Below are 144,179 nucleotides of genomic sequence, written 5' to 3' on the forward strand. Positions count from 1 at the left end.
ATCACTCAAAAACTTCTGCTTAGCCTTATTTTGTCCTCAGGCATTTGGGATGGTGCCCTGACCCTGATCCCTCTAATAGGTCATCTAGTTGTTACATCAAGATTTCCGTCTGCTTGGGTCAGCTTGGAGTTGGACCTTTTTATCTGAATGCCTGTAGCATCTTCCTTTCCTTTCCTTTCTAGCAGCAAGCTGTTATTTGTCTTACTCTGACCCATCTCACTTTAAATGTATTCACATTTTGAAAGGTAGTTACCTTGAAAGGTGTCACCTTATACAAATACCTGTGTGGTAGTGATGAAATTTCAGCCTGTGTCTTATTCTCTCTCTTCTAAAATAAGTCCAATAATTTTTCTTCACTCCCATCTTAATAGGCCTATAATTTTATTTTGAGGCCATAATAAGATACTCAGTATTTTCAAGATTCATTCACTCAATGAATGTTTATTGAGTATATATTATGTGCCAGTCATTGTTCTAGGTGCTGGGATACATGGAAGAGCAAAGTGACTAAATCACTGACTTTATGGAGAGTAGAGGAACTAGACAGAAAACAGTATAAGTAAGCTATGTGGTACACTAGTTTAAGGACTAGTGTCCTTAAAGAGAAGAATAAAGTAGGCAAGGGGGACAGGAAGGGCAGGGACAGAGTTACACTTTCAGATTCGATAGCTAGGGAAGGTCTCACTAAGAGGTGACATTTGGAAAAAAAAGATGAAGAAACTGTAAGGGGAAGGGGAAGGGCATATGAAGGCCCAGAGGTAGAAGCAGCCTGAAATGCTGAACCATGAGGAGGCCGGTGTGGCTGGAATGCAGTTCAGGCTTAGTAGCCATTACTAAGTGGGAATGGGGTGATAGATTCAGAGCATATAATCCATATAGGTTATTATCAGGACATCAGTTTTTAACTTAAACAAGATGCCATTGGAGGGTTTGAGCAGTGGGGTGATGTAATTCAGTTTACTGTCACTGTGTTGAGAATGACCACAATGAAAAAGGAAAGATTAGCCAGGAGGCTGGTGCAACAAACCAGCAAAGAGCACATAGTGGTCTGTTCCAGGGTGGGGACCTGTAACAGGGTGGCAGTAACTGGGATTGAGTCTGGCTATATTTTAAAGTAGAGTTGAGAGGATTTGTTGTTGACTCAGATGTGGGGTCTAAGAGAAAGGGGAGTCAAAGACACCCTAAGTCTTTGGGTCAGGTCATCTGGAAGAGTTGAGTTACTGCTTTCTGAGATGGGGAAGGCTGTGTGAGGAACAGATGTGGGGGCCATATCAGGAGCTTGACTGTGGACACATGAAGGTTGAGATGCTAAAGGCATCCTGTTAGATATTGAACACAAGAAATGCCAAGGCAGGTGAATATTCATACCTATGGTTCCGAGGCAAGGACCAAGCTAGAGATGCAGGTAAAGTCATTAGCATTTCCACGATGTCAAATGTCATGAGATTAGATGAGATCCCTGAGGGGGTGAGAGTTGAGAGTACAGAGAGGAGGCCCAGAGACTGAGCCCCGGGGCTCTCTGAGTATAGAGGCTGGAAAGGAGACACCCTTGGGGGACTGTGGAAACTGAACACCGACAGCATGAACCGCTTGAGCTTTCGGAACCATCAGGCGGCAGAGCTGGCTCTGGAGCCCGAGTCTTCAGGGTCAGGGTCCAGGGCTCTTCCCATGCGTCCAAAGTGCCTTCTCTCCCAATGGCACCAACTGACTCCTCGGATTGGAATCCTGCCCATGTCCTCTGCATGGGGTGTGTTGTTTTAGCAGGTCTGAGCTGGATGTGGATTTGTGTCCCTGTTTTTTTTCTTTCTTTCTTTCTTTCTTTTTAAAAAGCATTTCTTAATGTTGAAATGCACTGAAATAAAAAGACATAATGGGAGGCCTAGACTGCCAACATGGATTTGGGCCTTGGGCATACAAACTCAGACCAAAGGGAGTTGTTGTTGGAAAGATTCCACTGTCTGGGATCTTGTCAGCAGGTCTGGGCCACATGTGAGTGTTTCGTGGGCCTGGGTTAAATAAACCAGATAGTCCCAGAAGATGGGCAAGATGGAATAGTGGCATAGGATGAACAGCTCAGGAGGAGGTGAGAATCTTCACTGTTAAAGTAGGTTAGCATTTCTGAGACCCCAGGCCTGCAGTGCATCTATCCTGTACCTTTCGAATCCCTGGGGCTTGTTCTGCTTGGTGCTGGCCGGTTGGCATGTTACTTTGCAGAGTCTTCCCCTGGGACTGGAGGATATTAGAGGAAGAGTTCTGTTCCCACCCACACTAATCCGTTCATCATTCTGCACGCTCGTCCTGGGCACCGGCCCAGCTTGACACATCTTCCCCTTGTCATAACACTGTTTTGTCCTAACGCCCCTTCCTCACAGGGGCCTCCCATGGAGCCTTTGCCTAAATATTGGCAGGGTCCTGGCTCTTTTTCCTGTGATCAGAGGCTCTTTGCTGGGAACTGAGCCTGTGTTTTTGCATACAAAAAAACATTTTCCTTATCTTCTTGAAAAAAAAAACGTCAGCACATACCAGACACAGGAGGTGGTCACAAAGGCTGTTTGTCTCTCTTTCCCAAGTTCAGAGACTGCCCTGGCTTTCTTTCTGGAGACTGCACTGATGCCGGAGGGTCACAGAAAGTCCGGGGACCTGAAATCAATGACTGCCTTTGGGTTTTGGCCTCTGCTCTTTACCCTCTGTGCTCTCTACTTATTCACTCTCACATGTGAACAGAAGTTTGAGTCTCTTTAAAGAGGCTTCTCAGGGCCCAGCCCTAGGTCCTCAGAGCCCCTGGAAGCAGGTTCCTCTCCTCCCTCTCCTCCGTCTGCCCTTGTTCAGGACCAGGGGGTCCCTCGCCTGTTGTTCGGAAGCCACATTGAGTCTCCTTATTTTTAGGCTCTTCTCCCTCAGTTAACTCTCTGCAGTAAAGCTTGATTTAGAAAGATCACGTCTCTCCTTGGTCCAAAATCCTCAAATTCCCAAAACCAAGCTAAGCATCCCAGTCAGGACTTCCTGAAGGTGTTCTTCTTTCTCCTGATTTCTTTGGCTTTCCAGGGACAATGAGCTACTCAGTTTTCCCCAAATATTCACTACCCTTTCATCTCCCTGCTTTTTCACATACTATTGTCTGGGGCTGGGATGCTTTTTTCTTCAGTTTGCAAAGTAAAAGAACAGAGTTCTTTCCAGGAAAACACTAATGCAGGATGTCTTAGTGATGGTGCTACTGCTGAGTCAGAGAAGTTCTGGATCTAGGGCCAGAGCAGGAGGGTGTCTGCCTCACCCCTGCCTCCCACCAGATGTGTGACCTGAATTGAACACCCAAGCTTGAGAAATACTCCACAGTGTTATTGATTATTTCCCTTAAAACTATTCATATTGATCTAATTTAGTTTCCAAATTTTCCCCTGTATATTAATTCATCTGATTGCACAACCCTCAGACAAGGGTAGGGCAAAGATTTTTCTTCCAGTTTGTAGATAGGAAAATTAAGTGAATAAGGAAGTCAACCAATGCTTGGATTACAACCTAAGTCTCTTAATTTCAAGACTCACTCTAGACCCAGATTGGCTACTCTTTCTTCTGCAAGAGGGGTATAGATTTTCCTTCCCTGATTCTTGCTTACCTTTACTTGAAGGACCTCATGGTGGTGCTGATTCTTTGATTCTGGCACCAGGTAATAAGTTTAATTCATGGCAGAAGGAAAGTACATACTCCAATTCAGAATAGGCTATACTCATCAACCTGCTGCCATAGTCTCTGAACCAAACAATTGAACACATGATCCAAAAAAAAAAAAAAAAGTTTTTCTATTCTAGATATGGATGACAATCAAGAAATGTAACTTGGATATTGAAAGATTGTCTTCCTGGAATATTTTGATAACTTATAGGAACAACAGAACAAGGTATTTCATCAGAACTGACCTGAGAAGCCTAAGAAGTGCTTTGGTATCAATGATTTGATTTTCCCATTATAATCTCTCTCTCTCTCTTCATGGTACAGGGATCCTAATTGGATACAGAGAACTGTTGATAAATGACAATGCAACTCACCAGAACCATCAGTCCATGAAAAACATACAAGCCAAACAGGATGCTTTGATGCAATACAGATGTTTATTGGAATAAACGTGCAGTTACAGCTACACATGTTGCAGAGCAACAGTTTCTGTTTCCAGTGAAAGTGGGCATGATCATTATTGCTAATAACAACATTCACAGTACAGAATCATAGCTTCAGATATACTAACTATTCTCTGGGAGGTGAATTGTGGTTGCATAGAAGAGAGACCTTTCTAAGAGATAAAACTGCATTTTGAAGTTGAAATTGGCTATATTTGGAGGTAGCTAGTGTCACATCTTTAGATATGCTCAAGAATGAGGTCATAGGGTTAGACAATATGATCCTAACAGACCCTCCAACCCTCTGCTTCTACAACCCTGTGAGACATTTGGGTTTCTTGGACCTTAGCAGCAGTGCAGGGGCTGGTGTATCTAGTAAATGCTCATAGATCAAGGGTAAGGTAAAGTCCAGCAACACATCTAGACATCCCTTAGATAAAGATGAAGTTGCAATTAGAATAAACAAGATAAACTGGTCCAGCCAGAAATTGGCATTTGTACACAAATTTTGAGGCTGCTTCAAGTCCCAGAATTGCTTGAATTTAAGGGAGAAGGTTCTTCTAGATATTGACTCTGATTCGAGAGTCAGAGCACTGGTCTGTGGGACACGTCATTTTTATGAGAGAAGAATGGATATGTGCTTTTGTTGTTGTGTCTAGAAGCCCTCCTTTTGTCTTAGCTGTAGAAATGTGCACCTTCTTCAAGGTGTAGCTCCAACACCGTCTCCTCTGAGCTGCTTTCCCGATGTCCCCTCCTCCAATGCCTGCATACAGGAATGGCCTTTCTTTCCCCCTGTGCTGTTCTGACACACAGCACTTGGTCGGGTTCATTCTGTCATGGTGGATACTTGTGGAGGTGTCAGTTCTTCCTGCAGGAGCTCTTGGAAAGCATGAATCATGTTCCCTTCATCATGCTGGTACCCATAGTAGTCATGACAGCCTGGCACAGGGGGGGGCACTCAGGCAGTGCTGTGAAATGAGCAGGCATGATGTTTGGAATGCTTTAGGGTCATTCCAAAACTTTGCATTGTGATTCTTCTTTGGTGTCTAAAATAGAGCTCCAGTTTGCTTGACAAATGTCTGGTGGGATTGAGTATGAAGGCCACCGTCTATGTACAGAACAACCAGCAGGGCGCAGAGAGGTAGAATGACCTGCTCAGAGATCAAAAGCAGGCTGTAAGTTGCTGTCCCTGAGTGATCAGCCTTGGGCTTAGTGTTCATAAGTTCTTATTCCTCGGTATCTTCTTTCGGCAAGAGGCCTTGAATGACTCCGGCAGCTGCAGTGCCGGTCAAGAACTGAAATCTCCCATGAAGACCAATTTTGGAACAGAATTGATGACAGAATAGAAGACAGGACTTGGGGCTTCTGATCCCTTGAAGGGCTCACCTCTCAGAGTTCTGGAGGAGACGAAGACCCTGGAATCTTCCTGAGAGAGAAGGTGGCTCCTGAAGGGAGGAGGCCTTCTGCTCGGGAAGATTTTATGACCCTGCAGGGCTGGTGTGTTCTGGCTGAGGAACAGGGATCAGGAATCAGGGGAACGGTGCTTGGGGTCAGCTGTGGACACAGGGAGGGAGAGTAAGAGGCCTGAGTCTGGCCTCCCAGGGCCTACCTCATGCCAGGTTCCCAGGAAGAAAAGGAGGTGGGTACCTAGAACAGAGACTTTGCTTAGGAATAAGAAAAGGCCCCTAGTCTTGCACTTTGCCTGGGCTACATCCTGGGGAGCTAAGGTGTGGTACACGGGGTGGGCGTTGCAGTAGCAGCAGGATTTGGTCTGCATCAAAGCTCTACTGGGTTCTGGTGGCTCAAGTGGTAAAGAATCTGCCTGCAATGCAGGAGACCTGGGTTCAATTCCCAGGTCAGGAAGATCCCCTGGAGAAGGGAATGGCTACCCACTCCAGTATTCTTGCCTGGAGCATCCCATAATCAGAGGAGCCTGGTGGCTACAGCCCATGGGGTCATGATGAGTTGGACATGACTGAGCAACTAACACTTTCACTTCAAAGCTCTTATTGAGCCTTTTTGATCTTTTGGTAATTTTGGCTTTAACTCATCTCATCAGGGAGAAATGGCTTTGTTGGATCCTTGACTATCAGAGCTGCGAGGGTCTTTGCTGGGATGAGGGGAAGGGACTTGCATAGAGTCACAGGGAGCTGGGGGCAGAGGTGGTTCCCAGTCTCCCCTTCCCTGTCTCTACTTCTCTCAGGCACTATCACAGTTCGGTATCCAGCTCAGTCGTAAGTGCATCACTATGGGACCTGCAGAGACTAAGACTGTCTCTTTCATCTTTTCATGGAGAGGGGTGGGAACTGGGGTTGGGAAATGCGTGGAAGCATAGAGCATTTGGGGGCAGGCGAAGGCAATGGTCAAGGTTGAGGGGACAGGTACACACTTGATCAACCCTAAGGCCCAGCCAGGATTTATAAGCGAACGCAGTGTGCCTGGTAGACACACTGGCCTTCCACTAAGTCACATTTATTGAGCACTTAGTTTATACCTGCACTGTGCTAAGTGCTATGAAATAAATTTGGTCTTCATCATACTTTTCTGAGGAGGTAAGGCAGGCCGTGTCCATCATAGGGATGAAGAAACTGAGGCTCAAAGAGGTGAAGTCACCTGCCCAGTGTTACAAAGTTAGTAGGTGATATAATCTGGGTTCTGATCATTTTGCTACTCTGCTTCTTTAAGGAGAGTGAGAAGATGGCTGAGATATCCCCTTAATTGGCCAGTAATAGGTGGGCTGAATGAGATGGGTGTAGGGTGAGGGACGTCTGGCATCAGATAATTGTCCTCTGCTGCTGACTGACCATGGGCAGGTGAGGCGGAGGGTGAGGAACTGAACTCAATTGCTCACGCCGGTGACTGTCTGGATCCAGGCCTTGTTGTGGAAGATGTACGAATACACTCCGTAGCGGTCCTTCTTTCCGCAGTCCACGCCCCAGGACACTGTGCCCACCAGGTACCACTGGCCTCTCTTTCTATCCAGTGTCACCATGGGCCCTCCAGAGTCACCGGCACAGGCATCCCTGCCGCCTAGAGGAAGAAGTGACTCGGGTTTAAGTGTCTCCTTCCCTAGACCAAGTCCAGAGGACCCTCCCTCTCCCTACAACTGACGTGTGGTTCAGAGAATTGGACACCAGGGGGCGCAGTAGACCGTTGGACTCAAACTTGGGCTCTGAGCTGTTCTATGTCAGGCCTGCTCCTGCCTCGGTGATTTTAGCAAGCGTAGGTTCAGGACTCTCAGATACATAGTGGGAAAGCTGGGCTGGGAGAAGGGCAGTATGGAAATTCCTTACTTAGCACACTTTCCGCTGATGTAACTTTCCTCTCATGATCTTCCTCCCCGTCCCCTGCCTCGTTCCTCCCCTTCCTCCGCTGTTCAACCTGCCAGTTCCAAGGTCTGCAGGGCTGCCATTGCTGGGCCCAGTGCCCCACCCTGGCTGGTGGCGCCCTGCTGTAGGCAGGCCTCTTGACTCACCTTCCTTCTCCCCGGCACAGATCATGTCTCTGGTCACTTTTTTCTTCAGCGGAGCATAGGCCTCCCGACAGATGTGGTAGTCAACAATTGGGATTTCGATCTGGAACACAAGGCCATTGTCAGTCCCCAACTTCTGACACCCCATCCCCCTCTCTGTCCCCTTCCTGGACAAACCTGGGTCTGCCTTAGACCTCGCCTCAGAAATTGCCCTGTAGTACAGGTGAAGGGACACTGACTGCAGAACCAGGAGATCTGTGTTCTGGTACAGTCTTAGGTCAGGGACTTGCTGTGTGACCTTGCACATGTCATCTGCCCTCTCTGGACCTTGGTTTTCTCATCTGTCAAATGGAGATAATATTGCTTAGCATATGCATTATTTCAAACACGTCAGCATATGCAAAACCTTCTTATGCAAACATGTCAGCATATGCAAAACCTTCTTTTCCCCACCCTTATCATTACTGGCTGTGGGACGTGGGACATGTAGCCTTCATCAGTGTTTTTTCAGATTTCTGAGACTCTGTTTCCTCATCTGAAAAATGGGAATCATAATATTTGACATACTAATCACATAGAGTTGTTATAAAAAGAGGAGATGAATGAGCAGATGCTCTGTAAACTACAAACACTGCATACACAGCAGGTGGTGTAGGCTTCCCAGGTGGTGCAGTAGTAAGGAATTTGTCTGCCAGTGCGGGAGGCGCAAGAGATGCAGTTTCAATCTCTGGGTTGGGAAGATTCCCTGGAGTAGGAACCAACTCCAGGGTTCTTGCCTAGAAAATTCCATGGACAGTGGAGTCCATAGGGATCACAAAAAGTCAGACATGACTGAGCATGCACGCACTCACATAGAGGTTAGCGAGGCTCACCTTGCTGCAAGCTTCACTTATGCTCTCCCTCACCATGGTTTGAATTTCCATACGCTCAGTCTGTATGTTGCCCGTTTCTATCTTATAAAGCTTGGAACATGGTCAGTACTCAGGAAATGTTATGTTGAATTGAGGTGATACATGGATACATAAAGGTAAGGTATTGTGTTTATTATTGGCCTTGATTCAGCTTGAGGGTATATGTTGGAGTGGGTGTCTAGAATAAAAAGAGGAATCATATGAGTCTCATTCAGCCAAACCAAGAACGGAATGAGTCAAATCTCCCACAAAGCACAAGTCCTACTGGCCCTTACTGGGAGGGGACCAGAGGTACCCACATCCTTTTGGGGCATGGTCTTCCGGAGAGGTGGGGGAGGCAGGGTGGATTCAGGCAGGGTGGTATGAGCACCTGTCCTCAGCAAACCATCGAGTGTCTGACTAACCTCTATCCATCACTCACACATCGCTTAATTGTCACTTCCTCTGGCCTTCTGCACTCCTAAGACAAGGTCAGAATCCCAGTTATACATTCTGAAGCATCCTGTACCTCTTCCTCATTCCGATGATCACATTGATGAATACTTTCTGTCTGTCCCACTTGACCATAAGCCAAGAAGACAAGGGGCCAGATCTGTCCTCTTAGCCCCCTGCATACTTAGTAGTTAATACAATACAAAGTAGTTAATACAATGTCAGTTGTGTCCAACTCTTTGTGACCCCTTGGACTGTAGCCTGCCAGGCTCTTCTGTCCATGGAATTCTACAGGCAAGAATACTGGAGTGGGTTACCATTTCCTTCTTCAGGGGATCTTCCCAACCCAGGGATTGAACCCATGTCTGCTATGTCTCCCGCATTGGCAGGTGAGCTCTTTACCACTAGTGTCCCCTGGGAAGAGGCACTGAATAAACACTCAAGAGTGAATGATTGAAGGGGTAAATGGTTGTTGCAAACCCCAAATTTTAAAGTGTGTTAAAATAATGTACATTGAACGGTTTAGAAACTAGCTGTGGCTCTAGTAGAACCTGGTAATGTCCAAGCCAGACAGCTCTTGGAGGACATCTAGTGTTGCTGGTGACTTTGCAGCTTGAGACACTACATTGCAGTCTAGAGAGGCAAGATGACTTGTTTAAGATCACCCAGTAGGTTACTAGGAGCTGGGACTTGGAGGTGTGTCTCCTTACTCCTGGTTCAATGTTCTTTTCTGAAATGACAAGAAATGTAAACTCACACATGCCATAGTCAGGTTCATTGCTGCAAGGACTGTGGCCCTCAGGGCCCATCCCTTGACCCATTCTTGGTTACTGCTATGTGAGTCTTCCTGATGTTTACAGGTGGATCACCTTTTAGGGTATCCCAGCCTGCTGTTTTCTGGAAGAATTTCCATAAATTGAGCCTTTAATAAGCTACAGAAATACTGAACAATGTTTACAGACTAGAGTCCTATGACATATAGAACAAATAGATCAAACTAGTTGGGATTCAATCTCACTTAACTTTGAAGGTGAGTCTGGTCCCTTTATACCTGTTTCACTCATCACTCACTCATCGTCCAAACCTCCAAACCCCTGAGAGACACTGGGGCTCAGAAAGGTCCAATGTGGGGCACAAATGCCACCCTCTGAAGGGTATATGTTGAACTTCACCTCCATCAGGGTCTCTGGGAACCTTTGCAAGAACTGCTTCCCCCAACCACTGACGATGACCATGGCTCCTGGAGGAGAGAAGACACAGTGAGAGCGGAGAGGCTGTCTGCGGGTTTTTGGAGGGTGGCACCTTGCTGCCCCCTCATCCCCTGCATATGGAGGAAGCACTGAGTTTTCCCCCTGAGAAAATGGTAGCATGGTGGGGAGGAAGACTTGGGCTGGAGCTTACCTGAGACAGTGGGTTTGGAAATTTGTTTCTATGAGATGTTAGCTGGTTTATGTGTTTAGTTGACTGTTCTCTCCCACTCCCAACTAGTTTGGAACCTTGGCTCTGTGAGATCAGTAATCTCATCTGCCTTATTCAGGGCTGTATCCTTATGCCTACAGCGGGGCTGACACATGGTAGATGCTCAGTCATTAACTGAATAAATACAAAGTCCAGCCTAGCCCACAATACACTGTGCTCCCTCCCCTTCTGAGCCTTAGTTTTCTCATCCATAAAATGAAGAGGTCAGACTTGGTACCTCTAAAACCCCTCCCGGCTCTGATATTCTAGAAGTCTGTAAGGTTGGCAAATCTTGAGGCAATGTGGAAATGGGCTGGGCACTGGTAGAGCACTTTCTTGTTTCATCATTTGGAAAGAGCCTGGATACTGAAAACAGCTCTGGGCCTTAAGTTGGAAGATCTGAATTCCAGCCCCAGATCTACTTCTTACAAGCTGAACGTTGGGTAAATCACTTCCCTTCACCAAGCCTCAGTTTTCTCATCTGGAAAATGGGACTACAATACTACTTCACAAGGCTTTTATAAGTAGCACATAAATTAATTAATGTAAATCAAATGGTACATGGCAGGCACATGGATCTGATGCATCAGAGCCATACCTGGGCCTTTCCTGGGGGCTCGCTTCCCCTCAATACTTCTCATATTCCATTCAGCCATTTAAAAAAACTAACCTCGTTGAATTAAAGAAGGTTAGCTGTGACACAGCACCACTGAATTTAGAACAGGATGAAACAAAAACCAACTTCCCCAAGTTGGACTCTCACTCTATGCTGAATATGTTTGATTATTATTTCACTTAAGTATCACAGCCACCCATGGGGCATTATTCCTCTTGTAAAGGGAAGGGGCTTGAAGTTAGGCAACTTCTTCAAGGTTGTCCAACTAGGAGGTGGCAGCATGGAGAGTTGAGCCTGTGCTCGCGATTAAGCTATTGTCTCTCAGCTCCAGACGTACCCTTTTATACTCTGCTTTGTGATGCTGTGAATGAGACTCTGAAATGGCAGATCCATTTTGCCAGGAACATTACTGAAAACAGGGGGCACTTCCAGGAAGGCTTGCTGTTCCTGATGGCATCACCCTAGTGATGGTTCCTCACCCCACCAGTGGTGGTTGTTTCCCTAGCACCATCAGCACAGGGCCTCTTCTGCAGAGTCTGAGCTCCTCCTTCACAGAGCCCCTGTCTCAGCTTCCAGGTTCTCTAAGTCCAACCTCTTCCCTTTGTTCCTCCAGCCCCAGGAGTGGTATAGTTCCTCCCTGCAAGTGCTATCTATCTGATCTCAGCATCCGGCTTTACTTCTCCAGCCCTCCAATACCCTATATTAAATTCTTTTTGTTACAGTAACTAGTCTGGTTTCTGTTTTCCTATCTGGACCCTGACGGATACATGCTTGCAATACTGACCAAGCCTGCCTGCTTTTGTGTACCACCTTGAAACCTGCTTTGACTTAGCTGTTTTAGGGAAGGCGGCTGAGGAATCAGGCAGACACAGTCAGCTGACTCAGCTGGCACTGAAGCCTGACCAGCGCTGGAGTAAAAGCCTCCATGGAGGCTCTGCCAAGGTGGAATCACAGATGGGTGCGGTACCTTCCTCCGGTGGCCCCTGGGGTAGACAGATGGGCATCACAAAGTCATTGAGCACCGGGCCCCTCGACAGCTCCACCAGAGCGACGTCATTCTCGTATGTGTTGGGGTTATACAGGGGATGGAGGAAGACTTGTTTGACGCTGAGACTCTGTTCATTCTCATCTGACTGGGTCCTCCGAAGCTTGCCTGGACAAGAAGAAGTCATGTGAGGCATGAGGGCAGTGGAAGCTTGGAGGATAAAGTCACACCTTTCCCTCTGTCAGCCCCTGTCCCATACAGCCCATGTTTCCAGCCTTAACCCTTACACTGCCTTTCACTTACCTGTTCTAAGCCATCCCTCCCCATTTGCCTTTCCCCACATTTTCTCCTGGGCTCGAACCTCTGTCTTTCTTCATAATCTGATCTGATCCCATCGCCTTGTAATACTCATTCCAGTGCCCATTGCCATATGTCCAAACCATAATCACCCTTCCGTGCCCGGGTCATGTGTTGCCTCCTCCATGAAACCTCGGAGATCCTTGAGTTAGATGCTTCGGTTAGGAGTCTATTCCCTATGAACTTCCCCTGTTCCTCTCCTAAAGAATTTACTGCTTCCTGCGTTTTATTAGAGGGCTTTGTGCTCATATTTTATTCCTTTTTTAGACTGTAAGTCCTTGTAAACAGGAACTTGTGTCTTTAGATCTGACGTAGTGTCAGGACATAAATATGCAGTGAACTGAACTCCATAAGCCAGTTTACAAAGGAGAGGGGAAGCTTGGATTGTTTGTGTATGAATCACTTGAAACCACGAATTCATAGAAGCCTGAGGCATCTTTGGAAGTTATCCAGATGAGAGTCTTTATTATAAAATCTAAGGCCTCACCTTCAAAGATCTGCTCATGGTCCTACCACCTGAGAATCACTGCCTTAGGCTTAGACTGTGATCCAGGACTTCGGCAGGTCCCTGGACTCCAGTCCTAGCTTGTCCTTCATTCCTAGGCTCCCTCCCTAATGACTGAGTGAGTAGATACACCCCATCCCCAGAACCACAGCTGGCTTCAGGAATCAGCTAGGCTCACACTCACCCACGATGATTTTGAAGGCAGAGGGGCTGAGCAACTCCAAATGATGAAGAGTTACATCCTCTGAATCCAGCACTTCATGGAGGCAGTGAGCCGCAGTCACAATCCATTTGGAGCCTGAGAACAAAATTGTGAACACACACTGTCCTCTTGGCCACATCTTGTGTCCCACTATCTCAAGCTCCTCTCCAGGGTACCCTTCTCCCTTGCATTTTACAGCCCCAAGTCAGAAACTCATTGATCTTAATCTGAAGATGAGGAATTGAATCTGTGATTTCATCTGCTTCCCCAACCTAGGTCAACTGAACATTTTAAAAATGATTTCAGGTCTCCCTTAAACACATGGGGTTGGCAAGCTCCAGACAGCCCAAGGTGTTAACAGTCTTGCTCACGGGTTGCCCCTTAGACCTTGTTCCTCAAGGTGTGGTCCCTGGACTAGTGGCATCAACCTCATCTGGGAGTTTCTTGGAAATGCAGACTCTCAGGCCCCCACACAGGTCTACTGAATCAGAATCTGTATTCAGTATTAAAATCTGAGAATCTTAAAAAGAACTTCAAGTAGTTTCTAGGCATATTAAAACCACTACAATATTGTAAAGTAATTAGCCTCCAACTAATAAAAAACATTTCTAGGCATATTAAAGTTTGCAAAGTATTATTGTACATGGTTCTTCTCAAATGTGAGTGCACATTTATAATAGAATCATGTGGGGAATTAAAAAAAAGAAATTCTCCCAAAACAATGTCTGGGCTTGAGCCAAACCATCTAAGTCGTGGAGTGAGGCCCAGGTACAAACACACTTGAAAACTGCCCCCAAAGTTCTGCTGTCACCAAGGTCGGGAACCACTGCTCTGATCCCAAACTCTCATTTTATAAATTTGGATTCTGAGGCCTGAGGGGAGCGGGGCTGCCTAGGGCAGCTCTGCAGGTGGGTGGCAGGACCAGGGCTGACCGTGGGTCTCCTGATGATCAGCCTGGCACATCTCTTGTATCTTGGTTCTTTTTCCCTTGGCGGACACTTTCCTGCTCTTTGTTTAATATAGGATCAGGCCTTGATTCTTCCCTAAGGTGAATCAGGTGACAAACCCATAAACACCTGAGCCCAGAGACACACTGGGATGAGCCGAACAGAAAGAAAGGTACCAGGGCTTTGGAGTGTGGGTATCATAGCCGAGTTCAGAGTTGAGGGCAGAGGTCCCTTTCTCTGCAGGTCCCTGGCCCTTTCAGGGGCAGCCATGTGCTCCGGCTACTGGCTTCTGGATAGTACCCTACACAGACTATCCTCTTTCCCGTGGTGGTATTTTTGATCCCTGTCTGCAGCCAGGGGCTCCTGGCTAATTTTCCAAGTGGATAAAATGGAATGAGGTACCCAGATTAGGAAGCCTGCCATGGAGTGGGGCTGGGGAGAGCAATGATGAGCCCAAAGACATAGCTTCATCTCCCAGCTCTGCAGACAGTAAGTCCCTGAGTCAGGGCCCCTCTGCACAGGCTTCATGGTGGGCACTGAATGCGCAGGTTCCCTCTGTCTGTCCCTCAGCTCCTTCTCTGCTTCTTCTGCCCTCTCCTCCCTTTCCTTCCCTCTACAGAACTAGACAACAGGAGGAGGAGAGAGATTCTAGATGAGAAGGGCTATGGGCAAGGCCGAGGATATCTTGTAGAGCTCTTGTAGCTTGGCTGAGGGTAGAGAACTGGGAACAAACATGCAGTAGACACAGAGAGCACTGAACATCATTGAACTGAAACACCCAAGGCTTCAGAAAACTAATCTGACCCTTAAACCATGGGCACTTACTCCATCTCTTTTACATACAATACACTCTAACAAAATTGGAAGTGCCTTTGCTCTCTTCCACTCTCCCTGTCTGCTCCTCCCCTCTTTCTGCTTCTCTTCTGATGATGTCTTCTCCTCTGGGTCGCCCCTGCTTGTCTGTGCCTTTCATGATTCTCTCTCTCTTTCTCATTTCCTGCCCTACCAGTTTCTCTTTCTCTGTTTGGACTTGTTTTCTTTCATTTTGCCCTTCATCTCCCTTGGCTCCTCTCTCTAGGTCTCTCACATGCCCTCTTTCTCTATTTTTGTCTCTGTCCTTCTAACCCCTCTCATTCTTGGTTCTGCCCCCTGCCTGCTCCCCACTGGGCTCCCCTTTAACCTGTGCTCACTCACTGTGACCCTTTGGGAGGCTCCATAGCATGAGCGCTCCTGTCTTTGTGTTTGTGGGAATATAAGGATCAGCCCCTCTGCCGGGTTACTGTTTCACGTATCTCAGATGTCCAGGCTGCAGCCTCACCAGTGTCTGCACCTTCCCTTGGGGGTCCTTTGTTGGGGAGCTGTCCTCCCCCGAGTGCACCGTGGAGGAGGAGGGTGGGTCAGGGCGAGGCGAGGCGAGGCGAGGCTAGCAACCCTAGAGCTGCCCAAGCAGAGGTGGACCCGTCCATGCCTTCCTCCTCTGTGATGGGGTCAGAGGGACTCTAGATTGCTATTAATTTTTATTATGATGTCAGAGATGGGATGGACCTTAGATCATGTGGGCTGAACTGTGGTAGGAAGAGCCATAAATCATTTCTTTCCTGCCTTTGCTGCCACTCCCAGCCATGTTCAGTCCATTACACAAGTCTGACAGTTCTCTTTTCCAATCGCTTTGAATCTGAATCTGCCTTGTTTCCACCCGTCGTCCCTATTCTTATTCTGAGACTAATGACTTCCCTCCTCACTACTGCACTCTAGCCGCCTCACTGGGCTCTTGGCTTCCAGATTAACCCTTCTTTCAATCCATGTTGTCTCGGGAGAGGACTTTAAAGAACAAGATTATAAACCTGGAGTAGCATTCAAGACACATCTTGATCACCAAACATTGCATTCAAAGCTTTGTAAATCCCTTCCTTGACTCCTCTAGGGTGGGTTTCCTGGTTCTCCCTCGGCCCAGGGCCCGAGGCCCACCCTGACTTTGAGCTGCATGGAAGTGCCTTGTGTTGTGGTCCATGTTTAAGGGCCTGACCCCCTGACCCTTCTCAGTGCCAGAGCGTGGCCAGGGCTCAGGAGGCGTTGCCTGAAGGAGCCAGCTGGAGCAGAACAAGTGTCTCCCCGCTCCAGCTAAGGGCTCTTTCTACCACGTTGTGCTTCTGGGCCCTGCTGCTGGAGTGGAAGCTTCAAGGGTCAGGTCCCTTTCCTCCAGCCCACCCTCATCCTGGGTCCCCCACCCCTTCCACCTCTCCTTACCTAGCAGGGAGCCCCCGCAGAAGGGCTGCCCGTCCGGGTGTGACAACATAGCAGCCCAGGGGGTGGTGCCCTTCTGGACGGGGCGTCCGTTGATGATCCTGGCCAACAGATTCCGGGAGAACGTGGGGGTCCCACACACTGCAGCCAGGGGGAGGAGGGCAGGTCACACTCTGGGTTCCAGCTTGCCCTTTGCGAGAGTGGCTAGCTTATCACCCTCTGTTAGGAATATCTGTTAGTTTTCATTTCCCGGCATCCACTGCCCCTTTCAGTAATTGCACCCCAAGTTTCCTCTGGGGTCCTCTCTTCCCCCATTTCTTGTCCCTTTAGCCTGAGTTGCAATGATCTTACCTCTGGTTCTAGGGGTGTGACCCTGACCTGACTAATGAAAGCCTCTTATACTCTGGTCACAGTGATTGCTCAGAGATGGGAATGTAACCCTGGACAGGCCAGTAAGAGCCTGCCTTGGGAGTTTTGCTAGAAGGTCCTTCTCAGTTAGGGTTGCTAGACTATAAGCCCAGACCTGCCAACCATCACTTTATGGAAAGTTTGTAGAAAAAGTTTCAACAAACACACACAAAGCCCACAAGAAAGCATTCTCCTCTCTATCTACTCCCTCTCTAAACATCTCTTCAGAACTGATTCTGGGCTCTGGATCCCCTCACTTCCAAACTCTTGGGGATCTGGTTTTGAGGATTTGTGCCTTTCTCATCTATCTCGCATTTCACCTTTGTCTATGCCTACAAAACATGATCAAGACTTTTCATGCTAAAAATTGAATTTTCCACTTTCTCAGCTTCTCATTCATTCCATAGTCTCTCCCTGTCCTTTCTTTCATAGTCAAGCTTCTGGAAAGAAAATTGACACTCAGTATCCACATCCTTCCCTGTCCTTCTGAGGTGGACTCAAAAGAGCAAAGAACCATAGTTCACACAAACTTGGACATAAAGTGGCCATTTGACAAGCTAAGAGATTTGTAATCACACATGGAGACAGAATGTCTCCGGACCCATAACTGGAACTTCAGTGGTGATATTTACATGTATAGGAGGACACTGTTTCTGAAATTTTCTCTCATGTATTCTTCATCTCTAAGAATTCTCCTCACCTTGCAGCTGCCCATTGTTAAAGCTGGAGCATCTGCTGTTTTAGGCGAGGCTAGATACAGCTTTGACTCATGAAAGAGCAAAACAGAAACCCAAGTCTGAAAATACAAACTCATTTGAAGAGTCAGACAAGAACAAGAGGTTTGTACTAATTGGTTTCAAAGAAGCAAAACCTGGAGAACTGGGCAAAGAAGTCCCAGAGAGGCTGCCTCAGGAAAGAGATAAAAAACCTAGGAGAAGCTGGAGAGAGAAAGAGAGAAGGAGGGAGACAATGGGAGGGAGAGGTAGGGAGAGAGCAAGGAAGAGAAAAGTGGGAAAGAAGGAAGAGGCTATGGAGGAGGAAGAGGAGGGGGATTAGGGACATGGAGCATAAAGGAAAGGGGAGGAAGGGTTACGGACTTGAACGTGAGCATAGGTCTGTTCCCTGGATCCTCTTTCAGAGTTGATGGTAGTTGATGGTCCTGGTGCCTAGGAACATCCAGCCTGGAAGTGTCCTCTGGACTGTCCAAGCTCATTTGCATTGTTGATCACTTTTTTCTTCTTGACACTTTCTCTCCTTGGCTTCTGAAAGCTCTTTTCTTCCTGTGTTTCTGATTTCCCTTTTCTATCTCTTTCTTGGGGTTTTTCTTCTTCTCTCCATGCAATCCATGCTGGTGTTTCCCTTCTTTAGTCCTCGGCCCCCTCGTCTTTTCTTTTCCTTTCCAGTGGATGATGCCACTTCTTCCCATGCCAACATACCACTTAGAGCCTGATGAATTTCAGATCAGTGTCTCTAATCTGCCTTCTCCTCTGGACTCCTCCTTTCTATATCTCCAGCTGGATTGCTCATAAGCTCCTCAAACACAGCAAAACCAAGTCCTGGTCTCCATCCTTCACCACCCATCTCCCCTTTGTTATTCCAGATGTCTGTTAATGTCTGCACAGACAGTATCCTTGTTGCCTCCCTTTTCTTCAGCCACCATCTTTAATCAGCCACTGGTAAAAAAAATCAACAGGAGAAGCAGAGAGTAATGTTGCAGTGTGCCCTTCATGCAACCCCATGGCACCTCAGTGTCTCAATACATCAACAATATAAGGTCCAACAGTCTAGAGGATGTGATGGAACACAAGACTGATAATCTCTGAAACCAGCTACACATAAAGTGTAAAGTATAATGTAGGATTCTTTTAGTTCTCAATAGTGTAAAAAGCATGACATTTCAATATGATACAAACCCCAAACACAAACTATGAGCGTATGACATGGGAGCCCTCACTAACATATTAGCTTGTGTTACACCACATCTCCTGTCTGCACTATTTCACACAATGCCTCTGCACCAAGTCCTACCCACTACACTACTTGAATGCTTACAGACTCCACCCCCACATCTGCAGTGTCATGCCCTTGGTCTGGTGGTTTTCACCACCTCTCTCCAGAATGGTTGCAGTGATTTCCCAATCACTCTCTCTAGGTTGGTCCCTCCCTCCATCCCCTCCACTTTCCACAGCCTGCTGCCCACACTCAGCCTACTGATTCAGAACTTCCCATGGGTGAGACCTAGGAACCTGCGTTCCTAATAAACACAAGTGATTCTGATATGCCCCAAATTAGGCAGTCACTGGCTACAGGACCGGGTACTAACACAGGATGACCTTCAAGAATGTCCACTATCCCCTACGCCTTCTGTTCCCATCTACTCGGGGCACACTTTCCTACTTGACCTTTGTCCCCTTTGCCCTGCCCTCCCATCTCCCAGCGTATTCTTTGTAACCTCTTTGAAAAGTTACCCAGACCCCCTTCAGCTGTGTGAACCTCCCCCTCCTTAAATTCTCGTAACACTACGATCACTCCTCTCATGACATTGAACTCCCCTTGCCTGCATGAGACTTGGGTGCACACGATCTTGCTTCCTGTGCTTATCTGGGCACTTTGAACTCAAGGACTTAAATGGCAGGCACTTCTATGATGGAATAGGTAGCCTTTGAGAGGACACATGTCCATGCTGCTGCTGCTGCTGCCGCTAAGTCTCTTCGGTCGTGTCTGACTCTGTGTGACCCCATAGACGGCAGCCCACCAGGCTCCGCCGTCCCTGGGATTCTCCAGGCAAGAACACTGGAGTGGGTTGCCATTTCCTTCTCCAATGCACGAAAGTGAAAAGTGAAAGTGAAGTCGCTGAGTTGTGCTCTTAGCGACCCCATGGACTGCAGCCTACCAGGCTCCTCTGTCCATGGGATTTTCCAGGCGAGAGTACTGGAGTGGGGAGCCATTGCCTTCTCCTCACATGTCCACAACCAACTCCATTTCTCATCACCCTTTCTTGGATAATGTCCAGGTGACAAAAACTGTGCCCTTTCCACAGTGAGACAGATTGTGGCTTAATGAAGGGTCAGATTTTCTTCAAAAGGTCAAAACAAACAAACATCAACAATAACTAAACCCCAAAACAGAGGCTGTTGGTTATCCACAGAGGATTTATTTCCATTTTGTCCCCTGATGGAGGAAACAGTGCAGAGGCACCTTACAGAGGAGTGAAGCTTGTGATATAAATATACAAAGTATAGCATCTTCTATATGCACCGTTCATAGACACAGGAGTGTGCTGTCAGGACCCAACTGGAAGAGCGGATGCTTCCCAATTGCTCTCTTGGAATCCTTCTCAAGGCTTCTGTCTCTGATGGGGAGTCCCCAGGAGAGCAAAACCCGGGGAGAAGGAGGACGGTCAGGCTGGGGAGAGCCAGGGTGAGGTTGCTGGCTTTGGAAGCAGTGAACGCTGGAGCTGGAAGGACCCTGAGGGGGATCCGGTGCCTTCCTTTTATAAATGGCGAAACTGAGGCCCAGGGAGGGAAAGCAATTTGTCAAAAGTTACAAGCCAGTTTGGGGGCAGAGCTGCGGCTTGAACCCAGGACTCTGGGCTCTCCGTCTCCTCTTACGGCCTTTCTTGGGCAAGTCCCTGCTTCTCTTGACTAGGCTCCTGGAAGCTGGAGGAGTGGGTCCCTCAGAACATTCATGCCAGCTGGGTTCTCTGTAGAGCTCAGACTGTAGGCACGCCGTGGGGGGAAGGGGGTCTGGTGGGAGGAGGTCACTCATATGTCCTGAGTCCCCCCTTCTTCCATTTCCCTGCCCAGAGGCACAGCAGGTATGGTGTGAGCCTTCTCTTTCTCCAAGCAATCGGGTTGCGTCTCCACATCTAGGGCTGGGGCTTGGGTAGCCCTTTCAGGTGACACATTTCAAGACTGGAAGGTTGCTTCCTGCTTGTGTGGAGAGTCAGGTGTGGATGTACCCAGATAAGCGTTCTGCGTTGATGACAGGAATTTAATGGGGTTGGAAAGTTTCCCACTGCTCTTCTCCTCCCCCCAGTCATCACAGAGTTTCCTAGCTTTCTCTTTGTCCTTTGAGATTCCTTTAACAGGGAACATAAGGGATAAGGCTTGGACTGCAAGGAGCTTTGGGGAGAGAAAACCCAGGGATGAAAGTACTACAAGGCCTTATATTTAGAGAGAGGGGCCTCTGGGGTGTCATCCCTGTCTCCTCAAATCTAAGGGCTTTTCTGCTAGAAAAGGGTCTAGACCCAGAGGGCAGAGTGGGGAAAATATATGGACTCAGCTCGAGGCAAGGAAACATTTTCTAAGAGTCAGGTCCAAGCTCAGGTACACCAAGGGTGGGGCCACTGGATTTGGTGAACAACTAGGAGTGAATGAGGCCCCTGGGGTGGGCATTCCAGGAGAGGAGTTCGGGCACTGGCCCGAGTCTAGCTTCCTCTGCGTCCTGCGGGAGAGTGAGGCCCAGAGAGGGCAAGGGACTTGCGCCAGGGCCAGGGACCCAGGTTTCCTATGTAGGGCCTTTTCCCATACCACACTGCTGCCTCTCAGGGACCCAGGAGCCATCTTGAGAGGGTGGGAACCGCGTGTCCATCCCTTAGGCTTGCGTGTAACAGTGGAGTGTGTTGTCATTAGGAGGGTGGGGTGCAGTCTTGCTGGAGCTGGGCAGGGCGGTTGGCTGGCCGGAGTCCGGCAGCTCACCGCTCCACCTGCAGCTCCCCCAGGCCCTGCGGGGAACCCATCTGCTCCCATACCCAGTCCACATAATTGGAGACCTTGGTGTAGACCCCATACACCTGCTTGCTGCCACATTCTTCAGGGCCTCCCCAGGACACCAGGCCTTGGGCCACCCAGCGCTGGCTGGCGTCGTCGAGGATGACAAAGGCGCCACCGCTGTCTCCTAGGCACGTGTCCTTGCCGCCCTCGTAGTAGCCGGCGCAGAACATGTTCTCGGTGACGCTGTAGTTGCCCGACCGGGACTCGTAGCTGGTCTTGCACTCGGCGTGGGGCACCACGGGTAGCTTGACATACTGCAGGACGTCTGACAAGGTCCGAGTCCCGCTGCCGATGATCTCGTCCACCGTCACGTTCGGGTTGGAGATGCCCCAGCCGGCTACCAGCCCCAGCACGTGAGGCGCCGGGCCGGCGGGCTCGGGCGGCGGCAGGCAGACGGGGAGGATGCGGGGCCCCAGGGGCACGGGCTCCCGCAGCTGCACCAGGGCGATGTCATGGTTGTAACTCTGGATGTTGAAGTCCGGGTGCAGCACCACTCGGGCGGCCGAGCTGTTGACAGCCCCGGATTTGTCCCGCACGTCGTGCAGGCCCAGGTGGACGGTGACGTGCTCCTTGGAGACCGGTGTCACCGTGTTGTCTCTGCGCTGGGAGCGCAGCACGTGGGCGGCCGTGAGGATCCAGGAGTCGGAGAGCAGGGCCCCGCTCCCAAACCACTTGTCATTGGGCACCCTCGAGGTGTCCTCCACCACAATCAGGGCCTGCCACGGGAAGAGGCCGGGCTCGGCGTTGCGGCCCCCGATGATCCGCTTGACCAGGTTTGGCAGCGAGCGCGAGGGCTGACCGCACACTGTAAGGAGAAGGAGGGGACGGGACGAGAGGAGGAGACTGGTCAGGTCAGCCAGGTGAAAAGAGCCTCTTAAAGAAACGCACATCTCACCCACTGTAGATTATGCCACCGTGGGCCCTGGCCTACGTCCGGAGGCCATGCTGGCCTGGGAAAGCTCTGAATGGGGTTGTTTTTGGCCTAAGTCTTTCTAGCCTGACTCCTCTGGAGTCTGACCTGTCTGTAGCCAGGACCCTCTATGGACCAGACCAGGTTACTTTGTGTGCCTTCACCATCCTGAACCCTTCCAGCCAAGACCACCTGTGGTCTGGATCATCTTTAACCAGGGCTATCTCCAGCAGCAGTCCCCTTGTCCCTTTCTTCTCTAGAAAAGGCATCTCGGAACCCAGATGTGGTCCATGCTGTGGGCACTTGGAAAACTTCTGAAAACCACAGGTCAATGGCTTTGAGAGACAGGAGATTAAAAGACTGTCTAGCAGGTCACAGCTAACACTGGAGTGGAAGACAAGGCACTTGGGGTCTTGATCTTGCTTTTCTCCCTTCTGTCCTGTGTGACTCTGGTAAGGAAATTTCCTTCTCTGGATTTTACTTTTTGATCTGCTAGATGAGACTGTTGGTCAAAATGATCTTCAGGGATCCTTTAAATTACAAATTCCTTTGATTTTTATTTCATTTGCCCTGGCCACTCTCACTTTATAGGTGAATAAAACTCTCCAGAGGGTAAGTGACTGACCCAAGTTCACACTGCAGTTAAGCTGGGTAGCAGGGGCTTAACTAGATTCTAAGAAGAATGTCTTATCCTGTATTCCACAATGCCTCATTACATATGAAGAGCACGGTCTCATGCCCTGTAACCTTTTCTTCTCTGGTCTACGAGACACATGCTGTGAAGGGATGGCCAGGGTATCCAAGCTTAGAGAAAGGTGGCATAATCTACAAGCAATGATGCATGGGCTCTGCTCTGAGCCATCCATCATTGCACCCGGGAACCCAGTAGTACCTGCAGGGGAAGAAGAAAAGTCTGATCAAACTTCGTTCCACCGAGTTGTACCCCGAGCATGCACATGCACCACCAGTCTCCTGCAGCCAAACGCCTTTGGCCCATGAGCAGAGGGTCTTCAGTACCAGCCCCCTGCTGGCTAAGAACAAGCTCACAAGGGCCCCTCCCAGCAGAGTACTTAGGTCTGGTGGTAAGCCTGGTGTGAGTATGGACCTCCTCTTGGTTGCAAATTGTCAGGGCTACACCCCTTGGCCCCAGATACTTTCAGTAATCCTTTAAAGACCATGGAGCATTTGAGTTGTCTTGGTAACTTTGAGAGGTCAGGCTTCCAGCAACCTAATGCTTTTCAGATGCTTTTCTTCCTGATGTTTTATGTGCTCCTGAGGCACCCTGCTGTTCACCCCAGGCCAGATGTGAGACGGGTTTTGCTAATTGGCTGTGGCCGAACCTTTCAGAGTTGAAGGCCAGACTCCCAATTATAAGCAGCAGCGTACAGGGTGACTTCTCAAGGCCGGTCTGTGACTAGCCCTGTGCAGCAACTTGAGTGCTGAAAGACCCGCATCTGATGAGGGATATGCCTGTGGCTAAATCCATGGTCAGAACAAAGCTAGCACTGAATGGTGCCTTTTGCCAACCAAGGTGCCAGTGGCATGCCTCAGGTCACAGAATGTCTCCAAGCTGGGGAAGCTTGGAGAATGGCTAATTTACTGATGGCGAAATTGAGGTTCAGGGAATGCAAGAGGCATATTTAAAGTCATTAGTGACAGAGCCAGGAGTGGAGCCTGTTTCTTTGGATTCTAGCTTCATTTTTTCCACTAAAGTCTGTTTTTCTTCTTTATCTGCTCTTGTCCTTTCAAAAGGTTGAATGATGCCACAAGCCTTCGAGAGTGCTCATTGAAATGGGGCCATTCTTTTTATCTGCTACCATTCTCCATCCAGTCTTTCCTGGGACAGAAGACTTGACTTGAAATACTAGAGCTTCAGCTGTGCTGAAATCAGGTTTGGGCTCTAGAAGACTGGAGGTACTGAGAGAGGGCTCTAAAAACAAAATTGTGATATTCTGGAATCCTGGGTACCTGAGGATGGCAGAGTCAAGAATGGCTCAGCATTGCTTGTGTTGACATCAAAAGTCTTGAGTCCGCCTTCCAGTTTTGCCTGTAACTTTTTCTAGGTAACCTTGGTCAAATCATTATACCTTCGTGGTCCTTAGTTTTCTCAGTGTAAAATAAGGGGAAAATAATATTTGTTTAACAGTTTCCTTGGAAAGGTGGATATTATGATGCCAGATGAAATGGCTTTCTCTATTCTGGCTTGCCTCTGCATTCAATCTCAGTGTTTTAGAAAAGAATTTAGAATTCTCTGGTCTGGTCCGATGATACACCATGTTCTGCTCAAGACTAGGTGTTACCAGAATTTCAAGACTCATTATATCCAATATGCTTTGTATGAATCTAGAGGATGATGACCATCAAGAGTCATAGAATGTCATGGATCACCTGATTCTGCTCCCCAACTTCTGAGGTATGAAATCCTAGCCCCAAAGAGGTCAGATGGCTTACCAAAGATGGAGATCAGGAAAAGGCAACACCAGGGCTAGGAGCTGGGCCCTTGACTCCCAGCACAGTGCCTCATCCCCCTCTAGACATCATGACAGGACTGCCCAGGATGGAACCCACCTACACTGCCATTTTCTTTGGCCCACATAGTATTAGCAAAAGGGGGCTCTGATCTCCAGTTTGCCACAGCTATACCATTCCCCATCTTCTCCAAGGCTTCCCCAGCTGTGGCCCTTAGGTGTGCTCCTGGCTAAGCCTAACTGAGATGATGGGGGCCAGCAGAGTGTGGATGGCTTGACCTTTCCCTTCTTCCAGATCCTCACAAATTCTTTGAATTCTTGCTTAGATTGAAAGCACTCTTAAGTGAAGTCTTCCTGACCCGTCCTCATTTCTCTGCTCCCAGACAACCACGTGTCTTCCTTCTCTGAGATTTTATAGCAGCTGTGATGGCCAAAACTGATGCCCAAATGCTAAAACTTTCTTCAGGTCTCAAGGATAATGGTAGATGGCTCCATAGCCTTCCCATTTTAATGCCTAAATCTAGAAGTCTACTAGGTGAGTACTGAAGGTTACTAAAGTGCACCATTCAAATAATACACTATCTCAGTTTACCCAACACTCTAATTCAGTAAAAATATGAATGCCACACAACCCTGAACCATATGGCAAAGCTACTGCTGTTGCAGCAAATGACGAAATCAACACTGCTTCTCTTGAATGATTATATCTTTCAATCACTATGGATTGAATCACTATTCTTATTTCTTTTTGAAGTGTAAATTTCTGTGTTGTGAATATTTAACTTTTGGTGGGTTATTTATTTAACCCTAGAGTGTGCATTTAGGGCTATAACATTCTAAGTCAGTTTGAATATGTGCATACATCATGATTACCATGTAAATCATTCATATGTTTAGTACTAATGCAAATATCCATAAAATATCCCCCCAATCTATATGCACAGGGACACTTCCTGTTACCACAAAACTCTTTGCTCATTTTAAAGTAGGGTCAATAAGTAAGCTCAGGGGAGACAGCAGTCACTAAGACTTGAGCATACTGCTTTTTGGAAGAACTTGTTGCTCTGTCCTGTGGTTATTTGATGCTTGTCTGATTTCCACCTCCTCTACCACACAGTGAGTGCTTGAGGAGCAGGTGCCCACTTTCCCACTTTTCCTGGTACACAGCCGATACAAATACCAACTGTGTGAGATGAGAAGCCTGGCAGGAAGAGAGCAGAATGGCAGAGAGAGGAGGCAGGAAGTGTCCTGTTGTGATAGAACAGGTTGAACATAGAGGCTGGTTTGTTCGAGAAGATGTGAGGCTAGGCTTTTCTGACCTTTGACCATCTTCAAAAGCAATCAGAGTATCATGCCCCCTACCCCTTACTCCATTAACAGCCAGAGCACCCGTGGACCCAGTGCCTTGCATGGGACCTTGAGGCAGAGAACTTAAGAGCGAAGTACCTGGCAAGCAGGTGGGCTGGCTTCTCCCCAGGACTTCATTCATCCAGACTCCTTGGGCAGAACAGGTATATACACCTGGGTGAGGAAAAAAAGGTTGAAGAAAAAGGAGAACGTGGTTGATTCATACCACGTGGAAAATAGATCTGAGCTCTTAACTCTTCCACTGTGAATCACTGCAAGTCTTCCAAAGAGTCTTTCTGATGCTGTTCTCTCTGAGCCAGTCTGGTCTGCAGCTTGAAGCATCTTTCTAAAATGGGAATCTGATCTCAGTCCTGTCTCTGCTCAAAATCACAATAGCTCCCCATTGGCCTCCAAAATAAATGGCATGCTCTTCAGTACCGTGTCTGAGCCTCTGAGCAATCTGACCCCTGCCTGTGGGGGCCCCGCCTAGACCCTGGAGGGCACTTCTCATCATTAGTCACACAGCTCTGGGTGGCGCACTTGCCCTGCCCCTGCTTTCCCACTTAACAAACCCTTTCATAAACCACACTTGTGCCCACCATCTCACGAGGCTTACACTAGCTCTGTGAGCTCTGCCACTATTCCTCTTTGAAAGAGAGGACTTGGAGGCTCTGAGAAATTCAGAGCATTTTCTTGGTGCTCGTCTGTGGTGCAGGCAGAACTGATTGGCCTTCACATCTTTTTGAGGGTTCCTTCTCTGCGGGGTGCTGTGAGTGTGTCTGTGTGGGTATGTCATATAGGTCCCAGCAGTATGTCATGCTGCTGAGGTGTCATGAAGCTTAACTCTCGGGGTGCAGGCCTGAGGCAGGGAGAGGTAAGTCCCATCTCCAAGGGTTTCTCCTCCTAATTCCTCTCAGCCAGCGGACTGGCTGAATTAGCCCCCAGCCTAACCCTGAGCCACAAGTGTGAGGAGGGAGTGGGCTGGGTAAGCATGCAAGGCTCACCTGTGATATTGTGCAGCATCTCGTAGTAGGGCCTCTGGCAGGAGTATCTGATCTCAGACTTGTATGTGGTGAGGTTGTTCCTGGTGGAGAAGGTGACCACTCCGTTTTCCAGCTCTGCCGGGGTGCCACAGTCCGCAACTGAGAGGGAAGAGAGCAGACCCCTCAGTTGGCCTTGCCTCTTCTTCTTGGGGCCACTGGGTGGGTCTGTCTCATACGATGTGCAAGTTGTCCACTGCACACAGCTCCAGAGAGCAATGTTAGAGCCTTGCATTTGGGGGTCTCTCCCATCTGTGATAGTCCTGCTGGGCGGTCAGCTCACCCGGCCTGGTGTCAATTCCAGGGCAGGGGCTGGTCTGCAGAGATTCAAGCAGATCCTAGACTTTTCCCCGCCAGGGCCCTCTCTTTGACTTCCAGTTCTATTGTGCAATCCTCTTATCCTCTTTTGTCCAAGTATGAAACCCATGGCTCAGTGAGAAAATTCTGGCTCATATAAACTAAAGAACCTTCACTTCTTCCAGCCTCAACCACATGCTGAGTAAGAGCAGTTACTGTGTTCACTTTGAAGCTTGGCATTTAAGAAAAAACAAAAACAAACAAAAACTCAGCTCCCGCACGCCTGCACAGCCCCACCCTGCTGGCTCCCCACAGGCACAGATGGTAGGATGGGGGTGGTTAGGGTGAACCAAACTTTCATCTTCACCTGCATATTTTCTCTGGTTGTGGGTGGTTGCTCCTGGGGGCTGGCTGAAGGACAAGACCAAAGATACCTGCTCCTCAGAGGTGGTCTTAGGAGAGCTTGCCAGTCCAGGCAAGTCTTGGGAGTTGCCAGCACGAGTCTGCCAGGAGCCAGGATGGGGGCTGAGGAGCCAATTTGTCAATGTCTCCGCAAGGGCCTTGTTAGGGAGTGATGCTCATTTCTAAGGAAATCATAATCTTAGGTCAAACAGCCTTTGTCCGAACTGAAGAATCCCAGGGGGCTCAGAACTTCCCAGGGGGAATGGAATCTGAAGTTAGGCAATCTAGAACATCAATTTTACTTACAGATGAGCCAGAGAGGAGACTTAACTGGTCTAAGATCACACAGTGAATTAGTCAGAGAACTAGACCTGATCTTAAACTCAGTGCTTTTTTTTTAAAGTAAACCAGACTGACAGTTAATAGAATCTGTTTTCTAGTGAAAATGGCCTATAATCAATATTCTGGGTAAGGCTGGACATTAGCTGTCTGTTGTCAGAGGATCACATTCTAAAGCCAGTTTCCTTCCTCCTGAATTTTACCTGCTCACCTTGGAAAACAGAAACAGGGGCGATTTACCCATGAGATGCTACTCAGAAATTGTGATTTTTAACTTTACAATTCCAAATTTATCTTTTTTATTGAATAGAGTGTTATCTAGCTTAAAACATAGGTGATCTTAAGAGCCTCCACCATGGAGGAGAGGGATGAAGGATGGGAGTAAATGCAGGTAGGTACTTCCTATCCGCAAGAAAGGTAAACACACCCAGAGAACTGGTTAGTGGTGTTTCCTGGCCTCCAGTCCCCCTGGATGAATCACTCCCATCTGTTTTGATCGCCCAAAAGTAGACACCCTTCTACTCTGGGGGGGGGGGGGGGGGGCGGGGGTGGGGGAAGTATGTAAGGGTCAGCACTACGACAGCAAGAAGCAATAATATTTACAATCTAAAACTGTAAACAATTTTACATGTATTTTCCTGATGAGTCTCAAAGCAGCTTTTTCTTCCTTTTTTTTTTTTTTTTTAGGAAATATCACTGATTAGTGTCTGGATCTTTGTATGAGCCTTGTCTCCCTTAACTTAGGTCTAGCAGTTTATTTTGCCAAATTATCCTCAAGACCTAGTATCTAGTATTCAGTTCAGTTCAGTTCAGTTCAGTCACTCAGTCGTGTCTGACTCTTTGCGACCCCATGAATCGCAGCACACCAGGCCTCCCTGTCCATCACCAACTCCTGGAGTTTACTCAAACTCATGCGCATCGAGTTGGTGATGCCATCCAGCCATCTCATCCTCTGTCGTCCCCTTCTCCTCCTGCCCCCAATCCCTCCCAGCATCAGGGTCTTTTCCAATGAGTCAACTCTTCACATGAGGTGGCCAAAGTATTGGAGTTTCAGCTTCAGCATCAGTCCTTCCAGTCACTGCGGATGGTGACTGCTGCCATGAAATTAAAAGATGCTTACTCCTTGGAAGGAAAGTCATGACCAACCTAGACAGTCTATTAAAAAGCAGAGACATTACTTTGCCAACAAAGGTCCATCTGGTCAAAGCTATGGTTTTTCCAGTGGTCATGTATGGATGTGATAGTTGGACTGTGAAGAAAGCTGAGTGCCGAAAAATTGATGCTTTTGAACTGTGGTGTTGGAGAAGACTCTTGAGAGTCCCTTGGACTGCAAGGAGATCCAACCTGTCCATCCTAAAGGAGATCATTCCTGGGTATCTAGTATTAGGTGGAGCAATTCCAGGGCTGGTCTTAGACAGGGCTAGGTGTTCAAGCCCCTGAAAGCCTGTACATTTCCAGCACTAGTGGAGACTGTCTAGACTGAGGGCCTGCTTTCACTTCACTCCAGAGAAGTCACTTGGCCCACTGATGAAGCTGCTCTTAAAGCCACACAGAGGGTGTGACAAATAGTTGGAAAACAGAGGATCACTTCAGCTTGTATATAGTGAGTGGGGAAGAGGTGCACCTTCTCTCTAGGTCAACAGTGGTAGGCAAATTACTGTATCTCCATGGGACCTGGAGACAACTTCCCTTAGCCAGACCCTTTGAGCTCTGCCTGACACAATCCAAGATGCTAGATCAGGCCCTGTCTCCTCAGTCTATCTTCTTTGCTTGAGGAATGGTCTTGACATCTTCTCTAAAGTGCACCTGGTCATTTCCACACTCTGGGATAAAAATACTCTTCCTTCCTCCATTCCCTTGGCCTCCCTTTCTCGTTAGTTTCTGGGTTGGGCTCTGCTACCCACACCCTGTCTTTACTCTCACTCTGCTGTCATTTGTTTTCCTTCAGACATGCCTTTCTTGATCTGCCATCCTGAAGATGCTTTGACACAGTCTAGGGGCATCCTATGGTGTGATCACTCACCTAGGGCCAGACATCCTGGAATGTGAAGTCAAGTGGGCCTTAGGAAGCATCACTACGAACAAAGTTAGTGGATATGATGGAATTCCAGTTGAGCTATTTCAAATCCTGAAAGATGATGCTGTAAAAGTGCTGCACTCAATATGCCAGCAAATTTGGAAAACTCAGCAGTGGCCACAGGACTGGAAAAGGTCAGTTTTCATTCCAATCCCTACGAAAGGCAATCCCAAAGAATGCTCAAACTACCGCACAATTGCACTCATCTCACACACTAGTAAGTAATGCTCAAAATTCTCCAAGCCAGGCTTCAGCAATACGTGAACTGAGAACTTCCAGATGTTCAAGCTGGTTTTAGAAAAGGCAGAGGAACCAGAGATCAAATTGCGAATATCCGCTGGATCATCAAAAAAGCAAGAAGTGTTCCAGAAAAACATCTATTTTTGCTTTATTGACTACGCCCAAACCTTCGTTTGGATCAAAACCTTGTGTGGATCACAATAAACTGTGGAAAATTCTGAAAGAGATGGGAATACCAGACCACCCAACCTGCCTCTTGAGAAACCTGTATGCAGGTCAGGAAGCAACAGTTAGAACTGGACATGGAACAACAGACTGGTTCCCAATAGGAAAAGGAGTAGGTCAAGGCTGTATATTGTCACCCTGCTTATTTAACTTCTATGCAGAGTACATTATGAGAAACGCTGGGCTGGAAGAAGCACAAGCTGGAATCAAGATTGCTGGGAGAAATATCAATAACCTCAGATATGCAGATGACACCACCCTTATGGCAGAGAGTGAAGAGGAACTGAAAAGCCTCTTGATGAAAGTGAAAGAGGAGAGTGAAAAAGTTGGCTCAACATTTAGAAAACTAAGGTCATGGCATCTGGTCCCATCACCTCATGGGAAATAGATTGGGAAACAGTGGAAACAGTGTCAGACTTTATTTTGGGGGGCTCCAAAATCACTGCAGATGGTGATTGCAGCCGTGAAATTAAAAGGTGTTTACTCCTTGGAAGGAAAGTGATGACCAACCTAGATAGCATATTAAAAAGCAGAGACATTACTTTGCCAACAAAGGTCCATCTAGTCAAGGCTATGGTTTTTCCAGTGGTCATGTATGGATGGGATAAAGCTGTGAAGAAAGCTGAGTGCCGAAAAATTGATGCTTTTGAACTGTGGTGTTGGAAAAGACTCTTGAGAGTCCCTTGGACTGCAAGGAGATCCAACCAGTCCATCCTAAAGATCAGTCCTGGGTGTTCATTGGGAGGACTGATGCTGAAGCTGAAACTCCAATACTTTGGCCACCTCATGCGACGAGTTGACTCATTGGAAAAGACCCTGATGCTTGGAGGGATTGGGGGCAGGAGGAGAAGGGGACGACAGAGGATGAGATGGCTGGATGCATCACCGACTCGATGGGCCTGAGTTTGAGTAAACTCCGGGAGTTTGTGATGGACAGGGAGGCCTGGCGTGCTGCGATTCATGGGTCGCAAAGAGTCGGACATGACTGAGTGACTGAACTGAACGGAACTGAGGGGCATCCTAGGTAACCACACACCATTGGTTCACCTGGCCCTCAAGATCCAGAAATGCCCAGCCCACCCCACCCTGACCCCAGCCCCACCTTCATCCCTCCCGTGGTGCCTTGTACTCCAGCGTCAAGGACCCCTTCCCTGTGCGGCTGCTTCCCACACAGGGAAACCCTGTGGTTCATGCTCTGCCTACCCTTTGGCCTTGATCAAACATTGCTCCTTCTTGAAAGAGTTGTCTCATTCTTTTAATTGGATACAGCTGCTTCCTCATTTTTCTTTGCATGGCCCTTTATTCTTCACTCTCTAACGCATGTATCTTTTGTTTCCTGGTATTGTAATTATTTGGGTTCATATCCTGTCTTCTGCCTACATGATGATCCCCTCTATCACACTGAGTGCAAGATCTGTTATCTTTGTGCTGTTAAAAATATTGATTCAACTGATGATTATTTTTAGTGCTTGCCCAGCTCCTCTCTCAGGGGCACCCTTGACCTAGGATGGCACTTCAGTCTCTGCATCTTTCTTTGGCCAACTTTGCAGGATTCTGCTCTCATCAAGAGGCCATTCAATCAGCGAATAAACTAATAAGCAGTCACGGTGTAATGCAGGGATTCTCTGATATGCCTACCCAGATTTTCAGGCTGAAGCAGAGATTCCCAACCTCTGCAGCCCCTTCTTCATCATTATTTATAACCCAGTGATGTCCTATGACTCCAAAGCTGAACACTGCTGTTTTCAAGTCTGATGCCTATCTTTTGAAAAACTTTAATTAGGAAATTTTCAGAAATGCAAACTTTGTAAACCCCAGAGGAAAGATCTTCTGATGATATTTTAGCCCCATTTTAGGTACAGGTGGGAGAGAAACTTTTGGGCATGAGACTAGATCTAGGTTTCCTAAAAACCCACACTATATGAGTTATTGTTAACTTCACCTCCTCAGGGTTGTTAAGAAAGTAGCAACAGGTACAAATATTAAAGTCACAAAGTGACTCCGGCCCATTTAACCTTGAAGTGTGGAATATAAATCAGGGCTCACTTTGACCTGGTCCTCCTAAGCGTTTGAATATAAATTAAATCAAGTGTCTCTAGAATCAAAGCCATTTTTCCTTTGAGAAGAGTATAGTCCACACAGAAGTGCTAAAAAAGAAATCCCCCATTGTCTTTTCATTATTTTCCAGCATAATGTTTAAATGATGGGTGAACCCTCAAAAGGAGAGTTGTTCTCATACACGAGGCAGTTTCAACTGCTTGGGCCTGTGTTGCCTTGTTCAGCGTCCATTCTAGTCCGCACTGAAATGGGAAATGGAGTGTTGGCAGGATGGGGAGGGATGGAGAAGCCCTGGGACCCGGGGTCTTGTGAGTGTTCCATTCCTGGATGTCTGCACAGTGTGGGGTCCCAGCATTCACTCTGCCACTTGCTCTGACTCAGGTTCGCTTTCCACATCCTTTTCCGTTTCTGCCACCATGATGAAGATCAAAGAGGGGTTAGGAGTTGCAGAGAAAGGAAGCAGAGAGAAGGGAGAGAAAGAAGAGAAAGAAAAATTAGCAAGCAAAGCAGAAACAGTTTATGCAGGAAATACAGAAATCGCTCCACCAGAATTGATTAAGAATGCACAGTGCAGGTACAGTCAGTGTGAAGGACAGCTTGGGATTGTGGGATGTGTACCATTCTGAGAATTCGCACAGTCATAAGTCCTGGCTTGCGGCAATGATAACATTCTGCTCCCTAAGCAAGCTTTGCATTCATCTGTTCCAAACCCTCATTTGACAGATGGCATCGGAGCAGAGCAAGACTTGTTTGGAGTCATCACAGCAGGTGGAGGCAGGGCCAGGACCACAACCCATAATTCCCACTTCCTGTTCCCATGCAAGTTTCTTCCTGTCTGCTCTCAACCCCTTTCCCTGGGGACTCTCAACTTCTCAGTTTTTTTTGCCTTTGCATCTCTCCTAGGACGCGGCACATGCCTGGAACAAAAGTGCTCAATAAATACCAACTCAGTGAACAAGCAGAGATGCCGGTGTGTCTGAGAGCGGAGTCTACTAGTCCTGATCTAGGCTATGGTGGGAGAACCAGGCCATATTAGGAAGGAAAAAATTCCTCTTTTCCTGATACTTTTGTATATTAACATGTCACATAAGAGTACCATCAAACACATGAGTTGCCCTACTCTATCAACACTTCTGTTACAATAAAAAGTGTGTGTCTCACTAGGGAAAAAAATTATTACCAAAATTTCCAAAAGTGTGAAAGAGAGACCAAAACCTCGTCTTACAGAGGCGGTTGGATGGGGATAAACAAGCTTTTATTGAGTTTTTACTTACTCCTGGTGCACCTTAGGTGTGATGTGTACATTAATTCAGTTGTTGCGCTCAGTCGCTCAGTCATGTCCGACTCCTTTTGACCCCGTGGACTGTTGCCTGCCAGGCTCCCCTTGTCCATGGGATCATCCAGGCAAGAATACTGGAGTGGGTTGCCATTTCCTCCTCCAGGGGAACTTCCCGACCCAGGGATTGAACCTGAATCTCAGTTAGTCCTCAGAACCATCAACAATGCGGGAAACTGAGGCCAAATGAGGATGAGCCAGTGGTTCAGGGATGCTGAACTGGTGGAGTCTGGATTGGAATCTAGAACTTGTCTCCAAAGCGAGATCCTGTCCTTTCTACCCCTCATCCTCCGTCTCCTTCAGAACGCTCCCTTGCCTTGTCCTGCAGAGTGCTTCACAAAGGCCTCAGTCGCAGCACCACACGGGAGCCACCTGCTGGAGGCGGCGGCCAAGTGTCTGCTGGCATTTGAGTTCTTTATCGTCTGGACCTTGTCTTTTCCGACTTCTGCATAGGCAGCCAGTGAACATCTGATGAAACTTTTTGTTGGAGTCATAAAATGCCCCTCTTTCCTACACTGGGCTCTGACTCCAGCCACAATGTCACATTAAAAAGAAAATTTAAAATAAGCACTTTCCGCTCCAAAATTATGCCTGGGATTTGCCTCAAGGGAGACCCCTGAGAGTGTCCCCTTGAGAGTGCATCCATCTGCTTACTGGACCCGAGTCGTTTAGGACAAGGGAAGGGAATAGCACTTCAAAGTTTATATAGGGTCATGAAATGGGGCTGGGGCTGGGTGGGGACCCACTCTAGTTCTTGACGTCTCTCCTTTCCATTCAAAAATAAATCCTCCTCCCCTCCTTCCCTTCTGCTCTTTCATTTTCTGTCACTATGCCTCCTCCCATCACTGTTACCACAGATGTCCTTTAAAACTGTGGTCCTTATAAGTCTTGAGTTGAAATCACCTGGGTAGCGGGAGAAGGTGTGGTGGCTGGCAATTTGTATTTTTACAAAACTTACTGGAGGATTTATGTGGATCGCATTATTTCAGAACCACCGGGATATATTCTGGAATATTAAGGCTAGTCCAAACCTTTTTATAGCTGAGGTGAAGGATCTTGTCCATGATCACAGCATGGGTTAGGAACAGAGCCAAGGCAAGAACTCTGGGTTCCAAGAACCCATGCAGAGCTGAGTCCCCTGCTTCACGCAGGTCCATTGGGCTGACCTCACCACACCCTCCCTTCACAGCCGTCCCAGGAGACAGTGTACACGGCTGATCGCCACATAAAGATTGTCAAGGTCACCAGCGCCAAAATAGTGTCCTATATAAGCAAATGCCAGAGCTAGTTTCAAATGTGGAGACAAGCTATTCCTCTAGCAACTTTGGCAACCTGCCTGCAGGCAGAGGTAAAATTCATATTTAGAAAGCAAACTGGCACTCACAAGCAGTGTCTTTTGAAATCCTAACACCTTACTGCTGAAAGGAACATTTGAGAGCTTTTCATCGAACCGCACTGTGTCTGTAAAATTCCTGCCCCATCCCTCTCAGGGTGTGCTTGCCAGGCTCCCCCGACCCCGTGTGGGCTCTGCTCACATCCTCCCAGTGCTGGGGGCTCATGACCCTTATAACCAGCCAATAGTGTTTTCTTACTTTTACAGGTGGGAATCCTGTTACTCCACGTGCCGTCCTTCAGACACTCCATCTGGAATGTGTCCATCTCCACGTTATCCTAGGAAGAAACATGAAGAAGGTGAGGGAAGGAGGAGGGGGTGGGTTGGTGGCTGTTTCCCAGTGTAACCAGCTCACCCTCCAGAGCTGGCTGTTCTCCACTGGGCTTTCCCAACGGGGGCCTCCCGGGGCTTGAAGTCAAGGGGAGGACAGACCCTGAGTTCATGGCCCCCGTTCCTACTCTGGAGAGACACCTACTGCCAGGGCGGGGTGGAGGGGGGTGTTGGTTGGGGGCTGGGCAGCTGCCTGCAAAGGGACACCTATACTGGTGACTCCTTCTTCAGAGCCGTGGCTCTCAAACCTCACTCAGTGAGCATCAGTGTCCCAGGCCCCCCTCCCAGAGTTTCTGAATCAGCGGCTCTGGCCTGGGGACAAAGACCTTGCATTTCTAACTAGTGACGTGCTGGTGTGGGGGGGACCCCACTTGGATTATCATTCCATGAGAACAGCAGTCCACTAACTTGGCTTACATTGGACTCACCCGGGCAACTTAACAGACAAAATGCTCACGGGCTCAGCCCCAGAGATCTGTTTTAACTGACCTCGGGTGGGGCCTGGGAGGTGGTTTTGTTAAGCTAACCAGAGGATTCCTAGGAGAACCACTGTTTCAGAGAATGAGCAATGCTTACCTGCCCACCTTTTAAAGCTCAGCTTCTGTCCCAGGGCTACCCGGTAAGCCTGATGAACTTTGTTAAGGCTGTTTGTACTGACTGTCGGGCTGAATGGATATTTTGCTTGGACTTTTGTGCCACTTTCAGAAGGGAGAGTCTGGGACACATGCTTTGAATTTTCAGAAGGCTGGAATTTTTGGTGCACTGTGGGAAAGCTCGGAAATACTGTGGTGGGACCAGGACAAGCTCTGGAAGCCCATCTGCCCTGGGAGGCTCTGGGGAATTTCTCCAGCCTGGAGACCCACCCCTCCTCTGGCAGGACCCTGTACCTTCAGCACTTTGTAGCCTGTGTCACAGCTGATGAGCACCTGGTCTTTGAAGGAATACGTGGTTTGCAAGGGTTCGATTTTCCCATGGATAGGAGGCTGCAACTTGGGGCACTCATTCCCTGGTGGGGAGCAATGAAAGGAGTAGGTAAGAAAACAAAGGAAAGTGTGGTCATAAGAAGCCATTCCCTAGAATTGAAGGTCTGATGGAGGTGGAAAAAAACACATGAAAACCACACCCCCAGGGTATGGGGGCCTAGACCTACCAGGCCCTGAAGAAGGCTTACTTTGGACGCTTGAGCAGGTCATTTTCCAACGTGGACCTTTATTTCCTCATCTGTAAAATGAGGTGGTTTGCCAGATGATCTCATCAAAACTCAGGGTAGGAAAAGGTATTAAATGTCTGGGTATAACTCTTGTCTAATGTTTCCTTTCCCACAGTAGACCTGTGGGACATTCCTTCAGGGACAAGGAGCTCAGTACCTACCACTGTGTACCTAAACTCCTCCAATGAGAGGAACAGAATTTTCATATTCAGCTGAAATTTACACCCCTGAAATTTTTACTCAGTGGGAGTAGTTGGCTCTTTTGGGCCACTCATGATGACCCCACTCTTTCTTCCCAAGATCATTCTTCACAGTGCTAGAGAGACTGTGATTTACACTTCAAAAGGCTAAATTGGATAGAATTCCTATGCCTGATGTATTTCCTGGATAAACTCTCCTTCATTAATATCCTCTTGCTGCCTCTCCCCACGAGCAGGCACTGAAGCTGGTGATGAGCCAAGGCCAGGATATAGCGTCTTTGCACTGTATTAGTCACACCCAGCTGTGGTCCTTGCACTGCCCCTCTTCCTCCAGTTACTGCAGGTCCCTTGGGTCAAGTAACTCCAGCAGGGTTTGGACCAGGACTGGGTGCCTCAAGGTATTGGGCAATGAGGCCTATGGGCTTTGTCACTCTGGGTGCACAAGGAGGCAAGTCACTATGATGAAACATTTTGTGCTAGAGGCTCACACCCAAATTTCTGCCCCAGACTTTGGAAGGCCTGGGGCTGGAAGGATCCTCTCCAGGCCTAGTCAATCACAGTGTGAAGTTCTGGAAACTGTTTTTTGTTTTTTTTTAAATTATAGTTTTTTTTTTTCTTTTTTAATTAATTTATTTATTATTTTACTTTACAATATTGTATTGGTTTTGCCATACATTGACATGAATCAGCCATGGGTGTACATGTGTTCCCCATCCTGAACCCCCCTCCCACTTCCCTCCCCATCCCATCCCTCTGGGTCATCCCAGTGCACCAGCCCTGAGCACCCTGTCTCATACATTGAACCTGGACTGGTGATTCGTTTCACTTATGATAATTTACATGTTTCAATGCCATTCTCCCATGTCATCCCACCCTTGCCCTCTCCCACAGAGTCCAAAAGACTGTTCAATACATCTGTGTCTCTTTTGCTGTCTCGAATACAGGGTTATCGTTACCATTTTCTAAATTCCATATATATGTGTTAGTATACTATATTGGTGTTTTTCTTTCTGGCTTACTTCACTCTGTATAATAGGCTCCAGTTTCATCCACCTCATTAGAACTGATTCAAATGTATTCTTTCTAATGGCTGAGTAATACTTCATTGCATATATGTACCACAGCTTTCTTATCCATTCATCTGCTGATGGACATCTAGGTTGCTTCCATGTCCTGGCTTTTTTTTAATAGTTTTAAAAAAATTATTTATTTTATTAGAGCCTAATTGCTTTACAATGTGGTATTGATTCCTGTTGTACAACAAAGTGAATCAGCTATATGTATACATTTATCCCCTCCCTCTCGGACCTACCTCCACCCCTCTCCCCCATGCTATCTATCTAGGCCACCACAGAGCACCGAGTTGAGTTTCCTGTGCTTTATAGCAGGTTCCCATGAACTATCTATTTTAGATATGGTAGTACATATATGTCAATCCTAATCCCCCAATTTGTTCCACCCTCCCCTTCCCCCGACCCCATGTCTGCAGGTCTATCCTCTTATGTCAACATCTCTATTCCTGCCCTGGAAATAGGTTCATCTGTACCATTTTCCCTGGGGCATATACTCTGAGAAAACCATAATTCAAAATGACATGTGCGCCCCAATGTTCACTGCGGCACTATTTATAATAGCAGGACATGGAAACACCCTAAATGTGCATCAACAGATGAATGGAGAAATGAGATGTGATACATGCATACAACAGAATATTACTCAGACATAAAAAGGAACAAAACTTGGTCATTTGTAGAGATGTGGATGGACCTAAAATCTGTCATACAGAGTGAAGTAAGTCAGAAAGAGAAAAACAAGTGTCATATACTAATGCATATATGCTTTTTGTTTTTAAAAATGTCCCCACATGATTCTGAAGTGCAGCCAGTTTTGAAAATACCTTATCCAAAACCACCATCATTGCTGCCCTTTACCCCATTTATAGATGAGAAACTAGTCAGCAGAGGGAATCTGCCTTGGTCCCAAGCTGCTCAGTGGCAGGGTTGGGCGTCCTGCCACATCCCTGGAGGAGCCCCAGGCCAGCACCCCCTCACACTCCCTGGCTGCTATGCCCTGAGGGCTGAGCATAGAAGGCAGGTTGACCCAGGAGGGGAGAGGCTGTGTTACCTGTTGCCCTGTACGACAGCCTCCAGCCCCGGTTCTCCCCTGAGTTGTCGCTGTGGAATAGGATCTGTACGCTGTGGCTCTGGGTATTGATGGGTTCTGGGGCTTTCTCTCCACAGTAGGGCCCCAGAACTTTTGGACCAGCTTTAATCTGTGAGGGGTGAGATAGAAAAAAAGCAGGGTCACACCTGAGTGGCAGTGACTGCTTCTGGGATCATCTCTACTTTGCACCCTGGGTTTTCTGGAAGCTTCCATGTGAGTCCATGGTGTTCACTCACATTCTTAGTGGGCATTACCATTCACCAAAGGGTTCCATCTCCACACTCCCATTCACAAATTACAATCACCTTGGAAGTGGACAAGGCAGGTTGAGTATCCTTGTCTCAGAGATGAACATATTATGGTTCAGAGAGGGGCAGAGCCCTGTCCAGATGCACAGGACAGAAAAGGCCCTGCTCGCAAGGACCCTGCAGTCTAGTCGGGGCAGACTAATAGATAATAATAATAAAAAAAATTACCAGCTGTGGTAAGTATCGCAAAAATAATCAGGGTGATATACATATACATATATAACATAAATGTATGCTCTGTTTATAATTTAAGTAGTAAAATCTATGTAGTCTATGTAATTCATCATTAATATAATAGGTGTTGTTTAGTTGCTAAGTCATGTTCAACTCTTTTGTGAGCCCATGCACTGCCGCCCACCAGTCTCCTCTGTCCATGGAATTTTCCAGGCAAGAATACTGGAGTGGGTTGCCATTTCCTTCTCTAGGGGATTTTCCCTACCCAGGGATCAAACCCCTGTCTCCTGCACATGTCTCCTGAATTGTAGGTGGATTCTTTACCACTGTACGACCAGGGAAGCTTCAGTATAACAGATAATAATTTTAAATAGGTATTTAGAAAAGGCCTCTTCATGGAAGTAATGTTGGATTTGAAACATGTAGGATGAGTAGGAGCTTGTCATTTGGAGAGGAGGGGAGGATAGTTTCCAGGCAGGGAAAGCAATGTATATAAAGGTTGAGGCCAAAAGTAGGAAAGAGCCTGGTAAGAATCAAGAGCAGGAAGGAAGCCAGTGAGGCTGGAGGAGAGGGAATGCTTTGGCTTGAGGATGGGACGGCAGCCATGGGCCATACTGTGTTGAGGAATTCGTGTTTATTCCAAGTACAATCTTGATATAGCCTGGCTTTTATAAAATTTACCCTGGATGCTAGAAAAGAACATATCATGCACAGCAAGAGTGGATGGCAGAAAACCCTCCAGGTAGCTTTGCAGCTGACCAGAAAGAGCAGGGTTTGGACTCAGGTAGAAGCAGCGGAGATGGAGAGAAGGAAGAGGCACTCTGGGCTGGTCCAGATTTCCAGCCCCCAGACCTGGGTCTTGCCTCTGCTTTAACTCTTTCTCCTTCCTCCTCTGAGGACCAGTACATCTTAACTCTCATTTGATGACTTCTATAATCCTGGGTGCATTTTCATCTTGTCACCCTTACTGTGGTGAGGGGGGACAGTGAATACCCTAGAGGTTACCTGCCTAAGGATAAGCTCATAACATAGCTCCTGGGATATAATGTATGGTAGACAGAGTTCTGGGTCTTCCTTGTGGCTCAGATGGTAAAGACTCTGCCTGTAATGTGGAAGACCCAGGTTCCATCCCTGGGTTGGAAAGATCTCCTGGAGGAGGAAACCCACTCCAGTATTCTTGCCTGGAAAAATTCCATGGATAGAGGAGCCTGGTGGATTACAGTCCACTAGAGTTGGACACAACTAAGTGACTAACACACACGGACAGATTTCTAAGATGGTCCCCATGATCTTCACCCTGGTGTCACTTCATGATGATGTTATGTTACCTGGCAGAAGGGATTTTGCAGGTGGGGCAAAGGGCTGGTTTGGGATGAGGGAAGTTCCCTAGACAGGGTCCAATTAAGGTGGTAGATGTTATTTTAAATAATTACTTTTTAGGAAACCACCTGCTTGGCCCCCGATCCTGGAAGAAGGTAGAGAATGTCAATTTTCCCAATTTAGCCAAGATTTGTCAGCATCCCCGGGGCCTGTGGCCACTGTTGTCTTACCTTGATGTAGTCATAGGGGCAGGACACCTCAGGATGGTCCTCAATGTCGAAAATGTCCTCAAACTGCAGGCTGATCATGAAACCCTCCTCTAGCTCAATGGTGTAGAGGCATTCAGAGCTCTTGGGGTAAGGGTTGGGGAAGTCAGGGCTGGTGATCACGCCGGTCCGCTGGGTGAAGAGGTTGTCACTGCACTCCACTGCGGGAAACACATGGGAGAAAAGTGGTACACCACGCTCATGGCCACAGCCTCCCCTTTCTTATCTGCTATGGTACAATTTTCACAGTGGTTCTGAGAGGCAAGTGGGGGAAGGAGTCACTATCTCCATTTTACAGATGGGGAAACTGAAGTTCAGTAAGGGGAAGAGATTTACTCAAGGTCACACAACCAAGTAATTTGCAGGGTTAAGACTCAAAGGCAGTGAGTGTGATATGCCTTTTTGTCCAATTCTCCGATCTTGGTGTGGGGCATGACGGGTCTCAGATGAAAGGTATTGAGATGTGTGGTCAGGGGGAGGATCTTCTCTTTTGTGCTGCTCTCAGGACTCCATGAGCTCTCTGCTCAAAGCCACTCTTGACCCCTCATTAACACAAGACCGTCACACATACCCTCGCTCTCTGGCCCCTGGCCTTGCTTTGTTTCTCTTCATGCTACTCACCACTGCTTACCATTGTGAAATGTATTTCTCAGTGGATTTTCCTGCCCCCACAAAACTCCTAAGTTCCCTGAGTTCAGGGAGTCCACTCTATTCCCCATCACAGCTGCAACCCAGCAACCAGTGTCTTGGATCCTGGCCATGGCTTAACCCTGCAAAGGCCCTGTTACATGCCACTGAACCATTGTCCTTGGATCTGGCATGTCAGTTTTTTCTGGTCATTTGTAAATGAGAAAACTGTGGCCCAGAAAGGGGGCATAGCTAACCCTAACGTCTCTCAGTTACAAGCTACAGAACAAGATTTAGAGTGGTCTCTGAATCCTTGTGCTTTAATATTCTACCCCAAGCATTTTCATGGGGATGACATTGCTCCCAGAGGGGCCAAAATTGGTTCTTAGAGAGGGGAAGTTGTTACTCTTTTTATGCATAACACACAGGCAGACATATAGTACATAAACATACATACAGCGTGTTTGTGGTATTAAATTTCCTGGGTGAGACAATTAGGAAGAGAATGTTTAAAAAGGCTCTTGGCGGGGGCAGAAGCAAAAATGAAAAACAGGATTCAGAAACATTGCTCAGTCTTAGCCCCTCTGTGCTCAGCACATGGTAGATACTCAATAAATACTTACTGAATGAAAACCATGGAAAATATAACCCTCTTCAAGAAAACTCCTGTATGTGCCTGCTTCATACTGATGGGTTTTATTTGGAAGTAGAAGATTTTGAAGGAGGAAGGAAAAGAAATCCTGTTTCTAGCATGCCCTCCCCCAACGCTCCCTCACTCAGCTTCCGGGTGGTCTTTCTAGGACCCACACCCTTACCCCGCAGTCATACTGATCTACTGGCAGTTCCCCAAACATTCCGAATCCTGTCACGCTTCTGAAGGTTTGCAGAAGCTGTGCTCTCTGCCTGTCGTGCCCTCCTTTTCCTTGTCCTTTTTCCTTTATCAAGGGCATCATCTCTGGGAAGTGCTTGCTCACTTGGTACAGACTCAGGTCTGACTGGTGCCACACCCACACTTCGTTTACAACACTTTTATTACATTTCATCATTTGCCTATGTGGGTATTACCCGCTAGACAGGAGGTCCTGGTGGAAATGTCTGAGTCCTCCTATTTCTCCCTCCCCTCCTCAGCCTGGATACTATGGCAGAGAAGGCATGTGGATGAGAGGGGAAAGCATAGGGAGCAAAAAGGAAAGGGATGTTTTCTTGCTGTCTTATCTTTGCCCCTCTCCCCTTCTCTCACTTTCACTGGGTTCTCTCTATCACAATATAAAAGTGAGAGGCCAGGGAAGAGCAGAAAAAAAGGAGCTGATGGGTAAAATCTAGTTCAGGGTTCAGGACTGGGAAACCTGGGTTTTCCCTTGACTCGGCCTGTTACTTACAGGAGGAGAGGAAATAGGGACTAAAGAGCAGAAAGCCCTGCTCCCCGGGAAGAAAGATGGTCCAGAGGCCAGGGCTTCTCAAATGCAGTTCTCTGAGAATCTGACCCTGACTTCCAGGCTGGTGGGCATTTCAGCATCTTTATCCTTGTGATCTGGTTTCATTTTTAATTGTTCCTACTGCCTGCCGGTCCTGCCTCTGAGCCTCCCCTCATCTTACTGGGAAGTCTGACTGCTCACGGTGATGCACAGCAGCGGTGCTGGGCCCCACCTCGGCACGTCCTGTTGTCCGTGTGGAGGATGTATCCGAAGCGACAGGAGCAGTAGTAGCCGCCGATGTAGTTGTGGCAGTAGTGGTCACAGGACAGCTCCTCGTCCTCCCGCTCCGTGCACTCGTCCACGTCTGCAGGGCGGGTAGAGCCTCTCACAACCCGTTCAAGCGCGATGGTGAGGAGAACAGCCAACATTCACAGGGCACTCGCTGGGGCCACTCACTGTGTTGGGAGATACCTGCCTTCTCTCATGGAAGCCTCCCCTGAGCCTCCAGTGACAAATGAGGAAACTTGCCCAAGGTCACAGACAGCCTGGTCAGACCTGGGCAACCTGACTCGGGGTGGTGCCACTGTTCTCTGACAGTTGTGATGACAGCAAGCAGGACGGTTATGACCCCCTTTTTATAGATGAGGCAACTGAGACTTGGAGCCGTTAAAGAACTTACTCCACGTCACACAGATAGTAAGTGGAGTCCTCTTTCAAATCAAGGTGGGCTGCTCTAAAATCTGGGTTTTTAACCTCTTGTCCATGTTGCTTCTCTCTCTCTAAGTCTCTAAGGTGGGTCAAGCCCTATCTTAGGCATTGGAAATATAAAGAGATGTATGTTCTCAACCCAATTTGAACACACATTTCTTCCCAAAAGATACAGGAATGGCCAAGAAGCTTACACATGAAAAGATATTCAGCATCACTAGGGGCCAGGAAAATGCAAATTAAAACCACAATGAAGTACCACTACGTGCCCTCTGGAATGGTTAAATTTTTTTTTTTTTTTAATTGATGACATCAAATGTTGGTGAGGATATAGAGCAGCCAGAACTCTCATACATTGGTGGAGGGATACAAAATGATGCAAACACTGTGGAAAAAGTCTGACAATTTCTTATAGAACTAAATGTACACCTACACTATAATTAAGCAATTTTGCTCCTAGATATTAATATATACCCCACAGAAGTGAAACATATGAAAACATATGTTTACAAAATGGCTTGTACAAAAAGGTTTGTGGAAATTTTATTAATGGGAGCCAAAAAATGGATAGAACCCAGGTGTCTGTCAATAGGAGAATGGATAAATAGATTGTAGTATATTTATATAATGGAAAATTACTCTGCCAGGAAAAGAAACAGTTACTAATGAATTGGAACAACATAAATAAATATCAAAGACTTTATGCTGAGTAAAATATTTCTCATCTCCAAAATATAATCTGTATGTGTTCATTTATGTGAGGTTTTGCAAGAGGCAAAACTAATCTATGGTGGTGGAAAAAAATCAGGACTGCTGTGGTGACCTCTAGGGAGATAGGAGTGTGGTGTAATTGGAAACGAGCATAAAGGAACTTTGGGGGTTAAGGGTAAAGCTCAACATCTTGTTAGGGATTTAGTTACAAATATAAATTTTTCAAAGCTTAACAATTGTACTTAAGATTTATGTATTTCATTGAATATATAGATTTTACATGAAAAGAAAAAACTGTGAATAGCTGTTGGACCCTAGATAAACAATATGCATGCTAAAGTATTTAGGAAGAAGAGTACTGATGTCTGCAATTTATTTTGAAATGTGTCAAAAAAGATGAATTGATGGATAGAGGATAGAAAGATGGACAGATGTGCGATAGACCAAATGCAGCAAGACATTAGTGGTAGAATTTATGTAGTAGGTGTTCATTTTAAAGAAGAGAGCACAAGGCACTTTTATTTTGAGAGAGAAAGGGAGACGTGGGGATGAGTCACCCACGTCTCCAACTTACCCACAGCCATGTAGTGGGCATCAAATCCTGTGAATCGCTCTTCATCAGAGAAATCTGACCGGAAAGTGATGGACATAAAGGAGCCGGGGGAGAGGACCACTTCCTGGCCAGGGGTTTGTTCTGTGTCCGTGGTCTCCCTGCCACAGAAGGTTGCCAACACCTGCTCTTCAGTTTCTACCTTTAGGGTCAAAAAGAAAGGGAATAAGATGTGCAGCTTCCCAAATTAGCTTCTCTGCTGGTCTCAAGGAGAAAAGACAGAGGGGCTTCCCACAAGTGGACCAGGCAGCCTGGGAAGCCCAAAGAAAGAGGCTTAGGAATTCTGGAATTTGAGGAAAGACACCTTATAGGTTAAGCCAATGTGTCTGTCCTCTTCCCGTTTCATTCATTTTGTTTAGGTCCTTAAGCCAATGTGTCTGTCCAGTCCCTGTTTCATTCATTTTGTTTAGGTCCCTAAGCCAATGTGTCTGTCCAGTCCCTGTTTCATTCATTTTGTTTAGGTCCCTAAGCCAGTGTGTCTGTCCAGTCCCCATTTCATTCATTTTGTTTAGGTCCATTAGAAGTAGCTTCACGTTAGTCCTGTTGGCAACAAAAATGGCTTATTTGTTTAAAAAAAAATTCAATGTTAAAATAAATTTTCATATATAATAAAACAGCAGGGTTAGATTTAACATATGGATTCTAGATACAACAGGAACTTACATTTCCAGGAAAAGAAACTTCATACACAATGTAAGTCATTCATGGAGAATTCAGTGTGTGCCAACCACAGAGCAAAGCGTGGGGTGGGGACGATGGGAGATGAGTAAGCCATTGAGCTGCGCATGCCGAAGGGCTTCCCAGGTCTCTCAGTAGTAAAGAACCCACCTGGCAATGCAGGAGACACAGGACACTTGGGTTCGATCCCTGGGTCAGGAGGATCCCCTGGAGTGGGAAATGGCAACCCACTCCAGTATTCTTTGTCTGGAAAATGCCATGGACAGAGGAGCCTGGCAGGCTACAGTTCATGGGGTCGGAAAAAGTCGGACACAACTAAGTGACTGAGCACGCACATGCCCATGGGGAAGCAGTGTTCAGATGGCAGAAAACAGACAGAGCCATCATACAGTGTGACAGGTGTCTTGGGAAGAATGTACTCAGAAGGAGGCAAAGGATCCCCATTGGAATATAAGCTAAGGGAAGGTGAGACTTTTAGTTAATTAATTATTTTTTATTGGTATATTTGAGCTTTATTTTAAAAATGATACATTATCTATATTAGAATTGGAATTTAAAAAAATGTAAATATGCTTTTTATTATTATTATTTTTTAATTGAAGTATGGTTTATTTACAATGTGTTAGTTTCAGGTGTAAAGTGATTCAGTTACACACACACACATATTCTTTTTCAGATTCTTTTCTTTACAGTTATATCTTCAGTGCATGGAATAGGACCTAGAATATAGCAGTTATCCAATAAATATTTGTCATCCAGAACTAAAACTGAAAGACCTATTCTGAGAACAATGAGAAGCCTGAAATTCTGTGGGGATTGTAGGAAAATATATATTTGGAGGGATAGGTTGAAACTAGATTATTATTGACCTTGAATCACATAACAAGTGATTTGAAATCCCATGGACAGAGGAGCCTAGTGGGTTACAGTCCATGGGGTTGCAAAAGAGTCAGGCACAGCTGAGCGACTAAACAACAAAAAAGGGAAGTCACGTAATCAGAACTGTATTTAATAGGTAGTCTTACTAATACAGAAAACTACGGGAATCATCCCAAAATCGTTGCAGTTTTTTAAGACTCAGCTGCAAAAATTGCCTATTTGCTAAAGAATTCCCTATTTTGCAAGAGCCAGGGGCCCTGGGTAGACTCAGAGACCCAAGGAGAGAGTCTAAACTGGTTGTCTAAAGCAGATTTTGTGTGCTTGGTTTGGGAAACAGTGTTGTAGCTGGCTGGTATATTTACATGACTACCATACTTTGCTTACCTACCACTCTATCATTTATCCCTATCTCGATCCTTTTAAAGAAGCATTTTTATCTGCATCCTCCAGATTGATGTTTTAGCCAAGATGCATGAGAAAAATCTGACCAAGAATGATGTCTGCTGCCTTTCACTCTTTAAAGGAAAGTTCTCAAAGGCTGCCTATCTCTAGTAGCTTCTAATGAATTCATTGTTTTGTTCATTAGCTTAGTATGTCAAAAGTATCTTGACATTTGACACTTCTGTTTTGAAACTAATGGTTTATTTATTTAAAATAAGTGGGAGCTTTAAAGGAAAATAATTTGCCCTGGCAACAAAACACGAGGACAATTAATCACTAGCTTTGGGAACTGAAGTGTAAACAGAAGATGAGATCATGGCTTTGCTATGGTTTCCCCTTCCCTGCAGATACTAGCCAAACTCACACCAGCCTTATTGCTGTAGAGAGTTCCAGTCTGCACACAGCTGAAATGTCTCTTTCTCGAACATCTCAGCTGCTTTGTTGTTTTGATGATCTGAGTTTTCCAGGTAGCTGGAGTTTTACCTACGATTTTTTAAAAAATTGGGGTGTTTGTCAAAGTGCTTTATCCAAATCCTTGCTTTCTCAGGTAAAATATACTAATCCTTCTTGGTGATCCAAGGACAGTGTTATGAATATCAAGTTTCTTGGGGATACCGAGTTTTTTAATGTTGCTTGCCCTGCATTGAAAGCCCCCAGACTATAAAGCCTTTGCAATTCTTATGTCTTCTTTATGTAGATTGGGTTTTATTTACTGTTTTAAAATCAGGTAGAAACTCATTAAGCTGCTGTCATTCGAATTTAATGAGAATAAGACTAAATACATAAAGAGTGAGGGTCTGGGAGAAGGATTCTTCTATGAGTAACCATATGAGCTGGAATGCACTATCTCGGTGACCTCTGCGTTAGAGGTCCTGTTAGAGGTCCTGACCCCTATTTCTGACTCCACCAAAAAGTGGTATATAGCTGACTCCGTAGCGCTCAATTATCCACCTAGTAAACTAGGGGTTTGAACCAGCTGAGCTCTACGTTCTCTTCCAGTCCTGACATACTAGTATTCTAATAAGGCATTATATCCATACATTAAATAAACCAACTAGAGCAGGGGTCCCCAACCTCTGGGATCTTATTGCCTGATGATCTGAGGTGGAGATGATGTAATAATAATAGAAACAAAGTGCACTGTTAATGTAATGCACTTGAATCATCCTGAAACCATCTCCCACCCTTGGTCTGTGGAAAAATTATCTTCCACAAAACCAGTCCCTGGTGTCATAAAACTTGGGATTCATTGAACTAGAGAATGGTGAGGAGGAGTTTCAACATAGAGATTGCTTCGTACTTAAGAACTTGTTTGTGGTCTATACCATATGCTCTAGAAGTAATTACTAATGAAGAGTCAAGCCTTGAGCATCACTGCTTCTAGAAACAGCAGCCTCATTCCTTCTTTGTTATCCCCGAGGTCTCCAGGGTTCTATAGTACCTGTAGCATGAGACTTTCAAGTGAAACCAACCAGAGATCTTTTGGATCAGGGAGAGACCTAATGAAGGTCTATGATAAACAGCCTCCCTTCTTGTAATTTCCAGGCTTAAGGATACCTAAGTTTATGATGGCAGATAAACAATCCTCACCTGTAGACCCTCACTATTTCAGAGGACAGGTAAGCATGCCCCAGCTGAGACCCATGGGAAAATCTGAGTCTGATAGACCTTTAGAAGCAGGGAAGAGAAGGCCCCAGGGCCCTGGGAATTCAGCCTGCAGCTCCAAATAGAGCCTGGAGGGAGGGACTTTTAAGAGCTGTTTCAATCCCCTCCTTCTAGAGGAAACTGAAGTCCAGAGAAGGGCAGTGACTTACTCAAGAGTAGAGAGATAACCACAAGCATTTCCTGATACCAGATTTGCTTTTGGAACAGTTGTGACCCTGGAGAAAGTAGCCCACCAATCCAGAGAGTGCAAGGCAAACAACACAAGGCACTTTGCCAAACAACTTTTCTGGCTCAAGGGCCTCTTGAAACTTTATCTGGGGTGCATGGACTATCTCCCGGAGAGGATGTGGCTCAGTGACAGCTCTGGTCGTAACCTAAACAGAGGGGTCACTGGCCCTACTTAATATTTGCAGCCCTTGCTATGACTAAAATTCTACAAAACCCATTGACTTCTGAGTACAGATGGAGGATTGAGCCCTGGCTTCTGTTTGGACTGTCCCTGTACTAGGGTCATTGTATTAATATGATGGGGGGAAATACCTTATCAAAGGAAAACAAAAAATGCATAATAGTAGAAAACCATCTGGCTGGGGATCACAGAATCTTTTATTTTTCTACTTATTATAGGCAGCCGTGTCCTTTCAGCCGTGTCCTATTGTGATTTTCGGCACTAACATATGGATGCATGTCCTCAATTTACTTTCTTTCATCTCAACAAATATTTAAATACCAAGTTCTGTCCCCATTATAATATGAAGGATGCCAAAAACTACTAATTTGTTGCATGTGCTTAATAAGCAAGCCCCCTGCCTCTGGGAATATAAAATATAGTAGGAGAATAAGTACTCACATGTGTCTGTGTTAAGGAATTACCAGATTATAGTTATTGCAATGAAAGCTAGGAAGTTCCTGGGGTTATAAGATGGGAAAATATTGCATCCAGCTGAGAGGAGTCAGAAAACAGGAAGAAGAGAATGGCCTCTGAGCTGGGACCAAAAGTTTAGCAGGATGTAGGCAGGTAGAAATCGTAGGTGGAGGGCTGGGAAGGGGGCAGTAAGGAGGACATCCAGGTAAGTAGCAAAGTTCTGAGGGCATTTGGAGTCTCAACCGCCCCTCCCTACCCACCACCACCTGATATAGGAAAGGGGTTCTGTTGAGGACAGGGAGCAGAGAAGAAAGCTGGAAGGAGGAGAAAGCAGAGTCTACTTTCTGTAAGTTGTCTACCTTAGTAGAAACAGCACAAACCTCCTAGGCAAAGCTAAGGCAGGGCAGCAGAAAACTTGGTGAACTTTCTGCAAGAGGACAGCTATGGCTTCTTTCCACATGTCCATAAAATTATCTCATCAGAGACTATCAATACATTGACGTCCACCCAGTGACAAACTTGAAGCTGAGATGATTTCAGTGAATCAATCAAAACCATTATCTAGTGAGCGGTGGCTTCAGGTTCACTACAGCTTTCTGATTCCCCAGTTAGTGATGTCTTACGCTCCTTTAAGACACAAGGTGAACAAAAATGGCTGTCCACTACTATGTGATATCCCTTATATGTGGAATCTAAAAAATAATATGAATTGATGAATATAACAAAAAGGAAACAGACTCACAGATACACAGAACTAACCAGTGGGTACCTGTAGGGAGAGGGGAGGGTGGGGACAAGATAGGAGTAGGGGATTAAGAGGAAGGAGCTATTATGCATAAATAAGTAAGCTACAAGGATACATTGTATGACACAGGGAATATAGTTAATATTTAATGATAACTATAAGTGGAATTTAACTTTTAAAAATTGTGAATCACTATGTTGTACCCCTGTAACTTACATAATAATGTATAAACAAGGTTGAAGGCCAAAGAATTGATGCTTTTGAACCGTGGTATTGGAGAAGACTCTTGAGAGGCCCTTGGACTGCAAGATATCAAACAAGTTAATCCTAAAGGAAATCAACTCTGAATATTCATTGGAAGGACTGATGCTGAAGCTGAAGCTGAAGCCCCAATACTTTGGCCACCTGATGTGAACAGCCAACTCATTGGAAAAGACCCTGATTCTGGGAAAGATTGAAAGAAGGAGGAGAACAGGGTGACAGAGGATGAGGTGGTTGGATGGCATCACCGATGCAATGGACATGAATTTGAGCAAGCTCCAGGAGATGGTGAATGACAGGGAAGCCTGAAGAGCTGCAGTTCTTGGGGTTGCAAAGAGTTGGACACAACTGAGTGACTGAACTACAACTGTATATCAATTCTACCTCAATTTTTTTTTTTCCAAAAAGGCTGTCCTATAAGTCCAAATACTTTAGAGATTTGCTTGTCAGTGTTCCCAAGCTATATCCTTGAGCCCCTTTGACATCTTCTCTGGGCCCTTGAAGAACTGTTCAGGCTTAATTTAGGCAGATATTCAGAGAGTGTGCTGATTACCTTCAGAGGTCACATGGCTCCACTGACACTTTAATTTCAGACTTCTGGCCTCCAGAAATGTGACAGAAGAGATAGCTATATATTTATTTATTTATAAGTAAATGAATAAGCCACTAGGTTAGTGGTAATTTATTATGACAGTCCTACAAATTGAAACTGCTCTGTAGATAGGTTTTCCTCATTTGTAAAATAGTGAAAACAATAGTATTTATAAATCATAGGACTTGGTGAACATATATGTAAACTATGTAGAGAGTCACCTGAAATATAGTCAGCACTCAGTAAATCAGAGAGAAAAACAGGAGCACTAAGATTGAGCCAACTGAGGTGACATCTTTCTGGACTCCCAGCTAAGTGGAGTGTGGGTAATTTCACACATTTGAAGAAGAATTAAGAGATTGAAACCATTCCTGGATGCCTTGTTTTCTGATTCCACTCCTTCATTCCTAACCTCACTGGAGCCAGCAACACAGACCTCTCTTTTTATGAGGCCCCCAGATCACAGGTTAATGGGGTGTGAAGGGAACCGAGGGAGTCCTTGACGCACGGCCTCCTCATCTGACAGCTGGCACCTTAGGTCTCTTTGACTCTCTGTACTTTACAAGCTTCCTAATGGTCCTGGGAGGTGGGTGACATGGTGAAGATATTTTCCTAATTTTATAAGAGTGGACCAGAGTAATTTAAAGGATCTCTGACAGCTTTCATCCACAAGAGAATAATATTAAGTCCAGGAAGCTCCCCCTTACTTTCCTGGGTTTCAAAATATTTCTCTAGGTGTGTGAATTTAGGCCAGTGTTTCAGTGACAGCCCTGGACCCAGAACTCCTGATTCCAGGGACTGGGCCAGGGGCAACAGCCTAATGATACTACTTTACTCAGCTGCCCAAACTGCAGTTAAAGATTGTGAAAGTGAAAGTCGCTCAGTTATGTCCAACTCTTTGTGACCCCATGAACTATACAGTTCATGGAATTCTCCAGGCTGGAATACTGGAGTGGATAAGCTTTCCCTTCTCCAGGGGATCTTCCCAACCCAGGGATCGAACCCAGGTCTCCCATACTACCAGCAGATTCTTTATAAGCTGAGCCATCAGGGAAGTCCAAAGACTATGAGAAGGAGCAAATTAAAAGTACCATATGCTAGACAAGAACCTGGGACTGAAAAAAAAAAAAAAAAGGAGATGTGTGTATGTGTTGCATTTCAGAAGTTCTTGTAAGTCACGTAAGTAAAAATAGCACAGCTGGTGTGGTTAAGACTCAAGTTGGCCATATTTGAAAGGGACTGTAGGTTGTTGCTTCAGTCCTGACCAAGTCATCTGGCTATAAAGTAATAATGATAATAATAATTAGAGTACTACTAGTAGTGAGTGCTTAGTCCGTTACTTGTGTCCAACTGTTCGCGACTCTGTAGCCCAACAGTTTCCTCTGTCTATGGGATTATCCCAGCAAGAATACTGAAGTGGGTTACCATTTCCTCCTCCAGGGGATTTTCCTGACTCAGGGATCAAACCCACATCTTCTATGTCTCCTGCATTTCTAGGCAGATTCTTTACCTGCTGAGCTATTGGGGAAGCCCACTAGCAGTAATAGTAGTAGTAGGAATAGAAATAATCCATCCCCACTTTCCATATGGAATTTCCAGTTGACAGGGTATTTTCAGCCATCTTTAGGTAGTCTTGTAGTGAATGCATTTCAGGTAGATAGTAGTTTCTGGACCAGACTGGCGATATGAATCTCCAAATTCATATAGCCTAGGAGTAGTGGAGAAGCTCTATACAGTCAGTGAAAACAAGACCGGGAGCTGACTGTGGCTCAGATCATGAACTCCTTATTGCCAAATTCAGACTTAAACTGAAGAAAACCACTAGACCATTCAGGTATGACCTAAATTAAATCCCTTATGACTATATAGTGGAAGCGAGAAATAGATTTAAGGGACTAGATCTGATAGACAGAGAGCCTGATGAACTATAGACAGGGGTTCGTGATGTTGCACAGGAGACAGGGATCAAGACCATCCCCATGGAAAAGATATGCAAAAAGGCAAGATGGTTGTCTGAGGAGGCCTTACAAATAGCTGTGAAAAGAAGAGAAGTGAAAAGCAAAGGAGAAAAGGAAAGATATTCCCATTTGAATGCAGAGTTCCAAAGAATAGCCAGGAGAGATAAGAAAGCCTTCCTCAGCAATCAATGCAAAGAAATAGAGGAAAACAATAGAATGGGAAAGACTAGAGATCTCTTCAAGAAAATTAGAGATACGAAGGGAACATTTCATGCAAAGATGGGATCGATAAAGAATAGAAATGGTATGGACCTAACAGAAGCAGAAGATATTAAGAAGAGGTGGCAAGAATACACAGAAGAACTGTACAAAACAGATCTTCATGACCCAGATAATCACGATGGTGTGATCACTCACCTAGAGCCAGACATCCTGGAATGTGAAGTCAAGTGGGCCTTAGAAAACATCACTACGAACAAAGCTAGTGGAGGTGATGGAATTCCAGCTGAGCTATTTCAAATCCTGAAAGATGATGCTGTGAAAGTGCTGCACTCAATATGCCAGCAAATTTGGAAAACTCAGCAGTGGCCGCAGGACTGGAAAAGGTCAGTTTTCATTCCAATCCCTAAGAAAGACAATCCCAAAGAATGCTCAAACTATTGCACAGTTGCATTCATCTCACATGCTAGTAAAGTAATGCTCAAAATTCTCCAAGCCAGGCTTCAGCTATACGTGAACTGAGAACTTCCAGATGTGCAAGCGGGATTTAGAAAAGGCAGAGGAACCAGAGATCAAATTGCCAATATCCGCTGGATCATCGAAAAAGCAAGAGAGTTCCAGAAAAACATCTATTTCTGCTTTATTGACTACACCAAAGCCTTCGACTGTGTGGATCACGATGAACTGTGGAAAATTCTGAAAGAGATGGGAATACCAGACCACCTGACTTGCCTCTTGAGAAACCTGTATGCAGGTCAGAAAGCAACAGTTAGAACTGGACATTGAACAACAGACTGGTTCCAAATAGGAAAAGGAGTAGGTCAAGGCTGTATTTTGTCACCCTGCTTATTGAACTTATATGCAGAGTACATCATGAGAAATGCTGAGCTGGATGAAGCACAAGCTGGAATCAAGATTGCTGGGAGAAATATCAATAACCTCAGATATGCAGATGACACCACCTTTATGGCAGAAAGTGAAGATGAACTAGAAAGCCTCTTGATGAAAGTGAAAAAGGAGAGTGAAAAAGTTGGCTTAAAGCTTAACATTCAGAAAACTAAGATCATGGCATCTGGTCCCATCACTTCATGGGAAATAGATGGGGAGACAGTGGAAACAGTGTTAGACTTTAATTTTTTGGACTCCAAGATCACTGCAGATGGTGATTGCAGCCATGAAATTAAAAGATGCTTACTCCTTGGAAGGAAAGTCATGACCAACCTAGACAGTCTATTAAAAAGCAGAGACATTACTTTGCCAACAAAGGTCCATCTGGTCAAGGCTATGGTTTTTCCAGTGGTCATGTATGGATGTGAGAATTGGACTGTGAAGAAAGCTGAGCGCCAAAGAGTTGATGCTTTTGAACTGTGGTGTTGGAGAAGACTCTTGAGAGTCCCTTGGACTGCAAGGAGATCCAACCAGTCCATCCTAAAGGAGATCAGTCCTGGGTGTTTATTGGAAGGACTGATGCTGAAGCTGAAACTCCAGTACTTTGGCCACCTCATGCAACGAGTTGACTCATTGGAAAAGACCCTGATGCTGGGAAAGATTGAGGGCAGGAGGAGAAGGGGACGACAGAGGATGAGATGGCTGGATGGCGTCACCAACTCGATGGACATGGATTTGAGTAAACTCTGGGAGTTGGTGATGGACAGGGAGGCCTGGCGTGCTGCGATTCATGGGTCGCAAAGAGTCGGACACGACTGAGTGACTGAACTGAACTGAACTGAACTGCAGGAGTAGCGGCAGACCTAAGACAAAACCTAAATGTCCTGACATGAGTCAGCTCTGCTTCAATAACTGGAATTACAAGACCATAACAGGTCAGAGATAGAAAGGATATTAAAGACTATCTTTTTCCTCTCTTAGATGGGGAAACTGAGCTCAAAGAAGTGAAGTAACTGGTTGAAAGTCACATGACCACATAATGGTGAAGCCACTGTCAAGGCCCAGCTCTATTGAGAGTCCCAGTAAAGTGTTCTTACATATTTGCTAGTTCAAGTAAGAATCTCTTAACGGAACTGGGGGAAACTCCAAACCCTAGCAAGGTATGTATTGTGCACATACAAATACTGGACATCAATACTGGATGCCACTAATAGTGAGAGGGCCTAGACCCGCTGCCAGGTCCTTAGAATCCAGGAATCCCACTGCTACCAAGAAGGATTGCCCATTTGCCAGGAGGACCCTGGGCAGAAAAGGAGATGGTCTCCGGGCAGCAGAGCCTGGGGAGAAGAAAGAGCTGTCTGGGGAGGGGTAACCTCCAGCGTGGGAAGCAGGCATCCCGCAGGTGAGAAACTGGCGATGCCGGGCATCTCAGTGTGGCGGGGCTGGGGGTGTGGGCTGAAGTGTCTGGGAGTCATGGCTGGGAAGAGGAGCCAGGACGGACTTTACTCTCATTGGCCTGGGAATGGCTTAGACTCTCCACACACCCCTTCTGTGACTTCAGAGACAGGCCTATTCACATGCAAATCTCCTCTGGGACTGGGAGACTGAGCCCCAAATGGTTCAGGGGCAGGAAAATAGCCTGGGGACAGGCAAAAACAAAGCCTTGTTGTGTTCTTCTGTGGCAGAGGCAGCCTGGCTCCAAGTCAGTCGCAGTCAGCACTGGGGTGAAAGCAGTGATTAAATAAGTGCCTAGCAGAGAGAAGCGACCCGCCGCGGGCCAGCGTCGCCAGGCACTTTCCAGGAATGTGTGAGCTGGTGTGTCCCTCCAACATCTCCCAGAACTCTGCCCTGCACCTGTCTGAAAGCACATCTTCAAATCTTCGTGGGGAAATTTTTAAGGTCCCTGGAATAGGGACCTAAAGACCTGGGTTCTGGCCACCACCCTACCACTCATATGTGGTATTATTTTAACCTCTCCCTAGCAAGTGCCCTGGAGCTGGCTCGTATCAACCTATACGAAGCTGTCACTTCTCAGGGATTTTTGCTATGCTTTTGTTAGACACAGCCATTATGAAAGATTCGGTTTCATAAACTTATAGTTAAATAAATTATATTTAAAAGAAATAAATTATGTAAAAACTCATCACCTCCTAACAATTCTAAAATTTTATCATTGTCTCTGCCCTTGAGTTTACTAACTTCTAGAATATTGGAGTGGTAAAGAGCGGGCTCCTGTATATCCTCCCAATACACCCCCCAGTTGCTGATTATGATAAGTACACTGCTGGGTTTTGCCTCAGTTTTCACAAACATACTAGGTGGAACTTCCTTCTATCCTCTAAGAGTCAGGAGGTCAAATGACACATGGGCAGAAAAGCAGCTAGTAAAGTCTGCCATTGCCTGTGAGCATTCAGCAGGGACCCTATATCCCAGGCCCCATGGTGATCCAGCTCCCATCTGTACCTCTGCCTTCATTTTCTACCCCTCTCCCTTGTGCTCCAGCCACACAACCTTCCTTGAAAGTGAAAGTGAAAGTCGCTCAGTCATGTCTAACTCTTTGCAACCCCAAGGACTATATAGTCCATGGAATTCTCCAGGCCAGAATACTAGAGTGGGTAGCCTTTCCCTTCTCCAGGGGATCTTCCCAACCCAGGGATCAAACCCAGGTCTCCCACATTGAAGGCGGATTCTTTACCAGTTGAGCCACCGGGGAAGCCCAAGAATACTGGAGTGGGTAGCCTATCCCTTCTCCAGCAGATCTTCCCGACCCAGGAATCGAACTGGGGTCTCCTGCATTGCAGGCGGATTCTTTACCAACTGAGATATCAGGGAAGCCAGGCTTCCTTGCTGTTCTTCAAATACACCAGGCATTTTCCCTCTAAAGTCTTGTCTGTTCTCTGGTTGAGAGCTTTTCCCCGAAAGTCACATGGCTGACTTCCTCAGCTTCTTCAAGTCTTTGCTCAAATGTCACGCTTTCATCTAGGACTGCCTTGACCAATATATTTCAATGGTAACATGCACCCTTCTTTACCCTGTTCTATTTCATTTCTTTGCCTATTACCTTACTGGTGGTGGTGGTGGTTTAATTGCTAATTAAGGTCCAACTCTTTGCGACCTCATGGACTATAACCTGCCAGGCTCCTCTGTCCATGGAATTTCCCAGGCAAGAATATTAGAGTGGGTTGCCATTTCCTTTTCCATATCTTACTACTCACTATACAATTAACTTTGGATTGTGTTTAGTGTTTATTGCCTGTTCCCCCCAGTGTAATGTAAGCAATGCCAATAAACATTTCTGTCTTAATTACTGCTATACTCCAAGTGCTAGTAAATGGTAGGCATTCAATGAAGATTTATTGAATAAATGAATACTTCCCTTTCCCTTTTCCTTGTATGAGCACACCAAAGTAAATTCACGCTCTGCTTTTTACTAAGGTGTGTCTGAGAGCAGCCTATGTACACTTAGCCCACAGATTTGCACACCAGGAGTACCTATTCTCCAGAGCATTCCACCTCAGTCTTGCCAACATTTTCTACCTCAGAGCTGGGACCGTCCTTCTGTTTTCCATCACTACCAAGGCTGTGCTGCTTGCACCTTCTACATAAAATAAGCCTTTGTCAGACTGTTTCTGAAGCTCATTTTCACTTCTGGATTCTTCTGAATCAATTAGAATGGATTTGGGAACTGGGTATCTCTGGAGTGGAGGAATTCCACTAGGGAATACAATCGAAATTCATGAGAAACACTTGCTTATTCTTCTTTTCCTTCAGGGGCAAGGCCTCCTGTCTACTCCCAGAGAATGAGCAGAGCTGCATCAGTAGTTGAAGGTCGAGGGCATGTTCAGAGTAAACACAGAGGCTGCACAGAAATTAGGAGCCGGGGGCTCAGAGGAGTCAGTCTTGGAGTAGGGCCATGGGAGGGACTTATCTCTCAATTATACAGCAGGATGTAGACTGACCCAGCGAGGCTTGGGAAAGGAGAATCGGTACTGGAAGGACTGGGAGAGGCCAGCCAGTCCAATTTCCTCATTGAGCAGATGGAGTAACTGAGGCTGAGAACAGACAGGTGACTTGCCAATGTCTCGGCAGGAGTCAGTGACTCACCTCTAAACCAGAGCCCTTTCCTTTATGCTCAGCACCAGGAGACCCATGCTTTTTCCTGTTCTGCCCCCCAGGACTGTGTTCACTACGAGAAACAAACACAGACATAGGCCCTAAGCTCATGAGGCTGACAGTCCATACAATGACCTTGAGTTTACTATTAGAACTTGTATGCCACAAACAGATAAATCAAACACTTCCCTCGTGGCTCAGATGGTAAAAGCATCTGCTTGCAATGTGGGGGACCTGGGTTCGATCCCTGGGTGGGGAAGATCCTCTGGAGAAGGAAATGGCAACCCACTCCAGTACTCTTGCCTGGAAAACTCCATGGATGGAGAAGCCTGGTGGGCTACAGTCCATGGGGTGGCAAAGAGTCGGACACGACCGAGCGACTTCACTTTCACTTTCTCCATCCTTCATAGCACGGATTCCATTTCCTCTTATTTTTATAAAATATTTTTTTCCTCGCAAAGTCAGGATAAGAGAGAAAGTTCTTTAACAAAACCTAGACAACACAGGGGCCCTCAAGGTCCCACAGTTTTACAAAATTTTACTAAATTTCTCTTGTAACCAGGAAGCATATAAAAATCCTGATACTCCGCTCAGGATAAAACCTGTTCTGAGAAGGGCCAAACAGAGAGACCCAATCTTAACTTGGGAATAAGAAGACCAGGGATTGAGACCTGGCTTTGCTATAAAGTCCTAGATGAATGCACTTAAGCAAGCTCTTGATGCTCAGTGTCCTTTCCTGTAAATTAGGTGTAATAATTCTGGCTCTCCCTAGTCCATGAGCATCAAAGAAGGTAATAGATTAGAAAGTGCTATAAAATGAAAATATCTCCTGCCATATCAATAAATAGGAAATATCATAGCCGTTGCTGATTTCTGGCCTCCGAATGTGAATGAGGGCTCCCCAAACTGGCATTCAACAGATGCTGTCACCCCTCTAACCGTGATTGCTAAGGAGCTGGGGGAATGCAAGAAGCAGCCATCTGCCACTCCTTAAGGTGAACAAGGAAACAGGATTTGGCACCAGAGAGCGGAGGTGCATATGAAAGGAATGAATTCACTGAGCCCAGAAGCTTGTATCTTCCCATACATAGAACACTAAATTCCTTAACTTGAAATCTGATCTTTGATGTTCAGATTGCCTCCTCCCTTTGTTGCAAACCATTATATAGTTGGACTCCCCCTCTGGCCTCCTTGGAACAGTTTTCTCAGAGCTACTGAGATGCTGCCTTCCGGGCTTGGAGTCCTAAACATTCCCACCAAAGAAAATAGCGCTCTACTTTCAGGTTGTGACTATATTTTTTAGTTGACATTGCCATAAACTTGTGTTACTACAAGGTGAACACACAGCAGAAATAAACAGCCTCTTGGATTTGATCAGTCTGTTCAAAGTACTTTCCCATAAATTGAGAAACTCAGTGACTTGAGCAAGGTCATAGGCAACCAGTTAGTGTTAGAGGAGATGAGGAAACTCACACTGCCTGAGCATCCAGTAATACCAGCTGGCGCTTCAGTACTCACACCCTTGCCATCATCACCACTGAAATAATACTTCCTGAGCTCATTACATAGGCATTGGACACATGCAAATACAGCATTTACCTCACTTGGCATTCACAGTAATAAGCCCAGGAGACAGGCATTATTGTTATCCCTATTTTACCGCAAGTAGTGGAGATAGGACCTGACTCTAGGTCTGACTGGCTCTGGACCCTGATCGCCAAACCATTGAAAGTGTTTGCCTTTTCACTATTGATTCCACTCACAGCCATCATTTCACTTAAATCCTCACATAACCTTCGAGGAAGGTACAGTAGTCTTTTCTTTCTTTTTTTTTTTTTGGTATAATCAAAAAACCAATGCTTAGGGAGATCAAGACATTTAGGGAATTGTTAAATAGAAATTGTTAAATTCCTATTTATCCTTCAAGACTTATTTCAAACATCAACCATTTCCAAAGCCTTTTTTGAACTTCCAGAAATGACCATTATATAGCATATATACTGCGTCATGCTCTTGTGTTCCTCTTCTCAGTTTTAGCTTATTAATTATATACTTGTCTCATGATATACTATGAAATTGTGAGTTCCTGTAGGGCAGGTACTGTTTTATTCATCTTCATGGGCCCCGTCTTTGGTGCAGTGTCCAACTTACGATAGGATATCAATAGAATTCTTAGAATTCAATAGAATTCTTCATTCCACAGGCAGTGGGAAACTGTTGAAAGGTTTTGAGGGTGGCACAACCAAAGCAGTGTTTAAGGACATCTCTCTGGACATATGTAGAGGAAGGATTGGATGGGGAGAGACTGACCGTTGGTAGACATTTAGGAGGCTATTATAATAAACTAGGTGAGAAGAATAAGAACTGGAACTAAGGGGCTAAAGTGAAGAGAATGGGAAAAAAATGTTGAATATATCAAGAATATAGGGTTAAGAGGAGAAAAATAGTGTTACATCATAAGAGCATTTAACAGTTGCCAGTTGAGTTGTGTGCATTCAACAAGAGAAGGAAAAAGAGAGAAAGAGAATGAAAGCCAAATGCAGGTTTTTATTATCTCCTTTTCCAATGAACAGATGCCATGAAGTTAGCTTGAAAATAGGATGTGTGAATCTGCTGTTCCCTTGGTGGTTCTGATTTCTGAGTACCTTTCTCCAAAACTTTGGCCACCTCATGCGAAGAGTTGACTCATTGGAAAAGACCCTGATGCTGGGAGGGATTGGGGGTAGGAGGAGAAGGGGACGACAGAGGATGAGATGGCTGGATGGCATCACCAACTCTATGGGCATGCGTTTGAGTAAACTCTGGGAGTTTGTGATGGACAGGGAGGCCTGGAGTGCTGCGATTCATGGGGTCTCAGAGTCGGACACGACTGAGTGACTGAACTAAACTGAACTTTGCAGTAAGTATAGCTCCAGGGCTCCTTTCTCAGCACAAATCAGTTACTTCACCTGATGCTCAATTAAAGGAATCATAATTGGTTGCATTTCTGAAAAAAAAAAAGTCTCTTCTGGACATTCTAAAAGACAGTGCCCTACTATATTTAAGAGATTAAGTTTGATTATAGACAACACTTGCCTTCAGTTCAGTTCAGTCGCTCAGTCATGTCAGACTCTTTGTGACCCCATGAACTGCAGCACGTCAGGCCTCCCTGTCCATCACCAACTCCCAGAGCCTACCCAAACTCATGTCCATTGAGTCAGTGATGCCATTCAACCATCTCATCCTCTATCGTCCCCTTCTCCTCCTGCCCTCAATCTTTCCCAGCATCAGGGTCTTTTCAAACAAGTCAGCTCTTCACATCAGGTGGCCAAAGTATTGGAGTTTCAGCTTCAGCATCAGTCCTTCCAATGAATATTCAGGACTGATTTCCTTTAGGATGGACCGGTTGGATCTCCATCCAGTCCAAGGGACTCTCAAGAGTCTTCTTCAACACCACAGTTCAAAAGCATCAATTCTTCGGTGCTCAGCTTTCTTTATAGTCCAACTCTCACATCCATACAACACTTGCCTTACATTATACTTAAAAGCCTAAGCATCCATATGATGGGGGATTTCACTGTGACTTAATATTTTTAAAGGAAAAACAGAATGAATGTTTTAAGATATAAATTCTGGTCTCAGTGTGACCTTGGCCCAAGAATTGCCCTCCCCTGTGCTTCAGCGTGATGATCATGAAGTTGAACCATGATTCCTGGGGTCTTTGATACATAGAATATCAGAGCTAGATGAGCCTTAGAGACCATCTGGCTCAACTCCCTGTATGTGAGAGAGGAATCCCTTGCCCAGGGTCTTTTAGTTATAGAGAATGGCCCCAAGAATCCAGGCCTCCTGTTCCCTGGCCCGTGTCAGTGCTCCGCCCTTCGCCTGCAGCATTAACCAGAAGTGACTCCTACGCCTGTCTGTACACTGCAGGAGTCCATACATTCCAAGGAGGCAGACACATTCCAAGGAGGCAAATGCTGTTGTGCAGATGCTCATGAGCCTTGAAGACCAAGGACTGCAGGAGATCAGGCTAGAGAGGAATTTTCATAAAGTGAGAGTATCTGGACCACAGCCCTAGGGTCCTGCTCTTCTTCAAACTGCTGATGTGCAGTGTCAGCAATTCTGTCATCATGACCCTGATGGGCCAGGATGGGAAGGGCAGTCTGTGGGACTGTGGCTGGGCAGAAAGGATTCCTGTGAACTGGAGGTTCTTTGGTGGTCCTTTAAACACTCCCAGGCCTGCCAGGGGAATTCAGTCACAGAGTGAAAGATCCTCAGGACAGGAGTATTATCTCACCGGAAGGAAATGTGTGATATTCAAAGTTCCTTGGAAAAAGAACAGCACTAGAATGATATATTTACAAGTTCTCTTTAAATGACGTGTCACGAAGGCAACTCCAGCAGACTATGGTCTCTTAACAGAGTGCTTATGGCCAAGGAACTTAGAGAAGTGGCTGTTGTACCATATTATTATTATTTTCTGGCATTATCCTACCTAAGATAATGAGGATTTAGTGAGGTCATCTGGAAAGCTCTGGAAAGGAGAATTAAGATTAAAATTCTGGAGTTTTAGGGACCTTAGGGATCATCTCATCTTACTGCTCACGTAACAAATGAAAACACAGAATTTTGTAAAGGGGCATTGACTTGTCTGAGGGTGATATGGCCAGCACGCTCATACTTCATTCAGATGAGAAGGAAGAGCCTCTTTCTCATTCATAGCCAGAAAAGCCACATATCCTGGGGGTAGAGGGTTAGGGAGAGAATGCAATTTTAAAAACTCAGTGGTTTTCAACTATATGTGGAAGGCTTCTGGGTTTGAAAGCTTCTGAGTTCTCAGATGGAAATACTAGTCTTGTACCTGAATTGAACACTTAGGGAGTATTTAAGCTGTAGCTGGGGCTTCCCAGTTGGGCTTCCCTGATAGCTCAGTTGGTAAAGAATCCATCTGCAATGCAGGAGACCCTGGTTCAGTTCCTGAGTCAGGAAGATACACTGGAGAAGGGATAAGCTACCCACTCCAGTATTCTTGGGCTTCTCTTGTGGCTCAGCTGGTAAAGAATCTACCCACAATACGGAAGACCTGGATCTGATCCCTGGGTTGGGAAGACCCCCCAGAGAAGGGAAAGGCTACCCACTCCAGAACTGGCCTGGAGAATTCCATGGACTGTATAGTTCACGAGGCCTCAAAGAGTCAGACTAAGCGACCTTCACTTTCACTTTTCAGGTAGTGCTAGTCACAGAGAACCTGCCTGCCAGTGTAGGAGATGTGAGACGGGAGTTCGATCCCTGAATTGGGAAGATCCCCTAGAGAAGGGCAGGGCAACCCACTCCAGTATTCTTGCCTGGGAAATCCCATGGACAGAAGAGCCTGGAGGGCTACAATCCATAGAGTTGCAAAGAGTCTGACACAACCGAAGCAATCTAGCGTGTGCCCATGCATGCACACAAACTGTAATTCCTACAAGCTGTGACCTTCAGGGGGACCAAGGAGGCTAAGTAAGTAGAGTGAGCTTCTGAGCCACCTTCAGCCCCAACAGCCCCACTTCTGTCTCCTGAATCAGGACTACTAGAAGATTTCTAAGAAGAAAAACGTCCACTGGGGAGAAAGTATTTGAAAAACAATAACAACAATGTGTGTCTAGGTGGGTCTCCAGCATCCCTCTGCAGCTTGACATTCCATAAGTTCTTGAGTCTAGGAGGGGAACTCTGCCAGGCGTGTGTGAGCAAGGGCACTGGGGCTGTCTCCACGTGAGCACCAGTTGACAGCTGATCAGGTTGCAGTGTCCTGTGAAGGAAGGCCTACTCAGGCCCCATGGCTGCTAAAATCTCTGCAGAGGGGCCAGTGATGGTGCTGGACAGCATTCTGGAAGGCAATGAGCTGCGCAAGCCCGAGGAAAGACATACATCTGTCCAATATGTTAATCCCTCCTAAAGGAATGGGGAAAACTGTCGGGCACTTCAGATAGGTGGCTCAAACTTTGTCTTGTCTCACCCAGACTGATTCTTTGCTATGCTCAGAGGTCACAAGTCTAATTTTGGAGCAGAGAATGCTAAAAGACTGTCTTGTCCACTCCAGATCATTCGGGAGTTAGTGGCAGATCTGGGACCAGAACAGAAAGTTCCCAAACTCCAAGCAAGGACCCAGAACATGCTGCCCTTCCAGAGGGCCTAGTCCCATCTCCTTGAATTTTCAGGAAGGTGTCATTGATATGACACCTGGATAGAAATCATCAATTAACCTGCAAAATATTCTCCAGCCAGAAAAGCTAAGCTTTGGGTAAAAATGTATTCCAGTGCCCCTAATTCAGGGTCAGAAGAGGTCTTCATGTTCTATTGTGGCCCTTGAAAAGTACAGTGTTTTTTTTTTTTTCCATTACAAAATAGCCAATGTCAACTCCTTAATCTATCTTGTCAGGAGAATCCACTTATTTGGGAGCAAAGGACGGGGTTACATCCTCTATTGTGTATTTATCATCTTGGTAATGGAGTTCTGTGCTGTGCTGTGCTTAGTCACTCAGTTGTGTCCTACTCTTTGCAACCCCGTGGACTGGAGCCCACCAGGCTCCCCTGTCCATGGGGACTCTCCAGACAAGAATACTGGAGTGCGTTGCCATGCCCTCCTCGAGGGGATTTTCCCAATCCAGAGATTGAACCCAGGTCTCCTGCATTGAAGGCAGATTCTTTACCAGCTGAGCCAGCAGGGAAGCCCCAAAGGTGTCCTAACAAGGTCAGACTTGACCTCTGTCTCAAAAAGAGGAAAACTTGTTAGAAAAAAAAAATTTCAAATGAATTGAGAGTGAATTCTTGCAGTGGAGGGATGGGAAATAATGAAAATAAGTCATTGTCATAGCTAAAGAAAAAAAAATTGCTATTTCTGTGGTCTTGAGGCCTCAACTACTAATAAAGGCAAATGTTTCCACTGGCAAAATTTCTAGATGTTTGACATGTTTGAAAGTAGATAAAAAGCAGTTAGGAAGTTCACTTTTAGCCTTGTCTAAATCAATGGAATTTACTCTTGTATTAAGCCAATGTTTGGTCATTTTCCTTCTGCTAAGTTCACTCTCCAACCTAAATATTTGAGAATACAATAGTGGTACAGCCAGCATTAGCTAGGGGAATGGGCTGGGGGATTCTGCTAACCAAATGCCCCTTACCCATAATACATCTGAGATCTGGAGTTCGGTTCTTCCAGAGGCTAGATTATATCCTCGAAGACATAACTAACCTGTTTGTTAGAAATTTCAGTTTACGATGATGAACACTTAGGGCCTTGGTGAATACTCCCTGTTTGATCTTTGTGACTCTGAGAAGTTGGCTCCATTTGTAATGAATTTATAGAAACTGTATTTGATCTAGATTACCAAGCCACATCATCTCTGAGAGCAGATAGTTACAATATTTCTCATTCTTTCTTTGTCAATCTTTTATCATCATTATTCTTTTCCACCTTGTGCAATGGCTCTTTTTCTAGGCTCATCTCTTTTGGTAACGGACTAGATTTCTGGGTCCTTAAATTCTCACAGTTCCTAGCACAGGACATTCAAAGATGGGCATCGGCACAGAGAGAGCAGTGGTTCTCACATGTGGAGCTTTTGCTCCTCTGGGGCTATTGATAACTGCTGGGGGCATTTTTGGTTGTCACAACTGGAATGTGAGTGCTATTGACATCCAGTAAGTGAAGCCAGGGATGCTGCTAGAAATCCTATAATTTGCAGAATAGCTTTCTTCGGCAAATAATTATCTGGTTCAAAATGTCAATAGTGCTAACATTGAAAAACTGTGCCATGGAGGACCACTTTTAGAAAGTTTTTAGTCACAGAAAACTTGCTTTAAATGGGATACTTGATGCATATCCAACATATGTAATCAGCAACACTCACCATTCAAAATGAGTTAATCAGGGTAGGAGTTCACAGCCCCACTTACCAGGATTCCCTGGCCCCTGCCCCAGTACCCTTGTCAGCCTCTGCGGTATCCTAGGGCTCAGTGGAGTACAGCTTGTGAGCAGTTTGGCGGAGCCAAAAGAATGCAGTATTGAAAGTCATAAGACATGAATTTGGAATCTTGACCCATCATTTACTAGCTGTACAACCTTGGGTGAGTTGCTTCACCTTCTTGGGGTTGTGTCTTTGCCTATAAATGGGAGAGCAATACCTATTTCATAGGATTGTTTTAAAGGTTGAATGAGATTATAAGTGTAAAAACATCTTGTCAACTCACTTCTTTGCTGATGATCAAACATTCTGGTTAATACCAGGTTAATTCTCACTGAATTACAGCTGTAGAAAAATGAAACTATACTAATACCAAAAGTATAGGAAGTCTGTGCTAGAGTGGTTTGATAAGAGCTTCTTCCAGGAAGCCAGAGAGAGGTTATAAGTAGGTTCTTAGGTCTTCATCTCTTTTTGAACCAGATACAACTGTGATGTGTGTCATCTCTCAGAAGTACTTTGACCTTTCTTAGCTCCACTTTCAGAAGAGAACAGCTTCTATGGCATTGCTTGTGAGTACTTTCTACATCCTGAGAAATTGTTGTTTGATGCTGCAATCATTTCCTGCTCCTCTTCCCTTTGTTTTTTACATCCATCATCACATCCATCTCCTGTGGTGACCCCTTACTGTTGCCCATACTCTTTGCTGATAAAATGCAAACTCTTTAGCATTACATTCAAAGCCCTTCAGAATCTCACTCCAGTCCAACCTTCCAACCTCACCTTTTATTTCCCTTGCAGCATACTCGACACTTCTCATTACCGTGATCATTACCTAGGGAATTGGACAATATTTTCTAATGCCTCAGCTTTGGCTATAACGATAGCTTTTACTCTGCAGTCTCTTTTGCTTGTTGGACTAAAGGTGACATTGGGGCAGAGGTTAGCAGAAACGGTAGACTTTGAGAACAGAAAGGAAAAGGGAAGGCTGTGTTTGAGCAACACTTTGCCAATCTCATCTTCCCTTAAGATCTTTTCCAGGTCTTTCTACTCAACCTGCACCTAGCGTACCATCCGCGACCTTCATTTGTCGTGTTATGATATTGTATGTCTCCCCCACTGGATTGCCAGCCTGGGGGGCAAACACAGCATCTAATTCATCTAGGTTCCTCTAACTCCCAGCAGATCCTCTGGTAGAGAACCTGCCACGGTAAGGGAACACCAGGATCTCACCTTCACATAGTCGTATTCACAAAGGTAGGAGGATTCCAAGTTGAAGTGCATGAAGTAAAGCTTGATTCGAAATCCCTCTGGGACAGTGATATTCCAAGTCACCTCTGAATCACTTGGGTAGGCGTCCGGATAGCCAGGAGACTGGATCTGGCCAAACATGTTGTTAAGCTCCACAAGGTGGGCTGAGGCCTTCAGCAAGGAGAAGCACAGAGCGTGAGAAAGAAGGAGCCACCTGAAAGACATGAACGGATTCACTCACACTCAGATAACGGTCCTTGTCATTTAACTAAATCAACAGCCAGGAGACCAAGTTCCCAGCCTGTCACTGACTTGCTGTAATTATTTTTCCCTTATGGGCCTTGCTTAGCCACTGTATAATACTGGAGGATAGCAACTTGATTTCTAAGGTTTCTCCCAGTTGTGCTCTTTTAAAGATTCCATAATAGTATTAAACTTTCCCAGAAAATATCATATTTGGGACTCTGAGACATATTGTTTTTTGGTTTAGGATATAAATTTCATAGGTAAAAAGTGATACAATTTCTTTAGCTCAGCTTAATTTTTTTTTTTTTATTATTATCTTATTTTTTTTTTTTTATTAGTTGGAGGCTAATTACTTCACAACATTTCAGTGGGTTTTGTCATACATTGATATGAATCAGCCATAGATTTACACGTATTCCCCATCCCGATCCCCCCTCCCACCTCCCTCTCCACCCGATTCCTCTGGGTCTTCCCAGTGCACCAGGCCCGAGCACTTGTCTCATGCATCCCACCTGGGCTGGTGATCTGTTTCACCATAGATAGTATACATGCTGTTCTTTTGAAACATCCCACCCTCACCTTCTCCCACAGAGTTCAAAAGTCTGTTCTGTATTTCTGTGTCTCTTTTTCTGTTTTGCATATAGGGTTATCGTTACCATCTTTCTAAATTCCATATATATGTGTTAGTATGCTGTAATGTTCTTTATCTTTCTGGCTTACTTCACTCTGTATAAGGGGCTCCAGTTTCATCCATCTCATTAGGACTGGTTCAAATGAATTCTTTTTAATGGCTGAGTAATATTCCATGGTGTATATGTACCACAGCTTCCTTATCCATTCATCTGCTGATGGGCATCTAGGTTGCTTCCATGTCCTGGCTATTATAAACAGTGCTGCGATGAACATTGGAGAAAAGGGAACCCTCTTACACTGTTGGTGGGAATGCAAACTAGTACAGCCGCTATGGAAAACAGTGTGGAGATTTCTTAAAAAACTGGAAATAGAACTGCCATATGACCCAGCAATCCCACTTCTGGGCATACACACTGAGGAAACCAGATCTCAGCTTAATTTAAGAATCATAAACTCTTGATTCAGTTTTCTAAAAAGTAATAGTAACATGGAAATATTGAGATAAGGCTTGTACTCGATGATGGGATCTGCAGTACCTTAAACAAATTTAACAAAATTAATTAAGAAATATAAAATTTTGGATTAAGAAGAAATGACCAAAGCAAGTTTTTTTCCTTCCCCTTTGACAAGTGTTCTTATAAAAGGATCAAAAACTTACAATCTATTACCAGTTGTAGGACTCCAAGATAATAGACTGTTAAGAGTTGTATAAGGGGCATGGGAAATTCAACTAAAACTTACAGAACACACCCAAGTAGCTGATGCAATAATGAGGCAGAATATCTAAGGCTTGTCAAAAACCTAATGGTCAATGTACAGTACAACCAAGGCATCCAATAGATTGTTCCTCTGCAAGACTCAAGGACCTTGAACTCAAACATCCCCAACCTGGCTCATCAATTTCTCCCCTAAATCTTACTTATTCTGATTCCTATGTTTTGGAAACCCCTCTGTTTCTCCTCAGTCAATTAATTTAAATGTTCATATCTGAACTACTGCTACTGAATCCTAACTGATTTCCTTGGGCCCCATTTCATGCCATTTAGCAATCTTCTGCCAAATTTGATTTTCTAAAACACAGACGTGTCCATGTGGCTTTGCTGTGCCTGCAGGGCAAAGCATCTGCGACTGGGGTGGCTGATGAGCCCCTTTTGATCTAGTGCTGATTTGCCTGCCCGGCTTCATCTCATACCAGCTGGAGGCAGATCATTCTGGAAGCATGCCACACCCATCAGGGCCTCGACTCTATCACACATGCCCCACTCATTCCTCACCTGGTCATCTCATTTATCCTCCACCATCCAGCTCAAAGCTTCCCAGGATACCACGAAATATCCTTCACTCCAGATTGCAGCTCCCTGTACATGCTTCCAATTAGAGCAATGCTTTAGGCACAGCCCTGAAGTTGGGTGTATTTGGGTTCAAATCCCAGCTCACTTCCTTATTGGATGTGAAATCTTGGGGAATTAGTCTCTGAGTTCAGGTCTCCTCGAATGTAAAGTGAAGATTATAGTTTCTAATTTACAGAGCTCACATGAATATTAAGGATGATGTATGTAAAGGACCCAATATAAAGCCTAGTATATAATAGATGATGAATGAATGAATGAGCTAAAGCATGAATGTGGGGCCAGAGTCTTATTAATATATAGTCTAAAAAGTAAGTTCTGGGGAATTATACCAGCATTTTAACATTAATAGTTAGAATCTGACTAATCAGAAAGTTGTTTCTCCCAACCTACCCCGCCCTGCTCAGTAAAAAGATGCATATATGTGTCTATATGCATTTATATGACTTTTTGAGTGTATAAACACAATGAGATAACTGCAATGAAATTATCTAGCTGTCTTACATAATATTTACATAAAAGGTAAATACATAAGTGCAAAAGGGCCTAGAAGGGTATCACTGGGGTATTAACAGTAGTTATCTCTGAAGTGGTAACATAATATTACACTCAATAAAAATGAGTGCTTTCAATTTTACTTTTGTGTATGTAAAATGTTCAAATGTGTCTGGAAGGACCTTGTGCTATTTATTCAATTAAGAAAAATAGAGGTAAATTTTTTCCAAGGCCCCTACAATAGCAACACGTGAGATGCAACTAAGGAAACAAAATGTTTTCATCCAATTGCCAGGGTCAATATTTTTACAAACCAATCTGTGGAGGAAGGGCCTCCAAGGCAGAGAGAAAGGCAGGCATGGGTCCAAGCTCTCTGATGAAGTAGTAGGAGAGGTAAGTCTGAAAACTCTGGCTTGCAGGGGTCAGGCAGCCCCACTTTGAAATGAGGAAATATACTGATATCTCCAACCTGCACTGGAAATTCTGGTTAAGTGCCTCTTGAGAAGGGGAGGGCACTGGTCTTGGGTTGAAAGAGCTGGATTCCAGTCCATACTTTGACTTCATTCATCTAACCCATCTCGGGGAAGTCATGTAAGGTCTCCCTCTCAACTTCTTCATTCATTAAGTGTCGATAGTAATGACACCCCCCAAGGCTGCTGTCACAGTAAAGGAGAATTGGAGAGTAAGTACTTTGTCAGATGTCCAGCCCTAGTCAAACATTAGCTACTATTACCCCGTCAGGCTGCTTCCCGAAAAGCAGGGGTTAGGAATGAGCTTTGGCTCCCAAACTGGACTTCCCTGCAATAGCAACACCCGGATTATGCAAGGCTGAAAGGTCAGCTTTCTCCACTTCTGCTTTTTTCACACCACATGGAGGAGACCCTGAGCTTCCTGCTGCTGGTTCTGTCATGGGCTGGCCCAGGAGGATGGCTCCATCTATCCTCAGAGGCCTCAGACCACGTGTAGTAGGCAACTGGTCAGCGTAGGAGGAAGGCCTGTGAAGCACTCTGTTCTATTTTGTTTGCATTTCAAAACAGTTTCAAACATATGAAACAAATCTCTCTTTTCACATAATAAGCCTGAGCATATGCTCGCTTGCTTGCTTGCGGGGCTGCAAATCAAAGAATGCAAGTGGCGGCTTCCATTTCCCATCACGTTCTCTGAGTGTTTTTGGCTTCTTATCCACCAGGCACCGGCTGTACAAATTCTGACACCTGCTATCTATTCTCCGACTAATCAAAAAGTTTAGTTACATTTGTTTGAAATGTCACAAGTAATATATAAAGCCGGGATTTCATAAGCCCTACTGTAGGAGCAGCCTCTGAGGAATGCATAAAAAACGCCGGCATATAGCCATGGTTGTGGAACAAGTAGCACTTTCTATCCTTTCCATTCACTCCTCACTTCAGCCTACGCAACACCAAGACTGTTTTGGGATAGAAGAGTTGAAAAGGCCTGTGTAGATCTCTTTGACACTCTTACTTGACAGAGGACAAAAAGGATACCCCAAGAGGTGACATGTCATGCCCAATGCCATATGGTGAGTTAGCTTCTACAGAAAGCAGCAATAACAAAGGCTCACAGAGGAAACTGGGTTCATGCCCATATCATGCCTAGGCATCTGGCCAAAGCAATTAATCCTGTGAAAAATAATTCAAAAAACCCATAGCTTCATGTGAAAAAGAAAATACTAATACAAAAGTCCCTCCCCAACAGATTTTACTTTAATTGGTCTGAAGTGAGGCCTGGTCATCGGCATTTTTTAAAATGTACTATAGATTGTTCTAATGTGCAGCTAGGGTTGAGAGCTGCTTATATAGAATAATATACTTGGTTGAGAGTCTGGCACAGTATTATAGAAAGAAATCCTAAACTTGGAGCCCAAAGATCCAGATTTGGGTCTGGGCTTTTTCAAGATCATCAGTGTGGCTTTGGGCAAGTTGCTTAACTCTTTTATCCTCCTGTCTCCATAAACCCTTACCTCATCCAAAATCTGAAGCCCAGATGCGACAGAGACTTTACAAGTGCTTTGCAAACTCTGAAGTGTTGTGTCTGTATGAGGCAAGACCTTTTAGAGACTTCTAGTGGAGCACTTTTCCAGGAGAAGTTTTGCTATTGAATAACTGAATTCAATTCAGTCAGTATTGATTGTATGCAATGAAATGATTGTATGTATGAAACAGACATTATGCTAGGTATGAGGCATACAAAGGTGAACAAGCCACAGATCCTATTCCTTAAGGAACATTCAGGCTTGGAGGAGGAGGTGGACATTTCAACTTGATAATACTAAGAGAGGTAACTTCCAAGGACAGAAAAAGCACAAAAGATAAGATGTTGACTCTGGGGAAACTGAGCAGGGAAGAGGCGGTGATGTTTGAGCAAGCTTGAATGATCGAATCTTGTGGAACAGCGGTCCCCAACCCCTGGGCTGGCCGAGGACTGGTACCAGTCTGCCGCCTGTTAGGAACCGGGCTGGACAGCTGGAGGTGAGCAGCGGACCAGTGAGCAAAGCTTCATCTGTCGCTCCCCGTAGCTTGCATTACTGCCTGAAGCCTGAATCCCTCCCTCCTTGCCCCCATCCCTGGAAAATTTTCTTACATGAAACTGGTCCCTGGTGCCAAAAAGACTGGGGACCACTGCTCTAGAAATGGGGGAAATAAGAGAGCTAAGGGATGAGGAAATGCCAAGACAGAACTGATCATTGGCCCTATAGTTTGGTATGGCTGGGACCCTGGGTGGTAGGGTGAAGACTTGAATGGTGGACAGATGAGTCAAATTGTCATTCCATGTAGAGGGGCATAAATCTCATCTCTTTCAGGAGAAAGGAAAATGAAGTTAGACAGCAGGGTTAACATTACAATGGATTTAAAAAGAACGGAGTGATTGGATTAACCTTAAAGACCTGATTATCTCTCTAAACCACAGGTAATCTGAGTTCAAAGAGTTAACACAGCCTGAAGCCCCTCATTGGCCCCAGACCCTGAAAAGTTGCTAGGTGACTGCAGAAGAGAAACAAATAGAAACCCTTTTTCAACTGAGAGTAAAATTAATGGGAAATAGAGGTGTTCAGAGACTTAACATGTCTCTGGAGTGTTCGTTTTTTCTTTTTTGTATTTTTAACAGTATAAGCACTTGTAAGTAGTAAAAATAATTATGGTGGCTGGATTTTGACACTTGGAGAGGAAAACTTACAAGCAATGTCTAGTAACAAGCAGCTAGTAACTAAGTATATGCTGAGACATTGGAAATATTGAAGAGCTTGGAAACAATTGCAATTTAAAATCCTAGGTTCAGAATCGGGAAGACTTTTTTTTTTTTTTAATTTGAGATATCCCTTTAAGAGTCATCTGGTGCAATTCATAGCCTGATTCATGCTGCTGGCGGCCTCTGATTTCAGTAATAAATGCAGAAATTTATAGGGGACTGTAAAATGTGGACAGGTTTTTGCTTTTCTAAACTGAGGTTTAAACTAGCAAACTTCTGAAGGTTTAAGAAGCCACAGAGCTGAGCAATGGGGATCTGGTTTCTTTTCCGGTCAGAGCAAATAAACACACAAACACATATTTAACTCACAGAGTGTTGGAAGAGAGAAACCAGTGTTCTTTTTAAAGAAGGAAAACAAAAACTCAACCTTGTGGGCAACAGGAGGAAAGTCACACTGGCCGGCAGGCAGCACCCTGCGTTGGCAGAGGAGAAATCTGAGCTCCAGCGGCACCGGCGGCATTTGCACAGAGCCACAGCCTCCCGTTTCAAGTTGCAAGTCTCTGGAGTCCCAGGCAAGGCCCCAGCCTGGCTCCCTTCTCAGAGCCCCGAGAACTGATGAGGAGCCCCTGCACCAACCACAGGACACGCAGGTGAGTCTGCCCAGAGACAAGGTCAGACCTTCCAGGGCTACTTAGCATCTGGTCCCTGAAAGCCACCCCCCCCAACCACCCCATGCCCACTTTTGCCCTGGCACTCACCTCATTTTCCTGCCTTGAGTGCTCCTGGCTGCCTGGTCCCCTTGGCCTGACTGTCCGCGAGCTCGTCCCCAGTGTGGTATCAGCCTTATCTTTGTTCTGAGGTCCCTGTGTGACTCTGGAATTGGCTGGCATTCTCCATTCAGGTCACGCCTTCCCCTGCCTGCAACAGATCCCCTCTCCCCCTCTCTCCCTCTGCCTTCTCCTCTCTCTCTCTCCTCTGACTTGCTCTTACACACACTCAGAGGGACCTGACAGAACAGAATCTGTCTTCTTCCTTACAAGATCTCCTCCTCCAGTTCCCTCCTTCATCCTGTACGGCTGCTTCCAGTTCCCGGGAGAGAATCACTGAGGAGCTCGAATAGGTATTTGTATCACCGCGTGTGTGCGCGTGTGTGTGTGTGTGTGTGTGTGTGTGTGTGTGTGTGTGTGTGTGTGTGTATAGACAGTGGAGAGGGACAACGTCAGCTCTCCCCAGTCTCCCTTGCCAGATGGCTATAATTCTCTGCTCGTCTTCAGGACACTGGCAAAAGGACATCAGTTAACCAAGGACAATACTAAGAAGGCAGTTCTAATACCTACACTAGGCAAATCCCAAAGCTTGTCTGTCTGCAAACAACCACAGGCTTCCTGGGGAACCAAGCAGCTGGCCGGGCTTGTGAGCTAGCGGCCAGTCCTTCAGTTGGCTAGTTGTTCCTCACCAGCTGAAAGTGAGGCTTGAGCTTTTTACCGACTTGGACTGTGCCGGGGCCTGATACCACCCGGGGAGGACCCACCGCAGCCAGAGAGCCTCACACCCCATGGCTGTGAAGAGACCTGGGCCTGTGTACGTGGCTAGACCCAGGGATTGTGGAGAAAACAGCAACAGATCTCAGCCAAGCTGAATAAGGAAATCCCTTTCTCCACAACAATGACCACCAGTCCTGAACAAGGCGAGGGATGTCTGGTTATAAAAAGTACAGTTCACTGAGATCACCTTTTCTGTGCTAGGCACAGGATTAGGTGCAGACATCATCTCAGTTACTTCCACAAACTTGAGAGGGTCACACTATCGTACCCATTTTACAGACAAGAAAACTGAGGCGAGAGAGTCCATAACTTGCCTAGATTATCCAGCCTTTTATTACTCCTACTGCTGTCACAGCTAGCAGTTAATATTTACGGAGCACTATGTGTCAGGTACTGTTCTAATAATGGGTTAACTGCTTTTGATTCTCTTTACATTTTGCAAAGCTGAGTAGTAATATTATTCCTGCTTCCAGATGAAGAAACTGCTCAGAGAGTTTAAGTAAGATACCCAAGATCACACAGCTAGAAAGTGATGGGGAAAAATCTGAGCTGGTATCCACTATGTTGTGCTGCTTCTCACTAACATATTATATAGTGCATATGGCATTACAAATACATAACACAGTCACAGAGAAACTCAATTTGAGGCATTTTTTGAAAAGAGCAATTAGAGTCAGAGTTAGCTATAATCTTTCTTTTCTATTTAAGCGAACTGTATAGTTTGGACTCAATAGTTAACATCTCTGATCCTATTTCCTCATCTGGAAAATAGGAGTTACTATGAGACTTAAAGGAAATTATCCTTATTCTTTTTTAGTTGTTCAGTGTACTCAAGAGACGACTCCCCCCCGCTTCCAAGCAAGGAGGCAAACACATGCATTCTCCACACTCTGATAACACTGCTTTGGCACATTTTGGGGAACAGTGCCTTGAATCTTGCTGAAGTTCTCCTTGTTCCATTTTTTCCTCCAGTTTCTCTATTTTATCACCTTTAAAAGTCAACTTCGCTAAGCTGGGCGTTATTAAGAAGGTGTGTTTGATATTGTGGGTGCAAGTATATGCGATGAGGAAATGTTTGAACCTAGGTACTGTTTTAGCAAAATACTACCTTCTGGTTTAGGCAAGATTAAAAAAAACCAAAAACCAAAAAACAAAACCTTTAAAAGTCCCATTAAGACCCAGAGGGATCGGGTAGAGAGGGAGGTGGGAGGGGGGATCGGGATGGGGAATACATGTAAATCCATGGCTGATTCATGTCAATGTATGACAAAACCCACTACAATATTGTAAAGTAATTAGCCTCCAACTAATAAAAATAAATGAAAAAAAATAAAGTGATGGCTATTAGACTTTAAAAAAATAAAAATAAAATAAAAGTCCCATTAAGAAGACTCACAGGCTCCTCAGACATCAAATAACTCTCACACAACATTTTAATGATTTAAGTGTAAATGAATCAGAAACACATGGACTGCATTTCTCTTGGAATATACAAGCATTTTGAAACCAAGAGAGGAAGAACTTGGCACGAAGCACCCTGCACCATGCAGAGGGCCCTGCCCACTAAAGACATTCCCTCCATTAGTGCTGCAGATGAGCTGGCCCTCTCCTAATTTAGGGCACATCCAGGGAAATGCAGTCATTTGTTCTGGGCAGAGAGGGGAGAGTTTGGGAGGGAAAGCCATCAGCTTCTCCTTGTAAAGTGTCACAGAGCCACTGAGCCTCCCAGAATAATTTCCTATGTTTTTTTTAAGGCTGCCAATGCTCAATGGGAGGCATTTGAAATATGTTCTGAGCCAAAGTTCTGCCAATATACAGCAGAGCTGATATGTGCTTCCTTGGGAGTTAGCCAAGGCTCAGATGGAATCTGCATGAAAACTGTGGCTTGGGACTGATCTGGCCTGGATTCAGGGCAATTTCCCATTGTGTGGGGCTGCACTGGTGATACAGTCCTGATCTTTTGATAAGAACGTCCTGGAGCAACATGAATAAATCATGAAGAGTGGGAGCAATGGGAAAGACAGTGGTCTAGGAATAGACTCAAACATGGGTAACTCATATGTGACCTTGGGCAAGTCACCTACTTTCTCTGTTGCAGGAGGGGAAGGAGGGACATCAGTTTCCTCCACTATAAACTCAGGGGATAGGAGTCCATTGGGAGCATGGAGCACATATAAATGTGAGTGTGAGGACTATGGAATGAAATTGCAGTGGGGGTGGTGAGGTGAATTGCCAGTAATCTGTTAAAAGTCAAAGAGCTCAGAGTGGCCTTCTAGTCTTGATACTTGCTTTTATCTGTGGTCATAATATCATTACATCACTCAGGATTCAATCATAGGTATTCAGAAAGATAATTTCTAAGAAGATTCAACTTGTTTTAAAAAATGGTGATGAAAAGGTTAACATACTTACATTTAGGAAACTAACAGTATGTCAGTCAGAATCATAAAAGTGTAGAATGATGGATATTGGCTCAAGATCCCGTTTATAGTAAGGGAAATGGATCAGAAACCTACTACTAAGAGAGTAAATACTACAGCATTCCTGCAACTAGAACAGGGCTTCGTTTACATGTTCTATCAAAGTGTTTATTATATACAACTCTTGAGCACAGACTTTCTGGAATTCCATGAATGCGTTGGAAAATGTAAAATATTTGGGCAAAGAGTTTTTATTGGCCAACTGTGAATCCAGGCTTCCTATAGAATATCTAAAAACTGATAAATGGCCCCAAAGATTATACCTGAGAATTAAATTTTGGGTTATTCAATACACTGACTGACAGAATGCTGGAAACCCTGACTTCAGAACCTATCAGGTCATCAGAATAACATGGGAAATTAAAAAAATAACAATGCCTGAGCTTCGTCTCAGAAGATTCAAATTCAGTGAATCTTGGGAGGGGCTCTTGAATCTATAATTTTAAAAGCTCCCATGCACAAGTGTCCCATTTTGGGAGGATGATCAGCATCTAGAGCCTTGGACTCCTAACCCTAAATCCAGCTCTCTTTACCCTCATCTGTAGGCCCCTGATCCTGCCTGTGGACTCTGAGCATTCCTGAGTCATGCTGTCATGTGACTGCAAGAATTTAGGGGACGGAAAAATAATTTATATGCAAAAAATAAACCAGGCTCTATTATGGGCTGAAATGTGCTCCTCCAAAATCCATATGCTGAGGCCCTAACCCCCAGTATCTCAGAATGTGTTTGGAGACAGGATCTTTAAAGAGGTGATTAAACTGGAGGTTGTAGGGTGGGCTCTAATCCAGTATGACTGGTATGCTTATAAGAGGAGAAGATTAAGATACAGACCACACAGAGGAAAGATGGGGTGAAGAGACAGCCATCTGTGAGCCGAGGAGAGAGGTCTCAGAAGAACAACCTTGATCTTGAACTTCCTGAAAATACCAGCCAATACCTTGAGCTTGAACTTCTAGTCACCCAAACTGTGAGAAAATATATTTTTGCTGTTTAAGCTACTTAGTCTCTGATCCTTGGTCATGGCAGCTCTGGCAAACTAATACAGACTGTCTAATAGAAGTTCTCCCAAAGCGTAAGCCCATACCACCGCAGTGTCAGGCTAATTTCAAGCACCACATACATGGAATTAACAAATACTGGGCCAGTTTAGGTTTTGTTTGGTAGGTGATAAGAGAAACCTTGATTAGTGCTAAAACAGAGCTTATTTTCCTTGTGTAGCAAGAAGTGAGGCAGAAGGTGGGCCTGGGGACATTTTCTGTTTTTTTCTGTTCTGCCAGTCCTAGGAGGGGTGATGTGCCCTAGGGTTAGGTACGTGAAACATAGACCATCTGTTATGGGCCAAATTATTTCCTCCCCAAATTCATATATTGAAGACTTAACTTCCAGTATCTCAAAATATGAATATATTTGAAGATAGGAGCTTTAAGGAAGTGATTAAGTTAAAATAGGGCTGAATGGGCCTAATCTAATTGTTAATGTAAGAAGAGTTTAGGATACAGAAAACACAGCAGGGAGACCATGAGGGAATGCAGTAAGAAGGCAGCCATCCGCAAGCCAAGGAAAAGGCTCTCAAAAGAAACTAAAGCTGCCAACACCTTGATCTTAGACTTCTGGCCTCTGGAACTGTGAGAAAATTAATTTCTTTTACTTGAGTGACCCAGTTTGTGGTATTTCAGTATGGCAGCCCTAGGAAGCTAATACATCATCTACACTTGCCTTACCTTTGCTCACCTAAATATGTTTAATATGATTCTTATTTGCTATTCACTCATATTAGGTCTCCCCTGCCCCAGAAGTTCCTCAGATGCTAAGACCACATGGACCAAGAAGATACAACCATAGGACAGGATTAATTAGGCCTTCAGAAGCAAATGAACAGCAGGGGTCAGACTTTGTGAAAGGTCAGGGGATTCAGGATTATCACCTCCCTAACTCTCTAGTGCTGTTTTATGACCATTACTTTTCCAAACTCCTTCTAAATTCCCCTGCTTTTCTATCATTCTGGCACACTCTACTCATCTCTATTACAGTCATCTTCTAATTTCTTTATCCTATCCTCTGTTCCTTTCATTAATAACTTAGGCATGTGACACTATGCTCACCTCTCTCCCAATTCCTCCTGACATCCTGAGTGACAATGGCCTCTCATTGCTTGATCTCGTTTAATGATGATTTCTTCCATTTCACCATAGCCATCTACTTTGCGTATAGCCATATCTATGTCTGGAATCTTACCCTTGTGATACCCCATTCCCTGATCACTGTCTCCCTTCTTTCTAAGTCTGACTTCTTCAATAACCCTAGAATTCAACCTCATCAGGATAGCCAGCCCTCTAACACCATTCCATTTCCAGTCTATCAGATTCTCTTGGCTTTATATCTTTTCTGAATTCCACAACCAATCACCACCACTCCTTAGTGGAGTCTTTTTCTTCTTCTTCTTTATTTAAAACCAGTTTCTTGACTTTCTTACTTCAGAGGAATGATTCTTCATATTTCTGGTAAATCATTGAGAATCTAATGAAAGCCACATTCCCTCTGTTTGGAATATCCCGAACAAGGCCACATAATTCACTCCCTTACTTCTTCAATTCTTTCTAAAAATGTCACCTTATTAGTGAGATCCTTCCTGGCCACTCTATGCTATTCTATTCTCACCCCCATTTGCTCTCCCCATATCCTGTTCCATTTGTCTTTGTGGCACTAGCCACCAGCTAAGATGGTATTTATTTTAAGTTTTTATTGGTTTGTTGCTTGTTCTCCACCCCATTAGAATAACACTGTCTACAAGTGGACAAATATTTTTGTATTTTTTTGTTTACTGCTCTATTCCCAGTACCAAGAATAATGCCTTTGGCTTGCACAAAATAGGCCCTTAATAAACATTTGTGGAATGAGTTTTCTTCCAAGAAACGTTTAATAGGCACTGTTCTTCAAATTTGGGATATAATTTCAGGGGCTTGATGGCGCTCCTAAAACCATGAAGCTCAGCAACTCAATCATAACCAGTCTTCTCAAATATTTCTCATACATCCCACTATAGTTTTAAAAATCATTACATACTGATCACTAGCAAATCTGCTGCTTCTTTAGGCTAAATGTCTTCCCATAGTTCCTCATGCTCAAATCAAATGTCTATTCTCACCTCCACCTCAAGGTTCCATTAGGCAGAAGTCATTTTCTATATCCAACTTGCTCATTCTCTCATATGAACAATGTTCATGAACTACTATCAAATCCGAAATTCAAGCCAGATATTTGAGTGTCATCACTGACTTAGTTTTTCCTTTTCTTCTCATCTGCCATCAATCAATAACTCCTATTGTTCATATATAAGTATCTTTAAAATCCATCATTATTCATAGCATCCATTCCCCATTACCCTTGCACTAGTGGAATGATTCATTAGTTTTCATTGGATTATTTCAATAACTTCTCATTGGTTTCTTTGCCTTTAGTACCACTCATAAGTATACAAGTCTCGTTAATTCTCTCCCTTTGCTAGACCTTTCAGATCCTTCCTTTGCCTAGAGAATAAAATAAAAATACCTTAGAATAGCCTTTGAGCCTTAAAGTCTAATGCTGCCATGAAACTGAAGTAGCCTGCAGTGCTGAGCCAACATGTGGAGGACAGCTGCCTGGAGAATGGCCTGGATCCACAGCAGACTTTGCCTAAGTGATAAAGAAACTGTTGTGTGAAGCCACTGTTGTTTGTTACTGTAGATAATTTAGCCTATTCTGACTGACACAATACTCTTACATGGGATTGCTCTTTCACCTCTGTATTTTTCCCCAGAACCACCATGCCTACACATCACACTTTAATGTCTAGAACTGGTACCAAACTCGTTTCATATTCCAGATTTTATCATGCTCTCTCATGTCTGTAGGCACTTACATACTCGGTTCTATTGGTCCTTAATGCTATTTTCTTCCTCATTTGTCTACAGAACTTCCTCTTATTTATCATTTGAAATCTTTCTTAAACATCAGCTTCTCTGGAAAAATTTCCCCAATCATTCAACATGGAATTAAACACCACCTTTGTTCCTTACACTTAAACTTTAAATTACACTTTAAATTGCATTTTGTTAAATTATAGAGCAATTTTTTTGTTGACTTGGGTCATTCTTTCATCACAATAATCTGAGGTTCTGAACAATATCCTTTGTACTTTCAACTCAAGAAATGCTTATTGAATGCATAGATGTCTAAATAAATTTTTAGAAAGATATCAGGACAGGTAAACACACAATTAAGTCTATAATTATAAATTATGATGAATGCTACACAGAACTATGACAGAGGATAATAGAAGGGCCTAATTTATGCAGAGTGGTCAGCAAAGTCATGGTGAACTGTTATTTAAAATCAATAGGATGAGTACAAGTTTGTTAGTGAAGAGCTGGTGATTTCTCAACAATGGACTACCCTACTTGGACATCACATGTGTGGAAACTCCCCATTTTTATAACCCAGTTCATAGAAATAATAAAGATATAGAAATGTGAACAGCTGCACTCAGAATCAAGAAAAGGAATGACCTGTGGATGAGGAAGTGGGAAAGTCCATAAAAGGATGGTGGTGGATGAGAAGTTGTGGCCGTGAGTTTCCCACAGTGGGAACCCATCCTGACCTTGTGGTAGGTCTTCATAGTCCTGCTGGGGCTGACAAGACTGTATGCAAAGTCAGTGGGAAAGGAGCAAGAATCAGCAACACAGGAAAATTGCCAAACAAGAGTCAAAGCCTGTATATGGAAAAGTGATACTAAACTCAGTAAGAAAAGGATTTCATGGAAGGAAATAGAGTTAATAGAATCACAAGAACAGGATTTTAAAATAAACTGTCTCCAGCAAGTTAAAGGAGGGGATATCATCTATGAGTCAAGGAGAAAGATTTGAAAGAAGAACAGGTTGAAATGCAAAAAAGAAGCAACTGGACAATTAATGAAATTAAAGTAACAATTTTACATTTATTAAATGTTTATTGAAATTAAGAAGTAAGATGCAATTGTAAGTATAAATAGCTGAATGGCTACAAATGAAAAATTAATTAATGATTTGAAAATTCAAGCTGAAGAATTCTCTCAGATAAAGAGATCAGAAGTATAGAAAAAAATAAAGGGATATAGATTCTGAAGTTCTTACATATGTCTAATAGAATTTTCTTTAAAAATGAAATAAAGAGGGGGAATGTGAAACAACCTTTGATGATATATTGGCCTTAGAATTGGCCAAGAATTGAGAAAAGACAAGAATTCTCAGACTGAAAAGATCTATCAAGGCCCAAGTGAGATATTTACATAAAATTAGACCTAGATTCCTTGTCATGAAAGGTCAATGTATTAAGAATAAAATTAGAATCTCAAAATTACCAATTTTTAAGAGAAAAAAAATGAAATTAGATTATCATTCAGACATTTTCACCAGCCACGTGGAAACAAAAGGGAAATAGAGACTATCCAAATGTGAAAAAAGAAAATATCTTTAAATTTATCATTTTTTACTAGCTGAAGGATTATGAAAGTGAAGCTGAAATAATGGAGACATTTTCAGACTCTACAAAGCCTACCATTTGCCGGCTCTTTCAGAAAGAGTTACTGGAGGATGTTGGAGCTGGTTAGCATTGGTGAAATTGTGGAAAAATAAACACACTAGAACCTTGGTGTCTCAGACGGTAAAGAACCTACCTGCAGTGCAGGAGACCTGGGTTCAATCCCAGGTTTGGGAAGATCCCCTGGAGAAGGAAATGGCAACCCACTCCAGTATTCTTGCCTGGAGAATTCCATGGACTGTATAGTCCATGGGATTGCAAAGAATTGGACATGGCTGAGCGACTAACACTTTCAACACTTTCAAGTACACGCGTATCATGCTTGTCAGAACATAAAGTGGCCTGGCTACTTGGAATACAATCTGGGGATATTAACAAAATAAAAAGAGGCATATCCTACAAACCAATAATTTTACCTCAAGATATCTGTCTTAGAGAAACTTCCATTTGCGAACATATTTATTGTAGCATTATTTGTCAAGGTGAAAAACGGGCTTCAGTGGAGTAATGGCTAAATATAATATAGTCATACTATGGAACACAAAGCAACAATAAGAAGGGATATGAAAGATCTACTGATATATGCATCAACCTGGATTTATCTCTAAGATTTACTGTTGAGTGAAATGGGCAGGTTGAAGAATGGTATGTGCATTAGGATACTATTTATTTAATGAAAAAGCAATAGGTTCAACACACAATACATATTTTGCTCATATCATAGATATTTTGCATATATTTTCCATATATAGCTGAAAAAAGTGGTAGGAAATAAATCACAAATAACTAGTTACTTGTGCGGAGGATGTGGTGAGAGGCTTTATTCATATTTATAATAAGCAAAACTTTCAGTGACTGATCAGGGCTGTTTAAGCAGGGGATTTTAAGGGTAAAGGAGGACTCTGGGTATCATGAGGAAAATGGATTTGGAGGCCAGTTTGGAGCCTGTTGCAGTACTTAGGACCATCAGGCACTCTGGGCACAGAGCCTGGGGCCCATGAAAATGTTTTAATTTCTTTTAAAGTCAGAATTAAAAAATAAAATAATAATGGATATATAATAAAGAATCCAGTTATCTTTGTAGCAATGCAACACTAAAATATAATGTTTATTTATTTATATTTTTATGAATAAAGCCCAGATTAGGAGAGAGAATGCCTGGATGGATCGGACTGGTGGTGGTGAACATGGAACCCAGAGGATAAAGACAAAATATATTTTGTCTTTCAGAAAAGTCTGAACCTGGCCGTGAATTGAGAGTGAGGAATTGAGGGAGAGGAAGACAGCAAAGACAACTCCCAGAATTCTGACTCAAGGTTGTGTTGTTGCCACTTACAGAGATGGAGGAATAGTGGAAGGGGGTGAGTGGGGGTCAGGGTGTAAGGAGCCTTGCATGCCACACTAGATGCGGAAAATCTACTAGGCAGGCTGGGGATTTTCTCAACTCTGGGTAAATGAGAGAGTCATGTGGGGAGCTTGAAAAATTCAAATTTCTGCCACAGCTCGCAGACTTGATCCCATCCAAAATCTTGAAAGGGTTGAGAAACGCTGACATTTTAGGCCACAGAAAGGCAAGATTTTTAAATGGAAAATGACATGATCAGATAGCGTTTTGTTTTGTTTTTAAATTCATATTTGAGAACAGTAATGAGTTCGCGAGAGATTGGAGGATAATCTGGAACTACAATACCTAACAAACCCAGGCTGCCTGATTCTCAGCCGCTCCCAGGCTAGGAAAAATTCAGTGGAACTAACGCTGTTTGGAAAAGAGCTGAGATGACCTCCAGGCCAGACCCAGCCCAGAGCACAGCTTGGCTGAAGCCCGGGGGCATTTGGAGCACATGGGCCTTGGGGCCATCAGTATTCTCTGGCCAAACCACAGTACTAATTTAAATTGTCACAAAACAGTGAACCTGAACCATAATGACCTTTTAAAAGCAGGATTTTAAGACCAAAAGTATTTCACAAAAAAAGCATTGCAAGAAAGCTGGCCACCCCTCAGGTAATGATTTTAAAATGGGGGGCTTCAAAATATTTTCGGGCCTTAGATGAAGGGGCTCAAGCAGGAAGGGGCGCAGAGCTCTGTGTGTGTCTTTACCCATATAGGACTGTGAACAAGTGTGACTCTTCTGAAGACATGCCAGCAGACCCTGATAGTTGAGCAGAACGTGATACTCAATGCTGCACTCATCAGGACAGTGAGGGTGTTTGGGTTAGCTGTGGTAACTCTCCGGGCCTGAGTTGTTTTGTTTTTCCCCACAAGATGGGAGAAACGATAGCCCTTTTTTTTTACATCTTGTTTCAAGGACACAGTTGTTCTTAAAGTCTTTTAAAGGAGTGATACCTTTGGGATTCTAAGGAAAGTCGATCTTCTCTGGAGAAAAGTATAAAATTTTCTTGTATCTAGATATTTATAGGACTGGTGATTAATCCTTGGTGAAGTGAAAGTGAAATTCGCTTAGTGGTATCCGACTCTTACAGATTTCTCCAGGCCAGAATACTGGAGTGGGTAGCCTATCCCTTCTCCAGCAGGTCTTCCCGACCCAGGAATTAAACCTGGGTCTCCTGCATTGCAGGCGGATTCTTTACCAACTGAGCTATGAGGGAAGCCAGTCCTTGGTAATGTTTATAAATTGCCTGCAAAGCTCCTGGCCCTCTGTGGAGATTCAACCAATAGTAATTTTTAATAATATAATTAGAAAGTAAGAGTAAGGACCATGATAGGTATATGAAGAAAGTGGCCTTCAGGATGGGCCTGAAAAGATGAGTAGGATTTCAAGAGGCCAAAAGAAAAACAAGAGCTACAGTAATGGCAAAAATTGAAGTAAGACTCAGTGATGAAGGGATTACCCAGAATGAGTAATACTACTGAGACTTAGCTCTTTCCAGGTGTGATATGCATTATTTACTTCAACCTCCACAATGAGATATTGTTAGAGAATAGGAAACAGAGAAAAGGAAACGTTCTTACTCAGAATTACCCACTTAACTTTGCTCCTGGTTCCTTAGCAAAGAATTGATTATCTTTCTGTCATTACAGGTTCATTTGCACTTTCTAGAGATTTAAGCCAACGGAATCATACAGCATATACTCATTTTTGTCTGGCTTCTCTCACTTAGCATAATTATTTTGAGATTCCCTCATGTTGTTACACACGTAATTAGTTCATATGCCATGATTTGCTTGTTCATCTGTTCATGGACACCTGGATTATTACCAGGTTTCAGCTATTACAAATAAAGCTTCTGTGAACAGCCATATATGTGTCTTTGTTTGGAAAGATGCTTCCATTTTTATTTGGTCCATCTCTAGAATGGGATGGCTAGGTCAGATAGTAGGTATATGTCTAATGTTTTAATACATTACCAAACATGTCTCCAAAGTGGTTGTACAATTTTACATTACCACCATAGTGAAGAGCATTCCAGTTGTGCCATACTTTTGCCCAAACTTGGTAAGTTTGATTTTTGAAAAATTTAAACCTTTGTCATATATATGTAGAGGTATCTCATTGGATTTTAATTTGCATTCCCCTAATGATTAATAATTTTGAGCATTTTAAAGTGTTTTCATTCATGTATCATTTTTGGTAAATTGTTCAAATCTTCTGCCTGTTTTTAAATTGTGTTTTTACCTAATTATTGATTTATTTATATATGAGTCCACTGTATATCAGACTTCCTAGGTGGCACTAGTGGTAAAGAATTTGCCTGCCAATGCAGGAGACACAAGAACCATGGGTTTGCTCCCTGTGTCAGGAAGATCCCCTGGAGCGGGAAATGACAACCCACCCCAGGATCCTTGCCTGGAGAATCCCATGGACAGAGGAGCCTGGCTGGCTACAGTCTATGGGGTCATACAGAGTCCTACATGATGAAGAGTCTAAGCACACCACTGTATATCAGATGCATAATTTGCAAATATTTCTCCCTTGTCCATGGCTTGTCTTTTCATTACTTTAATGTTTTTTGCAGAGGAAAAGTTTTTAATTTTGATGAAGTACAAGATCAATTTGTTTCTTCTATAGATCATGCTTTTGGTGTTGTATCAAGGAAATCTTTGCTTAACCCAAGTATTCACAATAATAAAATACCATGTACTGGGTGTTTAAACAATAGACATTTATTTTTCAGTTTGGAGGCTGGGAAGCCCAAAAGCAAAGTGCCACAGATTGGGTTTCTGGCAGGAGCCCTTTTCCTGGTTTGCAGACTGCCTTCTTGTAGTGTCCTCACATGGGAGAAGGAGAGGTGTCTTTTCTTATAAGGACGCTAATCTAATCATGGGCACCGCCCTCATGATCTCCTCCAAGCTTAATTACTTCCCAGTTTCCACCTCCAAACTATCTCATTGAGGTATAGGGCTTCAACATACGAATTTTGGGGGATACAAATGTTCAGTCTATAATACCAAGGTCACAATAGTTTTTCCAGTATTTTATTTTTTTATTCATTGTATTTTCTTCTAAAATTTTTAGATTTAGATTCACTTTAGGTCTATGATACTATGATTTACATTTAGGTCTATGATCCATATGCAGCTGATTTTTGTATATTGCACAAGATTTGAATTGAAGCTCATTTTTTAGCAAATAGATATCCAACTGTTTCAGCATCACTTGTTAAAAGGATAATCCTTTCTCCACTGATTTGCTTTTACACCTTTGTCAGTTGTCCTTCAGTGTGGATTTGTATCTGGTTTCTCAATCTGTTCTGTTCATCTATTTGTGGATCTTTATGCCAGTACCACATTGTCTTAATTACTGTAGCTTTAGAAAAATCTATAAATATGTAGTGTTAGCTCTCCTGCATTGTTCTTTTTCAAAGTTGTTTTAGAAACAGTTTGTTAATTCCTACCAGAAAGCCTGCTGTGATTTTGATTGGAATTTTGTTGAATCTATACATCAGTTTGGGGAAAGAATTGACATCTTAAGAATAATTAAGTGTTCATATTAAGAACATTCAGTATTCTTTTTTTTTTTTCATTCAAGAAACTTTTATTGACCTCCTTTCAAAGACAGTGGGCTGCTTTTCTGGGTGCCTGATGTCCTCTGCTAGCGATCAGAAGTTGTTTTGTGGTGTTTGCTCAGCGTTCAAATGTTCTTTTGATGAATTTGTAGGGGAGAAAGTGGTCTCCCTGTCCTATTCCTCCACCATCTTAGTTCCTCCCAAACATTCAGTATTCTTAAGTGAACACCGTACACCTCTTCACTTATAAAAGTTCTTTAAAATTTCTCTCAGTAATGATTTGTTGTTTTTAGTGAATAGTTCTTATCTACCTATTGTCATATTTATCTCTAGGTCTTTCATAAATTTTTATTTCATTGCATATGACATTTTTATTTTGATTTCTGACTGCTTATTGCTAATATAGAAATAGAAGTGATTTCTTTCTGTCTTCTGCAATCTTACTGAATTTACGTTTTAGTTATAATAGCTTTTTTTTAAGATCCCATCAGATTTTTTACATAGATGATCATATCATCAAAAGAATAAAGACAGTTTTACTTCTTTTCTTTTCCTTGCTTTTTGCACTGGCTGGAACCAAAAGTGTAATATTGCATAGAAGTGGAGACTGAACATAAAAGTTTTATTCTTGATCTTATGGAGAAAGCACTCAGTCTTTACCATTACGTTAGTTGCTAACTGTGGGATTTTTGTAGCTGTCCTTTATCAGATTGAGGAAGTTCCTGTCTATTCCTAGTTTGCTGAGAAATATATACCAGGAATGGCTGTTGGATTTTATCAATTATTTTTTTCTGCCTTTATTTATTTATTTATTTTGGCCATGCCACATGGCTCGTGGGATCTCAGTTCCCTGACCAGGCAGTGGAAGCACAGAGTCCTAACCACTGGACCCCCAGGGAATTCCATTTTCTACTTCTATTGACATGATCATATGATTTTTCATTTGTTAATATTTAAAATGTCAGTGTTAAAAATTTACCACGTTAAAAATATGGTAAATTACATTGATTTATTTTCTTGACTTTTCCAGAAAGTTTATCTTGTGTTAACTCTACTGGGTTATGATATATTAATCTTTTTGTATATTGTTAAATTCAATTTTATAAAATTTTGTTAATAATTTTTTACATATGGTTTTGAGGCATATTGGTATGATGTTTTCTTGTAGCATTTTAATATGATTTTGGTATCAGGAAAACACTGGCTTCAAAGAATGAGTTGAGAGGTATTCCCTTCTCTTCAATTTTCTGAAAGAGTTTGCATAGAATTGGCATCCTTTCTTTCTTAAGCATTTCTTAATACAATAAAGTTATATAGGCTTGAGTTTCCCCCCTTCTTCTCTGTGGGGAGATAATTTTAACTACAAATTCCATTTATTTAACAGATAAAAGGTTGTACAAGTTATCTGTTTCATCTTGAGTAAATTTTTGTGTTTTTCAAGGAATTTGTACTTTTTATCTATTCTTTTTTAAAATTTATTTTTAATTGGAAGTTAGTTACTTAACAATATTGTGTTGCTTTATGCTTAATGGCATAACAGTGTCGTAGTATTGCTTTATTGTACTTTTAATACTTATAAATCTTTAGTAATGTCACCTTTTTTATTTCTGAATTTGGTAATTTCTATCTTCTCTGTTTTTGTGCTGATAAGTTGTTATAGAAGTTTGTCAATTTTATCACCTCCTAGAAGAGGCTGCTCTTGATTTCTTTGATTTTTTTCCCCAACATATCTCTATTACATATTTTTAATGGATTTATCCTCCAGTTCTTTAAAGTTGTGTATCTGGAAAGGTCTTTACCCTTCTCTTGTTTCAAAAAGATATTCTCATGGAAGCAAAAGTCTCTATTATTTTGAATGCAAAGAAAGGCATAATTAAAATGACAGTATACATATATCAAGCACTTAGTTTATGCCAACAACCTTCTGAGTTAAGCATCATTATTATTTGCATTATACAGACTTGGAGACCAAGGCTCAGAAAAATTTAAGTTTTCCAGTGTCATATACCCAACAAGCAACAAAGTGACATTCACACAAATCCAGAGTCTCTAATCTTAACCACAAGAGAGACAAGATTCTGCTGTCTATCAAGAAAATAGAGGACATATGAGTACACAGTCCAGGAAATGCCTCATGCTTATAGTCCCGAGAGAAAAAACTTAAGTCACTTGAGAGTCATTCTAGACTTTTTCCAGGACAATGGTTGTTGTAGCCACACATTCTGGGAAACAAACTCACTCAGAAGGACAATGCAGATAGTGGAGTGCAGTTTATTACACCGGCGGGCCCAAGGCAGAGTCTCCTCTTAGCCAAGGACCCCGACCAGCATTTGCGAAAATCTTTTATACCCCATGTGTACGTGTCCAAACCCACCACCCCATATTCCTTGAGACTTACATAAACTAAGGAAGGGTGAATACAATCCCAATAACCCCATCACTCATGTGCCATGTGCTCAGACAGTTAAACAATTAGCCAATAATCAATAAGCACGAGGTTACACTCCGGACAGGTACAGAAAAATTTATGGCCTGTCTGGAGGAAGGGGTGATTAGTGTGTGTGTTCTCTTAGGTGATGAGTAACCTGGATACAACCTGCAAGGTTCCCCTGTCCGGAGGGGGTCTTATCCTCTGTTGTTGTTTCCATAGGCACTAAACACAGAGTTCACAGTCCATTGAAGAGGTGGCTGAGCATGATCAGCATGAACAGGCCTGAGATGGAGTCCAGGCCCTATGAATTCCTTCTTCATGGTCTTAGCAGGAAACTCCTGGGACCCTGTGAAACCATATAGCTCCCCAGAGACACTTACAGAGAACACAACTAACAAAGCTCCAGGACATAGCTTATTGATCAAAGCCACCGGAAGTCATTCCCAGAGCCTGAGAAATCTTCATAAAATTAGCAGCTGGGGGTTGGAATGGGTGTTGGTTCTAAGAGGGCATTTCCCTATGGATGGCTGCACACACTCAGATGAAAAGACAGCCTCTCTGATAGTGTTGGGTGGGGTAGCATGTTCTTTTCTCAAATGTCCTGTGGAAGTAGCATGGGTAAAACAAAGAACACTGGGTCTGCATGCATGCTACCTGAATGGATGGATTCAGATCTAAGAACCTGAGCAATCCATGCTGCTTGCCTGGGCCTGTTTCCTCATCTATAACAAAAAGACGTGAGTGGTCGTTCAGCCTACCATTTGGTGCTGCAAAAGTGAGAAGGATAATTATTGTTGTTAATACTTTTCTGAATGTTTCAGGATTCTGCACAGAGATACCATGAAAACATTTTATATCACACACTGAAAACGGAAATATACCAAAAAAGCTGCACCAAGTTAGGATTTGGAACAGAAATTATTTACAAGATAGGCAATGCTACTGGGCATGTTTTGGTCTTCAATTAAATTCTTTTTAAACTCTGGCTCCATGGTGTAATGGTTTTGGAATTAGGAATAATAAAACATTAGTTACACCATTGAGTAATGGTTTTATTTAAAACAAGATGAAATATTAACTCGGTGATGCCCAGAACCAAATGTAAGACCTCTAAGTGAATGTTAGAGGCCATTGGTGGGGTCATTGTTACCAACCGTTAGGTGGAGGGCTGAGATATACACAGCACAGCTCCCTGCATCTCACCTCATTATTTCACCTTGCTGTTTTATCTGTGCTTTAAAATCCTTTTGGAAGCACTCAATATTGACTTTTTTTTTTTTTTTTTTTTTAACACTGGCAGAGACACTGGGACTCAGAAAAATTGATTTGGTCAAAGTCTCATGGCTTGTAGGGGTGCAGGGACCAAGTGGTCATGACAGTGCAGAGAGCAGGATCTGATATGAGGTATCAGCTGGGGCAGGTGCTTGCGTAACTGGGAAGCATCTACTATCTTAGAATGGGGATAATACCTACTTCAGGTGCTTACTCAGGGTTTGATGCTTACTTAAAGTGAAGTTGCTCAGTCATGTCTGACTCTTTGCGACGCCATGGACTGTAGCCTACCAGGCTTCTCCGTCCATGGGTTTTCCAGGCAAGAACACTGGAGTGGGTTGCCATTTCCTTCTCCAGGGGATCTTCCCGACCCAGGGATTGAACCCAGGTCTCCCGCATTGCAGGCAGACGCTTTACCCTTTTGAGCCACCAGGGATGCTTACTTAAGTACTAAATAAAAGTTAGCTATTCTTCCTCATCTCCCACCTCACTTTCCATTGCAGCACACGGGGGTCTTGGCAAACACAAGCACAGTCACAGGCAAGCTCCCACTTCCGTAGTCAGTCCCACACCCACCAGGAACGTGCCCCAACAAACTAGTCTGGAATGGAGTCCATTCTGCTCCCCTCCGGACTTCTGAGTCCTGGGCATTGGAGGTCCTCCCCCCAGGGCTCCTTTCCCTCCCTCTGCCTGGGAGAACTTCAGAACTTCAGCCTGGGGCTATCCTCACCTGATTCTGGTGACTTCCCAGGGGTGGGAGTGAGGGCAGAGGGGCTGGGGGGAGGGTGGGGGCGGGCAGTGCTTCATTTCAAGTGGAAAGGGAGAAAGAAAAGGAAAAGCTAGAGCGACCTTCTCTTGAGGCGCCAGTCCCTGCTCTGATCTCTGTCAGACTCCCTCCCATTTGTCACCCTCCTCCCAGCTCACATCTCTTTCTCCTCTTTGGCTCCAGGCCTCAGGGCCAAGCTTCCTGGCAAATCTGCATTTTTTTTCCCTTGGAACATAGGGCCTGTAGCTATCTTCTGGGTTTGCAGAGAACCCATGCCAGCAGCAGTTATCATCTGAGGACTTGCTGAAGACCCACATTCCCTGAAGGAACCAGGCCTACTGAATGGGAACTCTAGGGGTGGGGCCCAGCAGTCTGTCATATAAGAAGCTCCCCAGGTAATTTTAAGGCAGCCGAAGTGTGAAAATTACTGTTCTAGGGAAATGAGTGGAGAAGGCAATGGCACCCCACTCCAGTACTCTTGCCTGGAAAATCCCATGGACGGAGGAGCCTGGTAGGCTGCAGCCCATGGGGTTGCGACAAGTCGGACATGACTGAGCGACTTCACTTTCACTGTTCACTTTCATGCATTGGAGAAGGAAATGGCAACCCACTCCAGTGTTCTTGCCTGGAGAATCCCAGGGACGGGGGAGCCTGGTGGGCTGCCGTCTGTGGGGTTGTACAGAGTCAGACACAACTGAAGAGACTTAGCAGCAGTAGCAGTAGGGAAATGAGGCAAAGCTGAAGACCTGACTATTCAGCTCTGCTTCCTGAGCATAGTCAGAACCTCCCAAATTGTGGTTAAAGAGGGTAAAGTTCTCAAATCTCTTCTGAGTAGATAGAGAAGACAGGCTATAAAAAGAAATAAGAAAAGAAAGAGTTTTCTCAGCAGGAAAAACAGGTATCTGATTTTCTTGGACCCTCTATTGCTTCTTCAGAGACCACCCATGCCTTCCAACAAAAATCTCTGGGTCTAAGCTTCTGCAGCTGCCGTCCAAAGGGACACAGGCAGCAAGGAAGCCGTGGCCGCATTCCAAGAACTTAAAAGTTCATGAGACCTTGGGAGGAATCTCAGAGCTCAGCCACCCAATTCTTCATCTGATGCTTGAGTCTCTATCAGCCTCTGAAGGGAACTCACTACCATTCAAAAGCTTTGATAACTCAGAGTCCTAGAAAGTTCTTTCACTGGACACCAGAACAGGGCTGTGCTTTCTTGTTCACTCTGATATTCTTACTCCCCCTGCTCCCATAGGGTTCAATAAGTACTAGTTGAATGAGTGGATGGATGAATGAACTAATGAGCAGACGTTCTGCCCAGTTTATGTGGTTAGAAGCACAGTGTTCCTATGAAGGAGGGTGGCAGCAAGTGAGCCTGGGACGCTGCTTCTGTGACCCACCCAGCCAGTGCCTTGCTGAGGGTAGGAGCCCTTTGAACTTGTGATGGATGGGAGAGCTCCAGACTAAGAGGTCCCTGGCACAGGGAGACAACTCTTTCAAGTGTTCTGAGTGTCAGGGCCCAGTGGCAGCCTTCCTCCATGGCAATGACTTATTACATTCCTGAATAAGTGAAGGGAAATTCAATCCATATGTTCTGGAGTTATTTGCACAATACTCAGCAAGATGCTGCTGTTGTGTAAGAGCCATTTGACGTCGGTGGCATGACTTTCTTCTTTCTGTTCTGAGAACAGTCCCTGAAGAAAAGCCAATTCTACTGTCCCTGAAGAGAGAGGGGCAGGAGCACAGGGGCCAAGTCGTCTAGGGCCATCCTGCAGGCAGCTCAGGGCTTGGGGAGACTGGCAAGTCTCAGGAGGCTGAGGAAAGGGACACTCCTGCCCAGCTGTACGCCCACATGGGCTCAGCCAGCTGCTGCCAGAACAGCCTCAGTGGCGGATGGGGTGGAAACAGCTTAAGGAGTTGCTGAAGAACAGGGAGGAAAAGCCGACGCATTGGGAAGATGGGGGCATCAGAAAGAGCACCTGGGTTGCATTCTGGTGTAACTTTGGGTAAGTAACTTCCTCCCTTCCAGCCTCAATTTCCCCTTTTGCAAAGTGTGAGGCTACACTCATGCTCCACCATCCTCATGCATCCCGATAGTCTATTCTAGGACCCTTTTTTGTGTCTTACTATGAATATTATCTGGCAATACCTGGATAATATTTTTACCACAATCCTTAGTAAGAAATACATTTCACAGAGTAACTTAGTATATGTAACTGAAACAAAGTTTTCACAAATCAAGGCTTACCCTTCCTGCAAGCACTGACATGTTGATCAATGGAAAGCAGAGAGAATCCAGAAATAAACATACACATTTATGGTCAAGTGATTTCCAACCAAGGTGCCAAGGCAATTCAATGAATAACAGCTTTTTTAGGTGGTGGTGGCACAATTGGCTATCCATATTCAAAAATACATACATTCATATACGCCTATGTACACTTACAATACTTCACATAACACACACGAGTGAATTAAAAATGGATCCTAGATTGAGATATTAAGAGCTAAAAGTAAGTAGTGAACTATGTGTTTATGTTAACAGCAAGGATGAACCCTCATGAACATTATGTGAAGTGAAAGAAGAAAAACATGAAAACTAAATACTTTGTGTTTCCATTTATGTGACATTTCTAGAAAAGGCAAAACCTTAGAGACGGAAAGCAGATCATAGGTTTACTTGGGCTGTAGGGCTGTGTGTGGGGGAACTAATAGGTGTGGGGGAACTTTGTGGAGTGACAGCAGTATTCTAAAACTGTGATGAATGTTATTCAGCCCTGTAAATGTGCTAAAACTCATCCAACTGTACCCTAAAATGGGTGAACTTTACAATATATACATTATAACTCAAAGAGATATGACAACTAATAAAATTAAACCCGAAGGATAAAGATGATACATGATTTGTTCAACTGTGTTGTTTTTTGGGCGTGATGAGTTAGTTCTGGACCACCTCTTATTGTCTTATTAGTCTCTCTTCATAACATCCACAGCATCACTGCACATAAATATACTACTCATGAATACTAGTAGTTTGAAAATATTTGAAAAGATTAGAGTGATTAGGTTTATATTGAACACTAAAACTTTTTAAAGGAGTTTATAAGCCGGAGCAAGTCTTCTAACATTATGCAACACCAACAAATGCCGTTCAGTTCAGTTCAGTTCAGTTCAGTCCCTCGGTGGTGTCTAATTCTTTGCGACCCTATGGACTGTAGCACGACAGGCTTTCCTGTCCATCACCAACTCCCGGAGCTTGCTCAAACTCATGTCCATCGAGTTGGTGATACCATCTAGCCATCTCATCCTCTGTTGTCCCTTTCTCCTCCTGCCTTCGATCTTTCCCAGCATCAGGATCTTTTCCAATGAGTCAGTTTTTTTGCATCAGGTGGCCAAAGTATTGGAGCTTCAGTTTCAGCATCAGTCCTTCCAATGAACATTCAGGATTGATTTCCTTTAGGATTGACTGATTTGATGTAGACCATAATTAGCCATAATTTCAGGTATATAATTTGTCATACTTCCCAAAGGCATAATCTGATAGCTCTGAATACTTGCAAAACACAAGGGAAAAAGTTCTGTTTCTTTTTAGTAGCTTAGTGTGGCAACCAGACACCTCCAAAGATTTCCTAATCAGTTCAGTGGCTTCCAAACCTAACTGATCATGAGAATGATTCATGGAGAGCCTCCTACCTCACTCCCAAGACCCAGGCCATCAGAGCATCTGAGGGGTGGAGATTTAGGATTCTTTAGCCTTAGAAGGACTTCCTAGGTGGTCAGGGAGATTTGTGAGTTTCATTTGGTGAGATCATTGTGATTAGATTTGAGATAGAACACAATGAACTAGTTTCCAGTTACAGTTAAAAGATCAAAGTTTGCAAATGAATGACTTAAATATAAAGCAGAGTATAGATTAAGTTGTCTCAACAATCACACCACCCACTCTTCCTCACTTTCATTCCTTTAGAAAGGGATGGAGTAACAGTCTTAAGCGAGAATTCTGCAAATCCCTGGATCCTACATTGATAACCTCAAATTCTTAGCTTTTAAAAGTCTCATAATCCTTTTTAGTTAAATGAAGAATATCATCAATTATTATTTTTTAAAAATAGCTGGCTGCCATTAAGTTAAGTTGCCCTTTTGTATTTTCAGATGCTAATTTTTAAACCAAGTGCAGAATTTACATTTGCATGGTTAAAGTCAGTTTTTAGGTCTTCATTTGAGGCTCAACATTTTTTTTTAACTCTTAATCTAGTTATTTAATGAACTCTATTTCTCCCAGGTTTACTTATCAACTCAAATTTTGACAAGGTAAGTTTACATATTTACACTATTTGTTTTCTTTTGTCCCTTACTTTAGTCAACCTGCAAACCTATTTGCATTCACACTTTTTCTCTTATCATCTGCCTCAGGAAAGGAGGGTCCTGCCTCTGGCGGCTCAGGATGGCTCCCCAATCCTGCCTGCGCTCTGGGAGCCCCACCTCTCTCTCCTGGACCCTCTGCTCTGATGTCAGCCCACGCGTCCTCCAGCGCATGGAAAAATATCGCAGTCTTTCCCATCTAAAACCAAAATGCTTCCACACTATCTGTCCCTCTCCACTCAGCCTCCATTCCCCTTTTCATTTTCTTTCCTAGTCAAGCTTCCAGAAGGAAAATCCCCTGAGTATTCATGCTTCTCTCCTGCGGGGACTTCCTACCCTCTGTTGTCTGGCTTTTGTTCCCACTGTTCAATAAACCACTGCTGGATAGAGTCAGTAATGACTGTGTAGTTGTCCAAATCCCATCAACCCATTGTCTCTTCATACCTAATTTAACTTTCGTGTTGAGTTTTTTTTGAGGAACTGGTCTCTCCTTTTTTTCGTGTGTGTGTGACTGGTCCCTATTTTATTTTTTAAATTAATTTTTTAATTGGAGGAAAATTGCTTTACAATGTTGTATTGGTTTCCGCATACAACAATGCAAATCAGCCATGACTATACATATATCACCTCCCTCTTGAGCCTCCCTCCCTTCCCCTCATTCCTTCCTTCTAGGTCATCATAGAGCACCAGGTTGGGCTGTTTTACAGATGGTATGTGGATGCCACTTTCTTCACTTGTTCCACTCTTTCCTTCCCTTACTGTGTCGACAAGTCCCTTGCCTGTATTTGGGAAGGAACAGTCTCTCCTCCTTAAAGCCGTCTTCCTTCCCTTTCTCAGGCGCGGCTTCTCCCTTCCATTTCCTGTTCCCAAACAGTTTTCCCTCCACCACCACCTTCACTGCCCACCCCCTACATGCTGCCTTCTCTCCTCTGCTCTCTCCTCTTCTCATTCTCCTCTGTGATACCTCGAGTGTGCCCTCAAGTCTCACGTATCAGAAACTCTCAAAGGGTTTGCTTCTTGCTGAAAGTGCAAATGTGCAGACCTACTGAACCAGAATCTCTGGAGGGGACCTGGGAATCTGCATTCACGCTGGCTCTCCTGGGAATTCGAAAGCATGATGAAGTGTGAGAACAACGAGCTCTGTGGACGTCCACTGGGCCACACTTTTTAATCCAGCGTTTCCTGATTCATCGACCCCACTGCTGTCCAGGCCCCATCTCATTGTTCTCCTTAAAGTCTTGCATGGCCTTCTCTCCCCTGGAAACAGAGGCTAAGCTCCCAGATCCTGGCATTAAGGCCTTTCTCATTTGGCCCTGGTGCAGCTCTTGGGTTAGGCTTCTTCTCCCCACAACTCTGAAGAGTTCCCCATACCCCAGATGGACCCTTAACACACCTGCCTGCTCCACCTCTGGGCCTGGTTGGTCCTGCTGCTCTCCATCAAGTTTCTCCTGAATTCACCTTCAAGTCCCAGAAACTTCCCTGAACGGTCTTCACCGAAACTACCCTGAGACTGACAGCCACACCATGTTCTCTTTTTGCCCTTCGGGCACCCAGGGGTAAGCACCCCCTGGCCCCCACTCAGTATTGTCCTGGCTGGGCCTCCTTCCCCCTGGAGCTCTTCACACGGGGACCCCACCTGCTCTCTCCAGGACCCCAGGAGCATGGGGTTTCATAGCAGAGAACAGGAAGACAGTGGCTGTGGTGAGAGGTGTGGTGAAGGTGCTCCTGGTTCAGACACAGACTGCGCTGCTCACCTGGTGAGCAAGGTGACAGGTGACTTCTCTCATCAGTTTATATCTGCTGGGCTCTAGGCTGTGAACCGTCTCTGCTCTCACGGGTCTCTTGTCAAGTGAAGGACACAGGAAAGTCGATGGAGAGACCCTGGGTAGAGAGAGAATCTGTAATAGAGGGAAGTGCGGGACTGTGGGAGCATGGAGGGGTACAGCCCGCCCGGACCTTGTTTCCAGATGCAAAGTGCCTGTCCCAGGAAAAGGGCCGCAAGATAGGAAAGATGAAGCACAAAACACGCCGCAGGGTGCGAAAGAGCTCCTGAAGGACAGCGAGAAGGCTTGAGCCTCAGTCTGCGCTCTGCCACTGATAAGCTGTGTGACACGTGCTTATACAATTCCCGAGCTGCAGCTTCCTGTAAGTAAAGCGAGGAGTTTACACTGGGTTCAGTTCTGAACCCCTTGAAAAGATCTGAGACCGAACTCCATACAGATGCATGTTGTAAAAAGGTGCATAATTAGCATTAGCCACCAGATGGCAGGAGAGGATCTCTTTTTTTTTTCCCCCCACAAACTTGCGTCTTGCCTCCATCACTGAAATCTCATTCGGGGGCAGTCTATTTGAATTGGGCCTGATGGACGCCACCAGCTCCAGATGTGGCTTCCATGTAAAAGGCTCTTCTGAGATATATGGGCAGCATATAAATACCTCACTTTGGGGGAACTTGTCATTACCTGTCTTTAAATACACACTTTTGAAAAGCAGCCCCTGATGCCTGCGGAAGGTCGTCCTAGCATTGCTATGTTGCAGCTCTGGTTCTGACAACATGGGCTAGATGCCTGGAGAGAGATGTTTTGTTCAGGTCCTAGTGGGACAATCTGCCCAAACCTCAGTCTTTGTGGGGCCAGGTATTGATCACCTGGGCAATGGAAATTGCCAAGAAATGGCTGGGCTACCTTGCTAGGGACCTGTGTCCCATCCCTGGGCCTTTGAGCAAAGCTGGGAAGTTGGGGAGGTAACTCCAGATCTTCAGTGGCTGAACTGAAATCAGAGACCTCTGTGAGGATCTGATGGAAGCTGTGGATGCTGTCCTTCAGAACGCTCATGATATACATGTTATTTCAGCAGCTTCTCAGACCTTGTTTCTAGGGACCCAGGCTGTGAACCACTCAGAATTCTCAGCCTTAAGAACCTGAGGTCATGTATTCACTCTCAGAGGTCAGCTATGCTGGGCTTCCCAGGTGGCTCAGTGGCGAAGAATCTGCCTGACAATGCAGGAGATGTGGGAGACATGAGTTTGATCCCTGAGTTGAGATGATCCCTGGGGGAGGAAATGGCAACCCATTCCAGTATTCTTGCCTGGGAAATCCCATGGACAGAGAAGCCTGGCTGTCTCCAGTCCATGGGGTTACAGAGTCAGACACAACAACTGAGCATGGTCAGCTATGCACATTGCTCTCTGATTTGTGGTTAGACTAAACTCTTGGTTATTTCCCCTAGAGAAGAAATAGCAGGAGTGATGGATCCTGAGCCTTACTATGGCTAATAGCTAAAAACTAAATAGTGGACCATGAAGCATCAGTTAGATATAACTATGGTGCGTTTGGATGTGGGTTTCCTTTGAGCACTTGAGCCCTGCAGAAAGGCTGTATTCTGGAGCTCTGCTCCAGGGGATGCTGAAGAGCTGCGTATCTTTCCAGCCAGTGTCTGCTTGCTGTAACACACTTTGTTCTGCACAGGGAGGGCATGGAGCTTTTTGTCAGCTATATGCCCACATCTCTGTCCGGAGTTTCCTTTGAATATCTTTCTCTGTGCTGGAAAACCTTTGCTGCCTGTTCTGGGCACTGGATGGCTGTTACACCTACTCATGGCTTTAGGGTTCTTTGCTTCCTTAGGCTAGTGACCTAGAAGCATCAAGGGACCAAATGACTAGCAATGACCTTAGGTTAGGAGGCTCTGCCTGGTCCTGGCTCTGCCATTTATTAACTGCGAGTCTCTAGGCCTTAAATCTAGAATGGGGATGACTCCCTTTTCTGGTCCCACAGGGTTCATTTATTTGACAAATATGCACTGACAGCCTATTATGCGCCCCTCCCTGCTCCAAACACCGTGGATACACTGAGTGAAGCAGACATGGTTCTCTGTCCTGATGAAGCTGACAGTCCAGGCTAGGTTGAGAATCAAAACCAGAAAACATATCTGAATACCTTCTGTTAACTACGAAGTGCTCTGCTGATATGCAATCTTCCTACTGGTTTTGTTTGAATGATTTTGCAGGCTGTTGTGGCAGGAGACAGGGTTCCAAACAGACACAGACTCAGGGCTCCAAAGAACACAAATATGAGGAAGTTACCTCCTAGCAGAGTTGATGAACTCAGTCCTGCTAGGTGGGAAATTGTAATTGGTCTGACCATGCCCATCCTCTCTTTCTTTTTTGAAATCTTTCTTCTGGAAGATAAGAGCATGGGACTGGGGATACCAAGCAGGACCCTCTGGGATTCCTGGGCAAAAAGCCTTTCTGTGTCCCTCAGTTCTTTGATAACAGGAAATAGGCTTCATTCACCCTGGTGCTAGCAGTAAAGAATCCATCTGCCAATGCAGGAGACATAGAGATGCAGGTTCGATCCCTGGGTGGGAAGATCCCCCTGGAGAAGGAAATGACAACCCCCTCCAGTATTCTTGCCTGAAGAATCCCACGGACAGAGGAGCCTGGCAGGCTGCAGTCCATGGGGTCGCTAGGAGTCGGACACGACTGAGCGACTTCACTTTCACTTTTCACTTTCAAGCATTGGAGAAGGAAATGGCAACCCACTCCAGTGTTCTTGCCTGAAGAACCCCAGGGACGGGGGAGCCTGGTGGGCTGCCATCTATGGGGTTGCACAGAGTCGGACACAACTGAAGCGACTTAGCAGCAGCAGCAGAAGCGACTTAGCACGCACACACCCTCCATGATCTTCCCTGAGTTTCAACAGGCAGATTCAAGCAGTTGTTAATTAGGGAGGGGAGAGGATGTGAAACCAGGGAAAAACAAATAGTCAAGAAAAACAGTAGAGCATCCCTGGGGCAAGGTCCTGGTTCCCCATTAAGGGATACATACAACAATATCTTTGAGCTATTTTGCAGATACTGAAACCCCAACCATGTGGGAGAAGTTAACAGTTAGTGACAGGATGCTGACCATAAACATGTAGACCCCAGACCAGCTGGAACCAGAAGGTCGATGATGTTGATGGACTTCCATTTACCTCATCACCAACCAATCAGAATAATGTCCATGAGCTGATCACACCCTCTTTGAACCATTACTATAAATCTTCACTGCTCTCTCCAAGGGGGACACAATTTTGAGGGCATTGGCCCACTGTGGCCCCCTTTGCTTGGTGAAGCAATAAATCTATTCTTTTCTGTTTCACCCAAAACTCTGTCCCTGAGATTTAATTCAGTGTTGAAGTACAGAGGCTGGATTCAATTTTACTGGGGATTTCACGATTCAGACAAAACACGAAGTTCTCCACTGAGATTTGGGCAGACACATAGGACCTTATGCGCTGCTGGCCAGGGAAGCACCCCAGGACACGTCGAGTCTCCTGTTCCTTATATTCTTCCTCATGATGTCCTGAGCCTCCCAGGCCAGATGATTCCTGAGACAACCAGTTGTAAGTTTCTGTCTGGTCTTACTGCTTCCTGTGATCCCAAATTTCCAAATCATAGGCTACCTACACAAAGTAATCTAGTTTTAATAATGGGGAGTTGGGAGACCCTTGGTCCTCTCCTCCACTCTTTTCCCCTTTTTGTCTCCAACAAGGCCCATCCTCTGGGTCAGGCTCCATCTGGGTGAGACACTGTCATTGAACAGATTGACACTGTGTAAATGCAGAAGTTCAACAGCCCAGAGGACACTGGACCAGAAAACTAGTCTGGCCCTCACCCCGAGTGTTTAGAAATGTAAAATACAGCCCTTCCCCGTCCCTGCCCTCCTCTCAGTCATTCGAATACTCACCCCTCTCACTGGGTGAGCTTTAACTCAACACTGACATAACACCACACACAAAAATAAACTCAAAATGGATTAAAGACTTAAATGTAAAGCCAGAAACTACAAAGCTTTTAGGCAGTACATAGGCAGTATGCTCCTTGACATAAATCACAGCAAGATACTCTATGACCCTCTTCTTAGAGCAACAGAAATAAAAACAAACAAACAGAAAAAACAAATGGGGCCTAATTAAATTTAAAAGCTTTTGCACAGCAAAGGAAACTCTAAGTAAGGTGAAAAAAAAACCTTCAGAATGGGAGAAAATAATAACAAGTGAAACAACTGACAAAGGATTAATCTCCAAAACACACAAGCAGCTCATGCAGCTCAATACCAGAAAAACAAACAACCCAATCAAAAAGTGGGCAGGAGACCTAAATAGACATTTTTCCAGAAGACATACAGTTGGCTAATACACACATGAAAAGATGCTCAACATTGCTCATTATTAGAGAAATGCAAGTCGAAATTATAATGAGGTATCACCTCACACCAGTCAGAATGGCCATCATCAAAAAAATTTACAAGCAAGAAATGCTGGAGAGGGTGTGGAGAGAAGGGAACCTTCCTGCATTTTTGGTGGGAATGTAAGTTGATACAGCCACTACAGAGAATAGTAAAAACTAAGAGTAAAAACTACCTTTAAAAACTAAGAGTAAAACTACCATATGACCCAATAATCCCTATACTGGGCATACACCCTGAGGAAACCAGAATTGAAAAAGATACATGTACTCTAATGTTTATTGCAGCACTATTTACAATAGCTAGGAAATGGAAGAAACCTGGATGTCCATCAACAGATAAATGGATAAAGAAGTTGTAGTAAATGTATACAAAGGAATATTACTTAGCCATTGAAAGGAATGCATTTGAGTCAGTTCTAACGAGGTAGATGAACCCAGAGCTTATTAGACTGAGTGAAGTAATCCAGAAAGAGAATATTGTATATTAACACATAAAAATGGAAACTAGAAAGGTGGTACTGATGAAACTATTTGCAGGGCAGCGATGGAACGCAGACACAGAGAACAGACTTGTAGGGACAGTGAGGGAAGGCGGACAGAGAGAGTAGCAACAAAACATATACATTACCATATGCAAAGTAGGATAACCCAACAGAGGAGAATTTGCTGTATGATGCAGGAGCCTTAAACGTGGTGTTCTGTGACTACCTAGAGGGGTGGGATGGGCTGGGAGGTGGGAGGGAGGTTCAAGAGGGAGGGGACATATGTATGCCTATGATTGATTCATGTTGCTATATGGCAGAAACCAACACAGAATTGTAAAGAAATTATCCTTCAATTAAAAATAAATAAATAAATAAATCAACACAAAACTTTTAGACAAAACCTGTGTGTTGACGGTCTGAATTCACTCAGGAAGCGCTGTGAGTGTGTGGACATCTTTAAAGTTGCATTTTCATTAAACAATATGTTAGGCTTAAGCTATTCTATTATGTGCAAGTTATTCAGAAAATGAGTTTTCCTGAACAGAGTGAAAAAAGGAAGCAGGGAAAGCAGGAATTAATTATTAGAAATTCTGAGGACAAACCCTTCTCTCTCAAAAACTCTTCTCTGCTTTACAGAAGACATATGTGCAACGTTTGTGTACAAAACAATTTTATTTAATACAACTCTTCCTCTGTCCACCCTCACATACATCTTCTCAAAACCAAGAGTGTCCTGTGGGTCATGCGAGGTGCTGTGAGGGCTCCCATCTCTCTGGGGCTCAGCCTCAAAACAATGCTGTCTTTGTGACCCCTTTTTCTCTTATGCCACAGATCCAACCAGTCAGGAAATCCTATTGACTCTATTTTCAAAGCGTATCCGGAATCCAAGCATATCTTGCTTCTCTTACCGTGATCTGAGATTTCAGTAGGATTAGTGCAATAGCCTCCTAATTGCTTTCCCTACTTCCCCCATACACTCTATTTAAAAAATTATACCCAGGGTGGTCCTGTAAAATCTAAGTCACATTAAATCACTTCCCTTGCAAACTTTTCTATCAAAAAAAAGTTATAAACCATTTGCATGCTCTACTGATCATGGGAATGTCTGACAGGCTCAACAGAATCTATGTGTCCTTTGTTCAGTAGTATTAACTACTACCAGCTCTTGGGTTTGGACCTAATTCTCCTAAAGTCTCTTAAAGACTGAAAAATCCTGGAAATGAGGTAACAGCAAAAATTGGCTGAGATCTCTTTGAGGTTATTAATTTTTACTTCTCTCTAGCTAAATTGGGCCTGAAGTTCTCCTGAAGAGCACAGAGCAGTGATTCAAGCAGAGCCCTGCCAGGGTAGGTCCAAGGGATCCATCCAAGTCTGGCACAAGGGAGCAGTCAGAGGAGAACCAAAAGAGCCCATGCAAAGTCATTTGGAAATAAATGAGCCTTGGATAAGCATCTATAACTGGCAGATTTCCCCCCTTTACCCAGAATCTTTTTTTCAAGGGGAACTCTGGCAGCCCTAGATCTTTCTGCCACAAAATCTGATTTGAATATGGATGATGCATAATATTATTAAGCATGTATTTTGTGCCACACAGTATTCTAGCTACTTTATGTTCATCCATTCATTTATTCACTCATTCAATAAATATTTATTGGGCTTTTAATAAATTTATATATAAATCAGAAAAATAACCCCCCCGCCTTCCAGAACCTACATTCTAGTACAGGGAGACAGAATTTATAGGATAACCATAATGAATAAATAAATCATATTGCATATTAGGAAGTAATGGGGCAGGGGAAGGGAAAGGGAACATCTGAAAACAGAAATCACAATTTTATTGTTGGTCCAGGTAGGCCTCATTGAGGAAGTGACATTCGAGAGGAGATGGAGATGGTAATGAAGTTATCCATGGGGCTACCTGGGGGACCAGTGTTCCAGTGCAAAGACCCTGCAGGGAGAGCAACCTGGTTGCTCTGGGACCACCAAGGACCCCTGTGGCTGGAGTAGAGGGAGGGGGGATGAAGTCAGAGGCCATGAAGGGACCAAGAAGCCACTGGAAGTGCCCAGTTTTCTCTATAATCCAGTGAGAAGCCGTGGAGGACTTTACTTAAGGTGACCTGTGTCTTCCAGGAGCTGACCACTGTGCTGAGAATAGAGCGTAGGATGCAAGGGGAGAAGTAGGGAACCAGTTAGGTGGCTGGTGCAATGATCTTGGTGAAAGATGGTGGTAGTTTAGCAGAGGGAATGAGAAAGATTTAGATTCCAGAGATGATTTAAATGTAGAGTTCATAGGACTCCTTGGATCTATGGCGGAAGAGAAAGTGAGATGATAAAAACGAATACCAGATTTTGGCCTAAGCACCTGGAAGGATGGAGTTGCCCTCAGTCAAGGTGGAGAAGAAAGCAGGAGAACAGACTTTTGGAGGAAGACTGGGAGTTCAGTTTGGAATATGCTATGTTTGTGTACCTGCTGGAGTGGGCATTTGGCTATGCGAGCCTGGAGTACAGGGGAGTGCCTTGGTTGGAAGTGTGCATGTAGGTGTCTTTGGCATGGTAATTAACTCTAGAGCTTGGATGCGTGCACTGAGGAGATATATGTTGTGTGTAGGTAGAGAGGAGGACCAAGGACATGACCTTGGGGTGGCCCACACCTTGAGTCTGGGAGAAGATGAGAGACTGCCCAGGGAGAATGATCAGGTATAGTCAGAAAGGGAGGACAAAGTCAGCAGCATGTAGTCCCAGAAGCTAAGGGAAGAAGTGCCTTGAGGGTGCAGTAATGACCCGCTGTGTCAAAGGTCACTGGTGGTTCAGACAGGGGTAAGACTGAGCCGGCCAGTAGACATAGCAATGTGGAAGCCGTTAGTGACCTTGACTAGAACTCTTTATGTGGAGTAAAGGTCATGAGAGCATCAAACTCATGAGAGAGTGTGAGTGTGTTTAAGAGAAAATAGGAGAGGAATTGGAGACAATGAGTGTATCAACATAAGAAATTTTGCTGCAGAGTGTTGTAGATAGAGAAGAGAAGTGGTAGAAGGCAAGGCAGTGAGTGTTGAGGGAAGTTAAAAACAGTAAACATCTTTTTGAGATGGAACAAATAACAGCCTTTGTGGAGCTGATGAGAATGATACAATAGACAGAAAAAATTAATGCTATGGGGGAAAAGTGCTGCTGAAGCCAGTGTCTCTGGGTCTTCTAAAGGGGGTAGTATCTAGTCACTGAAGTGACTGAGGGTCAGCTTTTTGGTAGTTGTCTGGAGCCTGCCAACACAAAGGACCATAAGCCAAGTGGCTTGAACAATGGAAATTAATTTTCTCATAGTCTTGGAGGCTAGAAGTCCAAGGTTAAGGTGTTGGCAGTGCTGGCTCCTTCTGAGTCTATAAGGGAGGATCTATGTGTAACCTCTCCCCTAGCTTCTTGTGGTTTGCGGGAAATCTTTGTCATTTCTTGGCTTGTAGGCACATCACCCTGGTCTTACCTCCCTTTTCACTTGGCATTCTTCCTGTGTGTATCTGTGAACAAATTTCCCCATTGTATGAGGACACCAGTGGTATTGAATTAGAGGCTCACCCTACTCTAGGGTGATCTCATCTTAACCAATTATCTCTGCAATGTCCTTCTTTCTAAATAAGGTCACATTCCGAGGTACTGAGGGTCAAGATTTCAATATAAAGTTTTGAAGGGCACAGTTCCACCATAATAGCTTTCCAGAGTAGGTGGAAAATTTATCTTTAGTAACAGAATGGAAGGTAGAACAACATGTTTGAAAATGCTGGCAGGTTTATAGATAGGTTTGTAGGAGTCCATGGAAATGCTCTTTTGACAGCTTCCATTTTCTCAGTGATGTGAAAAGCAAGGCCACTCGCCAAGAGTGTGGGCAAAGGCAAACTGAGGAGGAGGATGTTGTGAAGTTGTTTCTAGCAGGGTGGGAGAATGGTTGGTCTAAGGGGATAAAATAGGGAAGCTGAACAGTCTTAAGTGCATCCCTGTGGTCCTTGGTCCTGCATCTAAAGCAGTCAGTGTGGTCCTGAGCTTTTTTCAAGCTCCACTCAGCTGCGGGAGGGCAGGCAGAGAGCTTGGGGAGACTTACAACTCATTAGGATGTGATCTTGCAAAGTGAGTACAGCACCGGGAAGAGAAAGAGCAGCAAGGGAGTTGAGAATAAGTATTGATACAAGTGAGTTGTCATGAGAGACTGTGGAAATAAAATTGGATAACAGGGAAGAGAGGATCCTATGTGAGGATCCTATGGTTACTCTGATTTCACAGATGAAGAAAGTGATGTATAGAGAAGGGAAGTACTTCTGGGAGTTCAGTCAGTGGCACAGTCAGAACCCAAGTCCAGCGAGTGTGGCTCATAGCCTGTGTTCTTACAGACAAGACCAGAAAGGTGGGAGGAAGGAGGCAGGAAGGATGAGGCATCAGTAGTTATGAGACTGTTCTCTCCACTGGCTCCACATGACTGTAAGCAAGGCATTCCCCTCCCCTGAAACACAATACTCTACAATTCCAGTACCTTCCTCCTTCCTGGAGAACAATATTTTCTCTTTTGTTCTGACAGATATTCTGTTTTATTTAAGACAAATATATGTATGCCTAGGAAGATAATAACGATGGTGTGATCTCTCACCTAGAGCCAGACATCCTGGAATGTGAAGTCAAGTGGGTCTTAGGAAGCATCACTACAAACAAAGCTAGCGGAGGTGATGGAATTCCAGTTGAGCTATTTCAAATCCTGAAAGATAGTGCTGTGAAAGTGCCGCACTCAATATGCCAGCAAATTTGGAAAACTCATCAGTGGCCACAGGACTGGAAAAGGTCAGTTTTCATTCCAATCCCTAAGAAAGGCAATCCCAAAGAATGCTCAAACTACCGCACAATTGCACTCATCTCACACGCTGGTAAAGTAATGCTCAAAATTCTCCAAGCCAGGCTTCAGCAATACATGAACCATGAACTTCCAGATGTTCAAGCTCATTTTAGCAAAGGCAGAGGAATAAGAGATCAAATTGCCAACATCTGCTGGATCATCAAAAAAGCAAGAGAGTTCCAGAAAAATATTTATTTTTGCTTTCTTGACTATGCCAAGGCCTTCGATTGTGTGGATCACAATAAACTGTGGAAAATTCTGAAAGCGATGGAATCACTGCAGATGGTGCTTGCAGCCACGAAATTAAAAGACACTTACTCCTTGGAAGGAAAGTTATGACCAGCCTAGACAGCATATTAAAAAGCAAAGACATTACTTTGCCAACAACCATAGTCAAGGCTATGGTTTTTCCAGTAATCGTGTATGGATGTGAGGGTTGGACTATAAAGAAAGCTGGGCACTGAAGAATTGATGCTTTTGAACTGTGGTGTTGGAGAAGACTCTTGAGAGTCCCTTAGACTGCAAGGAGATCCATCCAGTCCATCCTAAAGGAGATCAGTCCTGGTGTTCATTAGTAGGACTGATGTTGAAGCTGAAACTCCAATACCTTGGCTACCTGATGCAAAGAGCTGACTCATTTGAAAAGATCCTGATGCTAGGAAAGATTGAGGGCAGGAGGAGAAGGGGACAACAGAGGATGAGATGGTTGGATGGCATCACCGACTCAATGGACATGGGTTTGGGTAGACTCTGGGAGTTGGTGATGGACAAGGAGGCCTGGCGTGTTGTGGTTCATGGGGTCGCAAAGAGTCGGACACGACTGAGCGACTGAACTTAACTGAACTGACCTGCCTCTTGAGAAACCTGTATGCAGGTCAGGAAACAACAGTTAGAACTGGACATAGAACAACAGACTGGTTCCAAATAGGAAAAGAAGTACGTCAAGGCTGTATATTGTCACCCTGCTTATTTAACTTATATGCAGAGTACATCATGAGAAATGCTGGGCTGGAAGAAGCACAACCTGGAATCAAGATTGCCGGGAGAAATATCAATAACCTCAGATATGCTTAAACAATCCTTACAGCAGAAAGTGAAGAAGAACTAAAGAGCCTCTTGATGAAAGTGAATGAGGAGAATGTAAAAGTTGGCTTAAAGCTCAACATTCAGAAAACTAAGATCATGGCATCTGGTCCCATCACTTCATGACAAATAAATGGGGAAATAGTGGAAACAGTGACAGACTTTATTTTTCTGGGCTCCAAAATCACTGCAGATGGTGATTGCAGCCATGAAATTAAAAGACACTTACTCCTTGGAAGGAAAGTTATGACCTGCCTAGACAGCATATTAAAAAGCAGAGACATTACTTTGCCAATAAAGGTCCATCTGGTCAAGGCTATGGTTTTTCCAGTGGTCATGTATGGTTGTGAGAGTTGGACTATATGCTTTTGAACTGTGGTGTTGGAGAAGACTCTTGAGAATCTCTTGGACTGCAAGGAGATCAATCCTGGGTGTTCATTGGAAGGACTGATGCTGAAGCTGAAACTCCAATACTTTGGCCACCTGATGCGAAGAGCTGACTCATTTGAAAAGACCTTAATGCTAGGAAAGATTGGGGGCAGGAGGAGAAGGGGATGACAGAGGATGAGATGGATGGCATCACCGACTCAATGGACATGGGTTTGGATGGACTCCGGGAGTTTGTGATGGACAGGGAGGCCTGGCGTGCTGCGGTTCATGGGGTTGCAAAGAGTCGGACACGACTGAGTGACTGAACTGAACTGAACTGAACTGAAGTAACCTCCCATTCTCCCTTCCACTCCTCCCTTAAATATTACACTGTTTCATTGTTTACAACATAACCTTTCTATTCATTTTCACATTTTGTGTCCATAGCCACCCTGCTTAGGCAGTTATCTTCAAGATAAGGAAATGGAGCTTAAAATAGTAAAGAGATGGACTCAACAGGCAGTTCATAGTAGATGCAGGCCTCAAATCTAAACCTTTAATTTAAAATCAATTCTCTTTTTAGCTCTTAGAATATTTTCTTTGAAAATGGTGATTTTCTGATTTTGAAAGAGGGTGAATTGGAGGGCAGGTGTATCCAGGAACATAGATCAGCAGTCTTCTGAGATTCTGAAGAGTAAATTCAAGAAGTAAATGTGGTGTTAGAGTACATGCCAATCACATTTTCCACCTTGGCTCTGGGGTAAGTCAGGTAATATATGTCTATGTTAATAGAAGGAAAGCTAGTTAAATGTTTTAGTTATGGTATACTGCTGTTAATATCATGTTTAACATGGTAGGTGAAACTGTTATTGGGGCATTCTTTGTCTATTAACAAAAATGCATCTAAAATATTTGGTCAAATTCCTCAGTGAAGTTTATTCACTCAGACACTCAATCATTCATTCCTTAAACTTTCATCGAGCCCTTGCTATGAGCCTGAAATTGTGCTAGGCATTGAATCCTTGTCTTTAGGAAATTCATCATCCATGAGGTAATATAGACCTATGAATAAACACATACCTTATAAACACTGTTGGGAGAAATGAACTAACTGCTAAGGAGCACAGGGCTAGGCCTGACCAATTGCCTGGGCAGATGAAGGAAGACTTCAAGTTGGAGGTGACATTAACGCTTCTTAGAGGAGGTTTCCAGGCAGTGCAGGGGAATGATGGCACAGCCTGCCATAGTTCTTTCCATCCCTATACCTCAGACTACTCTTAGCCTGACCTCCAGACCTGTAATGACAAAATGTACACCGCACTAATAGTTTAAGACAAGTGAAGAGCAGAATGTTTCTTCAGATCAAAGAGGCCATGGGATTCAAGACCCAGACATTGCTGTGACCAACGTGATTATGGGGAAGAAAGGGCATGAGTGAGCAGAACTGAAAATCCATTTGGGCTTCTTGTATGAGACAGAAACTCCACCCACATGTCAGTCATGTGTTCCTCTAACAATAGAATAAAGCAAAATCTTCTATATCAGAGAGAAGGACAGAGGACTGGTATGGACAACACTCAGCCAATGACTTGTTGACTGAGAGATTGTCGGCTGACCACTTCCTCTTCCTCTTGACCACAGTTCATACAATATGGAACTGATATTGCCAATTGTGATGGGCTTATAGATAAAAGCCTTTTCTTTAAATTATGTTTACTTTTTCTGTATTTTCCATATTTTCTGCAATGAAAATGTTTTAATTGACCTTAAAATGTTAATGTATTTATTAACTTTTAAAAAAGTGAAAATGAAGAGGTTATGGTAAATGACTTCTGAGACCCACTCCAACTCAAAATCTGATTTTAAAGAAAGAGTAGAAATAGAGAAAACAAGCAGAGAGTATTGACTTTTGGTGGCAGTAATACATTATGCTGATGATGCTTCTTTATAGCAGCTCTCATTTACTGAGTGCCAAGTCTTATGTAAAACACTTTATGTACATATTCAAATATGTGGTATATATATCTAGCTATTTATATATCTGTAGACAAGGCATATATCTGTATATAGATATTCAGATAGATGTCTATATATAGATCATATATCTCTAGATAGATATCTATATATAGATATAGATATGTTCTTGGGATAAGAAGAAGAAAAATAGTGAAGTGCCTGGGGTCCTTTGGACGTGGAGTTAAGTTCTGGCTGGGTCTACACAGTCCTCATCTGTCTCTGATCCCAGTTCTAATAAAATTCAAAGACAGAAACATTTCCTCTTTATGTGAGCATCAGCAGTATACTCTTCCCCAGCAGTATACTCTTCCCCAGTATAGTCTGTTGAGATATCAACAGACTATCTCAAGATCCACTGCTAGTACTATCAGTCCCTATCTCCTCCCTTCAGTGAGACAGCTGGAAGTTGCATGAGTGAGTGCCTTTAGATCAGGACACCTCTGAGTGCTGGGGCTGCAAAGAAGGGCAGGGCCTGTGATATTCAGGAGCAACTGGGAGCTCCCACATCCAGAAGTCTGGCTACAGGCACAGCTCATTGCCTATAGCACATCCCCCCCCCCCCACCCCCCACTACAGGGCTAGAGTCAGATTTTGGTAAAGAAAAAGCATTCTCAGGTGGCCTTAAAGGCAACCTCTAATAAAAACTGAGCATGTTACTAAAAATTGCTAAAGATTTAAGGAAAACAAACATTGTGTAAGAAAGGAACAAAACTCAACAAACAGAAATACTGGCACCCTAGGAAAGAGAAAGTGGACTAGATAAAAATGGAAAACTGTAATTAATACTTACATTTATGAAACATGAATATTATGAAAAATACAAATTAGAGATTTCAAAAATGATAAAAAATGCATGTTGAAAAGAAAAAGTGAATAAATGAGGTGTAGAGCACATTAGACATAACTGAAGGGAAATGAGTGTGTAGTAATATGTGTTAATATACAACATTTGTTTTTCTCTTTCTGACTTATTTCACTCTGTGTAACAGGCTCTAGGTTCATCCATATCACTTCAACTGACACAAATTTGTTTTTTTTTATGGCTGATTAATATTCCATTGTATATATGTATCCACAGTTTTTAAAACAGAAGGACCAAGAGCCAAAACATACAGAGAAAGTGAAGATATGTGGAGGACAGAGTCAAAAGTCCAATATATAGATAATGAGTTGAAGGTGGAGAGAAAAGACAAAACAAAAGAGAGAAAAATCAAAGATACAATAGAAAAAAATATCTCAGTGCTGGAGAAATATGTTTTAGATGGAAAGAATCACACCTTGCTTCTGAGTAGAATGAACAAAACAAAACAAAAATTCAACCTTAGATACATCCTTATAAAATTTGGACATTGAAGGGGAAAAAGCAATCTAAAAGCCTCAAAAAAAAGTACCTACAAAGAAGGAAGAATCAGATAAACAACAAGCTTCTGATTATCTATAATGCTACAAGGGATAATGGAATAATATCTTCAGTATTAGGAGAGGAAATAATTTTGAGCCTAGATTCTATAATTATCCAAATAATCATTAATTGTCAATTAATTATAATTCTATAATTACCCAAAATATAAGGTCAAAATAGAAGGATTTTAGAATACAAAGTTTGTACAACAACTCTTTTTTTTTTTGTACAACAACTCTTATTGTAAGCATTTCTGAAAGCTATGGTCCAGCAAAATAAAAAATGAATAAAAGAGAAATTATTGCAGAGAGACAATTTTAAATTAAATCTTAATAATTTTTGACTATAAAAAATAAATCAATATTATGTTAGATCCCAAATACAAAATGATTCATATGTATGCTATGGGGAAGAGGAAGCTGCCATATTCATTGTTACAAAAATGGGAAAATATAGGTATGGTTTAGTTTTAGATTACAGAAAAATATGTTTATTGTGTTGTTTGGACGCAGCAATAAGTGTGGATTGTTTCCAGAGATTGAAAGGAAAATCAATAAGATATGTATAAAAGAAGAAAAAAGAGACTAGCACTGAAATGCATTAAATGGGACCAGCGTTCTTGGCTAACATCTCAATTACTGAACAACTCATTTCCTTCTAACATTTATTGGCTGACTGTTTAAAAGTAAGAATGGAGCTTTGCTCAAGCTTTGCTATTTGTTAGAATCACCTGGATAGTGTTTATAACTCAACACCCAAAAAGTGAATGAAGTTGCTCAGTCGTGTTTGACTCTTTGCAACCCCATGAACTGTAGCCTGCCAGGTTCTTCCATCCATGAGATTTTCCAGGCAAAAATTCTGGAGTGGGTTGCCATTTCCTTTTCCAAAAAGTGAAAGTTGCTCAGTCCTGTCCAACTCTTTGTGACCCCGTGGACTATATAGTCCATGGAATTCTCCAGGCCAGAATACTGGAGTGGGTAGACTTTCCCTTCTCCAGGGGATCTTCCCAACCCAGGGACTGAACCCAGGTCTCTCACATTGCAGGTGGATTCTTTACCAGCTGAGCCATCAGGGAAGCCCAAGAATACTGGAGTGGGTAGCCTATCCCTTCTCCAGCGGATCTTCATGACCCAGGAATCGAACCGGCATCTCCTGCATTGCAGGCAGATTCTTTACCAACTGAGCTATGAGGGAAGCCCCTCAAAACCCAGGCCCCACATTAATTAACCCCACATTAATTGTGTTAGGATCTCTGGGAGTGGGACCCAGGCATAAATAAGTAATTTATAAAACGTCACAGGATATTCCAGTGTGTAGCTAAGTTTGCTAACCAGGGGGTAGCGGAGGGAACCTCTACGGAAAAGGTCACACTTCAGGTGGGATTAGATAGCCGAGACTCTGATACTCAGGTCCTTGCACACTCAGATATTCTCTGAGCAGTTAGAGTTGCCAAGCAGGAGCTCTATGTGCCCTGCATGAGCCGAGGAACTCTGATTCTATAAGAGCAGTCTCAAAAAGAAGAGAATGTGCTTACTCCCTTCTAAACTCTACCATCTGGGACCTGTCTGTGTATAGAGCTCACCTCTGTTTGGCCATCGGAGCTGGCATCCACACAGTTGCTCTGTTTGCACTGGACCCCAGTTTCATTAGCAGCTTGCCCACAGCTATCATTTAAAAAAAAAGGAAAAGGCCCATCAAGGCCTTCTCAGTCTATGACGGTGACTAGTACTCTTGCTGAGAACCGCTGATGGACCCAGTGGCAAGCCTTGCCCAGCCTTAAATACCTTCTCTCTCTTTCCTGCCTATTTAGGGCACACTCCATTTCTCTAGTAAGATATGGCTTCTTTCTCTCAACTCCTAGTAGATACTTAGGAGTATTGTCTTAGCCCCTAAATAGATGTCAACCTCCTATTTGGCTTAAAAAAAAAATCCTCCAAATGCTTGTTTGATTCTAATTCCAATGCAGTTAAGAGGGATTTAAGCCTGCAGTGCTTGTATGCATTCCCATCATAATCCACCAATGTGTAGGTCAATCTCCTGAATCTGTTTCCCCTCTTTGACATGATGAAATCCAAATGCCTTTGTGTGCCATTTACACCCTTCACAACCTAGCGCTCATCAGCCTTGCAGAACATCACTCTCTCTCTGCTTTCCAGTTAAGCCCATTCTCCAGCTGTCTCTCCAAGGCTCCAAAGCATCACTGCTAGGAGAACATGATAGTCACACAAGTGTTCCATCAATGTTGTCTGTGAACTGTTCCTGGACTTCCCATTCAGAGCTGAGTTCACTTGCCTCTATGCTCCTGTACTACTGTCTTCCCTTCTCTGTGACAGCAGTCGTCACTGTATTATAATCACATTTCTAATGTGTAGCTTTTCTAGCTAGATCAGAAGGAACTAGAAAAGAGAGTCCTGGTTTCTGTCTTCACCCATGGCTAGCACAGTGTTTAATTGTTAATAAATATTTACCAGATTGGAGAAGGAATTGGCAACCCACTCCAGTATTCTTGCCTAGAGAATCCTGTGGATGGAGGAGCCTGGTGGGCTGCTGTCCATAAGGCCGCACAGAGTCGGACTTGACTGCAGTGACTTAGCATGCATGCATGCATTGGAGAAGGAAATGGCAACCCACTCCAGTATTCTTGCCTGGAGAATCCCAGGGATGGAGGGGCCTGGTGGGCTGCTGTCTATGGGGCCACACAGAGTCGGACACGACTGCAGCGACTTAGCAGCAGCAGCAGCAGCATTTACCAGATGAATGAACAAATCAGTGAATGATTTAAGACCCTAACTGACCTAGCAGAAGGGAAAAAAAGCTCATCTTGGCTAAAATCAGAATTAACACAGAAATTTGTTAAAATGCTTATTTCTAAACTTCAGTCCAAAATGATTTTGATTTAGCTGGATCAAGGTAAGACCTGGCAATCTGTATTTTCAAAATCCCCCCTCCCCCACCAGTTGAGTCTGATTTGTAAGATCCGGGAATCTACCATGGCTTTGGGAATTCTTCCTCGATGTACTTCTGCCCTTGTCCCAGTGCTCAGATCCAGAACAATGAGACTGCTCATGGGCCTGTTTGTCTCTTCCCTCTCCAAGAGCACGAAGGAGATCAGTTACCCCTCCAGTACACTGACACTGCATAAAGGAGAGTCTTTACAGCTTAAAACTTTCTGAGAGCTATGCCCTGAGCAAGGCAGAACTGTGCCCACGCAGACGTGTGGGGTCATGGAGCCCAACATGACAAGAGATTTGCATTTTGGCTAATTTCTAAATCTGAGAGGATGTGAGGAAGACACAGCAACATTTGGCTATTGGGGTCCTGTCATCCTGTTACTTTCTGATGTGATTGACAACCCTAGTATGAACAGTCTGCTTTTCAGCCTCCATCTTCCTCTAAATGAATATTGATGCTGTGTTTACCTTTAATTAATATTCATTGCGATAAAGGAATTACACTCATTCACTTTTAATTATATCCTTCTTGCATAAACAGGCTTTTAATAACAGATTTTCCAGAGCAGAAAAAAACAAGCCCTCTGCCCCCAGCCTTGTCTGCTGCCAGGAAAGCCGCCTCTGCAGTTGATAAAGGGAATTTCAGTTTGTAAATTGGTGCAGAGGGAAGAACCATGGTAGCAAGTTAACTCTTCTAAGTTCTAGCTCCATCCAGCTATGCCATAGCTACTGTGCATTCTTGGACCAATTCTTTGCCCTCCTGTCCTTTACCTTCGTATCTGAAAAATGGTGATGGACGCCAATGAATCGTTTTCATTCCTGACTGAATATGAGGATCACCTGAGGGAATAATTGAACAATACCAAAACCCAGATTATAGTCCAGATGAATTAAAACAAAGTCTCTATGGGCTGGATGTAGGCTCAGGTATTTTTTTAAAAAGATCCCCAGGTGGGATTCTTTTAATGTTGAGAATTATGGCTATCATTCTCATCAGACTTCTGGTTGCTTCTAGTTGCCTGTGGCTCCAGCCAGGGTGAAAGACTGCACATGGCCCAGAAGGAAGGCCAGCACTGTTCTCAAGTACCAGTTCAGCCCCGTCCTGGTGCTCCCCTGTGCTGGCTGGGGTCTCACATCCTGGGACAGGTTCAGTGGTATTTTCTAAGAGCAGGGAGGAAGGATAATGTTCACTGAGTACCTGCTCTGTGACAGACACATCCAATGTCTCATCTGTCAGTCATTAGACCCATCTCCTGTCTTCTGTGTCAGGCATGAAGGGCTTAATGCTGGTGAGAAAGGCAGTTCCGGCCCTCACAGAACTTATGCTGTAGTCTCTAGGAGGGAGAGACTTTAAGCTGGTAATTAACAGTTACATGAATTTATGGAATTGAAAAAGAAAAGCATAGGTTGCAATCAGAGGACATAACAGTAGTGGAGAAGTGATGGCAAGGGAGACCTGCTTTACGAAGCAATGGCTAAGGGCTAAGGCCTGAGGATGAGCAGGACTTAGTTCAGTTCAGTTCATAGATGGGGAGGGGCATTTGAGTAAGAGATAGCGCTTCTACAAGGCAGATGTTGGCACTCTTGTTCTACAGGTGAGCAAACCCAGTCCCAGAGAGACCAGATCCAGAGCGACCTCCTTGGTTCTGACTTTTCAGCTGGAAGGAGTATCCGAACCCACTGAAATCACATGGTGGGACAGAGCTCATTAAAATGTCCATGGCTGCAGCTGGACAGAGCAGAAATCAGGTTGAAATAGGAAAGGAAGAAAGCCACAGGATTAAGGGAGTCTATAGGCAGAAAATGCCACCTGCTTGGTTGGGTCATAGGCCACATGTAGTCCTGGGAAGGAAGTTGCATCAGTGTCCAGCATGAATCTTGAATGGGAGTGGGGTTCTCTGTCAGGCAGCCCAAGACTTGTGTGGCATGGATACTGGAGGGGTTGAACAGAAAGGGATGTTTTGATGATCCTACCAGGTAATACAGAGCAAGGCAGTCTTTCAGCCAATAGAAAGTCTCCTCTCATTACCCTGGGGTTGGGGGATGGGACCACAGACTCTGAGAAAACTAAGGTAATTCCTGCCAATCAGAGCTGGAGAAGGTCAGCAATGCAGCTCCTTCAGGGAGCAAAGTGAGACCCCACCTCCGCAGCTGGCTGGGGCTCAGGGGTGAGACTAAAACAGGCCGTCAGAGCCAGTTCAGTACCCGGGGGGCCTGATGCTGAGATCCACAGCCTGAGTACAGTATCAGAACTGGAGGTTGGGCTAGGGGGGCTTTCCTAAGGGTGAAAATTAAGTCTTTCCAGGTGAGGTGGAGCAGGTAGGCAGAGGTGAGAGGCAAGCAGGGCCTGACTGCCCATTCCAATCGTTCTCAGTGGGCATGAGATTCTAATATCCTCTGAGAATCTACTTCAACATATCAGGATAGGGTGTGGGTACTTTCATTTTTAAGAAGCTCTTAAGAGCCCCTTGGACTGCAAGAAAATCAAGCCAGCTAATCCTAAGAGAAATCAACCCTGAATATTCATTGGAAGGACTGATGCTGAAGCTGAAGCTCCAATACTTTGGCCACCTAAGGAGAAGAACTGACTCACTGGAAAAGACCCTGATGCTGGGAAAGATTGAAGGCAGGAGAAGGGGACGACAGAGGATGAGATGGTTGGATGGCATCACCGACTCAATGGACATGAGTTTGAGAAAACTCTGGGAGATAGAGAAGGACAGAGAAGCCTGGTGGGCTGTAGTCCATGGGGTCTCAAAGAGTCAGACATGTCTTAGAGACTGAACTACAGCCACAGGCAATTCTAGTGTATATTTTTGGTTAAGAATCACTGAGATAAGCCATTCCCTTCAGTTTTCTGATGAAGAAATCTAGACTTAGAAGTGACTTGCTCAAGGTCCTATAGCACACTAGGAGAAATAGGACTAAAACCTTGATTTCTTCCTCCCAGTCTACCACCTATATGTTCAGGTTAGTGATTAACATCCACAACAGTAACATCAGCTCTTGACATGCATGCACCCATGCCTCTGATATCACCCGATCTTCTCAGTTAGGGATTATCAATGCCCCAGGTTACAGATAAGCAAACAGAGTCTGTAAATGTGAAATGATTTGCTCACTCAAGACCATGGAGCTGACTGGGACAGGAACATATTTCTCTTTCCTAATCTTGAGATCTTTCTCCTGCTTCAGGCGCCATATTATGAAGCTTGAGTTTAGGCTTTTCTCCCAGGAGGTAAGACCTGACCTTTCTCAACCTGGCTGATCTAATGGCCTCTAATCCATTTCCTGTGCATGTGGCCAGCAAGCCCCCTAATGGAGTGTAGCTATAAGGCTAAAGGGGAGCCCAGTAATTAGAGACCTAGAGGTGTAAGTGACATTTGGACAACTGGCCAGCTGGCTGCAGTGCATTTAGCACCCCAAGGGCTCCAGAAACCGGAACCAGAGTGCCAAGCATGTCAAACTCATGTCACCAAGGTCTGTGCTCAGCTGCTCCCCTAGCATTTGCAAAATGTCCTGCCCACACTCTTCCCCTTGCATCCTCCCTTGGTCATTTGCAGAAGCAGATGAGTCGAGGTTACATGCAGCTGATCCCAGACCTGCTGGTTAATTATCTTGGCCTGTAATTAGTGTTTCCTATTCCTCACTCCTTGCCAACTCCCGTGGTTAATGTATCATTGCTCTCTCCGCAGAGACTCCTTTGGGAGGGCTCCGCAGCCCCAGAATGTATGCTCCTGGTAGTGGCAGCCTTTTGGAGGTGTTCCATCCGCTGCCTGTCCCACCACCCCTTGGCATCATCCCTGACCCCTCCCACCTCAAAGTTTACATTCATCACCAAGTGTTCAGTTCTGTCCTGAACATTTCTGAAATGTGTCTCTGTTTTTCCAGCTTTGTGCCTATGATTTGATCAGACCTCATAATCTCTCATTTGGACTCCCACAGTATTTTCAAACAGGGCCTTCCTGTCTTGTTCCTGCAAATGTCTTCTCTGCAATATAGGAAGAATAATCTATCTAAGTTGCCAATCAGGCTGTATGACTCCCTTATCTGACAGTCCAGCCCTTTTAGTTTGGCACATAAACGACATGGTGGTCTGCCCGTCTTTCTACTCCTTCTTTCACAAGGTTTTTACATGGTTTTAAATTCAGAACTGCTGTAATTTTCTCCTTTTCTCTTTCCCTTATATGTCCCTATACACGTGTACATTTGTGCGTGCACACACATACACACACACACTCCATCCATTCATGACCAGAATGACAGGACAGGAAGGGGATTGACTTGGGCAGGCACTCTAAGAACCATCATGAGGAAACCCAGAAGGGACTTAATCTATGTGGCTTTGAAAAAAAGAAAAAAAAAATCTACGTGGCTTTGGAAAATAGGATTAGAAACTATTAAGCTCATTTTAATATTCAGAGTAGATATTTAACTGATAGGAACAGAGTAAAGAGACAAAGTAGATGATTAAATAGTTAATCTCTCTAGGGGATTGTAAGTACAGAAAAAAGGTATGGGAGACTCCTGTTAATTAATGATTACAAGAAAGCAGGCTTGCCTAACAACAAACCAATGCAACTGAAGCACGAGGCTTGCCCCTCAAACAGTAAAACAATAGTGGAATGAGATCTACTTCCTTCCCAGTGAAGTCAGTAAGTTAATGGTTCCTAGGACGGGCTTCTCTGTGCATACTAAAAACAAAAATACAGGGAAAAGGTGACATTATACTGAAACCTGAGATGATTTATCATATTTTAGTATATTACCACCTTTTGGCCCATTTCCATTGCACCACAACAGTCCTAGTTTGACTACATAGAAACAAGAAAACTCCCCTGCCCAACATGGAGGAGGAGTTGATGATGGAGGTTTGATGTCTCTTCCAAAATGAGGAAGAAGTTGGTCTTTCCCCCTCTCTGCTTTTCCTTCGATTATAAAACTGTAACCCACTAAGCTCTTCAGGTCAGGCACTCCCTTGCCTGTCCTCTTGTATTTCTCACAAAAGTCCTGTACTAATAAACCCTGTTTATTAGCACTCCGCCTCTCACTGAATTCTTTCTGTCCTGGGACAGAAGAACCTATGCACATTTTGGAGTCCCAAAATGTGTTCTGCGATTTCATAACCGTTGAAGTTATTTGAGCACATAATGGGCTCCCCCGGGAAACAGTGAGTATACCACCTGGAGGATTCAGGCAGAGGCTGTCAGTCAAGGTGCCATAGATACAATTCTTGCACTGGGCATGATCTGGGAGTCTTTGGCCCCAGATAACTTTCTAATTCCAAGATTCTGTAAATCTCTGATACAAAAGCCACATCAAATTTTGCTATTTCCACTGAGACTTTCCTATTTGGGAAAATCTCTCACCTCTGAGCATTTATGTCCGAATCCCCTCTACGCGCGCGCATACACACACACACCCCGCACACACATATCTCTGACGTGGAAATCTCTATTACACGGAGAACTTCACCACACACTGAATTAAGTTACTTCAAATATCTGGTGGAGGCACATCTTACACTCACTCAAGTATAAAAGCTGGAGGGGGAAGCAGAGTGGGAAAATAATTTGAATAATGTGGGGATGCCTCCTGGCTTTCCACTCAATAAGCAGAGGCCTCAGGCCACGCTGAGTTGAGAATGGGGGTGGTGAGAGCCCACCGTTTCCTCATTCTCTGTGTGCTGCTCAGAGTTGTGAGGCATCTTGAATAATACAGCTGCTGAACATAAGCCAGCTACTGCAGCTGAGGCATCACCAAAAAGCAGAAATCAGTTCCAGCCTCAAATGACCACTGGTGGTGTTGGACTCAATGAGAGTTTGGACCAGTGTCTGTTGTGGGGGCCTTCCAGAATTTTTAAATTTTTAATTTTAAAGGGGCTTTGGGTGCCGCTTGCTTTTCCCTCATACGCCAACTTTAGAGGGTATTGAAGTCCAACTCCTCTGTATAAGATCTATCACCACAACTGGTGTGGACCAGGCAATGGGAAGGCTCCAGATCTCCCACTACTGTCATCCCCCATGGAACTCTGAGAGAGCATGGTGCTGGGCATATAGTTACTGAGTAATTATTTAGAAGTTACTTTAGTCTTCTAGGACTGGTTGTGGTAGAAGAAACACGAGTTTAATGGTTAGTGACCCAATCGCAGTCCAGGCCAATTCTGTGATTTTAGGTAAGTCTCTTCCTCTCTGTGGGGCTCAGCCTCTTTATCTGTGTGTGTGTGGGCTATGGTGGGGAGGGGAGGAAAGAGTGGATTAAATGATCTTCTATCCCATATGAATGTGCTAGGGTTCTGATTTTTTTTTTTTTTTTTTTTTTAGGGTTCTGATTTTTTATTTCAGAGATTGGCAAAATTTTCCTGTAGAGGGCCAGGTATTTTAGGGTCTGCACACACAGTCTCTGTGGCAGCTACTCAGCACTGCCATTATTGCATGAAGGTAACCATGTATGAATGAATGAGTGATTTGTCTCAATAAGACATTATTTACAAAAACAGGTATCAAGTTGAATTTGGCTTGCAGACCCCAAGTTTGTGGACTTTTGTTCTAGTCTAGTCTATCTGTTCTTCATATACTGGGGCTTTCTCATTCAGTCTGAACAGAGTGGTGGGACTTCATTGTACACTACTCAGTCAGCTATTTCGTGAAGAGACTCTCACCAAAGTTCCTTACTCCTTCTCTGCCGAAGTTAAGTGGTTCCAACCCACAGTAGCTTTTCCTTAGTTTGTCTCAGAGTACTGCTGAATTTAGAGCTAAGAACCACGTAGTGAAGAAAGTAATAGTTGACTATTTTCACTCTGTCAAAGAAGCCTAACTCTTCAAGATTTCCCAAATCACTGTGATGAGTGGAAAATTTGGTCAATAACTTGTGTTGAATCTTTTCATTAACAACATCTGGGATGAATATATCAAGAGCTGGACACATTGGTGTCCTAAGCTTGGCATTCAATATCATCTTGCTCTATCATCAGTGACTTTTACATACTCTCCTATAACCTCCAACCAGACGTTGAATCAATTCTATCATCGCTAAGCTGTGTGAATTCAAAGAATCTCTTTGTGCTTCAGTTTTCTGTCTAATGAAATTATTTGTTTTAAAGAGCTTGGCATGGCACCTGACATACAGTAAGCACTTGATAAATTCCATTATTATCACTTTGCCTATGAACGAGTCCCTCATCTTTACCTGCCCCTGGGGCTTGGCTTACCTTTATCCTGGCACATCTGTATTCTCTTCATTCCTCAGGATTGAACTCACAAACTGATTGTCCAGGAAACTTTCCCTGAACCTCTCAGTGAGAAATAAGCTTCCCATGTCCCACTCACCCCTCCATCTTTCTCTACTTCTACTTATCATGGTTATTTTCTACTTTGTCATAGTTTGTTGACACAGTTTGTATGTCACCATAAATATCTTAGAGATAGAACATGTCACCAATTCTTTTCTGGATCCCCTCCATGGTGCTGAGCCAAGTGCCTCACCACATAAAGTGTTCTGGCTAAGTGTTGGTTGAATAAAGGAATCAAGTAAATCAAGATAAGCCTCAACAGCCAGATTTCATTTCCCCTTTCATTTTTCATTGTGACACTTTGTTTCATGCAGATAGGGCTCTATTGCCAGTTTCCAGTGGAAGTTTAACAGGCTCATTAGTTTTCAGAATGTATTGGATATGATAATTGACAGAGATGTGATTCTTGCTCAGGTTTCATTTGCATATGGGTGGATGGTTTTTCTTGATAACTTGTAGCCTATGAACTCATCTGTTTATACCTTATCTAGGCACAGATTGGAGACTGGAATTCTATGCCTAGGAGGCAGCAGGAGTAGGTGGCCTTGGAGCCTGGAACTCAAGAGAGAATTGGTCAAGTTTTGCTAATTAATCCTGGGATCCATTGCTCTGCCCACCTGCCAGGATGAGGACAATGGGCTGCAACTAGTCATTTTGCTGAAGAATTCCCACTGACATTTTTTACTGTTATTAGTGAGAGAGAAGTCTGTGTGCATTAGCCACATATCCAGGCCATACTTTACCCCAATTTGGAATATATATTTGTTCCTACTTGATTTCACATTTATGGAGCTGAGTTTAACTTCAGGGAGATTTCAGTTCCCAGGCCTGTGATATTTCCAAGTACTGAATGAATCACAGACTTTTAGAAAATTGAAAAGGGTCTCAGAGATTAATGATTCTAATGTCTGATTCATCCATCTCCCCAAATGTCTCTAAGCAAGGGCTGTGCAACTTTGTTACACATGCTTCCACTGACAGGGAGTTTTATTGCTATATGAGGCAGCCCATTTCTTTTTAATTATAACTCAAATTCTATTGATATTAATAGTAACACCGGCTTGCATTTTCATGGTGATTTACTTCCAAGAAAGTATCTTCACATTTATAGTGTTTGATTTTCAAAGGTGGTTTGGAAGAGGCCTGGGCCCCTGGGTTCCATCGTCCCTACTTCACTGGGGAGGAACAAAGGCCTGAATGGCTCTAAGTCACGAATCTTGTTTAGGGTATTGGACTCAGCATATGAGGTGCTTCTACTATGCCATGAGCTCCCTTTTTAAGAAATAAAAGCTATTTTTGCTTTCAGTTTTAAAATAATGAAAGTGTATATATATATATATATATATATATATATTTTTTTTTTTTTTTTCTGAAAAAGTAAAGGGAAACTGAAATACTCGAAGTGTGTGTTTTGAACTCATTCCCTATGTCAGTACTCCTTTGAGATGGCTTAGCCCTGTGAACAAAGTTATGGGAAGCAAGGAAGCCTGAAAGAGGTCCCACTGGCCTTATTACGGTCTTAGTTTCTGTAGAGATGATTCAGGCAGCCACCTGGGATTTGCTTGCCATGGGCAATGGCTTGCATCTCAGAGAGCAAGGAGCAAAGTCCAGGAGAAGCCAGTCTTCCAGTTACTGTGTGTTTGACCCCAAGAGGAGCTGACCCTACTGGTATCAGCTATCCTGGTGGGCCAGTCCTGCTGAGGGGATCTTTTCCAGTGCCCCACTTGTCTTCTCATGAACCTGGACAACTTTATGAACTCAGTGGTCTGTCCTTTATCTGAATTCAGGAATCCTAGCTTGACTACACTTTGCTGTTGATCTACTTGGAAAGAGTCTAATGTGTTCAAGTCACCAACAGCCTGATATCAGTATTGTTGAAGGAGCCTACACTGGCTGATGGTGCTAGCACGTCTAGGCCTGTTTCCGTAAGAAATAAAAATGCACATGTACATAAGAAGTTAAAGAAGAAAAGAAGAAGAAGAAAGAGAAGGAGAAAGAGAAAAAGAAAGAGAAGGAGAAAGAGAAGAAAGACCGGATATTTGAAAGAATGAGAAGACTAAAAGAAGAACTACAACATTGAGAAATCAAAATAAAGTGGAACCTGTTTAAACAGAATAGAGGCAAGAGAGCAAGAAAGAGAACTCTCTGATACAAATTTTCAGTGAGATTCAAGAAGATATTATCAAAGAGAGACAGCTCTCTCTTTATTAGGAAAAATATTTAATTATTAGGAAAATAATTTAAAAAATAGTTTCTGAAATTAAAAGAATCCAGAAAGAGTAAAAATATATGGAAGGACAGAAAACTGAATTATTGATCTCAAAAATAGACTTAAAAATATATTCCAGAATATAGAGCAAAAGGAAAAATGAATGAAAATTATTACTAAAAGTGAGAGACAAAAGGAAAAGAGACTCAGGATGCATAATTGACAAAGACAAGCAGCTCAAGAGGAAAAAGAGGAAAGAATGGAGGAATTACACTAAAAAATAAAAATAAAATTTTCTGAAGCTGAAAAAATGACCAACATTTTTGGATTAAAAGTCACAGAATTATATATAAGATTAATAAAAATAATATAAACAAGTATTTTCTGGTGAAAATGTTAATTTCCAGGAATATAAAATATATATCATAAGCTTTCAGAAAGAGAGAAGAGCTTACTTACAAGAACAAGATAGTTATTTTGACATTAGAGTTCTTATCACAGCACTGGATGCTAGAAAACGTTGAGAAATAGTTAAAGAATATCAATGGAAAAGGACTGTGATTCTTTGGTTTTCCAACCAAGAACTTCAAGGACTCAAAAAACATTAAGCCATCAACTTCTTACAAAAGATTTGAAAAAGTATGTCTTTTCCATTAAAATGGCAGTAGGAAAAAATATCAGATTGGGGAAGATAAAATATGTAAGAAAAATACTGATATTCAATGAATTCAGTAAATCTAATTTTTAAGTGTAAATCAAGTTTCTTACAATAGAATACTGCAATAAACGTTTAAAAAATTCCAATCATCTTAACAGGCGGGAAGAGGATAGAATGAAAGAAAGAATTTTAAGGGTCTCTTCTTGAGGGTCCATGAGCATATACAATGTACAAAAATCAAATGTATCCAGTTAAAACATAAAATTCTAAAACTGTATCATTTATAAGGACATAACAATATGAAATATCTAGGATAAAATCTAACAAAGCTGTTCAAACCCCTTTGCAGGTAAGTATACATTTGCTGAAACATTAAGGAAGACGAAACTAAATGGGGAGATACAATATACTCGAGGATTGAAGACCTACTGTAACACAACATTTCTTCCAAATTGATCTAACTATGTAATATAATCCCAATCAGAATCTTAAAGTGTTATGATCATGTTTGTGATAATCTCAAAACTTATCTTTATAAGTTGATTATAAAATTTGTATGGAAATATGAAGAGTCAAGCATAGCCAGGATACTTTTGAAAAAGAAACCAAGGCAGGAAGACATGCTATAAAAATATGAAGACTTATTATAAGGTATTAAAACAATGTAATATTTAATAAGTGATATGTAATAAGTAATAATTAACAGCATAATATTTAAATGACATAATATTAATAATTATGTAAACATTATAGCTATTAAACAATGTAAATTTAGCACAGGATAAGAAGCCAATGAACTAGAATAGAGAGCCTAAGGCAGACTCCAGTATATATGGATGTCTGATATATAAGTGACATTTCAGACCAGTAGAGGAAGAATGTTTTTTTTTTTTTTCACTAAATGGTATTACCTGGACCCCTACCTCACAACATATGCAAAAATTAATTCCAAGATAATTTGAGATCTAAATGTGGAAGACAAATAAGAAAACATTTTACAAGCCAAAACAGGCAAATCTTTTTATACATCAAGGAAGGTAAATTTTCCTTTAAAAGTACATAAAAGAGAAATCCCTGGCTGTCCAGTGGTTCGGACTCACAGCTTCTGTGGCATCAGGCATAAATCCAATCCCAAGTTGGGGAACTAAGACCCTGCAAGCTGTGTGGCACAGTCAAAACTAACTAAATAAAAATAGCAAAAAGACATGAAAGCAATAATCATGTAATAAAAGAATGAAAAATTTGAGTATATTAAAATGAAGAAATTATACTCATAAGAAGACGCCATTGAGAGAGTGAAAATACAAGCCAAAGAGTGGGAGAATATTTTTTCAAGGGGTTCATATCCAAAGTGAAAGTGAAAGTTACTCAGTCATATCTAACTCTTTGCGACCCCATGGACTATATGGTCCATGGAATTCTCCAGGCCAGAATACTGGAGTGGGTGGCCTTTCTTTTCTCCAGGGGATCTTCCCAACCCAGGGATCAAACCCAGGTCTCCCCCATTGCAGGCAGGTTCTTTACCACCTGAGCCGCAGGGAAGACCAAGAATACTGGAGTGGGTAGCCTATCCCTTCTCCAGTGGATCTTCCTGACCCAGGAATGGAACTGGGGTCCCCTGCATTGCAGGTGGATTCTTTGCCAACTGAGCAATCATGGAAACCCTCATATCCAAAAATATAGTTACAAAACAAATCAACAAGAAAATGGCTGATAATCCAAGAGTTAGCAAGAGTTTTGAACAGGCATTTCACAAAAGATGAAAATTTGTAAGAAATTAATGTATGAAAAAGCCCCCAGTTTCAATAGTAATCCCAGAGATACAAAATTAAAACCACTGGAATATAACACTACGCATTCGCTAGAATGATTATAATTAAAAAGAATAGCCATATCTCGTATCAGTGGGAATGTAAAGTAATAGGAACTCATACATGTGGGAATTATGAATAGGCTTAACCCCTTTGTATAAGTTAGGCAATCTCCACTAAATTTAGTCACCATGATCCAACAATTCTACTTATTGTTAAATAGCCAATGGAAATATGTGCATAAGAAACTTGTTTAAGAATGTTCACAGCAACATTGCAAAACAGCCCAAACTGGAAACAACCCAAACGTCAGATAAAGGTGGAAGAGAAAAATAAATTGTTGTGCATTTGTATAATGGAATATTACACAGCATCACCACCCATAACCAAAAGCTATAGCTACACACCCCTTAGGATCCCTTAGAAAAAACGGAGTAGCCATCATAGTCAACAAAACAGTCTGAAATGCAGTACTTGGATGCAATCTATCAAGGGTGAAACAGACCACCAGCCCAGGTTTGATGCATGAGACAAGTGCTCAGGGCTGGTGCACTGGGAAGATCCAGAGGGATGGGATGGGGAGGGAGGCGGGAGGTGGGATCGGGATGGGGAACACATGTAAATCCAAGGCTGATTCGTGTCAATGTATGGCAAAAACCACTACAATATTGTAAAGTAATGAGCCTCCAACTAATAAAAATAAATGAAAAAAAAAAAAAAAAAAAAAAACCGACAGGATGACCTCTGTTCGTTTCCAAGACAAACCATTCAATAGGCCTGGGCTAGGCCAGACCTTCTAGAAATAACACCCAAAAAAGATGTCCTTTTCATTATAGGGGACTGGAATGCAAAAGTAGGAAGTCAAGAAACACCTGGAGTAACAGGCAAATTTGGCCTTGGAGTACGGAATGAAGCAGGGCAAAGGCTAATAGAGTTTTGCCAAGAGAATGCACTGGTCACAGCAAACACCCTCATCCAAAAACATAAGAGAAGACTACACGTGGACATCACCAGGTCAACACCGAAATCAGAATGATTATATTCTTTGAAGCCAAAGATGGAGAAGCTCTGTACAGGCAGCAAAAACAAGACCAGGAGCTGACTGTGGCACAGATCATGAACTCCTTATTCCCAAATTCAGACTTAAACTGAAGGCCATTCAGGTATGACCTAAATCAGATCCCTTACAATTATAGAGTGGAAGTGAGAGACAGATTTAAGGGACTAGCTCTGATAGACAGAGTGCCTGATGGACTATGGATGGAGGTTTGTGACATTGTACAGGGGGCAGAAATCAAGACCATCCCCAAGAAAAAGAAAAGCAAAAAAGCAAAATGGCTGCCTGAGGAGGCCTTACAAATAACTGTGAAGAGAAGAGAAAAGCAAAGGAGAAAAGGAAAGATATACCCATTTGAATGCAGAGTTACAAAAAATAACAAGGAGAGATGAGAAAGCCTTCCTCAGCGATCAATGCAAAGAAATAGAGGAAGACAATAGAATGGGAAAGACTAGAGATCTCTTTAAGAATATTAGAGATACCAAGGGAAGATTTCATGCAAAGATGGGTTCAATAACAGACAGAAATGGTATGGACCTAACAGAAGCAGAAGATATTAAGAAGAGGTGGCAAGAATACACAGAAGAACTGTACAAAAAACATCTTCATGACCCAGATAATCACGATGGTGTGATCACTCACCTAGAGCCAGACATCCTGGAATGTGAAGTCAAGTGGGCCTTAGAAAACATCACTACGAACAAAGCTAGTGGAGGTGATGGAATTCCAGCTGAGCTATTTCAAATCCTAAAAGATGATGCTGTGAAAGTGCTGCACTCAATATGCCAGCAAATTTGGAAAACTCAGCAGTGGCCACAGGACTGGAAAAGGTCAGTTTTCATTCCTATCCCAAAGAAAGGCAATGCCAAAGAATGCTCAAACTACTGCACAATTGCACTCATCTCACACACTAGTAAAGTAATGCTCAAAATTCTCCAAGCCAGGCTTCAGTAATACGTGAACTGTAAACTTCCAGATGTTCAAGTTGGATTTAGAAAAGGCAGAGGAACCAGAGATCAAATTGCCAACATCTGCTGGATCATCAAAAGAGCAAGAGAGTTCCAGAAAAACATCTATTTCTACTTTATTGACTATGCCTAAGCCTTTGACTGTGTGGATCACAACAAACGGTGGAAAATTCTGAAAAAGATGGGAATACCAGACCATCTGACCTGCCTCTTGAGAAATGTGTATGCAGGTCAAGAAGCAACAGTTAGAACTGGACATGGAACAACAGACTGGTTCCAAATAGGAAAAGGAGTCCGTCAAGGCTGTATATTGTCACCCTGCTTATTTAACTTCTATGCAGAGTATATCATGAGAAACGCTGAACTGGAGGAAGCACAAGCTGGAATCAAGATTTCTGGGAGAAATATCAATAACCTCAGATATGCAGATGACACCACCCTTACGGCAGAAAGTGAAGAAAAACTAAAGAGCCTCTTAATGAAAGTGAAAGTGGAGAGTGAAAAAGTTGGCTTAAAGCTCAACATTCAGAAAACTAAGATCATGGCATCAAGTCCCATCACTTCATGGCAAATAGATGGGGTAACAGTGGAAACAGTGGCTGACTTTATTTTGGGGGCTACAAAATCAGTGCAGATGGTGACTACAGCCATGAAATTAAAAGATGCTTACTCCTTGGAAGGAAAGTTATGACCAACCTAGACAGCATATTAAAAAGCAGAGACATTACTTTGCCAATAAAGGTCGGTCTAGTCAAGGCTATGGTTTATCCAGTGGTCATGTATGGGTGTGAGAGTTGGACTATAAAGAAAGCTGAGCACCAAAGAATTGATGCTTTTGAACTGTGGTGTTGAAGAAGACTCTTGAGAGTCCCTTAGATTGCAAGGAGACCCAACCAGTCCATCCTTAAGGAAATCAGTCCTGGGTGTTCCTTGGAAGGACTGATGTTGAACCTGAAACTCCATTACTTTGGCCCCCTGATATGAAGAGTTGACTCATTTGAAAAGACCCTGGTGCTGGGAAGCATTGAAGGCAGGAAGAGAAGGGGGCGACAGAGGATGAGATGGTTGGATGTAATCACCGACTCAATGGACATGAGTTTCGGTAAACTCCAGGACTTGGTGATGGACAGGGAGGCATGGCGTGCTCCAGTCCATGGGGTTACAAAGAGTCAGACACGACTGAGTGATTGAACTGAACTGAACTGATAGCTACTCATAACAAGATGAACAAATCTTTAAAATGTAATATTCAGCAAAAGAAGTAAGACATAAAAAATTTATACTGAATAATTTTCTTTATGTATATTTCCAGAAGCTGGCAAATCTAAATTTTAGAGTGCTGAATATACACTTAGGTGGTTAAAATACGAAGAGAAAGAAGCCAATTCCTATACAAATCAGGATAATGGTAAGATTCAAAAGGAAGCTTGAGAAGAACAGTTGGTTTTTAGAATTCTCCCAGTGATCTACATTGTTACTCAAATGGGGTAGTGGTTAGATGAGCAATTCTTTAACCATACATTTATGTTCTAAGCATCCTTTTCTATATATTTGACAACAAAAATTTAATGTATATCCTTAAAATATAAAAATAAGCATCCCTCCTAAAACTGGCAGTATTAATATCAGATAAGGTAAAATTTGAGGCCAAGAGTAAAAATAGAAAAAGAGAATATTTCCCGTTTGGTTAAAGGCACCAAGACTATGAATTCTCTGGTGGTCCTGTGGTGAGAACTTGGTACTTTCAGTACAGTGGCCTGAGTTCAATCACTTATCAGGGAACTAAGATCTCACAAACTGCACAGCATGGCCAAAAAACAAAAACAAATCCCCATAAAGAATACATATTTGTCATAAACTTTCACGTACTCTAAGCAATACATAGCAAGATATACAAAGCAAAATTCTTAAAGAAAAAGCAAAATTTGATTAAAAAAAATTGGTTTTTTTAAAACAAGAGTTTGATTAACCAGATAGACAAAAGAATAGAAAAAGGCTACAAATGAGTTTAATCACATAAATAGTAGGATAAACTTACTAGATAATCTAGTACTTGATACCTTATAGAGCATACATATTCTCACTTACTGATAGAAGTAAAGTGTGATGTATTTAGTCATAAAGGAAATCCCGAATAACACATTTCAAAATTTAGAAATCTTATTGACCACCTTCTGGGACTATCACACAATCATATCAGAGCCACATTAATTGTAGATCAAAACAAAATGAAAACCAAACAAATAAAATTCCACAATTTCTTTAAAGAAACTGTAAATGAAATCAAAAGTATACCCTGAGAGCATCTAAAAATCAACAAAAATAAGAACAGTGCGTAGCAAAACTCTTGGTTGATGCCAACAGGAACTATTAATAGATTTCAATGCTTTTACTATTTTACTCAAAGAAGGCCAAAAATAACAACCAAGATTTCAACTCAAGACAATAGAAAAGTTAACAAAATAAGCCAAATATATAACTTACACATAATAGTTAATAAAACAAAAGAAATTAATGACTTAGGATACTAAAAATAAAACACAGAATTAATTAATAAATGAAGTGATTCTTCAAGAAGATAAAATAAGCAAGTCCCTAGGAATTTGAGCTTTGAATAAAGGGAGGAAACAAAAATATAAAGCATTAGGAATGAGAAAGGTATAACTACATGAAGAAACTAAGTGAAATATAGAATTCTTTAGGAAAGTTGAAAAAACTAAAACTGACTTTCAGCAGGGCTCTCTGGCTCTCCCACCTTGTGTATGTGGGTACAGGAGTGTCAGTGGAAGAGGTCTTTGCTCTCCAGCACGATCAGTAATAGGGAAGCTCAGTTCAGGGGGATACTATTACACTATTAGAGCTACAGAGCTCACTGTATTCTTCAGTCCATCTTTGCCAGTAATAGAGGATATACGGTATTTTCATTCCCTCTTAGGTTCAGTATCTATTTTTTAATGCATGCTGAAAATGAATAGAAGGAGGTGAGAGTAATTAGCTTTCCAACATATTCAGAGTGTAAATGAAATGAAAAATTTCCCAAATCTTTTTTATGAGATCAACATAAACCTAATACCAAAACTTAGTAAAAGAGCATAAAAAATTAAAACACAGATAGTTCTAGTTTATGAATGTTATATTGTCTCAGCTGTTCAGTTCAGATCAGTTCAGTTCAGTCACTCAGTCGTGTCCAACTCTTTGCAACCCCATGAACCGCCAGGCCTCCCTGTCCATCACAAACTCCCGGAGTCCACCCAAACCCCTGTCCATTGAGTCGGTGATGCAATCCAACCATCTCATCCTCTGTCTTCCCCTTCTCCTCCTGCCCTCAATCTTTCTCAGCATCAGGGTCTTTTCAAATGAGTCAACTCTTGGCATCAGGTGGCCAAAGTATTGGAGTTTCAGCTTCAACATCAGTCCTTCCAATGAACACCCAGGACTGATCTCCTTTAGGATTGACTGGTTGGATCTCCTTGCAATCTAAGGGACTCTCAAGAGTCTTCTCCAATACCACAGTTCAAAAGCATCAATTCTTTGGCGCTCAGCTTTCTTTATAGTCCAACTCTCACATCCATACATGACCAGTGGAAAAACCATAGCCTTGACTAGATGGACCTTTATTGGCAAAGTAATGTCTCTGCTTTTTAATATGCTGTCTAGGTTGGTCATAACTTTCCTTCCAAGGAGTAAGCATCTTTTAATTTCATGGCTGCAATCACCATCTGCAGTGATTTTGGAGCCCAGAAAAATAAAGTCAGCCACTGTTTCCACTGTTTCCCCATCTATTTGCCATGAGGTGATGGGACCAGATGCCATGATCTTAGTTTTCTGAATGTTGAGCTTTAAGCCAACTTTTTCACTCTCCTCTTTCACTTTTATTAAGAGGCTCTTTAGTTCTTCTTCACTTTCTGCCTGGCTTAAGGGAAAAAGGGTACTTACATTTAAGTTACCAAAAATATGGGCATATGTCTTTTGTCATGCTATAACAGGTGCTTAAAGCTTCTCTTTGTGCTGAGTGCATTCACAAGTACATTTCCACCTGGCTGTGTACCAGTGGTACAATCTAACATTCTATTAGCTTGGAAGTCCAGCAGAATAAGAGCATATCTTTCCCAACAATACCTGACAAGTTCTGAGAAGTCTCATTGGTCTGGCTTGGCTTCAGTGCCCATCACTGAACTGTTCATTGTGGCCAAAAGACTGGTATTTCAGCTGGCCAAGAGTTGGTTATAACTCCTCTCCTAGAGCAGAGATTGAGTTAGCCTGACCTGATCCTCATAGTCTGGAAGTGAGAAAGCAGTAATTCTCCAAGGGGAAATTAAACCTCTTTTTAAAAAGAAGTGAGAATGGATGCAGGGTAGGCAGAAAAAGAAAGAAAGAAAAGGAAAAGAAAAAAGAGACAAACAAAAAAATATAAAACAACATTTAATGTAAGATTTCTTATAAAAATCTTGGAAAATCAAATGTAGCTATATATTTAAGACTACTATATGGTCAATAAGAAGAGATTATTCCAGGGCTTCCCTAGTAGCTCAATGGTGAGGAACCTGCCTGCCAATGCAGGAGACATGTGTTTGATCCCTGGTCTGGGAGGATCCCACATGCTGAGGAGCAACTAAGCCGACGTGTCAAAACTACTGAGCCTGTGCTCTAGAGCCTGCCTGGCAACCAGAACTACTGAGCCCATGTGCCCCAACTGCTAAAACCCGTTCACCCTAGAGCCCATGCTCCACAAACAAGAGAAGCCACTGCCACGAGAAACCTGAGCACCGCAGCTGGAGATTAAGCCCCAGTCGCTGCAGCTAGAGAAAAGCCTAGGCAGCAACAGAGATCCAGCAGAGCCAAAAGTATATAAAATAAAATATTTTAAAAAGAGTTTATTCCAGGATTGAAAAGATGGTTCAGTATTAGAAACTCCATGAATGCAAATCATGACATTAATTATTAAAAAAGAAAAAACATAGAGAAGAGAGGCTTTGGACTTGATTCAGCATCTATTTCTGGCTAGTTGATCATTTCTCCAACAAGCATTTTTTTCAGTACCGACCATGTGCTAAAACCTTTTCTAGTCATTGGATACAGGAGTGAATAAAATGGGCACAACTCCCTGCCTTGTAGAAGTTATATATTAGTGACTAAAACTCTATGCAAAATAGTAAGAATACAAAACATCTTAAATATGGTAAAAAGTACCCGTCACATGCTAACAGCAAAATTTACGTTAAATATTGAAGTGTTAAACACATTCCCATCCTAGGATTTTTATTTTATTTATCTTTTAGGGCACAATTTTAATAAGATTTCTGGAAAGAGCTGATGTAATACTGAGTTCTTACTTGTTATGAATATCTCTCCCTGCCCTTTCAAGTGAAAAGAACTTGCAAGATTTTTCAGCCTTGAATATTGTCCCTTTAAATTCTGCAAATGTTGCTACTTTTCCTTCTGGCATTTAATATTAATGAGAAATTATCTGAAGCCAATCTAATCTTTGTTTCTTTGTAGGTAAGCCATATCTTCCCACTCAATGAAGAATTTTACAGGACTTTTAATTAATTTTATTGCTCTTTATGAAAACTTTTCAACCTGAAACACTGTCTTTGACTCAAGAATTGCTTCTCCTCTTCCTTTTATTGTTTCTACTCATTTCCCTTTTCTCCTCTATTTAATACCTAAATAGGATCTTCTAAAGTTGTTCCTTATGTCTTGTCTTTTGTTCACCTCCTTCTCCCTTTCCTTGGACTTGTGGAGACATCTTTTGAATTTTCTCCAGCTTTGATGGTTCCACACCACCACCCTTTGGTCTGTAGTCCCCTGTTGTTTGTATTTTGGTATTATTCTTCTCAGGCTAGCAAAGGAAGACAGGCTTTCCTTTATCAAACTGCATGATGTTGTTAGAAGAAGATCTCCTTTTAGTTAAACATTCTCAGAAAACAAATTAAATATTCTCTCTTCTTTCCCTAGCAATCTTATTTAATAGAAGGATGTGTTGTGATTCCAGAAGTCCATGCTTTCTCTGTATTAGATATTGAGCCTGGATCTGTCAACAATTACTTGTTGACCTTTTAGACATTTAGGTCTAGACAAGAAGAGATTGGAAAAAGGTTAGATTTAAAGTAGTTTTCCTTTCTTGTTCTGCATTCTGGAAGCCTGAGAAGGGGAGGCAGATGTTCAGGGGCAAAGATAGTTGGGATCTTTGCATTCTTTGCAAGGCTCCTTTCTTTTCTTGTATTTTATTTGATCTGGGGCAGTAGCCTCCTCTGCCCACCTTCAGGGTTCTGTGGTGCCTGGCTTATAGGTCCTTGGACATGCACCAGATACCAGCATACCTTTATATTACCAGGACCGGGAAACCTATTTCAAATAGTTTCAGGCAATAAAGGAGAATGACGTGCTCAGTTAGCTAAGATAAGGTGAACTCCACAAGGGTTGTTTGTTGTTCTAAGTTTTTTTTTTTTTTTTTTTTTGCCATAGCCCAGTGATGTCAAGGACTAAGTTTCTTTTGATCTCCTTCCTCTGCCTCTGAAGTGTCAGCCCCACTCCTAGACTGAACTTCCTTAAGGAGATGAGGTAGCTGCAGGTGTTCTGGACTACACGGACCTGCAGGAGAGGAAGCCAGCTAACTCAGTATGATGCACCTGGACTCCATGTGACTTCTGAAGGAGAATGCAGTTTTACTAATGAGCTTAGACCAGTCTTGGCACTCCTTCTGCTCCAGGGCTGGGATGGGGGCAAGTCACGTTTCCTTACTCCACTACACAGCTGCTACCCAGGGGCGAGGGTGAAATGGGTGGTGAGAAGTCAGCCATAACATATTCAGATTTTTAGTGTTTCTTTTAGTGTGTTCCCAGAGTTGGGGAGACAAGTTCCAGAACTGTCTAAACAATGCAGGGATAGTTCATTTGGTTATGTAAGTCTATTATATTAATTACCCAATTTGTTAAAATCATGTAATCCAATTTTGAGAGTGAGAATTTGGGAAAGATCCTTAGCTTTTGTATCTGTTTTATTTCACTTTGATACTTTGTCAATGCAAAATCAACTAGACAGGAGAAACAAAGATGGACTAGCAGAATCTCATAAAATAATACTTAATTTGGACATTAAATATGGACATTTGGATTCATTTATTTATGTAAGAAATACTTTTGAGCACCTACTTCTTGCCAGATATTTCATTCCTAAATGTGGGAAGTACAATGGTCTACCAGATAGAAAATATTCCTGCTCTCAAAGAGTTTAGGTTATAGAAGAAATGATAGTCAAGTCAGTAGATTTGTAAGTGTGAAATAAAAGGAGAAATACCAGCTGCATGTATGCTCAGTTGTGTCCAGCTCTATGTCCCCATGGACTGTAGCCCACCAGGCTCCTTTGTCCATGGAATTTTCCAGGCAAGAATAATAGAATGGGTTGCTGTTTCCTATTCCAAGGGATCTTCCCAACCCAGGGATTGAACCCATGTCTCTTGAATCTCCTGCACTGGGTGCCAGAAATCCAGGCAAATCTCCTGCATTGGGTGCCAAATCCAGGCTTGGAGAAGTAGTTCAAAGCTTACTTATCAGAGAAGGAAGTCATCTGAGCTAAAACTTAAGAGACAGGTGGGAGTTAGTCAGGTGAAGAGGAGATAAAGGGTCTTTCTGGCCAGAGGCTCAGCATGTAGAAAGGCACAGAAGAGAGGGAGGCAGCCCAGCAATTCTAGCGCTAGAGTACCTGGTTTGATTCCTGGCTCTGCCACTCAGCAACTGTGTGATAGTGAACATTCAAGTTCTCTGTTGCTCCATCTGAGAAGTAGGTAAGCAAGGGAGCAACCTCATAACGTTATGAAGACTGAGCAAGTTAATATTTGTAAAGCACTTAAAACAATGCTCTGTTTGTTACATAACAAATAGCATAAATCTTACGTAAACCACAGAACACATCCTTCCACACTGCTTCGGTCAGCAGGGAGTAAGAGAGAAGTTACTTTTTGGGGTCTCCTGTTCAAGAGAACCATGCTTTTCCTCTAACCTCCACAGTAGTGGGTCCAGCTGCCTGAACAAGACTGTCCATTCAGTACTTCCTTGGACCGAACTCCTGGTCCACTCAAGAGACAAGCTAGAACTTCTCCTGTGGTTCAGTGGTTAGGACTTAGCAGTGCAGGAGGGGCAGGCCAAAAAACCAAAATGTAAAATAGAGACTATATTGTAACAAGTTCAATAAAGACTAAAAACGGTCCACATTAAAAAGAAAAATCTTGAAAAAAGAAAGAGAGACAACCTAAAGCATGAGATCACAGGAGAACAGTGAGAGAGTGAGATGGCAGTCAGATCAGCAAGTCAATGTAAAGATGGTCAACAAGGAGTCCAGGAGAGTTGGTTGTGTACTGGAAAGTGAAGGAAGGGGCAAGGCAGCAGTCAGCCGCCTGGGAATGCTGTCAGACATACTGATAGCAGGTCCTTGCCAATGCTTCCAGACCCCATGCAGAGGCCAGACTCCATCTCTAGGAAGCCCAACCAGGGCTAAGCCAGCTCCACACCCAGGAAAACCACAATGCCAGGTAGGCTATCAAACCAGTGATCCTTTCTTTCTTTTGTTCCTTCCACAAAAAAAAAAAAAAAAAAAAAAAAATTATTAAAATGCTTAACATGTGCCTGACTACATGCCAGGTACTGGAAGTATTAATGATAAAACATTGTCTTTGCCTTCAAATGGTTTCTATTAGTGAGACTAATGACAAGATAGACAGTAAATAATGTGGTACTTTGACCAAAAAATGCACAGGGCACCAGCGTAACAGTCCCAAATTTCTGCCCTTACCAAGCCTAGCGGTAAGTTGAGGGGAAAGGGAAGGAAAGGGGTCAGGATAGAGAGTGTAGACTAAGAAAGTCTTCACTGAGAAGAAGCACAATTATTAATATAAGATCAGAACAAATGGCTTCCAGAATGGCCTGTTTAAGCTATATCACAACATAACTCTCTAGAATTTAGGAGTTGAAGTGTGCAAAGAGAGAATCATATAATGAAGATAAGGACAGTGTCTGAATGAAAGAGGAAAAAATGCAGGGTATCCATTATATTGGGCTTCCCAAGTGGCGCTAGTGGTAAAGAGCTCACCTGCCAATGCAGGAGACATAAGAGATGTGGGTTCAATCCCTGAACTGGGACACTTCCCTGGAGGAAGGCATGGCAATCCACTCCAGTATTCCTACCTGGAGAATCCCAATGGACAGAGAAGCCTGGCGGGCTACAGTCCACAGGGTGGCAAAGGGTCATACATGACTGAAGTGACAGAACACATACCCATCCTTTATATTAATGAGCAAGCCTCAAAAATACCGTCATATAGACTGTTATTCAGCAATAAAAAGGAATGAAGTACTGATACATGCTATAACATGGATGGATCTTGAAAACATTATGCTAATTTATAAAATACCACAGTATTGCATGAATTGCATCCATTTATATGAAATGTCCAGAAAAGATAACTCTATAGTGACATAAAGTAGACTGGTATCTGCCTAGAGTGTGGGTGGGGTGGGCGGGGGTTGGAGGAAAATGAGGAGTGGTTCCTTATGGGTATGAAGCTTCTTTTTGGCTGATGAAAATGTTCTAAAATTGATTGCGATGATGGTTTAACAGCTCTGTGAATATACTAAAAACCTATGAATTTGTGCACTTTGGGTAAGTTGCATGCTACATGAATTACATATTTAAAAAGCTGTCACAAATATAAAATAAAAAGTGGCTCAGTAGAAGAATAAGGAAAAGCTAGTGTGACTATATAGGGCGACTATAAGTTCTATATAGGGTGTCAAGTGTTGTGACAGATTAGTCTCAAGAAGTGGTTCTCCACCTGGGCTGATTTTGCCCCAGGGTACATTTGGCAAAGTCTGGAGACTTTCCTGGTTATCACAACTGGGGAGATGGTGTGACTAGTATCTAGTGGGTAGAGGCCAGGGATGCTGCTAAATATCCTAGAATGCACAGGAAAGTCTCCCACAATAAAGAATTTTTTAGCCCAAAATGTCAATAGTGCTGAGGTTGAGCACTCTGGTCTGAAAGAGGCAAGCAGAGTTCAGATCATGAAGGGTTATGGGGTCAAGTCACGGAGTTTGGCCTTCCTCTTAAGAGGAGTAAAGAACCACAGTATTTGGTGAGGGGTTGGCGTAGTGAGATCTGGATTTTAGACAGATCACTTCTGGTGCAGTTTAGAAAATAGATTAACAACGGAGGAGGGCTAGAGATACTGATTACCCAACTAGGATGGCAGGAGAAGAAATGAAGGGATTTGTTAACTTAGAAGGAACAACTGGTGGAGTATGATGATTTGCTTGACTCAGAATTTGGAAAAAGATGGAGAAGAGGGGGAGGTTGGCATCTAGATTTCCTACTTGTGCTAACAGCTGAATGGCTGTAGTGCCATTGACTGAAATAGGAAACAGAGGTAAAGGAGCTGGTTTGTGAAATAAAATAATAAATTATATTCTAGATGCATTGAAAGTCCTGTGGAGATAAAAGTAGAGATGTTCAGGTGATAATAGAAGATGAAGTTATAAACTTGGGCGAGATTGGAACTGATGATGGTCATCAGGGTATATAAAGAATTCCCAGGATGACCAAATGAGATGAGATGAGAAGGCAGAACTCTGAGGGGTATTAACAGGCACAGGAAAAAAAAATTGCAAAGGAACTCAGAGAGTAGCCAGAAAGTTGAGGAGAAAAACCAAACACCACAAAGCAGGAAGGTATGGCATCATAGAAGTCAAAGGAAGATTGTTTCAAGGAGGCCAGGAGTATAAAATGTTGCATGGAGATCAGATAATATAAAGACTAAGAATTACCCAATGAATTTAGCAATAGTAGTTTGAGGGAGACAGGAGTTGGACTGGTTTCAGTGGTGTGTGGGGAACAGGGAAGTCTGGTGTGGTGGGTTGAAGAGTAAGTGGGAGGTTAAGGAATTGGAGGCAGTGAGTATAAGTGACTCGGGTACGGTGAAGGGAGAGAGCTCAACTGGTAGCTGGAAGAGACTGTGAGGTTCAGATTGGAGGCTTTATGAGAAAAAAAAAAAGACTTCAACACTTTGAATGCTGAATGAAGGGGTTGGTAGACAAGAAGGTTAATATATAGAATAGGAAATTAAGATATCATTGCTTAGTTTAGGTTGAAGGACATCTTGCTATCAAAGCAGTAGAGAAGGACAAAAGATGGATGCAGTTAAAATAGAGTTTATACTCTTGGTGGCAGAAAGTTGAGGATATATTCATTTGAATATTTCAACTTTCCCCATGGATGAGGTAAGGTGATCTCCTGAGGGTAAGCCAGTGAAACAGCAGGGTTAGACTTTTGTGGAGAGTGGACACAGTTTGCAATAGTTATAGTACAGTGGAAGAGAATGAAACAGATTGATAATCTAGAACATGACAAGGTCAGGTAACATGGCCATGGGGTTGAGTGAATTAAATAAATAGAGGTGAAGGTGATTGAAAATGAATGGTGTCAGGAATTTAAGATGGAATTTCCTCATTGAAGCTGATTGGTCTTGGCAGAGTAAAAGTATATCATTCCTCTCAGGATATGTTCAGATTCTAAGTAGTGTCTTGTTCTGTTTTTGGTTCTCAGTTGGATTTTATCCATAAACTCAGATTCAATAGTACTTGTTACACTTCAAATCTCTCTGTCACTTGAACTTAAGGGAACTGTGCAGAGAACAATGGAAATATTTCAGAAGGCTATAAATGAATATGGTCCATGATGTGCTCAGTGACTTGAAGGTTGCTTTCTCTTGCCCCTGTATAATTTTTGGTCATTCCAGGTACTATCTGTCTAGTGCATTTTCCCTTCCTCAAGGTAAATAGTCCCATTTACTTTGCCATTCTTACCTCTTCTCAGACACTGCCTTAAACCTGTGTAGTAGCTTTTTTCTCTTCCAGCATGTATATTCCAGATCTCCTCCTTAGCTAATTGGGAGTACCCCAGTTTTCTCCAAGGGAAAAGCCTACCAGGAAATGGCACTTTGAAGGATGGCACTCAGGGCAGTACTCTACTGCACACCTGGGACAACAGCACTAACTCAGGATGCCAGAGTACTCTTTTACATCCCCTAATGTAGATACAGAGAATTGATCTATCCGTAGGATGCCAGATCTGGAACTGATCTTGGAGACCATCTAGTCCAATGTTCTATTATGCAGAAGGGGAAGCTGAGGCAGGGAGTTGAGGCAATATGTCTAGATCATGGCAATCAGCTAGTGGCACGGCCTGGATTCAAATCCAGATCCTCTGACTCCTAATTTGATCCAGGTCAGGAAGCAACAGCTAAAACTGGACATGGAACAACAGACTAGTTCCAAATAAAGGAGTATATCAGGCTCTATATTGTCACCCTGCTTATTTAGCTCATATACAGAGTGCATCATGAGAAACACTGGGCTGGATGAAGCACAAGCTGGAATCAAGATTACCGGGAGAAATATCAATATTTCAACTGAACTGAACTGATGTTTATCAAATTCCCTGAAATAATATCTCATTTTCTTCTCTCTAAATATCTATGCCAGAATACTTTTTCAGCTCAGTTCCACATATCAGTACTCTGAATATTCATTCCCCAAACCTCAGGAGCTTAACAAAAACAAAAAAATTAGATTAGAAAAATCAATTCATTATTGGGTGACATGGATTATAACAAATACAGACTGTGAGAAAACATAAAAGAAAGTAAAACCTCAGAGTGTTTACAGCCTTATGACAATCATCAGGCCGTGACCGAAATTGGACATGACAGAGTATTATAAATAGTGGGACTATAACGGAAGGACAGGGAGAGAAAATAGTACAATAGCGCTGATGCCTCAAGCAGCATTCATCACCTATAATCTCCCAGACTCTCCATCTTTGGAGCGGGTCATGTACAGGGCGGGTTTTTGTTCTGAAGTAGCTGCCCTCACTGATCTCTCTCTTCAGACCTGACACCCGCAACTGATACCTTGTAATTAAAAGTGATCATAGGGCCAGACAGACTCCTGCTCATTGCATCAGGGTTATAATGTATCTGGATTTTAAAAAATGAAATGGAAAAAAAAAATCTCTGAAGAGTTGTCAAGGAGAGCTATAGCTTTGACCTCTTTTTCCACAACAACAATGGAAAACCTGATCTTCAATCTTGTAGCTGAGAATGAAGAGTACCCAAAGGACAGATACACAAAACAACCTGTCACGATGAACTCCAGTGAAATCAATAACGTCAGCGGAAGACTCTAGGTTATGTTGTAAAATTACTCCAGCATGAATCTCATGAACTATCCTGTAGGGTGGCAATGCTGAATCTTTGCAAAATACCTACATTGAGGTCACAATCAGGAGTCCTTTAATGAACTCACCAAACCACCCTTGGGTGAGTCTGTGGCTTTGAATCTGCTTGTTTCCTGCTCCTGGC

At 43.6% G+C, this 144,179-nt stretch overlaps 1 protein-coding gene and 1 long non-coding RNA gene across 4 annotated transcripts; one reads left to right on the top strand and one right to left on the bottom strand.

Annotated features, from left to right (window-relative positions):
• Nucleotides 1-19,781: 19,781 nt before the first annotated feature.
• Nucleotides 19,782-75,091, bottom strand: MASP1 (MBL associated serine protease 1). The gene is made up of 11 exons (XM_061166793.1): nt 74,758-75,091; nt 68,052-68,283; nt 45,563-45,740; nt 43,802-43,933; nt 41,492-41,688; nt 39,421-39,568; nt 36,774-36,892; nt 35,756-35,834; nt 27,154-27,291; nt 26,249-26,323; nt 19,782-22,229 (listed from the first exon to the last, which is right to left on the bottom strand). Exons 1-11 carry the CDS (start codon nt 74,760-74,762, stop codon nt 21,346-21,348), a joined length of 2,187 nt encoding a protein of 728 aa, XP_061022776.1. The 5' UTR covers nt 74,763-75,091; the 3' UTR covers nt 19,782-21,345.
• On the top strand, nt 73,833-97,760 carry LOC133073405 (uncharacterized). 3 transcript variants are annotated; one of them, XR_009696973.1, is made up of 4 exons: nt 73,833-74,649; nt 84,808-84,893; nt 97,288-97,316; nt 97,419-97,760. It is a non-coding gene; the product is annotated as an uncharacterized LOC133073405 (long non-coding RNA). The 3 variants fall into 3 exon arrangements; XR_009696974.1 differs by lacking the exon at nt 73,833-74,649 and adding an exon at nt 75,036-75,119 and having other exon boundaries at nt 84,808-84,938; XR_009696972.1 differs by lacking the exon at nt 73,833-74,649 and adding an exon at nt 75,036-75,119.
• The last annotated feature ends 46,419 nt before the right edge of the window (nt 97,761-144,179 follow it).

The sequence above is a fragment of the Dama dama genome, chromosome 19 (assembly GCF_033118175.1).
Source record: "Dama dama isolate Ldn47 chromosome 19, ASM3311817v1, whole genome shotgun sequence".
In the NCBI taxonomy this organism is placed as follows: Eukaryota; Metazoa; Chordata; class Mammalia; order Artiodactyla; family Cervidae; genus Dama; species Dama dama.

Excerpts from the sequence above, each read along its gene's own strand:
- MASP1 (XM_061166793.1), bottom strand. Across the intron at positions 43,934-45,562 it reads TGCCCACTACATGGCTGTGG|ACGTGGACGAGTGCACGGAG; the intron begins GTAAGTTGGAGA and ends CCCGCCCTGCAG. Across the intron at positions 27,292-35,755 it reads CAGGATTCCCACCTGTAAAA|TTGCGGACTGTGGCACCCCG; the intron begins GTAAGAAAACAC and ends CTTCCCTCTCAG.